At 41.9% G+C, this 144,179-nt stretch overlaps 8 protein-coding genes across 14 annotated transcripts in view; 6 read left to right on the forward strand and 2 right to left on the reverse strand.

Annotated features, from left to right (window-relative positions):
• Window positions 1-1,383: 1,383 nt before the first annotated feature.
• On the reverse strand, window positions 1,384-19,704 carry atg3 (autophagy related 3). Its single transcript, XM_022249352.2, has 9 exons — window positions 19,486-19,704; window positions 15,854-16,016; window positions 12,377-12,484; window positions 11,120-11,245; window positions 9,668-9,705; window positions 7,782-7,928; window positions 6,982-7,106; window positions 6,780-6,848; window positions 1,384-5,392 (listed from the first exon to the last, which is right to left on the reverse strand). Exons 1-9 carry the CDS (start codon window positions 19,555-19,557, stop codon window positions 5,311-5,313), a joined length of 930 nt encoding a protein of 309 aa, XP_022105044.1. The 5' UTR covers window positions 19,558-19,704; the 3' UTR covers window positions 1,384-5,310.
• Window positions 19,705-19,842: 138 nt separating this feature from the next.
• Window positions 19,843-30,245, forward strand: LOC110986993 (uncharacterized). The gene is made up of 10 exons (XM_022249367.2): window positions 19,843-19,978; window positions 21,371-21,474; window positions 22,500-22,631; window positions 23,684-23,803; window positions 24,496-24,649; window positions 25,178-25,229; window positions 26,334-26,390; window positions 26,868-26,968; window positions 27,813-27,974; window positions 29,005-30,245. Exons 2-10 carry the CDS (start codon window positions 21,401-21,403, stop codon window positions 29,137-29,139), a joined length of 987 nt encoding a protein of 328 aa, XP_022105059.1. The 5' UTR covers window positions 19,843-19,978; window positions 21,371-21,400; the 3' UTR covers window positions 29,140-30,245.
• A 9,662-nt stretch (window positions 30,246-39,907) lies between these two features.
• LOC110987008 (sodium/potassium/calcium exchanger 4-like) lies at window positions 39,908-67,387 on the forward strand. 4 transcript variants are annotated; one of them, XM_022249381.2, is made up of 12 exons: window positions 39,908-40,118; window positions 46,251-46,483; window positions 53,506-53,649; window positions 56,599-56,840; window positions 58,490-58,677; window positions 59,084-59,219; window positions 59,725-59,841; window positions 60,827-60,934; window positions 61,406-61,611; window positions 62,345-62,498; window positions 63,846-64,013; window positions 65,458-67,387. In XM_022249381.2, exons 1-12 carry the CDS (start codon window positions 40,108-40,110, stop codon window positions 65,662-65,664), a joined length of 1,914 nt encoding a protein of 637 aa, XP_022105073.1. In that variant the 5' UTR covers window positions 39,908-40,107; the 3' UTR covers window positions 65,665-67,387. The 4 variants fall into 4 exon arrangements, with proteins under 4 accessions (XP_022105073.1, XP_022105077.1, XP_022105076.1 ...); XM_022249385.2 differs by having other exon boundaries at window positions 46,268-46,483; XM_022249384.2 differs by lacking the exon at window positions 39,908-40,118 and adding an exon at window positions 44,040-44,239.
• Window positions 67,388-73,055: 5,668 nt separating this feature from the next.
• Window positions 73,056-81,762, forward strand: LOC110986998 (fucolectin-3-like). The gene is made up of 4 exons (XM_022249372.2): window positions 73,056-73,242; window positions 75,342-75,405; window positions 79,605-79,691; window positions 80,953-81,762. Exons 1-4 carry the CDS (start codon window positions 73,150-73,152, stop codon window positions 81,186-81,188), a joined length of 480 nt encoding a protein of 159 aa, XP_022105064.1. The 5' UTR covers window positions 73,056-73,149; the 3' UTR covers window positions 81,189-81,762.
• A 675-nt stretch (window positions 81,763-82,437) lies between these two features.
• LOC110986997 (lactadherin-like) lies at window positions 82,438-97,109 on the reverse strand. Of its 2 annotated transcripts, XM_087145905.1 has the most exons (6): window positions 96,712-97,109; window positions 88,355-88,588; window positions 87,355-87,480; window positions 85,981-86,204; window positions 84,839-84,953; window positions 82,438-83,548 (listed from the first exon to the last, which is right to left on the reverse strand). In XM_087145905.1, the coding sequence occupies exons 1-6, from the start codon at window positions 96,776-96,778 to the stop codon at window positions 83,511-83,513; spliced, it is 804 nt and encodes a 267-aa protein (XP_087002031.1). In that variant the 5' UTR covers window positions 96,779-97,109; the 3' UTR covers window positions 82,438-83,510. The 2 variants fall into 2 exon arrangements, with proteins under 2 accessions (XP_087002031.1, XP_022105062.2); XM_022249370.2 differs by having other exon boundaries at window positions 82,438-84,953; window positions 96,712-97,105.
• Window positions 97,110-107,423: 10,314 nt separating this feature from the next.
• Window positions 107,424-120,511, forward strand: LOC110986991 (short stature homeobox protein 2-like). 2 transcript variants are annotated; one of them, XM_087146094.1, is made up of 5 exons: window positions 107,424-107,852; window positions 108,017-108,434; window positions 109,636-110,066; window positions 111,234-111,291; window positions 118,337-120,511. In XM_087146094.1, the coding sequence occupies exons 2-5, from the start codon at window positions 108,035-108,037 to the stop codon at window positions 118,684-118,686; spliced, it is 1,239 nt and encodes a 412-aa protein (XP_087002220.1). In that variant the 5' UTR covers window positions 107,424-107,852; window positions 108,017-108,034; the 3' UTR covers window positions 118,687-120,511. The 2 variants fall into 2 exon arrangements, with proteins under 2 accessions (XP_087002220.1, XP_022105055.2); XM_022249363.2 differs by lacking the exon at window positions 107,424-107,852 and having other exon boundaries at window positions 107,865-108,434.
• Window positions 120,512-121,283: 772 nt separating this feature from the next.
• Window positions 121,284-138,115, forward strand: LOC110986985 (endothelin-converting enzyme homolog). Of its 2 annotated transcripts, XM_022249355.2 has the most exons (14): window positions 121,293-122,062; window positions 122,720-122,917; window positions 123,192-123,320; window positions 123,839-124,012; window positions 124,121-124,171; window positions 124,847-124,999; window positions 125,397-125,608; window positions 127,336-127,558; window positions 128,324-128,500; window positions 130,103-130,206; window positions 130,561-130,671; window positions 132,729-132,915; window positions 133,427-133,662; window positions 135,898-138,115. In XM_022249355.2, exons 1-14 carry the CDS (start codon window positions 121,976-121,978, stop codon window positions 135,995-135,997), a joined length of 2,142 nt encoding a protein of 713 aa, XP_022105047.2. In that variant the 5' UTR covers window positions 121,293-121,975; the 3' UTR covers window positions 135,998-138,115. The 2 variants fall into 2 exon arrangements, with proteins under 2 accessions (XP_087001422.1, XP_022105047.2); XM_087145296.1 differs by lacking the exon at window positions 130,561-130,671 and having other exon boundaries at window positions 121,284-122,062.
• Window positions 138,116-144,025: 5,910 nt separating this feature from the next.
• Window positions 144,026-144,179, forward strand: part of LOC110987000 (endothelin-converting enzyme homolog) — a 14,628-nt gene continuing 14,474 nt past the window's right edge. The window contains exon 1 of the mRNA XM_087145295.1: window positions 144,026-144,179. This exon is cut by the window's right edge and continues 35 nt beyond it. Coding sequence (XP_087001421.1) covers window positions 144,128-144,179 — 52 coding nt within the window. The 5' untranslated portion in view covers window positions 144,026-144,127.

The following is a 144,179-nucleotide window of genomic DNA, read 5'->3' on the forward strand; positions in this document are numbered from 1 at the left end:
CAAGTCAAAAACCATGGGCATCGCTAGAGAGGGGGTGTGGTGGGGTCCCCCCGATTTCGGGAAAATCACGGTTTTGGCATCAATGGAATAAGGCTAAATGTAAAGGGGGGTGGTTGCGTAGGTGTCATGCCTGTGAATCAGACTATACCATTACATTCATTTCCATGATGGTCCGTCGGCAAATTTCCTGATGGTAACCCCCCCCTTCTTTTTTAACATGGTCCAGCGACGCCCGTGGTAAAAGGGACCTCTAGTTCGTTCTGTCAGCAGTACGTGTCTCGTAGTTATCAGACCACTCCATTTTTCTTTCAATAAGACATGTATACAAATAGCGTACCTTCCATTATATCTGTATGTAATCTAAAATGAATTGTGCGAGCGTGCAGTTAGAATATTCCCACAGATGAAAATGTAACATTTCATTCAGGCCTATTAATTTCAGCGTCGCGGTTTGTTTATTACGGCACCGGCCGCTTTTATCAGATATCGCCAACTCAGTTTCATTGGAGTTCTTACAGCGTCATTAAATTATTGATGGTGTCATGGACCTAGAAAAATGAGGGTATCAACAGGCAGCCTATGCCACGTAGCCTTTGCGCTGTCATTCTCAAACCAAACCATATCGCTATACATTCCCGCTTAAACGCGTTTAATCATATTGATATGCTTTCGTTTCGACGTTTATTTGTTAACAATGAGGAACGCTTTTTCAAAGTATTCTATTTTCTTCATCATTTTCTGAGACAAAACAGGGAAATATCAGACTGTCATACATCCACATAGTTTCTTGGTCTGTCCGTGATATTCTGATAATTTTTGGAACATCAAAAGACTATTGGTTTAAGTAATTCAATTGTTGACTTTTGGTGTAGTGCATTTCCAAAAATGAAATAAAATTGCTAATTCGATTACAGGTCATGTACAGTTCGACATTATTATGAATAACTTCAATTCTACACTAATGCATACTAAGATAAAACCACTTTCGTCCGACGATTTCAGTTGGTCATAATTGAAGAATTAGATTTAGAATTTCCGCCACAAGATTTCCCTTTGTTTGCAGTGTCATTCATGACTTAAGCACTGTGATTCTATCTGCGGCGCGGCAACTTTATTTCCATTCCTAACGAACTTTCTTAACAGAGTGAAGAACTAATTTGGTCTCTTTTTGTACCTACATCGTGGTGTCAGAGACATATGTACATGAGCAAATGTCTCGCTTTTGTACCGTTAGCAAGACACATCATATTTCGCCAATACTTAACGCCTTGTTCAATCAAATACCATGAACAATGAAGCTATAATTCGAATGAAAATAAACTGATGTCAGTCACAGACATGAAACATTCAATACCAATAACAGACCCACGCATCTTACAAATCTTTGTCTCGGTTAACTGCTTCTCACATTAAGCATCTTTATTGTATACAATAATCATCGTTATTTCTTCACAGAAAACAGCATTAAAGTGAACTTTAAAAGAAGTCTTCGTTCGTAAATATGTACAAATAATTTGTAATAAAAAATGGTAAATCGCTTTTCTTTCATCTTAGTTTGACGTTAGCACATAATGTAACTTCTCTGCTTAAACGCGTTTCTTCAAAACGTACAACTGAACAGCAACGATAAACAGCCATCGATTATTGTCCCCCTCCGACCCTCAAGTCTCCCCCGCAAACCATTGCATTAGGATTCTCAACTTAAAAACACAGTTCAACATCAAAGGCTCACGCAACGCCTTACAGGCCGAGGGTGAGACAGACAGTCAACAGCCCTGGTCGGTTTCTAGCTTAAACCGGGCATGAAGGAGAATTTTTTTTCACTAAAACACCTAAAATGAACCTGTGAACCTGCCGCTTCAAGGTGTGCTTCGGCCTTCCAGGGCCACGTCAATTCGTACTTCGTACTGCAACGCTAACACAAATGCGGTGGTGTCCGTGACGAGGAAACATCGGCGTTACAGCGGAACGCGAACCCGAGAAGCGGATGCCTTTTCTGAGAGAGGCGTGTGCCTGTATGCGGCTAATTGTGGCGGGGTAACAAGTCGGGGAAGGAATCAGCGGATGGGACAACAAAACTTTCCTTTCGTCTTTTTCTATAACCCTTAACAGCCCTGAATCCTCCAATTTTGATAGGATTTTGCACACACCCTAAGGAGTTAGGGTTAATATGACTCATATCATTTGAAACACACGATAACTGCTTGGGAGTGCTGTCCAGATAATACATTAAACATCCAATCGGTTAAGTGTAACCTATTTCAGAGTGATCAGAACTAATCTTTAATTCAACTGACAAACTAATGCAGCTAAAACTAAAATATAATGCAAATCATAAATAAACGTCCACCTGATATAGAAGTTGTGATTTAAAATACTTTACTGTGATGGTACATGTTCGTCAATCCTTCTGCATGACGGAAAAATTATTGCAAATAAATGCCCGATAAATGACAACGTACGAATCCATGTTCTAAGAAAAGTGGAATATCTGTGCATTTGAAATGAAACATAAGAAATCAATCTTCGCACCCTATTCCCATGTTTGATCTGTTTTGGTTGTAGCTGTTGACGTTGAAAATCCCTCGCTATCCATGCAAACCCAGGAAACCACCCGTACTCTCTACGGATGTACCTTCTGAAAACAAAGTGATTAATTTCATTGTACTCCAAGTTCAGGGTGTTCTTGCATTGGTCCTAGCTGAGTGATCAGCCTGTAGAGATCAATGGCACATCAATGGTACATCTTATACATGTACCTGATGTGCAGCACTTGGATACACGCGCGCGCATGTCTAGGGCATGTCAGTTACGAGGTACATGTATGTACATGTACCCCGTAAATGACAGTACAGCTGCTCGGCCTGTCTGATAGAAAAACTGACAGTAACTTAAGACTCGGCTGTTCCTTTTTTCGACTCACAAGACGAATACAACAAAAACGCTGTTGACTGCCTTGATGTGGTGAAGTGTTTTGCCTCTTCAAGGTGCATAACACCTGTCTTAAAAGCGACTGCGTCCCTTGTACATGTATGTAAAACAAAATGGCCACGTCCCACAACACAGAATTCAACAACTGTTACAAGTGGGTGTTTCCAAGATCTGCCATGTCATTCGATCACACATTTCCAAAATAGCACAGGATTATATGTGTCATACACTTCACAGATCTGAACTCGTGTCTCAACCTGTGCAAATGCATAACTGTAGTTAGTGTATGTTCAACAGCAGGTCAAATGAGCCCAGGGTGTAGAAATCAAACAGGCGCAGCAACATATCACTAGTCTGCACAGGTAAATAAAGTTGTTAAGCTGAGGCATTGCAAAGCTGGTCAAAGATGCACAGCATAGGGTGCTGGCTTTAATAGGCACATCATAATTCAAAGCATGAAAATCAACAGAACGAATAGCCAGCATAAATAGGAGTGCACAACATGAATGACCCACAGCGTCTGCGAGTCTAACGATGGATGAATATACTCTTTGCAACCATTGCTCTATCACATGACAAGGCCACACACAGTATCCTTCATTTCTGACGATATCATGTACATGTACGAGTCAACATAAATTATCCAACACAAGGGCTGTCAAGAATGGAAACTTTTGTCGCTGATTACACTGACTGCAATGAAGTGGGAAAGAGGCGTAGGGCTCCACATCTGCAAAACGACCAATCTAGACCCAGCATCTGACCTTACAATGTGACGAATGCTGAACTGCATGAAATTCTGTATCACTGGATTACTAATTTTTTTTTCTTTTGCGCTGTGAAATACACGGACATCTCAAGTAAGCATTTTGTAGAATCTGGCATCAATGTACAACCCAGCCACAACTAGTGGACATTTGTAATACACTGTAGCTGGACCGTGAAATGAGTCTGAAGCCCGAACTGCATTTGAGCTAGGTGCACAGTAATGTCAACCTATCACAAATGGTCAGTGAACCTAGTGTGCTGCTTAAAACTGTTCAGAGGGAAGTACATGTAATCACTACTCCAGTTCATGGCTGCCAGCATTTATTACCCTGGTCAAGGTTATGGAACAAATGCCTCTATGACAGCAACTCCATAATCCTTCACCAGGACAATAACTAGGCCGTGACTGACTAGAAGGTGGCACATCAACAGACCTGTAACATAATGATGGCAGGTTTTGTTTGCGTGTGTGCTTTCCTGAAGGTTAAACAAACGCGTAAACAAAGTGTGACCTCATTATGTTTTAGGTCCACTGAAGTCAACTTCAGACTGACACTTGCATTCATACGAGCACACTGCCTGAAAGACAGGAAACAGTTGGGGCCTATGTTCGGAAACTAAGACTGTGCAGTAGATTCCAAATACGGAACAGCCTCTGGATCTGATCTGCACCGCTCAACAATTCACATTTCTGATTGGTCACGGCACTGTGCAGGCCATTTATCTGATATTGCCTAATTGAAATTAACAGGAAGATTCACTGTTTTTATCCAGATCATTACTTATGCACTTCATTGGTTTCTCAAACTGTGAGATACAGGGCCAAATTATGACTACTGTAGTCAATAGGTACCTCTGACAGACTTCTGTCATGTCTGTAGTTCCTATTCTGTCCCAGGCACCAGTAGCCATTTCGTTGTGCTGTGGAGTGCTGTTGATGCCTAGCCATATAGCACCAGCTGGTTCAAAGCTTCCCCAATTTCACAAGTTCAGAAAGGGCAGGCAAAGCATTGAAAACAAATCCACTGAGTGCATTTTATGACACACTGTGATATTTTCCTAGGTCCTCAACTTTCCCGTGCCACCTTTACGCCTCAGCCTGAATTTTGCGGAGACCATTGGCACAGTGCCAAATGAATGGCCCAGCTTTAGTGTGGTATGTCAAAATGGAGAGCTGCGTTTGCTCTTTTTAATGACCAAGAGTAGATTTCCTTCAGATTCATATAACTGGATCCAGTCACATTTCATGAGTTGCATGTACATTTATGCATTGACATTTTGGTTGACGGCCACTTGACACTGCTATACAAGCTTGTTTCTCTAGGCAACTTTATCACAACACATGTAGGCCAACTAACATTACACAAGGACATACATATAATGAAGTTTTTGCCACATTTTATGCCCATTCAGAATATGCCCAATTGTGAGTACATGCTTTGGACTATACAAGTGTGCGCACCAGCTACGACCCATTTAGAGTTTGTTATGAGTATACATTATGTGACACATGGCATTCCTGGGTTCTATTCTGTTTTGTTTGACTTCCTACCATACAGATGGGCCCAGTTTTCAATAATTTTGCTGCTACGTTGGCACCGTCGGAGCAGATCACATGGTGAACTGGCGAGTGTAGTCATACTCGATGGTGGGAATGACCGCTTGGACAAACTTCAGAAAGATCAGCAGGTATCTGGGAGTGTAAGTTAAGGACTCACTGTGGATTGTCACACAAACTGTAGTCGGTGTCTAACTGCAATCGTTGAGGAATATGGGTAAGATTCAGATGGGGATCCATGCAATATGAAATATTTTAGGAGATGTTTCTCACCAATGGAGGAATCTGAAACATTCGTTATTTGTTTTTGCAATACCTGCATAAATCCTCCTCTTTTACGAGACCAAATGGTCTTCAAGTATTTACCTCTGCCTTTTTGATAAACAGATCCATGTCCGAAGAGCAACCCGTGGGTAGTGCATCGTGCAATGTTAGATCGGCTCCTGTGCTTATATTGTTTTCCTTTCTTACTGGGAACGAAATCCATGCATAAGAAATGGGGGGAAACCAGTCAAATGAAGTTCTATTCAACAGGTGCCATTGAATAGAACAAATAATTCAGTGACACGTGAACAAGGATCCACCAATGAGGTAACTGGGATGTACGCAGGTACTATATAAAATATTGTAATGTTTATGTTAACAGCTACATATACAAACTGCTTGCAGAGGGTACCATTTTGGCCGAAAATTTTGACTTCCCAAAGGCAAGATACAGCGACTGCCTTGTTAGAGTCATTTGCACAATATTGCTAGGCCATTTCTTAACCCAAACTCACATGTGGTAACTCTCTGGAATGATGCCCCACAGTGATATTGGCTACCACAGTAAGTGGCCCTATTTGGTAAAATGAAGTAACTCAAGTTTTTTGGTGAATTTGAGTAAGAATGACATCCCGCTAATGTGAGGCTGCTATTTCTGATTCTGAAGTTATCCCAGCCAAGAAATGAAGCACTTCCAAGATATGATACATGTATGTATCTCAACGGGAAAAATATTTACTGTTGAGGCTTTTTCAGAAAAATAATGCAAGTCTGACATACATCTGTTTCCAAATCTTCACCAAATGACATACATTGTATTTTTATGATTATCTGCAAAAGATGAAGATTGATGCAAAAAATCAAATTTGTGGTTGTCCAGACATTAAACACACCTTCACAGACTCCAAAACCTAAAAACCCCAACGGCAAAAGGTCCAATCCTCAGTCACACTTTTTTAAAATGTCCTTAAAGTAAGATGCATCATTTTATCAAAATAGGGCCGCAAGTCCGTGTTCAGTTGTCAAATTCAAGTCAACACGTCCTGCATCCAGACTTCTTAGCCTCTGTGTGAAGGTACTTGCATGTATGCACATCCACCTGCAGTTAGTCTGGGGATGTATGGCAGTTGAACCTGCCGGCAGTCCCTGTGTACGCAGACTGCCTGATCTTATTTACAGGTCCTCCAGAGCAAGTTGGTTAAGAAACAAATTAGTTGAGCAAGGGCAGCATAAACAGTGTCAATCTTCAAAAGGATACAAGTGGACACCCAGCTCCCCTCCACCGTCAGCAACTGTGTGGATGATTTTCTTCATGACATCGGCATGCCTGTTGGAAGTCCAAAACACAGAGACATTCGAATGACTCCAGCGGACAGTGGACTCCTCATCTAACAAAAAAATCTACCACAATGCACCCCTTCTTCAAACAAAGCTCTTGAAAGCAACTGACATTTGATTACCTGCAAGGATGGACCGAGCACATCGTCTGCGGGAGATGAGGATGGGATTCCACTGTCACCGTCTTCTTCACGTGGTCCTGACTGATGTCCTCGTACATCTGCTCGACGGTCAACGGCTTCCGATTCTGTCCATAGAAACACCAATAATCGGGTCAGTAAAACTGACCAGAGCCATGCATATACCAGTGACAACCTTATAGTTGCTCTGGTACAATGTTTAAGAGGTAACTCTTGTCGGGTGTTATCCTACGTCAGGAAAGTTTACTTGAGGTGCACTATGGTTTACAAGAGAGCTTTGCCGGTTTGTCCAGAGATATCATTTGAAGATCACTAAAATATACCATACTGAGCTGGTAAGGGAACACTGTATTCAGGAAAGAAATGGATACAATGAATTTGTACTCAAATCATAAAATTACCATTTAAAATGTTTAATAGATAAAATTATGTCAACATAGGCTGTGGTCTGTGTTATCCTCCATAAATTCACAACAGTTAAAGCTTAAGACAACAGTATTTTGTATCATGCTTTCATGCTGGTGCCATTTTAAAAAGAAGTCTTTATAAGCTCACAAATTTTACAGGGTTGTTACAAAAGTCAGCTGAGAGTCAGTTTGCAAGTTTTGAAGTAACTGGGGATGAACGACATCCGAGAAATACCTCTGTTAAATGTTGGGTTGTCTAAAAGTTAACCAAAACGATTTGAAATTGGGACTGTATGTGAGGACTTGTGATTGCTGGATTGTAATGCTGGCAACGTCCACCTTGGTCGCTGGGCTAACCGACTGAACAATGCCCACCTCATCGTACCCATATAACCACAGCCGAGGCGTCTGGTAGTATTTGTCGTAGGTGATGTTCAGGTCATAGGTTCGTGTCTGCAAGATGCCACTCTCACCACCGGATGCCCCTTCCTCCTTCTGTAGCTTGGTGGTATCCAAGATGGCCTGCATTGGAGCAAAGAATGGCAGGGGTCAGGCTGAAGGTTCAAGGTCAATTTCACAGCAGGAAATTACCACCTATCTAGGACACCGGAGTACACCCAGTTGTTCATGCACTGTTTGCTATCAGACAAATAGTCTGCATTTTTAACAGGACTCACTCTAACACTCGAAGTTAACTCAGCTAGATGCAGCAATATACAATGTCTGGCATGCATGTATATAGTTTGCAACCAGTCAACCATTCCAACACCAAACAGTCCTAGAACCCCAACTTGGTACCCACCGCATCTTTCAACATCAAATAGCATTCAACTCAATTCAACAGCCAGTTTCAATGAGACTAGCTCCCTTGGTCTCAGAATGGGCAGTTTTATAGATAATGTCCCACTGTGACAGCCCCGCAGAAGTCATATTTAAAAATGTGAGCTCACAATGCTCTTGCATCAACTGAAGCCACCGGCAGCCATCTTACCATGCCGAATACAAAGGTGATCATCGACTTGCTTACCATTGTACGGTAACTATTGATGCCAGGAACGATTTGGTTCAAAATGTCAAGTAAGCCTTTGTATTACCTGTGTATTCGGCATGGTAAGATGGCTGCCAGTGAGACCAATGCATCTGCTGCTTTCTGCTACATTTGGCAGGGTCAGGGTTTATGTCTTGGGAGAGCGTATCATTGGAAAAGGTCGCTATTACACTGGGAAAAATCTCTGTATCAACGGATAGCAGTCAGTGAATAACACAGCAGCCTGCTGCTGGAAACACTGCAAAAACAGTATCAAAATTTTATCTGATAGTACATTCTCAATTTTCAATGGAAACAGAAGGATGACATTATCAAATGAAACATATTCATCAATGTTCTTTATCAACGATGAATGTTTGGCTGACATGAGAAATATGACTGCAGCACACACTGAACTATATGTAATGGTAATGGGGGCCACTGACTGGTTTTTATATTCTGTGTTGCTCAGCTAATGTATGCATATACATGTACATATGGTTTTAGTGGGATCTTAATTTTTCTCATTGTTTTTTCTCCTTAAAATTCATTTTGAATTGTTAAAGATTGTATTCCAAATTCAACCTTAACTTGGTTGCCGATAAACTTGAATTACTGAATTACACTTGTCAGACCTAATGAAATCTAAAAACATCAGAGATCACAGCCATGGTCATATTGAATGGGAACATGATCTTATGCTGGAACCACTGATGCTGAATTTTTTTAAATTTACATACGTGTACATATTATCAATCATCAAATTAGCCATAGTGGTTAATGGACAGGTACTGGCATCTTAATTAATGTTGGCTTTAGAACAAAGGAACATGAAAACTACCATGACAGGCCAGATGGCTCGCTTGGTAGAGTGCCTGTACAGTGTTTGGGAGGTGACCCCCCCAGTTATATGGGTCATTGTTCGGGGTTCCTGCTCCTCAAGGACAATAAAATTCCATGACATTTCCATGACCAAATTATGAAAATCCTTGACCGCATATTGCAATTTCTTGGACTATTTGGACTTTTAAAGTTGCACATAAAATTTCGCATTTCAAGCACTTATTAGAAATCACATTCCATGACTTTTTCAGGTCTGGAAAACAAAACGAATTTCCAAGACTTTTCCAGGCTGCAGGAGCCCTGATTGTTTTTCCTTAGATGGTTGACCTCATTTGTTTCCCTGTGGTTGATTTGTTGATTTCAAAGTTCAACAATATGTACTTGGACTTACACTGTCTTCAGCTTCTAGCATGCCGCTCTCCTCATACGCTTGGGAAAAAAATAGAATCATTCATTTAAGTGGTTATCACTTGCAGACCATATAACAACATAATTCTCACAAATGCACTTACATGTATTATTGAGTTAAGTTCTTTCTTAAAATGAGGCCAAATATTCCTCAGTTTTGCCTTTCGCTCTGAAGTTCACATGCCTAAATTCCAAAAGAATTTTTTTGGGGGGGAAGAAGCAGAATCCACGCCGCCCCTCAACTTTTGTTCTAACATTGTGACTGTGCATTTAATCCCACATTGAGCCTTCTCACATTTTTAAAGTGACATTTTGTAGTCATTTGACGCTGATTTTGTAAAAATAAGACACAGTGTTCTTGAGCAATGTTCAGTATTGAATAGAAGGCACCTTAAAATATATGTTTTTTTCCCACTGGTCTCCTTAACCACTTCGGACCGGGGCATTTTTCAACGTTGAGGATGCTGGGCCGGCATGACTATCATTTTTTCCGTTTTCAAAATCCTTCAACAATTCATCATTCCATTTAACAGTCGTTTATAGCCGCACGGAGTAATCTTCAGGCACTACTCTAAGTTGACAGCTGACCTTTATTGACGCCCGCATATTTCAGCCAGGCCTGCAGCCTTGTAAACAGAGCCCAGATTGTGCGGTGTTATACAGCTGTCTTTTGTTCACGAACCTGGCTCAGTAAACTGCTGACCTCTTTTCAATAGGGGCCAGATTAGCATGCAGCGGTGCTGTGTGGCTCATCGCTGCGGTGGTGGAGAGCTTTTGTCCCGGTGGTAATCCGCTTGCTCTAAATACCCCAAACCCTGGTATACGGTTTCTAAATAATGCTGGATTATCACCACTTTTGAGAGCGAAAAATGCCGGTCATGCCCAGCAGCCTGGTCTTTTGTTCGGAGTACGGTCTTTTGTTACAGGGCCCTGTTTCCTTTGTCCGAGTTCGGAGACCCCGGCCACACATATAAACCATACGGCTCCGATCCCGGAGTCCCCGGCTGGTAGTGGTTAATTCATTCAGGCCGACATGAGTGTGGCGTTGAACCTCAACCGGCCGTAAAAGAAAGCACCCCATTATGCAGTCAGACTGAGTTGCAGCTTCACAGTTACACTGATAATAAGTATTTTTACAAGCATGCCAAGTTAAAATAAGGCCAGGTATCCCACAGCTGAGCTGGGGGAGGGGGCCAAATCCGACCCTCCCTGGCAGAGAGATAATGCAAAAAAATCCAGCTCTTTTAGGGTTAAAGAAATATCTGATTTGGAAATAATTGGAAAGAGTCCACTGAATACTGAACGAAAAAATAACAACAGCTTTAAATTGACTGAACATTTGACAAATCTTTAAGGTGATGTGAGAAGGTTTTAGCATTTTTAGATTTTCTACAGAAGAGAGGGTCATGCAGTCTTGGATTTTGGCCAGGCCTACCTTCCATATCTTCAGCTTCTTCATCATCGTCGTCATCGTCGTCGTCCTCATCTGCTGTTTTCGCCTGTGCTTTCTCCTTGCCGTCCATCACTTCCGTTGTGTCTGACTGAGCTGCCGCCGACTGGTCTAATATTGCCCAAGACATCAAATATTCAGTTATACTATATACCTATAATTAAAATATGCATGTTTATGTGGTGGCTAGCTTCATTGAGTTTCAGGACATGGGTCCGTCTCCTAGTTAAACGAGCAGGCGGATGTTCAGTCCTATTTGGTGTTTATTCCCTTTGTTGTCGAAGATCACACACCACAAAAAACTGGACAAAAGAAAAACTTAAATGATAAGTGCTTTTAGTGTTATTTATTCAAGGCGTTTTCTTGCAACACCCATACCTTGAAATATGCTTTTAGAATTCCATTTTGCAACCAAATAATTGAACTTCGTTCCCTTTTCATTGCACCGATTTTCACCTCTGAATGTTCAATTTTTGAAATAAATGTTTGACTATTTAATTAATTAAATATCAAATTGATTGAATATTCAAATATTCAGCAGGGCCCTACAATGCAAGTTAAATTTGATTAAAATCTGGAACACTGTGTTATCTGATTGCACATAAACACAACAATTTGAAATCCCTAGACTGAAGACACTGTTGTTATTCAAGGCAAACTTTTGCAAAGCGACCACAATCTCTGGAATGGACTGATTCCTTTGTGCCCTTCTTATCCGTTGAAAACAGTGTATTGGTACAAGGCATCTCTTATGTAACTATGTAAAAGCTTGGGTAAGATTGGAGGAAAATGAAATATCCATGAAATAATCACCACTGGTTCCATTAAAGTGCCCTGAGGCAGCATAGGGTCAACAGTGCACATTTGTGTTTGCCTAGAGGCATCCCTTAAAATACCCATTTCTTGTGTTCTAGAGATCAACTTTTGTGCCTAAAAATGACGGAAAACTCAGAGTCTTCCAGAGTTTGAAAGAGATTGTTAGAAAAATCCTGAAATCAGGAAAATTCCGGACAAATCTCACCCATATCCTTGAGGGATATCTCTGTACAAAGTTTCCAATCCTTGACAAACCACCTTCCCCATAGAAGGCCTGCGTGGAGTGCCCCCCCAGAGGATGTGTTTTGCCATTTAGATTTAATGGCAATGAATGCACAAAAGGTTTACTCGAGCCTACATGTGTCCTAGAAGAAAAAAGAAATGCTCTCTAACATGGCGTCATACGCAAGTCCTCTATACATGTACCTGCATAATGGTGAGTGTCCACCCATCCGCCGTCCCCATCTTCCTCGTCGATGATAGCCTCATTCTCCTCCTGATATTCCATCTGTTTGCAGCGTTTATGGCACGGCACTGGATGACAACGAACAAGGAATCAATGTGACATGAACAGTGTGCCCATCTGCACTTCTGCACTGTGAGAGAATAACTGTATTCCCTTTTCTGCCATCTGTTACATGTACATGTTCAGATTTCATCTTTTGTCAAATGAGAATATAAATTTTTCAGTATAAAACTCTAACTCCCCCCCCCCGGTGGCTTCACTTTTCCCCTCCCCTGCATTGCATCCACATTGGTTACTTTCCAGAGCACACAGTCGTGATTTGCTACACGCATAAGAATGAGGACGGAGCACTGCGTTTGCCTTTGTTCCCACAACACAACACTATCCCACAGACTAAGCACAGGCACTTATCACTGAAGACAACAGATCAACTACTGAGGACCCAGAAACACCCTTTATTCCATGTATTATGTCTTAAAAGGTAAAGCAAAACCTGTCCACTCTATTCAACTTCAAACATCATTCCGTACATAGTAAGCTGGTGTTAAATTACATGTACCGTTGTGTTCAAAATTATTTATACCCTTTGGAAAATAACCTTAGGTACTTTTTAAATTTTTCCTTCATAAAAGCTATTGCGTTGGTACTTCCACTATATCTTTTGTCTATTTGTTGCAATACACAAACCCACATGTGTGTTGGCTAAACTTCATTTGCATAATAATAGATACCACACAGGTTTCTTTTTTGCTCCTGGTCAAAATTATTCATTCCCCAGAAAAATCCCAAGAAAAAATGCGTTTTTATTCATAGCGCTTATTTTCACTTTCTACAACTGCAAGAATCTTTGGCATGAAGCTATTTCAAGATGTTCCAATAGAATAAATACCTTCTTTTGATAACTTTGTGTTCAAGATTCTGATGAAATGCCATCTCCTTCAAAGAGTATAAAAAGAGGAAAACTTTTCAGATCATTCTCAGCTACTTGTTGCCATGGCGAAGAAGACGGAACTCAGTGAGGATATACATGTACACCAGTGAATCGTGAATGCCCATAAAGAAGGCAAACGCTACATGGCAATTTCCAAGCAATATGAGGTCCCTGTTGAAACAGTTCAGAGTAGCATCAGAATAAGAGGTTCAACGCAGTGAAAAACCTCAATGGGTGTGGCAGGAAGTGCAAAGTATCTCCTAGACTCTCCTGAAAATCTGCCGGGAGGCCAACAACAACCCACGGATCAAGGCACCAATTGATACCCTTGCCAAGGCAGGGACAAAGGTGTCATGGGCAACCATCCAGTGAGTATTGCACAAAGGAGGTCTCCACAGACGCAGGCCCAGGAAGACACCACTACTCGGGAAGAAACATAAGGAGGCTCGTCTGGCATTTGCCAGAGCGCATCTGAACCAATATCCTACCTTTTGGTTAATGGTCCTGTGGTCTGATGAGACAAAGATGGAGTTGTTTTGCCACAAGGATATTGCCTACATCTGGAAGAAGCAAGGAGAAGCATACAAGCCGATGAACACAGTCCCAACCGTCAAGCATGGTGGTGGCAGCATAATGTTATAGGGTTGCTTCTCGGCTAGTGGCACTGGGAACCTCATTAAAATACAGGGCATCATAAGAAAGTAGGATTATATCAAGATCCTTGATAACGATGTGAAAGCGTCTGTTGAGAAAGTCCAGCCTGGACCTGATTGGACGTACCAGCAGGACAATGAGCCCAAGCACACCGCCAAGGTAGTAAAGCAGTGGTTCCAGGACAACGGTGTCCATGTACTGGAATGGCCTAGTCAAAGTCCTGACATAAATCCAATAAAGAATCTGCGGAGGGAGCCGAAGACTGGAGTGATGGCCAGAAGACCATCCAACCTGACCCAGCTGGAGGCTTTCGCCAAGGAAGAGTGAGCCAACATCCCACAGGAGACATGCAGAAAGCTGGTGGACATCTTATAGGAACCGTCTTCAGGCAGTCATCAAGAACAAAGGTCACGCTATTGACTATTAAGAAGAGACTTTGGACTATGTAAACCTGGGTATGAATAATTTTGACCAGGAGCAAAAACGAAACCTGGGCCGTGTCTATTATTATAAGTTTAGCCAACACACACGTGGGTTTGTGTACTGCAACAAATACATGTAGATAAAAGATACAGTGGAAGTAATAGCTTTTACAAAGGAAGAATTTTCAAAAGTATGTTATTTTCCAATGGGTATGAATAATTTTGAGGACAACTGTATGTCTTGAGGTGTACCGGCACAACCTGATTCTGGTTAGTACATGTAAGAAACATAAAAAAGTACTTGTAATCATTTCATTTGAAACTTATACATACATACATGTACATGCTACATGTACATGTAGCTGGGACCACCTCCTCCTGCATGCATAGTGTCATCAATGCCAATAAGCCATTTGCGAGTTAAATTTGAATAAAATCTGGAATAAACTGAGTTATCTGATTGCACATAAACAGAACGATTTGAATTCCCCGGACTAAAGACGTTGTTGCTATGCCTTGTGATTCGAGGCAAGCTTTCGCATAGTGACCACCATCTCTGGAATGGACTGGTTACTTTGTGCCCTTCTTATCCATTGAAAACAGTGTATTGTTGCAAGGCGTCTCTTATGTAACTAAGCAAAAGCTTGCCCCAAATCATGAGGTATAGTAACAGTGGTTTTACCATGGAGAATTCAAGTTGTTATGTTCACGTGAATTTAAAGAACTCAGTGTACCAGATTTTGGTCAAAGTTACCGGTAACCATGGTAACTCGCAAAAGGTTTATTACCCTCTGTCCCTCTCTCTCATACATGTTCATGTTTATGTACATGTATGTACTGCAGTGTTGCAGTCTAGCTCATCAGAAGTCCCTGCAAGCCCTTCCCCCGTCATCCAGTCTTAAGCCAAGGCCCGACCTAAGCTACATGTACATGCTTTCTGTCCTAATCGCTGGACATTTACAAGAGCTCTCCTCTGGCATTTTTTCACCCTGCTTTATAGACTTGTGACTGGACTTGTGAATTTGTGATGGACTAAACTGCAACACTTAGAGTGTGTGCATTGAACACATGTACTGCTTCTCGCAAAATACAAGGGATAGGTGATGGAAGGATGGAAGGCTCTAACTTAACCTTTCTTTCTCCTTCAACTGTAACTGCCTCCATTCAGTAGGGGCTGGTGTCATATCTGGGTAAGTGATGCCAGGTATTTCACCCTATTATTAATTCCCACCTTCTGTACCCTCCAAGCTTTCAACTTTTCCATGCAGGTAGATAAAAACAGTCAAGAACGCGGTCCAAGTCGTGAACTAAATAAGCCCTCTACATGTGCTTCAACTTCAAACTGGTTAAAAAAGAAAATGGGCGAATGGGGGGGGGAGGTGGGGACTGGCGCTATTGTATTCTTTCCAACACCACTCTTGTCATCTCACCGTTCTTGGTCACTAGGTACTGCTTGTCCTTGGGCAGGTATGGCTTGCTCTTGCTGGGGTCCCCCGCCGCCCACTGCCACGTTGGACAGTGGTGGACCATGTGATCTCCCGCGCACAGGAACTCCTCCGGCGTTATCACGCCAGTCTCCCGGAACTTGGATTCCTGCCGATAGTGGTAACATGGTTTAACTGAAACAGCTCCAGGATAAAAGGACCATGTGAAAAAGCACATTTACATTGTTCATGTATGGTGGAAATAAAAGCAAAGACACAACCATAGGCAAGTTCGATCAAGGCCCATAGTTTTAAACCATAGATCCACAAACTCTCATCAAATGCACGCTAGTCGATAATGGTTGGACTAGTCTAGTCAACTATTTGCGACCACCCCGTCAATGTTGGTTGCATCGTTGGTTGCCATAAACCAATTAAAATAGCGCAATGCAGAAAGGACCAGTTATAAGGAAAATGCCGGGAAAACATAACAGTATGTCACTAATAAACGACAGTTTTCACTTTAACCCTTCCGGCGGCCTCTTTTTTCCCCTTTGGCCTAGCAGCCTGAAAATGGTTGCCTAGGGTCGTTCGCACTTCACTACACATGTGCTAGGTACGTCACGAATCAACCACTACCGGTAGTTAACTAATGGTCCTTCACTGAACTTGCCCCATGTAAGGTATTTATAAAAATAACTTCACGGAGATACAATGTACAGTACATGTACACTACAGGGCTTTTCAGATAAAATTGAGTGTAAAACCAATGATTCTTCAAAAAAGTCAAAATACACACACAGTGTGTCAAATGCTCAATACAGGAATTGCATTTTTTTAAATACATGTTGGAGGATTCAAGAGCACTTCAATTGTCCACTTCAAGTGTGTTTTTCATGAAAATCTCAGCAGCGGCTAAGACAGACCTACATACATGTACATGTACATGTACAGACACCACTCACCTTAAGGCGCTTCTGTCCTCATTTCAAAATCTCTGGCACTGACAAGAACATTGAAACAAACCAACACCAAATGCCCTTGGATGTTTCTGGGTATTTCATTTTAGACAGTGCTAGAAGTGTAGTCCACAGCTGGGGCTGAGATACAGTATAAATGCTAGGAAGCACTATCAAGCCAAAATGTGTATTTGATAATCCCAGTGTCAGGGGCATTTTGCATGTGCCTTTCGCCCTTGATTGCCTAGTTAACAGAAAGGAATTGTCTACTGGCCAGTTCTGATCAAAAAATCTCAGAAAACTTGACCCTTTGCCAACTCGACCCGGGACAGCCTGACCAGTGGGAGATTTCCACCATCTGTGCTTCAAATGGAAAGATAAGTTGTCCATTGAGATAAAAGTCAACTTGGATTGGTGTGTGTGGGTGTTTGTGGACTAGCCAGAGGAAACGTGGGGATTCCAACATCCTGCTGGCATCCTGTCACGGGTTTGAGAAGCTTGGTAGTGACAGTTTTATTGAAACTGGGGCTGAAGATTTTTTGTTGTGTCAGGGTTTGATATTAGATACATGTACTAAACACCTGGTGAGGTTGCTTGATACCACTGACCACCATCAATTAACAAGCACTGCTGACATGTTGAAGGTAGTGGTTTACGCCGGTCAGACTAGTGACTGATCATCCGTGTGTCCATGGAACCAGGGCTTGAAATTGGGCTTTAGAACCATCAGGGGAGCAAGTACTTGTAATTGCTCCCTAGACAGCTGAATTTGTCAGTTTATAGGAGCAAGTACATGTAGCTCCCACATGCCATTAAAGATATACACTGTATATACCTGTACTAGAAAATTAAGCAACTTAATACAAAGTGACAAAATAAAAAAAAATTGAGGGGTTACTGACTGATGAATGAAGAAAAAACCCTCTGATGGTCTTTGGTGTTGTTTTTGTTTAAATTAATAACACTGATAACTTATCGCAGAAACTTTGGCAGAGATTAAAACCTTTAGCTACACATGTAAATGCCATGATTGTGTTGTTAATTTTGTGATAAACTAAGATAGCTTTTGTGAAGTAACAATTGAAAAAGCTAACTTGCGATAGACCAAAGTCCAACAACTTGCAAAATACACAGTGTGTTTTTAAAAAAAGGAAACCGAGATTAACTTCTTCATTTCTTGGATATGGCTTAATATTTTGAAAATTGGCAACCACCATTTATTAACTAATGATGTTCTCTTTCTAATGACACTAAGAAATCCAATTTACTGTCACAGATGACTGAGCACGAAGCAGTTCAATCAATCATGTCGGAACTGGTCTTGCACCAGATTCACCACAGCCTAACTCTGACTTGTAATTCCTGGCCCATATCTCCTGGCACACACACGCAGGTCTCTTTGTTGCAACTAACGGACAGCCCTGATGTTCTTTGTCGGCCTGAGTGACCCTTGTTGAGATTCAAGTTTGTCCCCTCCCTTTGGTACTTTCAGATTTTTGTCGACTTGGCGGGAATGGCACGGTCAGGAAAACGCTGACCAAATGCATCTGCTACTGGCTGGAGGCTTCCAGTCCTGAACCACTCTGTTACCACAAACACACATTTCTCAGTTGTAAACTGCATTTTGCTGGTCTGAGAAAATGAACAACCTTTCCAACTTTTAAGGAGCGAGCAATGAAATAACATGCTGAGGACTGCATAATTTGGAGGCCCAACAAAAGTCCTGGCACTTTACAAAACATCTACATGTACATTGCAACTGGAGCAAGAACAGTTCTGACATGGTTGATTGAACTGCTTCGTGGTCAGTCATCTGTGATACCGAAGCATGTACATGTAGTAAATTGAATTTCTTGGTGTCATAAGAAAGAGGAATACTAACGTTCCACTTAGTAGAGCTATGCTAGCTACCCACACGTACCCATTTATCATGATTAATACATGTACATGCAATATAAATGTCCATAGTGGATCACAAAATTTCAATGTTGTAATTAATACACAGAAATACTTCACAGAAAAAAGGGACACTGTAGTTCCAGAACAGTAGAAGCACCAACCTGACCAAGTGAGAGGCAAGGCGTGTAATTGTGGGCCAAATTATAGGTTTCTTGAACTAGGCCACACACACAAGAGTGACAAGACATATATCAAACACAGTTTTACTGCATATATGTACACACGTCATGCACGAATCTATTTATTGCCATGATCAGAGCACTGATCATCATGATCATGCTGATAATACGGCCGTTTCACAATACTGCGCCACCAAGAGTTTGCAACGCATTGGCCAATCACAATGTGTGTAATTTGTCGACCCAATGCGCGTTTGGAAAGGGTCAACAAATTTTGCGTATTATGATTGGCCAACGTGTTGCAAACTCTTGGTGGCGCACTATTGTGAAATGGCCGTATTCCGCCATGAGTATCACTGCCAATTGCATTTTCACTCCATTAAATCTGGGTTGGTGGTTGATAAAGATTGTTTTGAAAAACGTGAGATTTCATGAAAGATTGACTGATAACGCAACACATCATCAGCATGCAATGAACATGACAGGGAACACAGGCGCTCACTTGCGAACTGTCAACTTCAACGCCCTAGTGTTAACTGGCATGACTTGTTAAACATGTTAAATAAACATGTTAACGTTAAAGTTTAAACTTGTGGCTTGCCTTCAGAACCGGAGTCAGAAACTCTGCAACATTCAGCGCAGTGCCTTTTACGCTGTTTACTAAACTCTGCATCTCGAAGAAAATACTCAGCAATCTGGCAGATCAAAAGCAAAGATATCGAGCCAATATGGGACCAAAATGTCAATCCCACAACATCGTCCGCAGAATAGGGCCGTAGAGTTTGTCGATATCACACGGGTACAGCCGGGCACCCGGAAGTGTGAAAGTTCGTTCAATGGTTCCCGTTGTTATGACGTGCTTTGTCTGGGGTGATCATCGCTGGTACCTCTTCTTTCCCTGCAACATTTACGCCCCCTAAACCAAAAGAGGGCGCTGTGTTGACTAATTAACATCCCTGCATGATATGACACGCCGTAGTACAGTGCTGCGGCGCAAAGAACTGCTGCGGGGGACATGTCTGGGCGTTAAGTTTCGTTCTTTTTTCAATAATTCGACAAGGGGCCAGAGTCCGAAGATTACAACTGAACCTGAAGTAAGTTTTGCCGTAGCTGGTAACTTTGTAAAGTTTCCTTTCACGCAGTAACGATAGGCCACCAGATAAAAAAAAAACAATTTTGCCTAAATCTCGGTCACGACGTCAGTTGGCATGATGCGGGTTAACGTTGGCATGGTTGGTGCAATGGTGGGTCCAAGCATTAGTACGGCACTAGCATGACTAGGCCGACGTTGGGCCCGGAACATGCGGGGTCCGGGTACGAGCTCCAACACAATAATCAATAGCAACACCCTTGCACAAACCATTCGAGCACGACAAGAAACTGAAAAAAATTAATTTCTATTTCCTTAGTCACGGACATCATGTACATGATGTGGGCCTAGGATTACTCAAGGTAAAAATAGGCTAGGCCTAGCCTAAAAAGTAAATATAAATGCTTCATAGTGTTAATGTTAGACATTCGGGAAATTGAGTGCATGACCATGTTTACTGCGAAGGGTAACTTTGCCCCTCTGCCGAATATTAAAAATCTGCAGCCAGCTACAATGTGGGAAAGGTGAGTGGTGGGGTATTTTGCGATTGTGCCATCTGTACATGTACGTCATGCAGACCGCGAGGATTTTCTCTGCCATGCCCTGCCACACTTGACGATAGGCCTACATGTACAAATTTTACATGTTTCACAAACTTTCAGGGCACGTTCCCATCATAAACCGCCGTCATGACTGCAATGTCCACATATGAAACTCTTTTAATGTAATTTGTTGAGCATGATCAGTCTTGAGAAAAACTTGCAGCACTAGGCTATCACAAACTTTCACCTCAGGCTTTTGTATCAGCACAGAGAGTGAACGTGTGCCGTGACCTCCCCCCCCAAAAAAAAATCCTCCAGAGCTACAAGTTGCCCCCCAAAAATGAAATACTATGCTGCAAATATATTGCAAAAACCAATTTCAGCAAACCTTCAAATTGTCCAGGTGGGTCTTTAAGCCAGGTCGCTGTATTTTGAGCCACGCACATTAACCTTATCCCTAACCCTCCAAAGGTGCTTGTTGGCTAGAAACCCTGTCAGACCATCAAACTGCATCATTTGTCAAAGTGGCTTGCATGCCCAGTGTAACAAAATCCAACAGGTCAACCCTCCCCAAGGCCAAACAGCTTGGGAGTCTTTGGTTGCCAGTCACCACAAGATCCAACAGTGGCATTGTTCAATGGGACTAGCTCCCATTGTCTCATCATGCCAAGTGCATCAAAGTGCATCACACTTTATCACCTGATAGACTGTGCTTCGTCTGGCATGGTTCGGTTTCAACATATGTACTTACTCAGGCACAGAAAAAGAAGAATTTGTGTCAGTTCCGTGTAGGTCTTTGAAAAACAAGTGAAACCAGATTTGGCAAAAGTTACAATTCCTTATTTTTATCACAGAGGTCGGTGACTACTTGTACTTGGGTCTAGATGGGAAGCCACAGCAAGAAACACAAGAAAAGCAGACACCGATCGAGATCACGGAGTTTAAGCAGTGAACGCAGGTAGGCCTGTAGTGTAGGCCTATTGTACTTTTAAAATAGTTGGAAAAAAAAGGAGATACTGTATCAAATCTTCACAATGTCGGCAAGTTTGCCCTACTTTTCAACCCAGTTACTGTGAGGTACTGATCCCCTGTCCCCTTGGTAATATCCCCCTTAAATTTAAGGGTGCCCCCATTAGAAACATTTGGATTCTTTCAACTGAATTGGTTTTATTTAATACTGCCATGACAGCTGGAGGGCTGAATTAAGAATAGTTTTCCATTTTCAGAAATAAAAAAAGTTAATAATTTCAATCAAATTAAAACAGCACTATTATTCATTTTTGAAAGGTAATTACAAATGAGTTGTGCTATTCTCTACTTTTGTTTGCGGGTCTGAGTTGACTGTGTGCAAAATAATTTCAAGTTCATTATAGACCATTGGTGTCATTCTGCAATCTTGGTTTTGGTGTAAAACAAAATGTGAAGAGTTTATTTCCATAACGAGATCAGTGCCATTTTGATCTCTGAATTCCACCTTGTGGTTGCCTCCAGCCTGTTTCTATGTGTTTTGCTTAGTAAAAAACAGCTCACTGAGTAAGAAGAGTGAATAATAACATTTAGGCAGACCTGGTATTCTGTTTTTGTTCTTGAATATTTCAAAATCATGTCGATGTTGCTGAATATTTGAATGGTGTATTCTCATTTTGGAATGAAACCCTTCATATCTTTGCATAACATCAAAGCATCAGCACATTGATTTAATATCAAAACTGGTCAAAGTTTTCTTTTCTCCATTGTGGTATTCCATTTTTTCCCTCTTTTTTCCAATTGTATTTTAATTCATTTGTTTATTAAAGCGTTGTTGATGTGTTGACTGTGTTGATAGGAGTAGTGCCTGTTGATGATAATAAGTACTACCCAATTAGTGACCTGTACAGTATGTTCCAGTATGCATTGAAAAATTCACCCTTTGGGTGTATTGATCTGTAAGTAATATAATTGATGTTAATAATTTGTTATTTTCCTGTCTTTGATGAAATCTAGACACCGCAAATCTCGTCGGAGGTCAAGGTCCCGATCTCGGTCCAGTAGTAGTGATTCAAGCCGCAGTGACCGGCGGACGAAATCAAGGAAGCACCATCGCCGATCGCAGTCCAGATCACAGAGTCGATCCAGGTATGCATGTCCCAGTTGACAGGACAGGTGTCCAGGTCTGGTAGGGCCAGCACTCGTGTGTTTACCTGTAGACATGCTGCAGAAACAAACTTAGATCAAAATACATAAGTAGGAAAGACCTGCATGTGCATTACAGTAGTTTTTAGCCAAAAAACTGGCTTTGGAGAAGACATTTCTACCGGCACAGCCAAACACCACAGATGCTAACTTGTGAATGTCGTTGGTACAGTATTTGTGTTATACAATGTAAATTTTCACAGCAGTCTCATAATTTGTGATACTCTTGAAGCCCCACGATGGAAAAATATTGGCCAAAGTGCATGTTGTGTAGGCCTATATGTATGTTTATATTGAACGCACTGGTCCGTCTCCACATACTTCTCAGACATCTGTTGTTTATGCAAAACAACCAGGAGATGGAATGCCCATTATCAGATCTGTCAGATCTTATCATGATTTATCCATTGGAGTTGTAGACCTGAGTTACTTGACTTGGACTCAAGTCAGACCCAAGTTACTGTTGTTGTGACCCCATGACTTGACTTGTAACTATCAGTTTTTGGACTTGTGTTTCAACTTTGACTTGCAAAGAATGAGTTGTGACTTGACTTGGATTTTCACGTTATGACTCGTTACCAATGCAAGTCAGAAATCTACTTAATTGAACCCATTATAGTTTAAATTAGGCCTATCTACTTACGCCTTGCATTCTTAAAATACAATGTAGTCAGCGTAACACTTCATTTGGCTCATAACTTTACTTCGGTTTTGTCTTCCCAAGGTCTCACCTGAGTCGCTTAAGTGTGGTTTGAAATCACACATCGTGCAATTTTTTTTGTACTTGGACAAAAGACTTGTGACTCACAGAACTTGTGTTTGGATCAAATTTACTTGTGACTTGACTTGTTTTGTTCTGTGATCAAATGACTCTGTGACTTGACCAAATGACTTGTGACTTGTCTTAAACTTGCAAAAACTTCACTTGTGATTTGACTTGGACTTGCAAAAATTGACTTGCTACCACCTTTGTTATCCATTTTTCATGGTTTTAGGTCTCCCTTAGATCACAGGAGAGGTCGTCGGTCGCGGAGTCGATCGAGAGATCGAGACCGGCATTCCAACAAGCACAGACACCGGTCACGGTCACGCAGCCTCAGTCGGTCAAAGAGAAGGTATTTGTATATTTGAAGCAAGCAGCAGGATTATCACTTGACACACCCCCTCACATTCCTCTCAAAAGCACTGGATAATATCCCTAACAGTCCCAAATCCTCCGATATTAAGATGATTTTACAAACACCCTCAGGGGTTAGGGTTAAGGCAATTTGTCTTGTGCCTCTAATTCCACCATGATTTAGCTAACTACTGACCCTCAGCTTTACCAAGTGCACAAAGTAACAGTCTATTGTTTTGAACCCAGGATGGAAATGCATCCGTGATGCTTGATGCGATTTTATAATGTATCTACACTCTTAGTTATTGCAGTGAAATTGCCTGCTTTTACTTCATCATACTTGTCTTGTAGGTCTTTTAGTAACGAAACATTTCATTGTCAATAAAACATCTTGTAAAAGAATTTCCAAAATATGTTTTTTTAGCATAGAGTTTAATTATTTAAGCCATGTTATCTCATCTCTTCCTAAATGAAGTAATGAAAGAAAATTAACAGATTTTTGGGGGGGCTTTTTGTGCAGATTTATGCCATGTTCATAGGTTTGAACACACTCCAAAAATGCCCCAACCATGTTCTTTTTCCATATTTATGCTCACTTCCATCTTTTTGAAAAGAAAGTCTTTATCAGAAGTAATAGAGGAAATGCAGCGGTGCTTTTCTTAATGCAAATCTCTTCCACCACGTCCGTAGGTCTCGCACACGCTCCAGGACACCCAGCAGGAGGCGAAGAAGCAGGTCCCGCAGCGCATCACTGGAGCGGTCGTCCCACGGAGGCAGCCGCTCCCGACACGACTCCAAGGAGAAAACGAAGGAGTTCAAGGAAGATAAACAATCCCAGAATTTGGTGAGCACTCCAGTAATCGTCGGGGAGCTTGAATGGCAGTGTCGAGATAACACATGCTGGAACATGTTAAGCCAAATTTTTTCTGATTTCGTTCTCAATTTGTTGCGAACAACTGTGTTTCAACAAAGGGCATATGCGTTGCGTGAACATTACAGCTGCATCAGCGCCAAGCACTGTGTACAGATTTCTGTGTCATGCTGCCTTGCTTCATTTTCCCTTATCGCAATTATCTCACATCACAATGTGCATGTATTGCTGTACCCTGTTTTAGCTGGTTTGAGTGGTCTTCAAAGCATTAGTAGACCTATAACAAAATTACGTCACGCTTTGTTCACATGTGCGCTCTGTCGTGTCACTGAGATGAGACGCGAGTCATAAAGCCCCCATAGGGGAGCACACTTGTAAAACGAACTGTGACGTCATTATGTTTCAGGTCTATTATTCTTGTGTGGAGTCCACTATTGTGGTCATGCCTGATTTGGAACCTGCATAACAAATAGAGCTGTTTTTTTGTATGGTTTGTCTCAGACACCTTCGGAGTCCGTGAAACAGAAGATGCAGAAGGCATTGGAGGCGGCAGGTATGTACATGTATGTTAGAGACTATATAAGGATATGCTTCCTTGCTTTGCATCAAGGGGAAAACCTTAGCACTGATCTCTCATTGCTCTACCTGGCTCTCGCTTTGAAGAGGAATGAGATTTGGGAAATGCCCATTTTGACAATTTCACTCCTCAGTAGTGTTTTACCGACACGGCAAATATAATTTGCTCTATGCATTGAATAATATTTCCAAATAGGTCACTTGGGAGACATTTTGTGGTAAATTTTTCAATATTACGGAGACATCGGTAATGCTCCAACTACCAAAAGGAGGAAAATTTTTACCGTGCACATTTTGAGAGATGATAGATTAGGGTCTGAGAGGAAAACATGCAAAGTTTGGTTAAGATCGGATTAGGGAATATTGAATTATGGGACGGTAAAGTTTGAAAAAATTTGTGCACGTTCCTATGGGAATGTCTCCCAAGTGACCCATTTTCGGTAATTATAATAATAATGATGATAATGATGGGGACTAGCCCAGCCATTGTGACTTTAGACAGGCCTTGATGCCCTAGTTGTGTTGAAACCCCAAAATGTGCCGTCAGCTTTACTGCACTGTGTCACTGTGTAGAGTTTGCTGGCGTTTCACATTGAATGGTTCCATCACTCCACCCTTATGAACGAGGGGACTGTCTTGCTTTGGGGGAACTGTATTTGCCTGATATTTGTCATCAACCCTCGTGTGATTCAACAGCACAGATGTGCACGCATGCCAACAGTCTTTGTTGTGCATGCGTTTTCTGTATGGAACATAAATATGCACAGCTTCAATGTGTATATACATGTAGTTGGTTGCCAGCCAAAATGAGACAGGCTCTTTTGTGCAGTCCTCTTCACTGCAGTTGGTTTACTGCTCAATGATGCACATGAAACAGTGAGGCACAGTTGCTGGACAGCACAACAGTGCAGTCTGATATTCCTGTGAGGGATAGTTGGTGCACAGCACATTATGACACAGCTGTGCATCTTGTTGCTGTTTACCAACTAACCCAAAGAGCCTCTTCAGCATAGGAAAATGAGACTCCTTTGAACTGTCTTGGTTTTTCATGTATCAGTTTTCAACTTTTCTTAATTGCCAGCCTCTGCTAATGACAAATTGAAAGAGAAGGGAGTCATATCTGCCACTGTCAAGCAAGGTAAATACATAGTTGTGTCTCATTTTGAAACCGGAAATCAGTGAAACAGAAATATTGCTCTATGGTAATTCACTGAAAATGTCTCAAAATTAATACCATTTGTGAAAGAGTATTTTTATCAACCGTTTCTTAAATTACAAAACAAAGAAAACATGCTATTGCTTCTTTTCCCCTCATTCACGAGTATTTGATAGCACTTCATTGGCAAAGATCCCTGCACAAAAAGTACTAATATAAAGTCACACACTGCAACCGCTTTCCCCAGAATGTGCACAAAACCAGAGCCCACTCACATATATGTATGTGTTAAAGAATGCCCTGCTATATGACAAAGACGATAAGTGCACCAGTGACCACACATAAAATCTGCACGTAGCGTCATATTTTTGACTCCACTGCTTCAGTGGACAATCGCGTAATTAAAGCCTGTGTTGTGAATTACACACATGTAACTGCATGATTTCCTTCAATACTCAGAGCCACTCAGTTTGGCCGAGGAGCAGCAGAAACAAAAGGCAATAGCAGAGATTGAGGAGGACTCATTCAAGCCAAGCACCTTTCTGTCAGGACAGAGCACGGTGAGCAGGATTCCGTGCCCAATTGCTCAACACTGCTAATTTAACAGTTTTTGCAAGCAGAACCTGTGTTTATTTTTTAAAATCAACTGCAAATACATTCAAGAATCTTTGTGTCTTTTTAATTTCTTACAAAGAATAATTGCTACACAGAGCAGTTTTCTTTCATTAACCACTGCCTGCCAGGGATTCCAGTACCGGACATGTATGCTTTATATGTGTGGCCTGGGTCTCCGAACTCGGACAAAGGGAACTGGGCCTTGTAACAAAAGACCAGGCTGCTGGGCATTACGGACATTTTTTCACTCTCAATAGTGGAGATAATGCAGCCTTGCTTTGGAACAGTATACCACGGTTTTGGGCATTTAGAGCGAGCAGATTACCACCGGGGACAAAAGCACTCCACCACCGCAGCAATGAGCCACACAGCACCGCTGCATGCTAATTTGGCCCCTATTGAAAAGAGGTCAGTAGTGCACTGTGCCATGTTCGCGAACAAAAGAAAGTTATATAACACCGCACAATATGGGCTCTTTTTACAAGGCTGCAGGCCTGGCTGAAATACTCAGGAGTCAACAGATTTTGTCTGTCAGACAAGAGTGGAGACCAGACAATTCTTTGTGTGGGTATAAGTGTCCAGTAAATGAAGATAGGAATTTTTAAAGAATTTTGAAAACAGGAAAAAAATGATAAATATCCCGCTCCAGCATCATCATCATTGATAACTGCCCCCAGCAGGAAGTGGTTAGTACTCAGTGACAAGGCCTCCAGTAATCTTCTGCAAACGTCCATATTTCTTTTCTGACGCACTCTTGTCACTCCACTTCATTTGTTGCTCCACTGCCAGGCCCGACCTCTACCCGCCAAACTGACCAAAGAGCAGAACCATGACAATGCCATATTTGGCAGCGCAGCCGTCTCGGTGGCTGGTCTGAACCAGGCCTCCTTCAAGCGGAACCAAACCATTTTCTACAAGACTGTCAACAGGGGAGAACTGGCCAGTTCACTGGTAAGGTGGATTTTAGATAACCCCCAAGGCCGTTAGCTTATGAACCACAGAATCGTTATTACTGCCCAGGCGGATTCTCCTTATTGAATATGCCTGTGTGACGCGTCTTGAGGACGGACTATCCATGTTAACTACTTGATCAATTGGATCAATTGTTCCTCTTCGATGGAGACCCCACCTTGTGTGACGAGCACAGGCACACTCTCGCAGCTGCAGCGATTTTGTGGATGGCCGCATACTTTTCTGAGTCGCCCTTCACCACAGTTAAATTGGGTTAACAACAGATGCAGTGCTGTCATGCGTAATCCTGGGTGTGGGCACAATCAGGGAATATGTGAAACAGTGTAGGTAACGGAAACTCTACGTAAAGCTGATTGGTTTGAAATATCACCATTTTTGTCTGTGTCTTTTTTGGGGGAAACCCTATTTGTGTGTTCATGTACATGTACATTAATATTTTGATGCAATTAAAGCTTTGCGTGTGTTGCATCTGACGAAATTGTCATGCAGATTGATGAGCAAGTTTCCCCGAGTTGCATACCGTACGCATCCCATATACTTACCACCTCTGATAATATTTCAAGGGTACCACGCGCTGACCAAATGCCAGCGTTCATCGAGGCATGTGGCCTCTGTGATCTGTCAGCCAGTCGCTTACAGCCACAATTATACAGTTGAACCTGGTCAATATACAAGGGCTCCTTTGGACTTTGCCGATTACATACAACAGGAACCTTGTACTATCAGGAATTAAAAGAATGCTGAATAAAGGATTGGGACCTGAAAATTTCCTTGTTATTAGCAGAATGTTGTATCCAAAGTGCTCTTATTGACGAGGTTTGACTGTAAGTTCTTGCAGCTCCATCTCAGTATAAAGTGAATAATTGTCTTTACCACGCAACATTTTATATATATGTATCATTTCGTGCATCAGCCTATAAAGAGAGACTCTATAGAAACATTTAATTTTGGGGGAGGAATCTGGTATCATTTATCCTTTTATCCGAATACCATTTTTGTTTGTGAGCAGTTGGCCAAAACCTCCAAGGAGAAGATGGATGCATGGATTGCCAAGCTGGCGAAGATGCGAGAGGAAAAGATCAAATCCAACCCAGAATACTTCAAGAAGTTTCTGACCATCGGCACGGATGACTCGTGGGACTAAGACACTGTTGTTGGCTTCGATTTAATTCTGAGACGTGCTGATCAACGATTACGGAACTCGGCTGGAGACCAATCAAATGGTCAAGTCATCAAGCAATCAACTACGAATCTGCTGGCCTGCAGTCCATCCATGGTGTACATGCATGCTTTAGTTGTTGAAATAACTGAGGAGCTGCAGTTAAAAGCAGTCATTGCGCCATTTGCCAACTCGACTCTGGACAACTTGACTGTTGAGGCAACTCGACCGTCCATGCGTAAAAGGCAGAGACAAGTCGACCGTTGAGACAAGTCGTCCGTTGGGACGCTGTCCGCTCCGCCCAGTCGTCTGCTGAGGCCACGGTGTGAAATACTATGCCTTAATAGTGGGATGGAATTTCACGGAGTAGATAGACAAGCCCAATTTCTGAGGTATTATAAAAAAGGTTGCCGTAGTAAGTCAATCTTTGCGCAATAAGTCGATCTTTCACCCGCGCTGACCCAGCTACATATAGCATGCCTCGTTCTGGATCGCTCGAAATAAAAATCTCCTTCGTGTTGTCTTTTAGTTCTACATTTTAGACAGGTTCTAGTTAAAAGGTGAAATGTAAGCTTCTTGTTGAACAAAACCTGTTCTAGGAAATTTAGAAAAGAAATTTTGGCCAAATTTCTGATTCGCACTTTTCTACATTCGAGTTGCCTCCCTGTCAAAGTCGAGTTGTCCTAAGGGGCGACTTGGCAAACGGTCCACTTGTCTCAACGGTCGAGTTTGGCAAACGGTCGAGTTGTCCGACATCCATTGCGCCACTGCCCCCAGAACTCCCACGAGGAAGCAGACGTCGGACCCCACAGTTCTAGGGGTACTGCGCCACATGGTCTGCCTACCGTATATGTACGTGTAAATATAGTAATGTGCACAACTGCTGAATCAGGGGTCATCCATTTTTGTCGTTTTCTTTACGGGTGTACAGAACACACTGATCATTCCTCTTCCCACTCCCCCTTCCAAAAGCATACGCAAGAAAAGGCCGATTGCCGATCGGCCTTATTTTAAGTTTGTGAAAGTGTACACCAGGCTGTCCATAATTTGTACATGTACATGTCGAATATAACGGACAACGGAAACGTTTACCCTGCGTCCAGTGATTCTTAAAATACCCCTGGTAAACTTTCGTCAATACTGTTGCACACCTATGGGAGAATTTGCGAATTGTCATTGTATTATGCACAGTGAAAAGAAAATCTGTTTATTTGTGAATGATGAAACCGATTTCTGTACCTGCGCACCCGATCTGACTTCCCAGCGCTATTTACAAACGAGGCTTTTACAGAGAAAAGCCCCTATTTGGATTTCGGCTTAAAATAAATTATTATTAGCGGGACCTATAATTAAATATTGCCTGAATCACGTGACAAGCTTCAGCGTCATTGTGCGCATGAGTCTTTGGCACAAAAGAACGAAAAACGAAGTCCGGTCGAGCTGATATGCGTAGTGTATTGGTAAGGAAAAGAATTTATCCGTGGATCCGATTCGTACGTCACTTCAGTTTAAACCACGCCAACTGCACACGCACTGCACATAGAGTTACATGCATTGATTGCCGTTAACATGAAACCGGAAGTTAACGCGCAACTTCAGCGATCGTCCAATGGGAGCCTGCAAATCGTGGCGCATCCACCAGTTTGACCAAGGCCTTTACGAACCGAATAGTATCATTGTGGGTGTTCTTGGTTCGAATCCTACCGGGGATATTTTCCTTTTACTTTGCTCTTCCTGCCTGTTGGGAAATATTAGTTCTGAAAGATTATTAAATTTTACTACCCAAATTTGTAGCCCCAAATTTGTAGCCTCCTAAATTTATTTTACTAATAAGGACAAAACCTCACTTCAACGAGTTCTCGATCAGATAATTTACACGTAGGGCCTATACCTGTAATGATATTTCAGACCCATCCCGAACTGATGCTCTTCTTTTGAAAGCCGCGTTTGTTAACAGCGATGGGTTGCCAGGGTGGGTCTTCTGCGACCTGTGCAAAGCTATCCATCAGGCTCCGAACCTTTTACCCCGCAAATATGATTTTTACTCGTCGATCCCATTTAGACATGTCCATTCAGACCGCGTATCACTATTAATATGCCACTTTGTGGTAACCTCCGGTCATGCATCAGATCGCCTTGACGGCATTTTAGCTTTTGTCATGTGAAGGACAAGGTAATGCCATTTCTGCCATTACCGGCTCTTGACATTGAGGCACTTGAATCGAGCACACCTGCGCTGCAGTCATCAGCGCAGTGGGCTTCTCTCAGCCAGCTGTCGGCAGGCAGTCTCTGTAATTAACCTTCAACCCTTTTTAAAAATCACTGTGGAGATAATATCCAGAGGCTCAGGCAAAACAGGTACATTAAATGAATGTACAACATATCGCCACCGCGCCATCTAATAGAAATGTGCCCCGGTTTTCATGGATCATCCACCTCGAGCAACCTCGGTTGAAAAGAGACGCATCGGTCGGGAGTGTTCATTTCGTTGGTAGCGACGCGGCTTCAACGCTAGCCTTTGATCAAGAAGCCCGCGGCGAAATGGATAGTCGCTCAAGAGCGAGGAGCTGGAGGAGACGCATGAAGAAAGACTACACGACGAACCGCACGCACGCCGCGCCCCGCACGCCTTTGGAGTTCTGCCCCACGTAGCTGAAGTTTTCCTTTACATTTGCTACCGTTTCGATAGCAGATACGATATCTGTGTATGCATAAGTCTCCACCGTACCAATCAAAACGATCGCCTCTGTTGTGCATGTAATAAATTATTCATTATTACAATGAATGGCGCACGTATTTAACACGGCGTCCGGCAGTCGTGTAAGCTCTAGACGACAATCTCTTCCAGAATTGCCTCAAATATGCAGCACAGAATCTTGGGATTCCGATCGACAAATTGAAACCACAGCAAATGTTGGCCGTGGAGGCTGTTCTGGAGTGTCAAGACGTATTTGTCAATCTTCTAACTGGATATGGCAAAAGTATCAAATACCAGGCCGCACCGTTGTGCAGCGACTTCATGAACGTAACTAGCCCAGACGTGCTCGGACTACTTAACCCCCAAAACACGATTGGTTCAGAGAAATGTGAATAACTCGTAACATTAGGAAATTGAATAATTCAGATAAATCCACTGGAAACAAACATCATGTCCGAAACGGGCTTCCAGAGCTACGGCTAGGTCTATCGTCTACGCTTCTCCACGCATTTCCAATGGGGCGAAGACCTAGACTAGCTCCAGACAAGAGATTCGGATGCAGCCAAAGCTCCCAAGGCGCTTGCGGCAGCGCGCACAGTCCACGACACACCGTAGCTCGGCTACTGCATGCGCATGCAGGGTTAATTTTGGGCATTCTTGCAGTTCATGGTCTTGATCGACTATCCATTTCGCCACGGGTGCCTTAATCAAAGGCTATTGCAACGCCTGCGTTTAGTAATTCGTGACTGAACCAGCGACACGTGGTTAGTACCAAATTAGGTCCGCAGTTGTATAGGAAAGGGCGCCCTCTCTTGGTCCTGCTCGAGGCCTAGGCGTTGGGTGACGCTCAACCAAGGCTGTCCATCCACTGGACTGGTGTTAATAGCCTATTAATTTAAATTAAATAGAGGGACTGGTAGGTAGCTACGGTTTGACGTGTGCGATCACGGTGTGTCAGGATGTTGAATTTTTTTTTTTCAGGCCAAAAGCTATGCTTCAACATGAAATAGATTCAGCGCGGATAAGGCGAATAAAAAGTACCCATCCTTGCTAAGCCTCTGTTGATCAAAGTGTGGTAGTTTACGTTTCAAGGATTATCATCGATAAATCATTTTACGGCAATTAATTTCAAAAAATCAGTGGTTATTGTGTTAAATTTTTGATAAATGAATCATTTCTGGTGAAGTTATTTTCTGTAGCGAAGAAGAAAATATTCTGTCAGCTGCTTCTTGATTTGCGTATTGAACGGGCATGGTCACAAATTCCTTATTTACATACACACGGTAGGATTCTGCTGGATTCATTACCCGCTACTGGTCCATACGTTCGGAGGACGTCTGTAAGACGTCTGGAGACTATGTACGGAACGGGAACCAGTCTGTATCCGTCCACTCCCTGGAGTTAGTTGGGTCAACGTTTGCTCATCGCCCAGAGCCCGAACAGGGCGGGTGGGGTGGGGTGGGGGGCTTATGGCCTTGCACAGATCTTAGGCTGCATCCGAATTTCTTGTCTAGAGCTAGGTCTAGGTCTTTGCTCCATTGGAAATGCGTGGGGACGCGTCGACAATAGACCTAGCCATAGCTCTGGAAGCCCGTTTCCAACACGACCATAGTGAAGGAAATACACCACACGAGGTCACACGTAACGACGCGCAGAACGTTGTTGGTAATTTCTGCCAGGCGCGCGAGCTCGCTCAATGCGTTACACAAGCGGCGGTTATCAATTCGATATTTCGTTTTGTTACTAATTGCTGAAAATATTCTCATTACTCTTTATTTGTCCTCCAAAATTGATCAAGACAACCAATGATTTGAAATATATTGCCAACGGACACGTGATCAGTAATACTTAGTGAGAAGAGAAATTACCACACGTGGTGGTACCCAGGCCTTGTTTTCATCATGAAACCGACACTTTGCCCGTGTCAAAGCCTGGCCATCAGCGACCCCCCCCCCAAAAAAAAGAATAACGCTTCGCTAACAGGAATTGATAACCTCGCGGTCACAGGTCGTGCACAATATAGCCAATCACAGTGCAAAGCCATCAGCTCTTTCGAGCGTCCTCTTCGGGGGCTGGGCGACGAGCGAAAAGCAACGCAAGCTCGTAGGAAATGCACTTTGCTGGTTCACAAACGACTATGAAATGCACGCGTTACGGTCGCGCTTCCGACCAACATGGCTCTTTGCAATCGACGCGGTAGTGGTCGCAGCCATTTCCCATAGAGTTGCGCATAATTTCAAGCCGCAGCCAAGTGATTCGGACACGGCCTAGAATACCGTGCACCTTTTGTGCATGTGCGGACGCCAGCCCCATTTTTGAGACCCGGGCGGGATCGACGCTCACGCCTGGCGGTTCGAATGTAGAATCCCACATCGCCGGTCCCACACCAAGCTCCTACGAAGGCCCAGTCGGGTCAAAAATGAAGCATCTTTAAGCTGTCTTCTTTTGTTTAATTTTCTTCTGTTTAATTTTATATCCCCCCCTCTATTCTCATTTCTAAATCACAGCTTCGCCGGCGTCTCAGGCTTCATCCTTCATGTGGCATAATGCATTCCCTACTCTATACACAAAATGTCGCTGTCGCAAAATGTTACTTTTTATCGAGTTTAAATCTTCTTAAATCAAGTCACAGTGTAAAAACTAGTTAGATCGACAAGCGTATTGAAGCCGAGATTTGGAGAACCCTATATTCAGGCTTCATTGAAACGTGATAATGTTGAAACGTTTAAACGTTGAAACGCTAGGTCTTCGTTCCTTCGGAAAGATACCTGGAAATGCGCCGGCAAGAGACCTAGCCGTAGCTCTGGAAGTCTGTTTTGGACACGGCCTCAGTTTGTTTTGGGGCGAACGAAATTCTACGAAAGTCTATATTTTATACGCCTAAAAGCACATTTAAACTAGAAAGTTAAACAGTTAATGAGTTATGATGATTTTAAAGGGTTTTGTAGACAAATCAAGATTTTTTTTTCAATTTTTCAGGACCTGAGACAAACTGACTGCACTGTGTATATATATCCCTGTTCATTTTCAATGAACCGCTTACACTTCCCCCCTCCATTGCCGTTTATGTGCATGCGTGAATAACTATGAACGTATTGCCTCAGTGTGTCAAAATCTCTAAATGCAGGCGCGCATTGCACATGAATGACTATCCAACACCGTGAGTATGCTAAGACCTTTCAGACAGTGTCGTCTAGTTCAGTGGCCTGGCGTTCTCAATAGGCCAAGGCGTGTAGGCCTAAGTCAGGGTCACCTGTTTTAATAACGCGCAAAGAGGTCCGGGCAGTGTTTTACACGCCAGCCGGCTGCGTACACCACTAATTATTTAACCCGATACCCGTACGGCCGCGCGGCGGGTTTAATCAGCCATCATCCTACACCGCAGATACAGTCACCCGTAAATGGCAAATCTGTCCATGACACCGGTGTAGTGTTTCGTTGGTTGCGGGAAGGCCGCTTATAAGTTTCAACAGTGGTTACTTATTATACTGAGCACGGACTTAGCTGTGATGTGATTGCATATTATGCGGCGCTGTGTGGAGGAACCATACTAACTGCGTGCACTTGTTCGTGTAAATATTGTCGCTCCGCGGTGAATGCTGTGGTAACCCTGTCAACCCCTCACGCCTGGCGCGTCAGCTTCATCATCACTCGAGCATCTCGGAGGCCATTCCGATGCAGACTTCAGTCGTCTGTAATTCCGCCAGGAGCTCGTGCATTCACACCCACGCTGAATAACCGTGCTACTTTTTTCATGAGTGTTTGGGGGGACAGTCGGGTCAATGGATGAAGCTCGTCGCTCGATAACAGTGCAGCGTAGGCCTACGCAGTTTGTCGTGGTTCGTCCTTACTTGACTTTCTCACGTGCGTCAATGATGTAGTTTAGCATTCTTTGCCTGTTAACCGTGTTGACAACCATGTTGCCTAAAGCCGGGTAAAGCCGGTCCAACCGACGCGCAGGTAAGTGACTTGATATCCAAGTCAAACGGAGATAGGCCTATGTAGTTTTGTGTGAAAATGCTTGCCAATTGCATCAATGGCTCGTAAGGAGAGCACCACTTACGAATGATAGCACCGTTAACGAGAGTGTGCTTTCCTCTTCTTGGATATAGTAGGCCTACACGCATCAGCGACTGCGAGTAGGTTTCAGACTGGCATTCCATCACAAAATATTAGCCACATTGCTGCCGTAGAGAGGATTGGCCCACTGGTGGATAAGCCCCGATGTATCTTTGGCTGTTTCGATACTAGGAATGGAAAATATTTATGATCGATTCAGGTCGCTTGCGTCACGTGGGCGGCAAGATATAAATATAGGCTGTATGTGCATATTTTATGGGAATCTTGCACTCGCTGCATGTGTAAAAAAATCATACCATGATTTCATTTAAACCAGACCAACACCTTTGCAGCGTATGGCGTTATGAAAACAGCCACAACTTTGAGCGCAAAGTTTTGTCCCAAATGTTTTAACCTTTTCTAAAATTGGTCATTGGAGTTTGTTGGTTTTACCTGTTAACTCACATAATACGTTTGTTTCCATTTATACACCAATTACATGCAGGAAACGTGTGTTTATTTAACAATAGTGCTGAAAAATAATAATCATAAACCACAGGGCCTGTTTATTCAGTCACTACATGTGCACTGGTTCCTGGCAACACGGTCGAGTTCCCAATCTGCTTCTTCATGGCGACATGGCCTTGGATGGCGCGTTCGTATTGTGCCGAATGTGTACATAGGGCACATTTTGACGACTTGCTTTTGTCCAAAGAACACAGGCGATTGCGTTGCTATAGAAGCGTGATGAAGCCCCAGCAAGATAGTTTATCGCTGCGATGATACGAGGCGACGATAACATTTGCTAATATGTACCTCGATGTATATTTACCGAGCTCCGCAAATATCTCTGCATGCCAGCGTGAAGACCATGCATACCTCTCTGCAATAACATTGTTGGACTGCACGGGAGTCGTGCAGGCAATTAATCTCGCCATTTCAAGGCAGAACTGACTAGCAATCTCGCTAAAATGAGGAAAAACATATACTATATCTTTTTCTTGCGCAGTAGTCAAAATCTTTGGAGGACAAAAAGTGACTGTCCGCGGCCGTATAACCATAAATAAATTTGTTTCACTCCTGCGTCGATGCTCAAGTTATTCAACTACCATGTATTAGAATCCAGCTGTACTAAGATCATCCGACACTGAAAGCAGTAATTTCTGCACTTAACATGCTTGGTAATCCTGCGCAACCTCGTTCACAAGTGAGCCACTTCCATCTCGTTCCCTGAGTCTTAAATATTTTAAACTATACCCCATTTTCTGGGATTGGTGTTATAAAGCTCACCTCCATTTGTAAAAGTCTTTGGGCTTGAAAGATAAGGATACGTTTAATCAAAAATTCTAAATTAGTTAATTTAAATTAATTTTGAATCTATTCACCTTCATATTAGACAGGTATTACTTCGCCACGAATTTTCTCTTACTGCTTTCATTTTTCTGCGAAGTTCCAAAAGTCAAGAGTTAACCTTGTTTTTAATTTAGTCTAGCTGACTCTTGAAAAAAGTCTGTGCGGCTATCCCATGCGTACAGCAATATTATGCCGTTTCATGGACAGCTTTCAGTGGTTGAAATTCTTTTAAATCGTGATCATTTGTACAGGGATGGACTCTTTAAATGATCCTTTCTGAATCATGGGAAATTGAAACGCGTCATGGCTGCGAGCTGTTCAGTAGCAGCTGCTTTCTTTGGCGCATGCGCAGTTTTCCAGCATGCCGCCATAATTTTCAGTGACGGCTGATGTACAGATCTGCCACAAAGGCAGTTTTATGCACTACACAGTGAAGTGCTGTTTGCAAGTAGTGAGTATCCATGACGAGATGCAAAATATATCTGATTGTCCGTACGTACAGACACAAGCATAAAACAATTTACCAAAAAAAAAACCAAAAAAAAAAACCCGAAGAAAAGAAACCCAGCCCAAAGCAACCAAAGCGAACGATATATAACCTCCCAAAGTAAGCCAGATTGCCCAAAATTAAGGGCGTTATGAAAGGTTACAACTAGGCCATAAGCGCACTCACTAATAGCAAGAAAACAATAAAGCCGTAATAATCTCGCATTCAGACACGACCCAGCTCTTGGTGACTTTGAAGATTGATAAGGGCATATTATAACTGTCACCAAAATACCATAAATTGAATATTCCGTGGTGATAGCTCAGTGTGATTCATGTAGTGGTGCGAGGGTGTACCGTTACAACCTCATCCGAGTCTCGAGATTTTGTTCTCTAGGCGGTGATTGAAAAATCCACGCGCATAAATTTGTGTAACTCACACCCCCAATGCACTCCGACAGCCAGTAGTGCAGGACACAGCGTGTATGAGAGGAATTTGATTTAATCAGAGGTAAGTGATGCGTAAACAGCGGTTTTTTCAACCAATCACTGTCTCAACCGCCCTCATGTGCAAGCGAGAGGGTCGATATGAGATAGGAAGCCATGTAGCCAGACTTACCATTAAAAAAAGAGATTCCGCAGAAGTTTCAGTTGCTATCTACATTTATTCAAGGCATTCTGCTTGGACATAAGATATTCCAGTTTTAATGAAGCAAGGCACAACGCGATGACGGTGCGATGTTGTGGAACTGTATATTCAACATACACTAAAAGCATTAAGCCCGGCATTTAGTTTTGCCCTTAAGCTTTCTTTTAAAAATAAAGGCTTCAGAATTTATTTGGGTACAATCACAACGATTTAGCCGCTCGACTCGCGCACTATAGGCCTATACAGAATTATAGATTAGGTGAGGGCATCTGAGTTTGTTTTCCAGCGTTGCGAGAATACTTGTGCAGAGAATCGAATTATGAAACTTGGGATAAAAAGCTTGATTGAAAATCGAAAAAAAAAATGACTGCACCCGTCTTTCACCAGCACGTCAACACGGAGACGAGGCAGGGAGATTATCAATGCGTCAGATCTGTTGGGGGAAAAAAGTTCTATGGAAGATTTTCTCATGGTAAAGAGATAAAAGGAAGGGAAGCATATTTCATATAGCGCCCCAGCAGGGATTAAACTCACGTCTGCAGATGAGAGGTAAAGCAAGTTCATCCACCTTTTGGTTGCAATCGGAAAAGTAGTGATTGGTGTCCTTGGGTAAACATGTACCTCAATTTCATCTTCCCGGGAAGGTGCGATAGCATTGTTAATGAATTGAGAACGATGTAAAATGTGAGGCCTGTGCTGAGAACGTGGTAATTGTGTCAATCGCCAAATGACAATGACTTCTAAAAACAAATAACCCCCCCAGAAAAAATTGAAAGCGAAGCTTAAAAATGAAAAGGTAAAAATAAAAACACAGCTAGGGTTTAGCCACGGATTTGAACAAATGCTTCACAAGCACCTGTACATTTCTTATTGATGATTACTTCCTTGTGCTCAGATACAACATTTTTGCCTATACATTGTATAAATAGGTGGTTAATTGTTCAGCAAGCGGGTTACCGATGTCTTATTCCTTTTTGACAGTGTTTCTGTTTAATTGGGTTTGAGATTAGTTGGTAACCTCAAGTAATTATATACCATGTGACATTGAGTTTATTAAGACTTCCATACTTAATTTGCACTAAAACGATGAGTAAAGAGATGGGAAGGGTGCATGTAAGGAGATGTTATGTTCAGAAAGTAAGTTTTTGCCCATCTTTAAGACTTGAAATCTGCTTTTAGTCTCTTCGCGTAATTCAATTATCGTAAAACCACTTAGGTCTGTCTCCAGGCTTTCCAAATTGCTGGACAATTACATCTTTTCCACTAGAAAGTCAGGTCTTGCGCTGAAGAAGTCCCTCAAGTTGAGGATAGATCACACCGTCACAACGCTGGAACCGCCAGTCTATCATTTTATTGCATCCTCCAAACACTCGCTCCGTGAATCTTCGTCGGCTGAAAAGTCAGGCAACGTGCGCGCATGCGTCATCAGGCCTTGGCAACGGGCCCATTGTGGATGTTTCTTATCCATGAGAACAATGCGCGCAGGGAGACAGCACTAATCACATCTCAAAGGAAGACACTGTTGTATACATGGCGTGTTTGGATGCTGTTTTGTAACGTTGCTGCTGTGTGCACCCAGTTAGTAAGCGGCAAGGGCGGGCCGCTGTATGCATATGTGCCGGTGAAGTTGCATCGAGAGTTCCGGACAGAAATAAATTGAGTTTACGAGACTGCGTGACCATAAAATCTTGAATGTTATGCGCTTCTGATGAAGAAAAGGTAGGATTTGCACTGCTGTTTTAAGATGTACAGCCTCAAGAAACCACTCTTGCATTGATTAAAGAAGTCTGTCGAAATATTAACTTATTGGGATGTACGTATCGACAACTGACTGTGTAGGCAATAATGTAGTGGCGATTCTTCGCATGACGTCTAGTATGGCAGCCCAATTTCACGCAGTGTTTGGTGATTCTTTTGGTCAGGGCATTATTAGGCCTACATGTTTGTTAGATCTAACGTAAAAATTAATAATAATTATCAAAACAGATGTGGGCAATGTAGGCCTGCGAGAAAGGCATGGAAGTGGATCTCTAACATACCTCATGAGAATGCATTTTAGTGACCATTTTGTGAATTGGCAGGGAAAGGGTGGCTTCCCCAAAACGAAACTTGTCATCCTATGTTTTTGAAGGAAAGATTGCACGGATAACCTACTGAACAGTTCGCTTATGAAATTGTAATTATTCACACACTCTACAATAGAATACACTAAGTTAAGTAATATTGCACACGGGGCGGCCAGGGCATCGTCGTAGGCGTATAAGCTCTCGGTATGTATTATGGATGTCTCAACCAAACAGAACTGTTATAGTTGTGGAAACTTTCTGTCGATATTTTTGCAATTCAGTGAGAACAGCACTGTGAAAATGTACTTCATCTCTGCATCTTCTCTGAATTCGAAGCTCACGGAGCTGTCGTGTTATGAGAATGAATACAAAAACATCATGCCTGCATTCCCGTCTAATCTCAAGTTCATGTAACGACACTTCGACAGTCAATTATACGAGCAAAGGCTTTCAGTTGAAAATAGGCCCTACTGGAATATGGGGATCGTGCATCATCGTAGAGTTATGAAGACTAGAGAAACCTGGATGTTTTATCGCCTCATTAAATGACTTTTTTGCCAGCATCTAAGCCCATGGTAAGATTTTTTTCTGAGCATTACATTTTGATTGTTTACTGGAGCAGCAGTTAATGCAGCTGAAGCCAATAGTTATGAAACTTCCAATTTTGTTTTGAAAATCGAGCTTAAATAAAACAAAATGAAATTAATTTGAAATCAGTCTGCTTGAATTTTAAATCCACTTGATATTAAGGGAATTTTTAAACTTTGTGCGATAAATTTACTTAATGCTAGTATCATGCATTTGCTCTCGATTTTTCGATTCACGGTGCAACTAACGAGTCGTGTAAGGAATGTGGACTTTACATTTTCTAAGTTTGACGTTATGACAGCAAATCCAAATATTTACACGAAAGAACGTCTTTTTTGCAACTCAGTCAAATGATTTATAGCGTGCATGATGAAGGTGCAAATGCTCTGTCGCTTACATTGTGCAATGAAAAGTCTAGCTTAATAATATAATGGAACTGACAGAATGATTTTTGTTAGAAACAACTCAAATAAAAAAGGTAAGGCAGGGCTTTTTCATGCAAGATCGTCACGCACACGATTTTTTATATATAATTTAAGTAAAGCAAAATGTTTCCTTGGGGCCATTACGTGATTTGTATTTGACGTGATTCTACACGACACAGCAGCAGTAAGTGAATATACCCTCTTCGTCGATTTACCATTTGGATGTTTCAGTCTGATATGGACCTTTCAGGATCAGAACTCAAGCTTCCCTCGAAAGGCTCAGTCGTATTAATGAAGGCTACGGATGCAAAGTGCCCCCTTATCTGGTCTTTGGAACCATTAACGAACAGCGGGGACTCTTAAGAAAATGGAAGATAAATGGCACAATAGGAGAGGAGCCTGAATCCGTCCGTATACATAAATGGAAATTCTGGATAGAACTGATGTAAGAGCTTTATACGCAATTGTAAAGAGTTGAAGGAGAGGCTTGCTGGTTTTGTTTTTTTCATGAGGGAATAGTTTCATGCATCTTTCCAGAATCTAAAATGTTTAATAAAAAAACCTTAGACAAGCCTTCACCTGGCAGAACACAGGACTGTACATTATTTTGTTCACAGTGGGTCAAGAAAAGCTGAGAAAAAAATTGTTCCTTTCCAGACATAATCTTTAAATGTTGCTATAGGTCCTGTCAATGTATTTTTTTCAGAAGCATTGGTAATCACCATACGCATATAATATATAATATTATCTTAAAAACAGGAAAGAATTTAATTGACAGTAAACAGATTTTCTTGTAACAATTTTGCAGGAGAATGGTTGATTTGGCTATGGGGCTTTTATTCTAGATTTTCTTTTCCTGTGTTTTGTTGTATCGAGTCAAGTGTCTTGTGGTTGTATATTTGTTTCTGCTGAAACAAATAATGTATGAAAATGTATGTGTGTTTGCAAAATTAAGACACGAACGGTAGCTCTTTCTTTTTTCTTATCCTCGCACCGAGACAAATTATCTACCAACAGTTTTTTTCTACGTTGGTCAAATTATCTGCTGCCTGAGACATTCTTGATAACTCTTCCGAAAAACGTCTCAAACTGTTTACTCGAATGAAGCAGCAGCCGAGGTTATTTCATACCGTCTGTCGGGCAGATTAAAAAGGGTTGACCATTTTCATATCAAATTATTTTTCATTACATTGCCCCTTGGAACAAATATAGACAACGTGCATTGCATAAGGATCCTCATATGTGGCATTGAACAGCCCGTTTTAATGTACGGTAGAAATACGGATAAACTTGCGACCACAACGTATAATAAAGGAGACCATGCAATGGGATACACAACACTGGCACTTTGTAGCCTGTGATATTAATTGAGCATATCAAAAATTAAGTCGTATGAGAAAAGAGGAAATCAACTAACACTCCCGAAATTCAAACTTGCAGTTTTTTTTACAGAATTCAGTCATAAAGTACCGAGAGCCGTCCATATGGTGTATAATTATAAGCTCGAAGTGAATGTTTTGTATTAGCTTTGTATACTAGTCAGAGCTTCGTTCTGTTTAAGTTGTTCCGTGATTTCCATATTGTTCTCGTAAACGTCATGGTTAGAACACCCCTCGTACACATTTTTCTCCCAAATCATCTGAACATTTTAAATCATCATTTGCAGCCTTCTGCTGATGTTTTATAGTCATTTACTATAACTTTTGTTAATGGAAAACGGCTACACGATTCTTCAGTTGTTTGTAAATGTCTAGCTTTTTTCGGACGCAGGTAGGCCCAAGGTGCAAAAGATTTCTGACCTTACTTTGCGGATTGCGCCAATTTACAAGCACGGATAAAACTGGATCAACATAATATTTTAGCAACAGGCTACACGGACGGATCAGGTGAAACTCCGAAGTTCTGAAGAGGTGCAGAATACTCCCTCCCCTACCCCTTGCCAAAAGGTCTAAGGCGGTTCTCGTGGGGTTAAAGGGATTGTTCCTTTTTGGGGAGAAAACTTCGAAATTCACCGTAAAACCACAGAGCCTGCCTTAATAGACCGTTCTTTTGATTTCCTTTTTATAACCTAATATTCAATTTATAGGGGATAAAGGAAGTGTCCGAAATTCTCCATTAAAAACAATCTGAACGCCGTTCCACAAATCATCGTGAGAATTGATGTCGGTGAATTAAATTCAAAATATTTCAAATTTTGCTCTTGGCCGCAGTGATTACCAAGCATCGATGTTGAAAAGTGAGAAGCTCCTAAAATGCAGTGCGTGAAGAGCATAAGACACTTTGGCATTCCAACAGGGCATGCCCAGTACGAGGCTATTTGGGAACAGATACGCGCGCCTGCGCGCGACAGTCTGTCCTATCAGCGCAGCCATACGCTGACTAGGGCACGCACTTTGTTCCCGAAGTGGCTCGTTGTGCGTACAAAATGAAGGAAAACACCGAGCACATTTTTCTTTTTAAACTTCAATGCCGTTTCTTATATTTAGACGCTGCGCTGTTTTAGAAAAACGCACATTGTTTTCAAAATTTCGCGCACGCGTACCACAGTGCGCATTGCTTGAGCCATTCCAACGCTGGCATGGTGACAGAACACAAGACAACACGCTCCCGTTGATGACAAACAGCCTAGCCTGGAGAAGACCATTTCAAACGAAAAAAAACTAAAGCCTGGATTGACAGAAGGCAGAATGGCAACGTAACTTCATCACCACTTCACCGGGTTGAAGTGGTGGTTCGTGGAGGAAAACAGCGAATGGGTCAGGTAGGGTTAGGGAGAGTTACAAATAAGAGGGCCTTGGGCACCATGCAGACCTACGGACCGGCATGTAACTGCTGTTGGCGTAAGAATCTAATTACATGCCTTACCGAAAATCACGATTTGTGCTGGATACCATGTCCAATCAGGCTTGTCGCATGCGCTATAAACCAGTGCCGCCGCGTGTATTGTGGCAGCAAACTGAGTCCATTGATTATGATGCCATCGAGGCTATTGTATTAGGCATAATACTGCTTATTGCATGGAAGGTGTTTGACGTCGAAGAAGCAAAGCCGAACAAAGGGACATAATTAAGACGTTTACTTCGCTTGCTGTCTCCATGTGGATAATCAATGATAATGAAATCATTGGGGATTCTGCCTGCAGCTAGCAGGCTTAGGCTCATGTAGCACTCAGGGCTGAACGTGCTCACATTCATGGTAATGTGCCTTCTAAGCAAGTCTGCCATCACAAAAATATTGCTTTGTAGCGTACACAATCTAACAAAATAAATTATAATTCAGACTAAAGCGACGGGAACATCCAGACGTGGCCGTTGCCGAGTACCAGCATAATGTTTTTATACATAGGGCCTATATGCTTTTTTTAAACATTGAAAAAGGGAATATCTAAACATAATATATGTATATATTTTTTCAATGTTTAGATGCTTAAAAAGCAAGAAAAATCTTTTCTATGTTTTTCCTTCGAGAAAGTCTACTTTAAAAGAAACTGGGCTTTCTGTTCAAATAAGAACTGTTGATTTCATTATTTCTTCAGACCCTTGACAATTTTCAATTCCAAAAAAATTCAATTGTTTCTTAAATAATAGTTTATAGGTAAATGCGTTTTTACCTTTTTATGGATAAGATTGACTTTGGAATCGAAGCTCATCTTCCCATCATTCTGTCTACGACAACTTTTTTTTCTTATTTCACACATTCTTTCTCAACTCTATTTCAGGGACATTCTCTGATATCAAATATCTCTTTTTGACATATTATATTTTAATTACTGTACCGGAAATTCTAACTGTCTAACCTTTCTTCAGTGAAACAAAACGATCTAAAAAGCACAAGTTAACGCCCTGTTAGCATTCAACCTATTTATTTTGCGCTTATATCTCACCATAACTGATAAAGTAATTTCATATTCAACTTACCCTGTCTACATGATTATGTACCAAGCTATAAGAAGCCCCGCTTTTCCCCCCACGGGACGGGATCCCCTTGTTAACTTAATTGAAACAGGGACTTTAAAAATGCTCCCCACAAACAACGTCCGACCTTTTTTTTAGGGGGGGGGGAGCGGTGCTCAAAATATCATATTTGAAAGAGTGTCCAGGCCGCAGATGGAAAGTAAATCTAATGCAGCTCTCACCAGCGTGTAAACGTCTGTTGGGCCGAGGCTAGTGGTGAAACCAAATTGATGTCTTGTGTCATAATAATGTTACAAAACAACCCCCCCATGACCGACAATATATATATGCACTTTCTTTGATTTAAAAAAAAATTAGATACACGAACTAAGTCCGAAAAAGAGGAAGTTTGGAACACAAATCAATTACATAACTCAGAGCACTTACATGTACATAAATTACATTAGGCAATTACATAGCTCAGAGCACTGATTATTTGCCTCTATTCTGATCACGGTGATACGGAGCCCTTTCATGTTACACACATCATGGATGTGTGCATACATACAGACTAAATTTACTCAAGATTAAAGTAAATCAAGAGAAGAGTAAATTTTCCCCTTTGTTTCACCGCCAGCTCATTTATCACTGGTACGTTTGATTCATTCCCATGCTTTAATAGATAGTAGGTTTGTGGTAGCACCATGGACGTATCTCTTTTGTGAGTATTTGCGGTTCTGAAGACCTTCAAGACTTATCATTCTGATGCTGATATTTTTAACAGGTTCCGCTGGCTGCCAAGGGTCGGCCTTAAACTGCTGACTGGCAAAGATTCATCTCCGCAGTGTACAGATATTGAAGTGTTCTAATTTTTTGCAGCTTTCTTTACTCATCAGTAATGGAAACTAAGGGGCTCTACCCGTGCTTAGCATCGACACAGGCCGCCGGTTGCTGCCGGAGGACGATACCCAGGACCATGGGGGCGAGACGGCACAGGAGGAGGCCCAGCGCTCGTTGGGTCATCCGGACGGGCCTCCTCTTGGGGGTATTTGCTGTTTCCACACTCTACTTTGTGGCCTTCGGCAGGGGCTCAATCAGCGATGAGGCTGCAGGTAAGATGCTCTTAATATCAAATTTGCGCCGAATCCACTCCTTGTGTTGCCTAATCCATCGCAGAGTCGAAAGATTTCTTGGTCTCGGTCTCAGGGTTAGCAAAATGGCCGCATATCTTTCTCACCGACGTTACCGTTATTTGGAGCTCTAAAATTCATTCGTATCTTCACATTTTGTTTTTCAATTGAGAGGGCAATTACAAGCGGTTGCTACCATGTTATATCTCTTTCACGTCGGGGATTTCAAGCGAGTCAAAGGCAAGGTATAAAAAGCAGGATCATTGCCTTTTCATTTTGCTCGGTATTTTGTGAAGATTCATTCGTTATCTTCTCAATATTTGTAACCTTATTGGATTTTTTCCGGCCATCTTTGTCATTGAGGCAAACAAACATTACTGTATGGCTATTCACCAAAAGAAGCGTTACATGCCAAATGTTATTGGTTCATGAAAAGCATGTTGTTGCTTGCCGCCCATGCATCCCACTAAGACAAGAGTCCTGCGGACTCAGTTTTGACAAGGCCATTCTATGTTCCCGATGCCACGGCAATACACCATTGCCAATTTCTGCAATTTAAATACAGCCTGGCCAACCACCATGTCACAGCGCCTCCTGTATACATTGTATCGAGTAAAGTGACAGTTTTAAGTGGAAATGAATTTAAAGAGGAAAATCGCTTTCTCAGCTTAAAGTAACGACGGTTTAAATGAAAGCTGAACAAAATAACACCCTGGAGATTAATGCTTGGAAGAAAGTATCTAAGAAAAAAATGTAGGTTATGGAGAAATCTTTCCAAATGTACGGGCAACACAAGTAACTCGAACTGCTAACCGATAACTAGTGCGCTGCAAAAAGGAAACAGTTATTGAAATAACACTAAGCAGGAAGGCAAGGATGAATCTAATTAAAAGCATATAGACCTGGAGGTCCGACTCCCTTCAAGAGGGCATGCATGATCAAACACGTAAAAATTATGGCTATAGAGAGAGGACTAGAATTATGCGTCGCCATAACAACGAAGAACAACCAGCCGCGAATGCCGTGATTATTTATCATGCTTGTTTGTTGACGGTGCGTGGTGTCCTATACTACCTTTGATGATTCGTTGGCGATCTGTTCGCTGGTTTGCCTTTCTTCTCTCCGCCGATAATCGGATCGATTTCTGCTCATCCCCTTCACTGTTCGCGCCTTAATTCCTCGGGGCAGATCAGCCTTTACATCGTTATACCAGCATACCGCCTTGGTGCAAGTCGTGCGGCAGAGAGATTACGAGAAACGACTGTGGGATAGGCCTCTAGACGGGACACAGTCACACCATCCAAGGAGAGAGGACATCGATCGTACAGTTGTAGGGCCATTCTCATTGTCGTCTTGTTCAATTCAGTGATGGTTCACGCCGGTCGCTAAACGGCTGTTTCCACATCCAACTGTAATAACCGCAACATTAATAAGAAAGCAACTGTTCCTCAAAAAAGGCAAAATGGAACTGATGTAAGGTACGATATCCATGCATTTTTTACTAAAGGCATGCGCCCCCCCCAAAAAAAATCCAGCTCATAACAATAAATGTTTGATCATCAGTACCGTAGAAAATGCAGTGAATCCGTTCGGAATCAACGCAGAATCTTGCCCCCCCTAAAAATAAATAAGTCGTGATCAGATCTCAGCCCACAGAACAGCCGTCGGAAAGACAGCTTTGTTCGTGATCATGTAGCCTGGTAAATCCTTTTGTGAAGTGGGTTTTTCCGTGACCGCTTCTAACAAAAAGGATTCGATCGCGGAAGACCTTCGTTGGGCACTTGAGGCAGGGTTCTCTTTTCAATTCCCATATAACTGTACGGGAGAGGATTACAAAATTTATCCTCAGCTTACGTTAAATAACTTGAGATAATGAAGTGTCCCCGCCACCGGGGAGCAAGTCTGTCTTCCACTTAACTCATTCTCACCCACTGGTAGTGGGTCTGGGGACAAGATTTTATAATTATTTCTTCTGCGACTGAGCCATCAGCCTATAGGTTCACTATATCTAAGGAAAGTGACCAAACGTGGATTTTAGAGCTTTGTTTGGTTTTTGTTTGTTTGTTCGTTTTTTCAAGGATACAATGCCACTAGGCAAAATACGTGCAGTTCTATCTTCCAACCGCTGTCACGTCAACATCACACAGTGATAAATTCCACTTCACTGCTTGTACAGCGGGGATGCATTTAGAGGGTTTCAAAACACTTGAACGTGTCCACGTATTTTGTCTGAACATTAGAACTCTCACTCTCAGTCTGACAATCTTGTCTCTGGCCTTTGTACAGTTTTAAGGAGTTGCCGTCATGGGAAATGGTAGTTTGTAGAAATGTACATGTGCGGGACGGTGTGAAATGTTCGAGTCCACCCGTAAACCTCACTGGACAGTGTGGTAGAGTAGGCCCTGTGGATCAAGTCTCAGAACCAAGGCGATGCTGGCTGATCGCTACTGCATCATAATGGGTACATATAGGCCTATATAGCAGTTTGGACTCGTAAAGTTTGAGACTTGGGCCGTTTTCCAATACTCAATTCGTCTCCGTCTCATGCTTCGTGTAGGTAACCAATCCGTGATTGTGGGCCTGAAGCGTTTAACTTAAATTGAAGTACAGTAACTTTTGGCTCTTTTGCATCTTACTTGGTGTTTTATGGCACTACCAGACTTACTACTGCGCTTATAACCTCCAAGTCAGGAAGTCAAAAAAAAACCCGTTGAAGCCTGAGACTGAGCCTAATCGAGTATTGGAAAACTGCCTTGGATTTCGAGGAATGTCCAATTATCGGCCATTTTGTACTTGACATTTGGAAAGCCCTGTTCACGCAGTCTCGGACTCATCTCAAAAGCCCAAACATCAGACTAGATTGCCTTGTTTTCAAGGCTCACTCCCCATTAGTAAACATATATATAAAAAAGGCTTCCGAAGACTTAAAAAAGACTTTAAAAAGAAATCAAACTGGCTTGAAGCTTTTTTGACTTATATTTCAAACCCATGTCAGCATAACGTGAATTAATACGGCTGCATTTTTCTGCATGTTAAATCTTAACGTGAAAAAAAGTGAACGGGACTTCAATTCTACTGAGCCGGGAACATTAATCTCAACTCTTGTTTGTTTTGTTTTGTTTTTTACTGTGGCCGACAGGCCGAGACTACTGTTTTCTCGTGTGCACAAAACTGTTTTCTAGGCCGTCAGACCTCTTCCTGTGTCATATTCACCTGTGCTATTGTAGTATGAAATTCGATTTCCATTCAATACTGTCTCGCGGACCTTACTGCGCACGGCCTAGTGGACAGAGCAATTTCAACTGGGAGGAATGTGGAAGGCTGGGAGTTTATACGAGCAATAAGGACCAGATGACATGGGGCCAAATCTCATATAACACCTGCACCAAAATGTAAAAATGCCAACGAAGGCAAGAAAACACTGTGTTATGTCGCACACTCCGTGTTTCGGACAAATTGAGGTCCCAACGTGTACATTATGTGCACCTCATTCTTTACACAAGATTTTAATTACCGACATCAAATATTTACTAATAAAAATCGAGCGCTAGGCCTACGGGGAAATTGAAAGTGATGTAAAGCTCAGGAACCTGCAAGTGTGTGAGTGGTCCCATTGTCTGTTAGTATATAAATCATGGATTTTTATGATAGTAACGTAAGAATAGTTTCACGAGATGAGAGATGAAAATGGTGCATTTCTCGAGGCGAGACCGAGTGAGAACAGTTGTCTGCCACCAAATGAAATTATTCTTATCGTTTTACGATTGTGGAACACTCCTTATTTAAATACACAACATCAGCATAAATCCTTTTGTTTTAGGAGAACAAATGGTCTTTGGGTAAGCCAATTTACATCCGTCATTTTTCAAAACAGATTCCAGTTTGTGTCCAAAGCGCCACCTATCGGTGGATTGGGTTTTCAGTACCTACCTGAGTCCGAACGTGGATTTCCCCGAAAGAGTATCCGAGGTTTTCGTCCCACCTCTAAAACAGAACATTTCACCATGATCTTCTTCACCCATTATCATCCTGTAATTGGGGCAGCGTTAAATGCGCCGTTGGATAAACAGTTAAAATGAAATTTGTACACACTGGTTCCCAATTATTTTCCTCGTTCTTACTGAAAATGAAATATATGCAATTGGGGAGGGAACTCTATTTAACGAGTTCCGAATTTCGATAGACACCAGTGATAAATCCCCATACTTAAAAAGTATTTTAAAAAAATACAACTTTCACAGGTGTCTAGGCTGGACAGAAAAATGTTTGACATGTCCTCTTTCATTTTCCTTTCAATTTTTAGTGGGTTGACTGATGAAAAATTCTCACCCAAAGCACCCTTAAAATGAAGAAAATTTTACTGCCATGGAAAAGTAGCCATTTTGAAAAAAGCAACCTCTGCAAAACAAATAGTGCCACTTTTGGACCCGATTGCATCCAAATTGCTCAGAATTGGAAGCCCAAAGTCCAGGCCAGAGGTTCAGTGCCACATTTCCTTTATTTCCCAATTCCATGGTTCTCAGGACTCCCCAAAAATAAATGTTTTGAGTGTATAACATTTATTGAATTAATGAGCTTGGCCGACATATATGTGGCCAATTTACGGGGGTGCACTGTCAGTACTCGTCGTAGTCTGTATAGATGTAAGTGCAGTGGAGAGTGTCCATATTAAAAGTTAATGGAATGCATCACTGCAAGCGGATGCACATTATGACACAGACCACAAAACAAAACAAAACAAAAACAAAAACAAAAAAACGCCCGTAGGTGATGCCTTCCCTCAAACTGTTCGGTGTTTCCGTGTCACTTTTTGTCCGTCAGTGAGGAGAAACGAGATAAATTCAGCACCGCTCGAGAACCGATATTTTCACTGCAGTGTCTGTGAAGTATTCCTTCCGATTTCTGTTCACAAGAACAGCTCAGTAAATTTCCAACAATAGCTCTAAAATTGGGTCATTTGCCTGTTTTTCGCCGATATATCGGTGCCTTGCAAATTTCCGGGAACTGCAGTTGGTTCAACCGTATGTTCCAACGGAGTCCCAAACGGGCCCAATTTTAAATTCGATCGTGGATCATCGTGTACAGCTACGAGCAAATTATCTTCACAGTGAGGTCAGCGATAAATAAGATTTTCAAGTAGCGGCACCCACGTACTCTTGAGAATTTTACACTTTCTTGGTTCCCATGTTAACGCTGTATAAGCGCCGAATGGTTATCGTGAGGGCAGTGTCCGAGGTTGTTGAAGCTCTGATGGGCCCAGTTTCACGGAGCTTTTTGAAAGTTAGCAGAAAAGTTCTAACTTCGTTGAAAAAATTTGCTCACGTTCAGCACTATTTCATGGCAGTGCTTGGCGTGGTTGTGCTTAGGGTCGCGCGCCCATAGAGATTTCTATCATTATGTCACTGAGTTAAAAGCAATTTTTCCTCCAAGGTTAGCATGCCTTTGGCTGTGCTTACTGCTTATGGTCCACATGAAATACATGGAGCCTCTGTTAGCAAGAAATCGTGTGCCAAGCACGCCGTGAAATTGGCCCCTGTACGCACGAGCTCTTTTTATAAATTACGAAGCCGGGCCGGAAAACATGTCACCATTGTCATTTTCACTGCGAGACTGGAAAACCAGTGCAGGTGTGTCGCTTACGCTGAAAGTGATTTCAGACAGCTGTCTGTCCGGTATTACACGATAACACATGGATGAATGTCCTCTTGGGTGGCATTCGGGGTTTCACAATTTTCTTACGCGATGAAGGCTCCTACAAGGCTAATAAATAACAATCCATAAGTCCTCTCATATTGGATTCCACAAGCCAGATAGTAGTTGAGGAAACGTGTAGGCATCATGTGATGAAATTTTCTCTGAGAAAAATCACAAGTAGGATTCATCGCAGAGGGGAAAATGACATGTACAATTTGTCGTCGACCTTATATGTTTGGACGTCCTCCCCTGGGCAGATTTTCAATCAATATTTAATGAAGGCCGGCAGCAGGAATTGGTAAAGTGATAAGGTGAATAATTAACGATTGAAATTGAAAATCGAGAATATTGAAAATAGTGGTGATCGGCCGGGTTCAACACCTTTCCAAATTTTGCAATCACTCGGGAGGGATTTGATACAGTCACACTTTGAAATATTCAAAACATTGACAGTCCCTTGGCTAAGCATTTATCTGTTTTAAATTTAATAAAAGGTTGTGATTCGTAAAGTAAGCAGAAATGAACACATGGGGAAGTCATCGAAGATGTTGACTGTATGTACACGTACATGTATGCTTAGTTTTGGGGCCCGGGTATGCTTTTTCAACTCAAAAGAATTAAATACAGAAAAACATCTTGTCACAAATACAACAGTTCAGCATAAAAAAGGGTCGAGTTCAGAAAAACTGTCACGTATAACAGAACTGAGGATTCTGAATTTCGGACAGTGAACTGTTCTCAAAAAATATTTAGAGGTTGTTTCAGCTTATGAGAAGCACTTGGCATTTGGTGTGGGAAATTCTACTGTGAGAAAGTCAGAACGTCATTATTTTCATTCCATTTTTTTTTTGAATCTGTGTCCATCAAAGGCCATTTCGGAGTCGTTCGGTCTGTTATGTGGATGCAATGCCGTCACATAAGGCCTTGTGTTCAAATTGTTCACACAGCGCATAGAATGACCTCTCCGTCGTATACACTGAGGCCAACGGCACATCTGTCTAGTGCTTGTTTGGCTCGAATTACTTTGTTACACATAATACAAGAGAGTCGGGATTTGCATTTGCAACAGCGAGTAAATATCTTTCCTTATTTATCTGCCATGTTTGACCCAGAATATTTGACGAGAAACGACTTTTTCACCGACAAATCTTGACGTACTTTGTTTTGTTTAACGAACTTTGTAGGCCTAGATCTCGTCGACTCTCGTAAAATCGCGTACGTATGTAACAAGAGGTATTGGTGTTCGTTTTGTTCCATTGCTTTTGCTGTTGCATTTTGTTGATTGCAGCATTTGTGCTTGTGATCCACAGGACACAGTGGCTACCGATCTAGACATCTACTCAGCACCGGGAACAAAACAGGTCACGGCATTGATTCATGTGACTACGAGACCCAGCATGTGACAGCACTGTTCGTGGTCGTGTATACCATTCTCATCCTCATATTCTTCATCTGTAAGTTGGTAAACGTTTATGAATCAGTTCAGAGACGGGGGCCAACCTCTTGACTTTTATCTTCAAGAAAAATATCCCAACTTAATTTTGCGTAATCCGACGAGACGCCATAGCTGCGCTGAAGAATTGCACTCACGCGAGTTGAACGAAGAGTTATTTAACGCGCGTGTACCGTCTGCGCGTCTCTACAGCGCATTCGGTTACTTCTTCGCTGACTCGTGATTCACCAAATGTATAGATGCACATGCGCAAATGTGTGGTCGTGAAAGAAAAAGAACTGTGAAATCAACAATGTAAAAATGTCTTCCAGTAATAATAAGTACTAAATAATGCCAATAGCTGCTCAATGCATATACATAATGTACTGTTCTGTTGAATACAAACGGGTAAATCCGCATTTTGAGTCAAAATCTGTCAAAAACAAATTTGTGCAATTCTAAGAGGCTTTGGCTGCCCATACAACATTGCGATCGACGTTTACAACAAGCAAGAGGTCTTTCGAAATGACCAATATCGTTTTAATTGGAAGTTCAAAAGTTGTTATCAGGTTTCACATAAAAGTACCAATAAAAAAAAAGAAAATCCCTTCTTCATCTTGGAAAAATCCACCGTCGTAAAAAAGATAAAAGAAGGCAACATTTCGATTAAGAACACTGACATGAAACACGTGTCTCAGCTTTCCTAAAAACTAAAACATCGAATATGATTATGCGAAGAGGAAAAAATCTGTATCGTTGCAGGTATCGCTATTGTTGGCGATGCCATGCGTTGTATGACCATCGGGGTCTGCATGCTTCCACATCACTCTATCATGCCCAAGGGGTTACTCCCGCACGCGAGCCTTTTCATTCCCCGTCCTTGACCTTGACTACGGTACTCGGCGTGCGGATCTATAGCAGGCTCGGATCGCCAGCTCCGAGGCAGTCCCAAAGCGAAAGGCGGGGGAAAAAGTTCCATTAAAAGGGTTATGGTAGCGGCAGCAGGCAACCTCATTGTCATGCTGTTTCTCTTCTGTGACTCCCACAGTAGTCGCCTCGTGCCTCACCATAAAAATGTGTTTGGTTTTTCTCAAAGCGGAGAAAGCGTTTTTGCCCGGAGATGCCTGCTGCATGAGTTATTTCCAGGGACGCCTCCGATTATGTTGCCGAGTGGCCATGACATTTGCAGGAGATGTATTTTTATTTTTTATTATTTTTTTTATTTGAGAGACAGCCGCGACCGCAGGCAAAAGAGAAGGGACGATTTGATAAGGAATTCGCACCATTAGACTCGCTGGAGTATTCCAAATGAAGCGCGAGAGAACTGCAGGAAAAAGCGTTGGTACCATTGCTCAACGTAAACTGCATGACGTGCCCGAAGTTTCCTCCTCTGTCAACCATGCATAAATGTATTCGACAGCCCTCACTGAGCTTGTAAGCCAGCATTTTTTATTTATTGGATTACGGACATAACTTCAAATTATGCAAGGTCGAAGGGCGGAAAAAATATATAAACCCTAAAGTTCCATTTTCCCCCACAATTGACTTATTAGTCCATTTTTGCTTGACCTTAAAAACCGCAGTCGGGGAAATGTCTTACAATTTTTTATTTCTAAACTTGCATCATTCAGAGTCGTCGGGTTCGTAATCCGACCAAAAAAAAGCCCAACAACAAAGGTTTGCCCATGTGAAGTCGTGTAGACTGCCGTGATAAATCGTGTTTCCCCATGGTCCACAATTTAAAAATAACCATTTTGATGACAGCATTAGACTATATTTACAGGGCCAGCTGTTTTGAATTCGAAAGCGAGATTAACTCTTCGTTTTTGAATGTTGAGAAGACAAATGAAGCAATAAAATGAAATTTCCTGTTAAATGCGCACCTGTCTACTCTAATGAATAATTTCAAACTTATGATTTTAATAAAATGTACATTGGTGTTGTTAACCAGATAAAGAAAAGTATTGAAAGGGAAGCTTTGAACACACGGAACTATAAAACAATCTGGTGCCATCCTAATCGACAGTTTGCAATATATAAAACAAATTTGGGGAATAAGATCAAAAATGGCCTCCACTTGAATAGGGTCTATACTCCTTAAACTGCACAGGAGTATTGTGTAATGGGACGAACACTCTAAATGTGTTGAAACCTCTTGGTAATTCCTAAAAGTCCAAAACTCAGGGATTCTGTTTTCAGTTTCTTAAATCACTCGACACAAACTTTAAACGCTAACCAAAGAGAAGATTCTAGAGATGTCTTGGTGATTGGGATTGCACTCAGAGGAGCTAAAGAATACCGTGAAAGTGGCTAGGGGAAAACCAAATCAGTCACAGTCGGAAGGTTCGGTTCATAATTCATTGTTCAGCCAATCTTATACACAGTGCAGGTTGATCCTCGTTGGACCCACACACAAAACGCATGTTTTGCTTTTAAAGTGTTGCATCTTACAATGAAAAGGAAATCCATTGCTGCTGTTCGTCTGCGAAGTTCTGTTGCAGATGAAAACAGCTATGGCATTCGAGGTTGCATCTAAATCTGTTTTCTGGGTCTGAAGGTCTAGGTCTCAGTCGCTCCAACGGAAATACGCGGAGACGCACTGAAGGGAGACCTGGCCGGAGCTCTGGAAGCTTTTTTGGGACACAACCGTATAGTCTCCCGAATATCTACTGTGGTCCTGATGTCTGAGAACTTCGATTGCTATTTTTTTCCTGCTTTCCATTTTCAATGTCAACAACGACTAATTGGCAGCTGGGGTCTTTGTACTTTAAATTAATACAAATGTAAACGATCATTTATAGAGGGCAGCAGTGCCGTGCTCGGCAGGATGTGCCATAGTACATTCTACCGGTTACTTGGATTCTTGGATTAAAATAAATGCGCACGTAAGCAACAGACGTCATTGCGGATATTAATATGTGGTCGATTGGTTCTATGCCCTGAACCTTTGGATTATCACTGTACTTTCCAGCGCTTGCTATCATCTGTGATGATTTCTTTGTGCCATCGCTGGAGATCATCTCGGAGCGGCTGGAGTTGTCCGAAGATGTGGCGGGAGCCACCTTCATGGCGGCTGGATCGTCGGCGCCCGAGCTGTTCTCCTCGCTGGCCGGCGTGTCCGTGGAGAGCGACGTCGGGGTGGGAACCATCGTGGGCTCGGCAGTGTTCAACATACTCATCATCATCGCCATGTCCGCCGCACTTGCTGGTCAGGTAAGTGGCTTGCCATCAAGGGCAGATGCAGAACCAATTTCATTATTATTTTTTTTTTCACGGGGGCCAACTTTGATGGGGGTGGAGATGGGGCCCAGATCTGAATATTGTTAATGTAACCTTGGCATTTCTCATGGGAGGCTACATTTTGTGGTTTTTTACGCGCTTTTCGGAAGGTATGGAAATGAAAAGGACCAGAGAAATTGTCTTTTTCTCATTAAAAAAAAAAACGAGATTTGTCCCCTTATAGGGGGCATGGCTTCTCTTGGCCCCTTGGAGCCAGCAGTGTCCTGCCATCAAGACGTGCGCAGTGTAGTAGTTACGTAGATGTGAGCTCCGTGCTGAACCAAGAGAGGGCGCAGTTTTCTTAGAAACGGAAGCTCCTTTGGTGGGAACTGCACTTCGCTGGTTAGCAAACAACTATGAAATGTACCCTTTATGGGCGCGTCGCCACCAACAAAATAAATACCCACCATGGTCATGGCTCTCTCCAACCGATAAAAGGTTGTTTCTGCTGGGAGCGCATTGAGTTTTACCTGAGCGAAAAGGTGGGACTAGGGCAAGGGGAGCGTGTCCCCTACCCCAGCGGACATCCATGCCGTAGTGGCCCCCATTATGATAACTTGAAACAAAACTAAGTACTTGTAACAGTTTATTTGCTCTTGGTTCCAACCTGAAAAAAATGCGCACCAGCTTAATTAAACAAGCCACTGGTTACACAGGCGATATCTTGGAAATACTCGCTTGCTCTGAATGAAGGTCGAGGAATTTAACAACCTGGTATTTAAAATCTTGAACCTGGTAATAAGTTGTATTTGGGAAACGTGTACTTTTTCTTTCAATATCTCTAATAATATGAGAGACGTAAAATCGGTGATAACGTCTGAACCTAACATGCGAGTGTACAGGCACCTTTGCATTTGCGTGTCAACACTTGTGACAAGCGTTGCGTATCCGTCAGAATCGCACACGGGTGTTGTTTTAATGGAGTCGATTTTTGTGTACGTGAAAGTGAAACGCATGAACGTATCGTGCACGCAACGCACCAAAAAAGTACATATGGAAAGGCGCCTTAAAACTGCGTTTAACTGTGTTCCTAGTCTTGTGTTAACACGAGTATAGGCCTACTCCTGATCGAGAGTATGGGCCACTTTGTTTCATGTGATCCGTCGCTGGTTAACTGACATGAAAACCCGCCTAATCGATGGAGCAAACCAGCGATAGGATCACTGATCGCGATCCAGATCCGAGTAAAAACAGACTGGCCCCAACCTCTCAGTCATAGCAGGAGTATGCTCTTCATCCGAGACAAATGCGCACGCACTATTTTCCTGCACTACACGAGCAGCATGCGCGAACGCAACCTCACATAGCCGTTGAAGTCTTTTCGTCTACAACAATTGGGTGCATGCGTCTTCAAGTTGAGTTTATAGACGCACTTATTTCCAACTGAGCTCCTTTGCCATAGGACCCCCCTACTTACAGATTTTAAACGTGCCCAAGAAAAGTAAAAACATTCACGAGGCACACTGTCCCTCGGGATTTTCAAGATAAACCCGTCCTGTCGTCATCCATCAATGTTGATTTTAAAGAAAATTGTTTTCCCCGTTAATAACGGATGTCATATGCGTCTGATTTGTAATTTGTAGGTGCTCCAGCTAGACTGGCGCCCACTGCTCCGCGATAGCATCTGGTACGCACTGTCTATCGCCTGCTTTATTGTCTTCTCGTGGGACGGCCAGTTCGAGCTGTATGAAGCCATCGTACTCTTGGTGCTATATGGTCTGTACATAGTCATCATGAAGTTCAATACTTCTATCATGGACTTGATGAGTTGGTGAGCATTTGATAAGGGCACTTTGCTGAGTTAACGCTGTTGGGCTGTGTAAACATGTATAGGCAGGCAGCCATAGTGGAATCGTGGACATGCTTTTGTGTCCTCTTGAAATGTGACTACAGGCATAGTGAAGAACTATGGTTTCAAATGGATTTAACTTCCAAATCATGTTCAGTGTTGGAGCATTATGACCAGTTTAAATGCACAATGGTTGGGCAATCCATTTTTATGTTGCTCTATGAGGGAGAAAGGAAAGACAATGATACACTACAAATGACGTGTCGCAGTGACGATGCCTTATACATGAAGCTTGCACGTTCAAAGGGAAGACGGAGAAGACTCAATCCATACATTCACATATCTCCTTTCATTTATCGTGTCCGTGCGGTTTCTTTCATTTTAATAGCAACAAGTGTCGAAAGACTAAAGTAGAACCGCTCGAGTCCGGGAACGGCCAGGACGACCAAGCAGGATCCGCCAAGGTCACACCCGACGACGCAGCGTTTACCCCTGCTGTAGCCGCCGAGAAGCAGATGTCCCACGTAAGTTGACACCTTGGAGCTAGACAGTCCGTCAAGAACGTTAGATACGCAGTCTTGATCAAAGTAGACTATTCTCTGGGGACCAGTGGAAAGCGGATAATTGGAAAGAAACGTTTCCTCTTCGCTTGCACGTGACGATATCCTGCATATGATGGACTACGATTTTATTAAAAATACTTCATCTGGTGAAAGTCAATCTTATAACATAACATAATAAAGTCACAAAGTTATGTCTGTTGGTCGTCAGTTAGGGAGTAAAAAACCACTGAAAGTTAACTTGACGGGGATTAATTTTATCTCACGATTTTGGTACCGGTATCAGACTTTTTCAATTTGCTAAAATCACAGAGGCACATTTCTCAAATGACGTCAGATTGCAGCACACCCGACAGAGTTACCCTCTCTCACGGACGGTGTGCTTTTGCGATATTCGAAAGGCTTTAATATTACAAGACAGATAGATATTCAAAATGTTAACGGCTGTCTCTCTCCTTCACCTTCACAGGCGGACCGCAAGCTTTCTATCATATCCACAGCCTCCGGGGGCGGGTTGCCACGATCGTCGTCGTCTCACAAGCACATCTTTCATCATGTCAAGCACGGGGAACTCGCAGCGAACTTCGTAAGTAATCAAAGTCAGGCAGCGAGAAGAGCACCAAACACGAACGCAATGTAAGGCCAGAGTGTAGCAGCCCCACCCCCAGACTTTGATATCCAGAGTCTATGGGGCCTGAGGAGACAGCGTGATGTTATCAAAGGAAGTCACGATTAACGATTGCTTCTTTCAATGCTCGCAAATATGACAGCTAGAGTATATCGGATAGGCTACTATGATCTGTATTCTTAAAGGGAGGGCGATACTACGTTAAATTTCATACCTTAATAAATGTTATTTTTCTTTTCAAATTCTCTTCCCTCTGATGTTTTCGTGTCCGTGTTCTGCTCTAACATTTCATTGTCGCCTTTGCACCTGTCTCATCGTTTCATAACACGAACCCTGCACCCTTTCCCTGCATTTCTGGCATTTCTCTCCCTCAATGTGCCCTGTCTCCCGCCTTTATTCTGTCACTCCCGGCTGCCCCTGATTCGCGCTCAACCTCGAAACACTCGGTGAACATGCCCTATTACAGACGTCCTCTCAGATCGACGTCAAGCGACCGGGCGATGTCGATTCGCAGTGCGGCTCGCACCACGGCGGTCAGATGGGCAGCCGGATCGGCAGCCTGGCTGGCAGCGTGATCATGGAAAAAAGCGACGAGGCCACGTACCAAACGCCAACGCGCGGCGGCGGCGGGGGCCATGGCCCGTCCGCGATCATTGAGAACGAGACCCCCGGCGGCCGCGTGGTGGTCACCGACTCCAGTCGGGACTCGGAGCCCTCCACGCCCCACGGGGAGATCCGGTTCGTGGTCGGGGCCGAGGACACGGGCAGCCTGGGCGGCGTGTCGGCCGAGTTCGGTAGCCGCGCTCACCTCATTGTTCCCCAAGCATCGTTCAACGATGCCGACTCTGGCATCCACAGTGCCCAGGGCCTCACCCCTGTCATCCCCGACTCCTCTGATGACCCTACCTTTGTGCACTCTGATCCCGACCCCTCTGATCTCAAGGCTAGCAAGAGACACTCCATCACTGTCGTCCATCACGAGCATCCTGTGCTGCCTGCAGTACCGCCAAACGCTGAGGACGACACACCTGCCAAGCAAGACATCATCGAGGTATTTCCCTTCAAAGAAATCAAAAGACGACAAAACAATAACTAAAAGAAGGAGAGAATTTGGTCCAATTTCACTGCTCTGGTAAAACACAACTGCTTGCAACAGACCCCTGGTAACTAAAGGCAAAAGATATGCTGACTTAGAGAGCACAACTTCTTAGAATAGCGACGCAAGAGAAATCTCCAAGAGCACGCTGTGCTGTGGCACAACGCCCTAGTTTGCGCAGTTTTTCTGATGAGAGTCTGGCAATGTTATAAAGTAGGCAATCGGTCATAATTAAACTGACGTTTTGTCTACCTACGCAAATTGGTGAACCAGATGCCAGCCGAAACGCCATCTGTGTCTACCTTATTTTTAGTTGAGCATGTAGGCCAAACTTGTAATTCCAGAAAAGAGACCAACGGTAACACTGCTCTGGATATGTGCCACCTTTAATATGGTCGCATTTTGCCCATACGTTTGCTGTTTCAGGAGGATGAGGTCATCGATGAAGAGTTGACGCTCCGTCCCATCCCGTGTCTACCGGCGATCAGCATGTACTACCCGGACCGCGAAGTCATGCAGTCCCGCTGCGGCTACCTGCGGTACGCCCTCAAGTGGCTCATGTTTTGCATCAGCTTTCCCTTCATGTGCGCCTTCACCTGGACCATACCAAACTGCAGTAATCCCAAATACAAGTGAGTGAACTCATCCATTCCCGTCCCCCAAATGTGCGTTTTTTCATTAAACAGCATGATTTTACAGTTCACAGTGCTGCCAGAAGGTTTTAATATGGTCACTAATGATATGCACATTAGAGCCCTCTCGCGTCACACAGGCCAGCAATCACGAATACGTTGGGCGAAAACGATGTGCCTAGCAATACAAGTTACACATAGGAAAGAAATCCGATCGGTATGCAATTGTGTATATTAATGACATTTCATGAGGGCAAGCCCACTCTCACTCCAACTGTCTTCCAGGAAGCCCATGTAAGCCAGACTGCTGATTGGCCAGAACTTTAATTGGCCAGGTCTTTTAAAAAAAGGCCCAAGTGTCTGAACACTGCGGTCTCGCGCTCTCGTGCATTTTTTACCCCTTAACAATCGATGTGCACGTACGAGATAATAATTGTGTGTATGAAAGTAGTATACGCAAGAGTAAAATTCAATTGTTGTACGAGCCCACGAGTCAAAATTCATTAGTTGTGCCTTTACGTCTCGTATAACTCGCGTGTATAAGCCCGCAGTACTCATGGATTTTTAACAAAAACTCAAAGGTTTTTTTCAGAGGTTGTCACTAGGCCCTGTTTACAGCTTCGTAAAGACGACATTGAAAAGACGAATTTTTCTTTATATATATGGCATCGAAGGTTACTGCTGTTTTGCGTAGAAAAACAAGTCCCATTGATTTAATAATTTCCTCTTGCAGGCGTTTCTACATACTGTCCTTTGTGCTTTCTATTGTCTGGATCGCCATCTTAAGTTTCGCCATGATCACCTTAGTGACGAAAGTGGGCTGCATCCTCTCCATCGATGCTTACTCCATGGGCTTGGTTTTTGTGGCGATTGGTACTAGCGTGCCGGTAGGTGGCGTACTTTGCTGGACTGACACATAGCTGTTTATGGAGGGAGTTCAAGTGCCGCAACATGAGTGTCTCAATCACAGACATATAAACGAATAGACCGCCAGGCCCAATTCAAAACTACGGGAGTTTTTCGTGATCTGCACGGCACCCGACTACAATCAAAACTATGGGCAAATTCACCCCTCGGTATAGGGAATTTACGCACAGTTGGAGAAATCCAGCCATAAAATTCTATGAAGCCATTTTTTGATTGTATAAAAACCCTTTATGTACCATAGGGATTCAAACCAATGCGTTCGCAACAGTTGAAAAGAAGAGATAGCAGTACCGAAGACACGAGAGCAAAAAAGGTGAACGTATTTGGAAGTACATGTAAACAAATACACTCAGGCATAATAAGAGCGTTTTCATCCACCGTTCCGCTCCTTGTTTGCCCATACTTTTCAAAAACACGGTTATACGCGTAAGACTGGCGGTCTATGCGTTTAAATGTCTGTGGTCTCAATACGGGCGTTTTACAATAATGCCCCTCCAAGAGTTTGCAACGTGTTGACCAATCACAGTGCACGACAGTGCATCTGTCGACCTAATGCGCTTCTGGAAAGGGTCGACAGATTTCGCACCTTGTGATTGGTCAACAAGTTGCAAACTCTCAGAGCTGCACTATTTTGAATCTTCGATATTGTTTGAACCAAAATTGTGGATTATGCTAGATTGCATACGGACAGTTAGCGCACAATAGCCGCACAGTGCACTGCACAGAATGAACAGCCATTTTAATTTCAAAGTCTGAAGTTGGCGCAACTCTTTCTATACATCTCGAGACTGGCATAGAAGAGAGTTGACAACATCACATAAGAAGCCATTTTGATTCCAAACCTGCATGCGTTTTTATGCCTAAAATAGTCAGCCATCTAACTTCGCTGAGGCCTTTGTTATATCAGCTCCAATGTTATAGCCATTGTATTGATCGATAAGTGAAATCCCGTGCGCAACATCCCAAGATTTCGTAAACAAAATAGTGACCATTATCTTGTCATGCACGACCTCATGTCGCATCTCTATTCGTACAGCTAAAATTCAAGATTCAAAAACTTTGAATTGGCGCTGGATTGGTTGTAAGCACACTAAACGAAAAGAACAGGGACAAAACCAGCAATGTTGACTGTTTTTCTTTCCACGGTTCCGAGTATAACTCTATTTACGGCGGTGTGATTTCAGCTGAAGTGACGTCACACACCGTTTCGAACCGCATTGTCCAATTACTTGCATGCTTTTGTTCACGTGACCTTTTCGTTGTCAAACAGCAGTAAATTAAAAAGTGACCCACCATTTTCTCCCCAGGATGCAATCAGCTCTATATTGGTGGCCCGTGATGGCTTCGGCGATATGGCTGTCTCTAACGCCATCGGTTCTAACGTGTTCGACATCGACCTTGGGCTTGGCCTTCCGTTCCTCATCAGTATCATCATCTTCAATAGACCACTTAATCTACTCACTCAGGAGGAATCTGTAAGTCGACGTACATAAAGTAGTAATAGGAGGGGAACTTTTTTATGATACTATAGCTGCCATGGTTGTTTTGTTCCCGGAAGACCCATAGGCAATAGTAATACAAGGTCTCATATTGATGAAAGGGAACAGACGATTTTTCCTTCCAGCCTCAATTTGGTTTACAGAGAAAAGCAAGATGAGTGTCCCATCATGATAGGGGTCTAATAACGGAGAAAACCTTCCAATTTAGCCTGAATAGAAAGACTGAGAGCTTCGTGATCAATATGGCAATGAGATTTATTGCTTACAAGGGAATTCCGCTGCACATTTTTGTGACGTTCCCAGTGGCGTAAATCTGTGTAGCAAATTGGAGAGATGGGGATGGGGAATGGTGGGGGAAAGAAAACTAGGGGTGGGGCTATATCAAATACAGTATATAGGGGGCGATGTTCATGGTAAAGATGTACATCAGTAATATGTATCAAATACATGCAGAATCTTACATCAAAATGCCATATTTATGGCTTTTTAAAATTGGTTTCCCTTTTAGTGATATTGCAAACATTTTAGTCGTTCGAGAATCCTGAAAATTCTTCACAATTTGCTTTGTTTTGCTCATCACAAAAATGTATGGGGGGAGGATTCAATTGCCAATCCCCCACCTCAAATAGTGCAGGGGATACATAGCCCCCCTTCCCCGGGATTAACGCCCATGGACGTTACATTTGCTTCACGGGGGCTTTGGCTCAAAGTATATGAATTGACCGTAAGCAGCACATCGCGAAATCACGAAGACTCATGAGTGATTCACTTGCTTCGAATTATGGGCGTAAATCCCTGGAGGGGACGGGAAGCATGCACCGGCCCACTTTTGACCTGGGGGATGGGGCCATCTATAACCATCCCTTCACTTGTTGTGGTGAGAAAGAAATAAGGTGTATTCTGAAGAAGAATGCAGACTTCCAACAACCAGAATGGATTCAATAACACCTAAAGAAAGAGAAATCTAAATTTCTGTAAAGTGCTGTATGATTGTAATACGTATTACAAATGTAAATCCGTATCATGAACTGAAGTCAACCCTCTCCCACAATCCCTCACCCCCCTACACACACAGTTCCCTGCACAAGTTTACTTGTGCTCTTCAACTCGGGGCAAATAGTTTGACAGATTCTGTTTGAGACAAGCTAAAAGCTGGTTCATTCTTGGTGACGAATCACACATGAACGAGACATTGTGACGCTAAAGTTTATCACGTTTCATCCTGTGAGCAAATATTTCGCTGCAGAATTTTTGTGACGGCAAAACAAAACTTCGCTTCGCTTTTCCTGCTGTATGAACTGACCTCAAGTCCAAAACTTTTTACAGCCTTACTTACAATTTTGACCCGCCACGGTGCAGCTGGAAGGAGAGTTAGTAGTGTGTCTTGCCGGTCTCACTGACGGTTGCTTCCCCCATGCAGGACATGCTGGCTACCGGAGCCCTACTCATGACGCCACACGCTAAATTTGGCTTCATCCTGCTTGGCATCCTGGTCCTCACGCTCATCGTCTTTGCCTGCGTCCGCTTCAAGCTCAACAGGGTCGTCGGCGTCACTTTCGTCGCGGTTTACGTCCTTTTCCTCATCTACGCCTTCCTGCAGGAGTTGGTCTGCAAATACATCTGCTAACAGCATGAGCTCGGACCCGCCGATTCCAAGCATCGTCTATGTACTCACCTTCACGATGGATACTTTGAAACAATGTCAGTTGCAGCAAAATGTGCACACTTGGTGGCAGCAGCTTAAGGTCACTTCCAAATATCGGCTTCGTCAGATATTTAACTCTTAGTGTAAATAATATGACTGCTGTTTTCACTTTGAAGCCGCACTCTGACATTGAAGCCGATGTTTGAGAGATTGCACCTTTTGTTGTCCTAGTTGTCTCTTTACGATCTACAACACGGACGTATATAAAAAAAACCTGGACTTGCAACGCCTTTGTATGAAAAAGAAGCCAACCAGCGGCCATTTTACCGAGCCGAATACAAAGGCGTGGGTTGGCTCCCTACTATTGACGTCAGGAAGAACAAAGGCGGGCATTACCAGGAAAGCTTTGTATTCGGCTCGGTAAAATGGCTGCGAGTGGATTCAATGACTCTATAAGCTGATTAAGGGCATTGCGAGTCCAGATTTTACTATACACGTCCGTGATCTACAACTGCTCCCAAGCCGTTGCTTTGTAAGCAACAACGAAGGCGTTTTGCTGCCACCAAGCGACGCTAAAAGCCCACTTGAATTTCAGCCTCTGCCGCGTGCGTTGTTTCCAGGTACACCTTTTTCAAGAAAAACATATTGATGAACAAGTAAGAAATGCAGTTGCACTTGAATGGTTAATCTTAGTGGTAACAAGAGTGCTTTAAATTGAAACAATGTCTGCATTGTTCTGCTGACGATCAAAGCAGTGCCTTAGAGACACATGGCAAGCTCATTATGTCAAGGTGCGTTGTATTTATCATTTTCTTAATTTTCAAAGCACGTTTCTGAATTAAAGCAAAAAATCAAACGTCGTGAGTGCATAAATGTTGGTTATGTTGTCTTTCAAATAGAAATGCTCAAAATGATGAATGGCACGTTTTACCTTTAGTCTCTGCAGCTTGACAAGATGGGCAAATCTTAACAATGTGCACTACAGCGTGGAATTGAAGACTTTTGCAGTACTTTTTTGTACTTTACTTCACAAGTAAGGTCCAGCGCACCGTGCCGTGTTTTGTAACATTTTCATTGTGGTCAATATGAAGTGCTGTCTTCCTCATCATGAGGATGTAAATAGCAATACAACGCTTAGATTAATTTATGACTGTAAAGCCATGATTGAAAAACAAACAGGGAAGAGTTTTTCTATCGTCTTTGGTACGGGTTGAGCATTGTGTGAAGACAGAATTGTCGATGAACAAAGCAATATGTAACAAACGGCCACTGGAGAACAAAATAAGACAAAACAGATTTGTAAATAAGTACAGTTTAAAAAATAGGCTTATATACACCAGCAGACGACTTAAGAGGCAGCGATCATATTTCTTGTGCTTTCCCAGGTTTTATCCTGCGCAATAGGGTTCTTATTCTTTGTTACCAGGGTAGAATGAGTGGCGCAACGCCATACATGTATTGGACCCACTGAGAATGGGGCCCATGCATCGCCTTCAGATGTTTGCGGTACTTTAGCGTCGTGTTATACAGTCACACGCAGTCTTGGAATGTAGAACAAGTTTTGTACATTATGCATAATCGTGTACATAGATATATATTTTGCACGTCCAGTGTCTATTTTCCACGTGTACAGACAAACGAGTTCCTTTGCATTAAAGAGAAACTTCCGTTAATTCAGGACACGCCGTTTGGGCGTTCTTCAAAATGTGCCTTTGTGTGTTGATTGTAATGAGAGACGTAGTCACATGGCATGGACGAAGCTACAAAAGAGGGATACATAGGTTGGAACGAGGCCCCTCGCCTACACCACATGGGGGCCCCTGCTGATTATAGCGTTGTACCCGATCCGACTACACATCGTTTACCAACACAATATTACTTGCATTCAAAACATGCAAGTAATATTCTTATCGCATTATGCGATTAGGTACCATGCTTATTAGCAAGACTCAAACCGACAATTCGTTTAACTGAGCGTTTTTTTTTTAAATAAAACATTGTTCAAGGCCCAAGAAATCTGGGCATTAAATCAATCAACCATTCAAGTAGCTCTTCAAGCTTTGCATGGTGGAAAACGATAAGCTAGAGTGTTTGCGGATACACCACGTGGAAAATATCTGTTTTGAGTATGTGCAGCTCTGAAAATAACTGGTTACTCGACGTTTCGGACAGTGAGGGCTCTGTTCGTCTTCAGGACTGACGCGATCCAACTGTGCTGCTGCTTATATGCTGTGGGTGATCACTGAGGCGTGGGAACTGGGATCCAAGCTATCTGGGTACTGGGGCGTGAACTGGTCTGATAGCTGCTGTAGCCAACAGGAAACAAACTGAGAAAAGAAAAAAAAAACCTTACCCTTCGAGATGCCGCACCATTCCTTTATCCCAAGCTGCCCAAGATGGCGAACTTCACCGTAAATACACTTAAACGTTGTAATGACAGGACCATTAGAGCTAGCGATATGCCTGCGCAATGCACATTAATGCATATGCACAGCGCCGCGGCAGGCACTTGCACCTGCGCCCAAGCATTACTGTAAACTGCGCAGGCGTATCGCTTGCTTCAAATAGCGCTTATGCTAATTACATCTTTTGGGCAGAGTGATCCATCTTGCGCCTTTGGCGCTATACGATCTTTGCTTTATCCTTCTACACAGGCAGGCCAGCCCAACCGGCCTCCTTTTTTCCCCCTTTGTGCCCACGACCCTGCATAATGCTGTCGATAGTGTTACGTAATCCAGGCGCCTGTTTGCATGCATAATCAGCATGCTTCATACTGTGGCAATTTGCTGTAAGAAGGCTCCTTTACTAACCGTGATGGGTATTCGGATTACGCCCTGGTCGATTGAATACAGGCGATTCCCAATAGTACGCCACCAAGAGTTTGCAATGCGTTGGCCAATCATAACGCAAGAAATTTGTCGAATCTTTCCAAACGCGCATTGGGTCGACAAATTCGCGCATTGTGATTGGCCAACGCGTTTCAAACTCTTGGTGGCGCACTATTGTGAAACGGCCGTATTACCTATGTTCATCATACGCCAAATCATACGCATGTGCCCCATTGGTTGCATAGCTACCAGCCACTTCAATTCACGGCTCGTGCTTTTTGACAAGATTTCCGCATAAATATTGTCAATCTTCACTCAGGTAGTATCGTCCCTTGTACATTCACATGTAAAGTAAAATCCACACCAACTTTTGTTCTGTCTGGATCCAAGTGAAAATCTGAACCCATGCTTCCAGACTACCCAACGACTGCTGGTGGAACGGTCAACTTTGAGAGCTGCTGTTGATCAAAGAGCATAGATCGAGATAATGGTAAAATCAGTTGATGGGTCTCGGATGCTCAGTCCGTCCCGGCAGGTAAAGACATCAGTACGCGCGAGGTGAGTTCCAACCACTGACATTATAAACACATAGACAGACAGCTCCTATTCAAAACAAAAGCCAGTGTACCGTCGTCGAGACGGCACCCGACTAAATCCAAAAGCGTGGGCTAAATCATCCCTCGCAGCTCAGATGAATAATTCCAACCAACGAATTCTAAGAAGCCATTTTTCGCTTGAGAAAAAAATCCTCTGTTTACTTAATCTGACCAATGCAGATTCGAGACAGTGCGGTTGCAACAGTTGAAAAGAAACGAGTACAAAAGAGTAAAAAAGGGAGCGTTTTTTTGAGCACAATGTCCAAAAACAAAAAAATGCATGCAATCAAAGCGCGTCACGTGCAATTCGCACCGAACGCGCTGCTATTCATCGTTTTGCGCATTGCTTGATGAAGGAGATACAACGCAACCAAAAGCCCAACCACCATGGTCGTGTATGTATTGCGCATGTCCAATGTAATATTAGGCTTCCTAATGTGCAGCCTTTCATCGGTATTACAAATAAACCAACAGTAAAAACACCAGCAACTTTTGTGAACTGTGGTAATCAAGCGGTTACAGCATTAATGGTTGTGATCTGTGGGATTTGGGTTCGAATTCTGTGTGTTAATTGTGGACAGGGAGGATTTTTGTCCAGGAAAATAGAGCCCGAATGTTACAGCCTACTGGTGAAAAGCTTCACACGTGAAGCTTTTTATGGTTGGTTGAGCCCCGTACATGTGTGCATGGCTGTGAACAGTGGTTTGGCTTCATACGTGTGATTGCATTATATGTCTGTGCATGGTTCCAACTAATGACCACTGTTGCCATGCAAGGGCACACCATCTCTCAGAGCCACCCAACAACTATATTCTTAAAGCCATAGTAAGATAAACCGACCTTCTCAGCTTGTGACGTGAGGGGGCGCTTCAGGCCGCGACATGAGTGTTAGTCTGGATACCAGACCCGATGACTCTAACTACTCGACGAATCAAGGTATCACACATTGTCCACGTGACTGGAGACATTCCTCCAGTTTCCGAAGTCGTCCCGTCTATATAATCGGCATGTTCAGGTTGTACCATTGCGTTCGGTTATTCCAGGCCGAGTAAATAGGCTAGCTGTTGAACGTGAACTCCCGTATCCAAATGGAAGCTGTTGATCCTACAATATTTGACTTTACACAGAAATCGAAGGTGGCCTTGGCCGAAATAAATGCCAGGCGAAATGCAGAATATAACTGAAGGTTCCCAAAGGAGAATCTAAGAAGAATCAGGACCTGACGACGAAAGGCAAATGCTTACATATACAAGGTGCACACATATAACACAATGGAATAGAACACACTCAGGCTCTCTACTTGTGACCCCTGACCCTAGGCTTACGTCATATCTTTTAATATCCGTCGGTGATGTCTGACCTAAGGGTGCACCACTAGAAATAAATTCCCATAGACAGCAGTGAGAAGTCCCCACACTTCACAAATATTTAAAAAATACTCACAACTCTCACAGGTGTTCAGGCTGCACAGAAAAATGATGTTCCACTTGTCCTCTTTAATTTTCCTTTTAATTTTCGGGGGGTTGACCAATGAATTTTTGAGAAATTTTCACCAGAAGCAGACCACCCCTGAAATGCAGAAAATGTCCCTGTCCAGAAAAGGAGCCATTTTGAAAAACCATCCCTCTGCACAATGGCTCAAATAGTGCCACTTTCGGACCTGATTGCATCCAAATTGCTCAGAATTGGAAGCCCTGAGTCCGGCCCAGAGGTTCAGTCTCATATTTCTTCAATTCCCCAGTTCCATGGCTCTCAGTACCCTCAAATATAGAATATTTTGAGTGTATAACTTTTATTAATGAGATCGGCAGACATATTTCTGGCCTAATTACAAGGGTGCACCCCAAATAGTTTTTATCAAGAGGGATCAGGGAATCTTTGGGCATGGAATTAGACTATATGAGTGTCAGCGTTGCTGGAAACTACAAAAGCCCTGGAGTGCCATTTAAGTGGGTTTTTTTAAAGTTGTATATTTTTCCAAAGTTTGGTTTTACGAAATGTATTGTTTTTTCCAATTTTGTTTTTGCGACAGACATATTTTTTCCAATCAGCAATTCCCCCCATAAATTGGGAAAACATTGTGATTTTCTGTCTCATACTTCTCTTCATCAGAAAATGAAGACATGTAGTTGGCGGCAGAAAAAGAGGTTTTGCTTCTGTTGGGAGCCAAAAAGGGCTCATGCAGTTGGACATGAAATCAAAAGAAATGAAAAAAGGATGCTCAAATGACACCATGCTTGTAAAGGCATGGTTCAGGCGTTCTGTGTATTTTTTTTTTGTAAGTAGTACTGACACTTTTACCACCCTGTGCGATTTTGTTCAGCCATTCGCTTATTTTACAAGAGGTTTTGTAAAACCGAGCTTCGCTTTCCGGAACTCTCTTCACGACAACTGAGCCAAGCCTACAACACGGCACTTTGTTTACGTGATGTATAATACTTATGTGATATGTTGGAGCACCGCCCGAGACCGATACCAAATACTAACAAAATCCATTTCAGTGGCGTGATGTGTGTTATTTACCTTTATGTCGGCAGAAGGCCTACCATCCAATACCAACATCGAATTCTATTTCTTTCTTGCGTATACCTTGCTAGGTGCTTATTACGGAGATGACTGTGACATCGAGACGATCTTTTATAAACTGACTGATGGTAAACATTCGATCGGGAGAGTACTGAGTTACGTCGTTAAGGGCAAATTATTATACATATTATGTTTAACATGTTTCAAACAAAATGATGTTTGTTTGCATTGGTATTGCATTTAGCTCAAGCGATGTGTGACCAAAACAGAGTAGCATATGGCCTGAGACATCACCCACGAGCGTTGCTATTCAACAAAATGGTGACGATATTTCACAGCTTCCGCAGTTTATGAATTCTTAAAGATTTTAGTCTAGGATGGCAACTGTTCAAAGTTAATTTCTGAGGGAATGAAAGTGTGATTGCACATCTAGTACGTTTAAAACCGCAGAAAGACCCGGAAACGATTTGAACCTATTCACTTTTTTAACAAAAAGTGAATAGGTTCAAAATCAAATTTTAATCGAAAACTAGTCCCAGCTGCTAAGCTATGCTTTCAGTAAAGACTTTTAGGCCTTTTATTTGTTTCTGCTTTTTTATCACACGGTATTCGTCACAATTAAATCACATAATACTGTTGCATTGCAAGTAATGGTACACGCGTTGGAAATTGAAGTCGAACTGTGTCTCTAATGCGGCTGAATTGCACCAAAGAGGGACTGCCGAGTTAAGGAAATTACTTGAACCTTTTTTTTCATCGAGTGAAACTGGGGCAGAATCAGATATTTGAGTTTCTGATCTAGGAGCAACATTTATTAGTGACTGAATTCAAAACACGTCTCTGCCGTTACGTGTTTTACCTGGACTATTCACCGTGCATGCTCGAGCTCGCTCCAGTATTACTGGTTATATCTCATTCCGTCGTTTCGTTCTGTAATTAGAACATCCATTAGTTTTGCTTAAGAATAATAATGCCTAGTGCTGGGAGTGTTTTGGTTTGTTTCGGCTTTGGTAATTGGTTAAACGTTTTCACGACTTCGGTTATGCTTGTGTGATGTCACTATTCTGACCAAACAAGAACCGAAGGTTGGAGTTGGTTCAGCACCGGTTCAAAATGGAGGAGAGTAGACAATTTTTCTACTAGAATTTGAAAAGAGGGAGCAGCGCTGCTGAGAAATACGTCAATGTCGAGTAGAAAATGACGTCTAACACCAAGGTCATCTCATTCCTTGCCATTTTGGCCCTTTAGCATGACTGTTTCAAGTTCATTTATCTCGTGGACCGTCTTGAATATCTTCCTGGTTAGGGCTCGCAAAAACACGCCCCTGTTTCAGTGGCGTGCGTTGTTGGCCATGCGCACTAGTTCTCTATACAAAGTAATCATTATGGGATATACATCCCATAATAACACATTCCACTTGATTTCATCGGCCACTCCTTCATTTCGGTGGCTTGACTCGTTTGCGTTGAGCGGACTTAATTAAGGGCGTCAGAGTAACTTCCTGCAGCAAGTTTCTGATGTTGAGAGAATCAAGGATGTTGCAATCGGTTGCTGCTGTAGTCTTGGCGCTGGGACTCGCAGGGTTTTCCCTTGTCACCGCCTTTAATGGGGTGAGTTGATTTGTTTTAACTGAGGTAGGTTTAACAGAGAGTAATTTGGCTAAATGTGAATTTTAAAAAGAGAAACACCAAATCGATTGATAAAATATGAGTCACAGTTCACATGTAGATATGATATAAATAAGTGAAATTAAGAATACCAACTAAATAAGTATAAAATGAGAGGAGTATGTAAAAACGAAAGAAACACAATTTTAAAATATAACCGTTTTAAAAGGAGTGTTTGGCTTTGAATAAAAACTGTGGAATTACAACAGAAAATGTTAGTATGTCAAATCTAAAAATTCTGAGAGACCATGATCCAACGTCTAAAACGGTGCATTGAACTGGAAAGAACGTGTTTGATATTATAATTGTTCAATGTCACAACTGCTTTTTCTATGTCTATCAAGTCAATCTCGATCCGTCAGTTCTTAACCAGTAAACTGCATAACAGAATAATAGAGACACTTTTCTGAGTAGGGCTACGTCGCAAGAGTGGTGTAATATGTAGTCAGAAACGCAGACAAAGTCAAACGACAGGACAGAGAGAGAGAGAGGAGAGAGATTTCACCTTTATTCCAGCACTGCTTGCTTATACATCTATTTACAATTATGGAATTATCTAAGTGTGACGGTATATAACTCCCAGTCAGAAACCGAAGGTGTGTCTAGATACAATAGGACCTACATCTTATTCCTTACTCGGGCTAGGATACAACAAGTGGGTTAATTTAATTGCAATGCAGTGTTACTTGCCTAAGTTTTTTTGAGCTTTTCCTGTACTTGTCTTACAATCACATCGATACACATTCCTGGAGAACGACATGCATGGTATACGTTTGCCTTTTATTTTCCACCTGCGTGCAGAAAGTTTTATCATGTCGTAATAATAAAGTGAATTCTGATTCACTGGTTAGACAACAATACCCTAATGTAGTGGCGTACATTGGTTTTGTGTAGAGGGTCAAAAATTTGGACGTATTGCTCTCAAAAATTGTCCCAAAGTTTTGTCTTATACGTAAAAGAACCCTCATCCCATCCAGTCCCAAAAGAAAGGTTGTATTGTACAATTTCTAAAGTGCTTCACGAACATGGCATCTTCTCTCTAAGGGTTAAAATGTCTCCCCCTTCTGATACTCAATTTAGCAGGCAATAGTTGATTCGTCATCAAATCATACCACGCCCTAAAATTTATCTCTTGTTTTTTCTAAGTCAACATTCTAGTTGGTCAACGTATGGCGTGCAAATTTATTCCCTGAATAGAAATATCTCTATATATCTCTATATCAACAGATCTATTCCTAATAGAGATATTTCCATTACAGAATACAGATATCTCTATTAAGTTCCCGCTTCCGAGGTCAGCAGGTCGCCCTCGACGTTTAGTGTAAATCTATTATCTTCATGCTCTATCTTGATACCTCTATTCCTAATAGATATTATACGTCATGTTTTTATACAGATATCTCTATTGTAGAAATATCTCTATTAGGAACAGAGATATCTGCATACGCGGATAAAATGCTAAGTTTGCACGCCATATCAACGTGTCGTTGGAATAGAAGCCGAAAAGTACCTTTGTTATAAGTTCTGATGGAACGGTTTTAAACCAGCGCGATTAAATCCAGACGAGGGCCTGAGGAATGGATTGAGACCGTAAATTAAGGTTTCTATTCATGGGCGTAATTCCCGCAGGATGGGGGTAAAGATCCCCCCACCTTCATGAGAAGGGGGAATGGGCTATTGAATAATTCCCCCACTTTTTGTGATAAGCCGAAAATTTGCAGCGGATCGAGGAGATTTTTTTGGATTTTTCCTCAATGACTAAAATATTTGCAATATCGCTAAAAAGAAGAACAAATAGCCCCACATATAGTGTGCAAGTGTTCAACCCTTCAAATAAGCGTCTCCAGTTTTAACCGGGAAAAGTGGCACAAGGAGTGGAGACTATAGTTTTTCCCAAGCAATATTCACCAAAAGGAAATGTACGATGTACTCCCCAAAATCTTGAACGTGTGCCACAGGGGTCAGAGTGCAAGGAGATTACGCACAAATTGCTCTGTGCTCAATGGGTGTCATCCAGTCTTTTCACTAAATGAATTTTTCAGGACCAGGTGGAAGTGCTCGAGCGCGTTCTAGATGTTAATGCCGAAGAAGTAAAGAAGTCAGCAGGTAAGTGAATTGATCCATTTCCTACGAGCCCTCGGTCGGGCTGGTAAATAAATCATGAATAAACATGAAATGCTCTTTGTCACTGCGTTCACGAGGGACGGGCATATGGATTTCCCCAAATTCCCAAATATATGTGGAATATTTAAATTATACAGTACCAGGGGTACCAGGGGTCGCCCTAGGAACGGTGGAGAACAACAATACCTTTTCGTGTGCACGTCAACACTTCCACCAAGAGTTGTGTGTCCGTCAAAATCGCTCCCGGGGCGTTTTAGACGGCCGAACTCAATTAACGCACACGTGCATTTAGTCTTGGTCCAAGACGTCAGTGATCGATAGTTGTTTTATCTCTGTTGAAGAGCGCTCTCGCACAACTTACTCTCACTAACGTCTTGGGAATCTTGCAGGAATGGGAATGAGGCAGTTGTATGCAAATATTTACAAATAGGTCATTTGGGAGACATTTTGTGGTAATTTTTTCAACATTAGGGAGACATTGGCTTTTAGGGAGACATTTCAGTGTCTCCCTATTTTCAAACTACAAGAAGGAGGCCGAATTTTACCGTCCATATTTTGAGAGATGATAGTTTAGGGCCTAAAATGAAAACATACAAAGTTTCGTTCAGATCAGATTTGGGAGTATTGAATTATGGGACAGTAAAGTTGGAAAAATTTTGTGCACGTTCCTATGGGAATGTTTCCCTAATGAACCATTAGCGGTAATTTAAACGACCGATCTTCTTAAATAGTTATAGCCTTGGTATTATAATTATGTAAATGTACATGTACTTCGAAGTTCGAACAACATGGCGGCTTCACGCGAACAAGTACCCTGTCGATAGTGTCTGGTTTGTGCTAGTGGGAAGGGATTAGCGACATGTAAGACACATTTTTCACTCCATATTAGACATGAAATTGCCACTCTTCTAAAAGATATCGTCGGGGACTACAGTTGTGTTGCCTTGCATCATGTTTGCGATATCTGTGGCAGAACAATTGGGAAGACAAAATCGTTGTCTGACACCGCGCAAAAAATACATTCTCGTTTTTTGCAACTCACAATGAGCATGCTGCCTGAAGCCAAATTACTCACACAAGCAGAAAATAAACCTACACTTGCAGCAAGAAAACGACAACCAACTTGCAGTCCGAGTACTCTGTCCTCGAAGGTTAAGGTCTATATGGTCTCTAAGGACTGACTGACTGACTGACTGACTGACTGACTGACTGACTGACTGTACTGACTGTACATGATTATGGGTCACCAAGAACAGCATTCTCTGTCATATCCTAGGCCTAACCTAGTCTGAGTATCACCCGTTCTACTCCGTGCTAACTCCGCACGAACGTCAGTGTTGTCGTGTCTACGTGTTGACGGGACTGCAGACAGCCATGATGCATGTGACCTTACCATGGTGTATTACTGAGGTCATCGAAATTTATTATGCATGCAAAGTAGCGAGTGCTGATTGGTTCCCGTGGAAAGCCGAGGGAAAAATAAAAAACAAGTTAAAACGCTTCTGCAAGATTCCCAACACGTTCGTGCAAGCTGGCGCACAGTCTTATTATGAGTCGTTAGGGGGCGCACTATCCGCCATCAAGCACCAACGTCTTGAAACCAAAAGTAACGTGTGTTATGTTAATGGTCGATTTCTGTGTCTGCGCAAGTAAACGCATGAACGCTGACCGTCAAAAACCCACTTGACTGGACACCCATGTTTGCTCGGGTGTCCGCTCACGCACCTGAGAATGTAACAAAGATGCTTCCTCTTCTTGACAACGAAAACCTCATTGGTCTTTCTTTTATGCCTTCATAGCGATACGTTTTTCATGTGTTCAGTGGGCACGTGTATTCGTGTCTCTTCGTAAAAACGCAAAATGTAGATATGGAGATGCCTATCTCTGGCATCATTAATCTAAGGTTTTTTTAATGACGATATTTGATATTTGCAGACATGTACGGAAGCATGACAAAATGGTTAGGTTCGATGTATTAAAGCTATAAACAGTGAAGAAAATAAGAAATCGGAAAATGCGTCATCTTTGACATAACTGTCCCTGCCATAAACCGGTGATGATTTGGTCAGAGTTAGTTTGATCGACAGCGCCCCCAACGAATAATGGTTTGAACATCTCTTTGTTTGCGCTGGGCCATAAGCCTATGGGATTGGGTTACCAAAAGCCAAATGACCTTTTCACTATAATGAAGTCAGATTTATGCGTTCATTATGCAGTATACGTCGACATTGAACATTGATACGTGTTTTAAAAATGCACGGGTTGGCTCCAAGAACACTAACAATGTAATTTATACTACCTACGATGGAAGTGGAACATACTTAGAAACGGCAATCTCATGCGCAGAGGAAAAAAATACGATTATAAAGGCTTTTTACAGAGAAATAAAGATCCACTTAAATTAGAAACTAATAGCAAACACGATTTAATGGGATTTTGTGAAGAAAACACCCGAACAAAGCTAGAAAACCTGAGAGAAAATGATCATCAAAGTCGCACCCCTGTACATTTTTAATGGCCCACTCACACTTCTTACCGCCAAGGCCATTTGTGCGCATGCGTGCATAATCACAAATTCGTTAGTGAAATAGCATTTTTCATTCAACAATACAAGTGGTAAACCGTTCACACACACAAAAATTCTACGAGGTTCATGAATCGTGAACACCGCAAGACTTACAGCTACAAAGGCCGGCAACAGCAAACTATAACTGAGGGAAGGATTTCACAAATATTCCAACAATAGGGAAATAAAGTGTAGCTGTTCGCTCTTTGTATAAAACATGGGCATATATCCACCCCCCCACTTTTGGACCAGAAGGATGTTCTCTACTGACTCACCCTCTCGCTCTTAATACACTTTTTCGTGGTGAGAAAATTTAGATGAATTTGAAGATTTTTCACTCTTCTGGAGAACCAAAATGTATTCTCTAGCATTTAATAAAAGGATAAGCAATAAAAAGCCATAAATAATGCCACTCTGATGTAGAATTATAAAAGGATGTACTACCTAATGTATTGTCAAAGGGTGTCATCCCCAGCTTTTCAAATTTTTCATGACCTGGTAAATCGTCCCCCCACAATTCCTAATCCCCAACCCCAATTTCCAGCACAAAATTTGCGCCACTGATATAATGTCTAATCCAGGGTTGGTAATTTTGTGTTGGTGTTTTATAACCAGAGTTAGATGAATTGCCGTTCCAACGACGGCAGATTTATAAATGTGTTAATATTTTTGACGAAATTAAACAAATTAGGATTTTAAAGCTAGAAATTTAAGTCATGACTTATAATAAACGGGGTGACTTTGACACTCTGGGGTAACTTTGGCACAAGCCACACCCGTTGGTTGTAATCGTCATATACTCGCAACGCGCTATATGAATGATATAAGATACTCCAAAACATTTCTATGAAATTAACATTATCATAGAATACACCTGGAGGCTTGGCCTGAAGAATGTTTCATGTGTAAAACTTTGTTACAATCCTTTATTATTATTTCTTTAAATTCCAGCAACCTGCCAAAGGTGCTCCGAACCACGGGATAACTTTGGCAGCAACTAATTAAGCTCCAACTCACTGTCAAAAGAAGTGGATGGATATTTTGCTATTGCTTAATTAAACAATAAGGCTTCATACAATAGAAGTGTCCAATCAACAAAGAAAAAAAATTGTTTTTGGACAGCTGAAACGATGAGGATTTTCAATCTTCCAAAGTTACCCCTGTTGACGGTAGTAAGATGAATAAAATAGTATAGGCCCTTTACGCAATTTAATAACCTCACATATTGCCTGAGCCCAGGGGAAATGTGTGCAGTGCATTTAGCACAGAATTCCTTTAGGACTGCAGTTACCAGGGGTGAAGTGCCCTGGTTTTAACCAGACTCAAATGAAGTTTGACTTAAATGCAGTTCCCAAGAATTGGTTACCCAGGAACTCAAACTTAGAGGAGGATTTTCCGTTTAGAATGTGCGAAACCTGGAAAAATGAGAAACCATTCGAAACAAACTAACAAATCAACAATTTGTCATTTCCAACATAACTTGATATTTTAATTTAGATCAGTTTTTAGATCAGTTTAAATCAGTTTTTTTTTCAAACAAATCATTCGATTTAAATTGCGATTGAAATTGGTTATTTGAATAAAATCATCGGCCAACCCTGATTTTTTTCCTCAGCAACCAACTCCCAGTGGTGGAAGGTCGATCTTGGCAAAGGACAATGCATTTCAAAAGTAACCATCCACTACCTTGGCGAGAGTTGCAGTAAGTATCTCACCATACGCTTAAATGTTAATAACGTACCTAATACATGTTCATTGTTACGTACTATAGGATGAAGATTCATGATGGATTTTGCGTTCTTCAGAAGACTAATGAATCAGTTCGCGTTTCTCTCTGAACGTCCCATAATTTGTGGGGAAATAATTGTGAGGTCTCAAAAAAGAGAAATTTCTTCAAACCAACTCTCTGTACTCATTGTTTCAACTCAATGAATTTTGGAAGTTGTTTTTTTAAGTTTGGAACGTTGCTTTTCAAACAAGGTATCTTTCAGTAGAACGCGTTTATTTGTGTAGACTTGAAAGTAAGTCGTTGGTCGTGTTTGTCGTCCAGAACAACCGATATGAGTCAGCATGCTGAGCCGGCTGTTCACGGTCGCATTGCCAACAACGGATCCAGCGTGCCGCCCTGATTCGGCATGGATACGACGCGTAGTCGTTGTGGGTTGTTCAGTACCGGGTTCTGGAGCACGTCACTCAGTCCATGACCCCATCTGTGCCCGCCTAATGACTTGATCAACCTGATTTTGGAAGGATATTCATTTCGGCCTATGCAACAACTATACTGCATATTCATATGTTTCCATGGAGAGCTCCAATAGTGGCTCACACTACAAAGCAGACTCATCCATTTTGTACATAGGGATGTCAATATTTGATTAGTGTCAGTTTCTTTCATATTTTCTAATGATATTCCTTTTACTACTACGCAAAGACAAATTATACATAACGGTTCAAGAACAAATCTTTTAAGTATCTTTTTTTCTTTTGTGGTAAACTATCTTTTTAGAATAGTGTAACACCCTCTTCAATGAAAGAGACTAACTACCACCTCACCGTCAAACTGTCCCATAAATAAATATTCATATTATTAGGGTTCTTAGCCAATCAGAGTGCTCTGTCAAATTTTGGCAGCAAGTCCCGTATGTTGTGCACAAAAGGGCTTGCAGATTGTGCAACTCGGTAATTGGGCACCGCGGGACACGCATATTGGGGAGCGAGGTTGCACTCGTCGTCCCCTTGTGTTGTTAAACTGCACGCCCAACCTCACAGCGTAGGCACCACGTACATGTACAACGCAAGGAAGGTGGACCACACCCAGCCAATTAATTACCGACTTGATTTCAGGTCTAATATTTGCATGTGTAAATCAAAGACAAGCACAATTCTTGTTTAGATGGAAGCTGCAGGTACACCCTTCCAGGGTTGATTAATGAGGCTTATATTGCCTTGCGTATTTTATTTAGGTGAAAGTCTCAAAGACGCCTTTGTTGTCGCTGGGACTGGCACAACCACGTTTGAGAACCAGCCATGCGGGGCACCGATCACTGCCAGTCAAGCCAGACCACCGGGTGGGTCCATCCTGAGAGACTGTCGCCGACCGATATGGGCGCGTTACGTGTACATCTACATCCTTGTGCCTGCAACCAGCATGCAAGGCTGTGAGGGTAGTGTGGACGCACTGTCAGGGCCACACTGCTAGACCATTTAGGATTGATAACTCCCTACATGACTTTATGAACTAATAAGACAATGCTCAGTTTTGGAGAAGTTCGAGTAACTGTCGCCTTTTCTTTTCCTTCCCTGTCTCGTTTTAAACTTTATGATGAACCTCTTTGTAGTAGAAACAAGATAGGTGTTATTCGAATATTATTTGTCACTTTAATAGTCTACTATCTTGCAAATTTAACACCTGCTTGATAGTTGACAGTTGTCTTTACACTTGGCCATACAAACTTTCGTAATAGGACATTAGCTTAGGATTATGAAAGACGGACGGTAGTTTGTGATTTCATGTTTAGGCCACTCTTTTTTCGTTAGGGGTACGATGGTTAGTTGATTTGCAACAAGATGCAAAAAGGAGCGTCTTCCTTTGCTTTAGGGTTTTAAAGATCAAAGACGAATAATAAACTGCTTTTCACATTTTCGTGGATTTTACGTTAAGGTTTTACTTTCCTTTTGGTTTATCGCATAATGGAACATTTCAGTATTCTTCCGTTTCTGAGTCCTTGGTCCGTCCTTTCATCTGAGCAAATAAAAGTATCATTTGCATGTAAGCAGTTGATTGGATGTGCTTCTTGTGTGCAACATTATAAAGTGTGTATAAGGCTAAGGAAGAAGGTAACCGCAGTGTTCGCATTCCCACCTTGTGCCTTTGCAAGAGCTAACAATCCAGTCCAGTGTCTTCAGTTTCAGACGTTAATGAACCCACCTGTTACAATCGGCACCATGAGAATAGGAGAGGTACACGTGATGTCACATGATGTTAAATTACATGATGTTATCATCCTAAAAAAAATTGGCAGGCAAAGCTGAAGAACACGTAAGATCACAAAAGGTGTAACGATATTGGGATACAAATCGTTTTGTGGTTTTTCTGTGTATTCCTAAAGAGTTTGCAAGTCACCTTGAATCATATCCAATTCACTTTTTTTTACAAAACATGTTGGATATGTTGTGTAATAGTTGGAGTTCACAACCAAAAATAGATATTGCTCTTAAAACCCCAGCACGAACCAGTTTGAGAGCTGAGTAGAGAATGCTCCAAATACATTGACAGTAAACACGGATGAAATATTTGGACAAAGTCATACAGCCTGGTGCTCAAAACAAACTCCTGAGACAATGAAAGGCTCAGATTAGCAACACACCCTCAGAATGCTGGTTGCCATAGCTGACGAGTCCCCCCCTGGCAAAAAAAAAATTCAAGCAGAGGAACACAAGCTAACGGCATCGCTTTAGCGTTGAACTCACAACTTTTATTAATGCACTAAAAAGTTGCAATACCCCCTAACTTTAATATACTGAAAGTCAGAAACCAAGACTACCCTTCAAAACAAACTGTATAATTAGTGGATAACAAATAATAAAAAAAGGAAACCGGAACTAAGTGATCTGTTCTGATCTTTAGAAAACGAAGAGCTTCAGATTAAAGTGATCGGGTGATCATGATATAATATAAAACAATATAAATCTAATACATATTGCTGATTTTGCTTTTTATGTAGTGTTCAAATATAAATCTGAATTCCCTTGTTAACTAACAGACTGCTACATTTCCATATGGCATAAACAAAAGGATGATTCTTTGTACCGTATTTAATGCTGCAGTTGAACTGCGTCTTTATCTCGGGCAGGTGAAAGGATGCATCGACATACAGCACTTGGACCGGCCGTGGATGCCACATCATATTGACGCCACCGAGTTCCAGAGAAGCGCGCTGGCAAGGATTTTTATAGGGCAACGCCTATCGGATACGATTGGTCTCCGACTCATTCTCTTGACCAAATGAAGTGCGTTCTTGGTTATTAGAGAATATATAAGTACACGCATGCAATGGTCGACTATAGACTAAAACGTCATCGCCAACAGCGCTGCAGATGCCATTGCTATCTCATTCATTGGTTGTTTAAATTCACCGTGTAGGCTAAATGTAGGCCTGAATAATTAAGTTATAGAACAATGACAATGATCTTCTTGCTGTAGTTTAATATTGTAGTTTAACTCTTCAGTATTTAGGAGTATGACTTACCTGATTAACAAGAAGCAGACCTAGAATTTATTTATTATAAGATCATAGTTTTACCATTGGATATGAGACTCCTTTTACTTAAGCTTGACAACCGATCAACATATTTGATAGTCCAATGTCAGAGAGTTTGCGTCCCCAGAATAGCTCCACTGTCGCATTTGGATTCCCGGATTTCATCGCACATTTGTCACAGGTACACTGAACTGCTTTGTGGCCAGCTTCATTCTCTTTCCATTTTTTCTGATACATCATCATTATATCGACCTCTAAAGCTACTTGTCAGTCCTCCATTTGTATTCGCTCCGAACATCTGCATGAGGGAATAAAATAATGAGTGTTCAGCTAGCTCGTTTAAGAGGCCGGGTCATACTTCGAGCGAAAGCGAACGTTCACGAATACAAATTTGTGACGTCAGATAAAAAATATTCGCCTTGCGATTTCGTAACAGTTGAATACATTTCAACTCTAGTGGAATTTCATTGGAAATTTTTTCGTAACATCAAATCCACATCGCTTTTGCGAAGTATGAACCGGCCTTTAGACCTGCTCAAGGCAAGATACCTTATTACTGTCCATTCTCCTGAGCAGGTCTGAACACCGGCTAGGCACACATTTTTCCCCATTCACAAATACTTTTGATTTAGAAACCTCAATGATTTGTTAGTTAAGATATCTGAGGATTTTATTCAATATTTTGCTTCTTGCTTTAAACACCCCTCTGGCATGTTATGGTATGTCCCTCCTGAGAGGTGATGCTATAAATATGCATTAACTCATTTAAGACCGACCACGTGATGGGCTCTTGACCAGTAGAGATGTCTAGACTCTCTAAGATATTTATGAATAATTTAAAAAACTACCTATAAAACTCAATAAATTTGTAAGCCAAAATTTCCCCCCAAATAGGGGACAAAAGTATGCTTGTGCAAAAAAATAAGTGTCAAGCCCAAGGTACTTGCTGTTGATAAATAATTCCTGTAATTTGTTATATATTAGAGCTAGCCTACCTGTATTTTTTCTGTTAAAAGATTCAATTAGAGCAGGAAACGTATACTTTCGAAAAATGTTGTTCCATCAAACTTCTAAGTGATATTTTTCAAATGGGCTCAACGGTCAAGATGTGTCACGGTGAGCTACTTTTAACAAAACTTTAATTTTACGACATCGTTAATTAGAAGCTGCAGATCTATGAATCAAAAAGCACATTTTGACAAGTATCAATGGGATTTAAAAAAATACTTTTCACAGGGAATAATCGTGTAGTAATCAACCAAACAGCTGATTCTTATATTCACACAGACACCATTCTCCAACGTGTCTAAATCTTACTCCAAAGTCTAATGGTCTACAGACACATACCGGTATACACCGTAACACAGATTATGCATGTACACCCAAATAAACAAAATTCCATCCGGTCTCAAAATAGATCCAAGTCTGCAAATGATGTTAATTTTACCCTTGGCAACTTATTTTGAACATTTATATTGCCTTTGCTTTTCTAATGATCAGTTGTGGGTACTTGGGGGCACTTTGGTAACTGCCTCATAAAAGGTGAATGTCGAGTTTTCATAGCAACCCAACACTTCAAAGCGCATACTGCAGAAGCCGTTCCAGGTAGTGGGTAGGATACGTAAGAACTTAGTGCGCACCACCGTTCCTAAACGAGCGGTCGCCAGATCATCGTAGTCGTCGCTCTCGCTGTTACCAATAAACTGTAAAAGTGACCAAAGAAACCGACATATTTATCCGTCTTGATCCACAGGGACAAGACTTAATACCTCCTTTACCGTCATAGAACCTGTGTTTTTTTTAAATATTTTTTCATCCTATAGATGTGTTCATTTTTCTTGCCCCCCTGTCAAATTGGGAACAAAAGGGTGATGTTGCTGATCCAACGTTGGAACACGGGTATATATCGTAGATTCTCCTTTCTTGTGCATGGTGACGATTATTGTACTTGAGTTATTCCATATTCCAAGAATAAGGTTGAAATAGAAATGTCTCTGATTTCTGGTCAGGGGCTTACTCCAAAAGTGGTGTGGCGAAGCGTTTTTCCCTCACCTGTTTTTCGTTAGAATTGATGTACGTGCACATGTGTTTGTACGAACGTACCACTGCTTCCAACAATGAAATAGACTGGCCCCTCACTATTTACTGTTTAAAAGCATATTCAGCTGACACATACACATGACATAAGAACACCACGTTTGTCTGATTCCCAGATGTAAACGTGTAATACGGAAATGACGTCATCTGAAAAAGCGTGTCCGACTAAACATATGGGGGCCTAGAGGGACTCTTTTACATATTACTCGACCCTACCCCATCTAAGTCGCGTTAAAAGTACGCGGTAGCATGATTTCAGTTGATAAAGCCTTTTACTTTCAGGATCTCATATACCAAATAAAAAACTTTTTTTTATTTTGCCGAGGCGCACGCTGACCAGAAACCGGGGACTTTTTTGGCCTAACGTTTGCTGTCGTGTCAGTGACGTAACTATACAGGGGGTTTTCCTGCGTACTTTCTGCCCGCACCTGCTCTGATGTCCATACCTCCGGACACCACCACCCTGGCATCAGAAATCTTGAAATGAGAAAACCTGGCCGAACAAGCTGCACAGTTCCTATGTTTTCAGAGCTACCGTCAAAAGTGCGCTCACCCTGGTCCCCTCAATTTTCACCCGCGTTAAACGGCTGTAAGTTACTATCTGATTACTGCCTGATTATATAGACTCTATACCTCCTTGGGTGTACCGTTAGTGCCAGTCACGTATTTCCAAGATGCACCATCATTGCTGTGCGCCACCCTGAATCGTGTAACTCGCTGGCGATTTCTGTTGTTACTGTCACCACCTCGGCTTTGGGTGACCAGTCCCGTGACGTAGACCTCGGATTCGAATTCAACTTGAATCCAGGGATGGTCTGGGTCCTGTATTTCGTCACAACACCAAGCTGCAGCGACACCTATTGAAAACAACAGTTAACGTCGTCTACAGTGTGTGGTTGGGTGCACAGTGCGCCAACAAGATATTGCCAAGAAAAGCCTTTTTTTTCGCAGTGAATTATGGAAGAAATTCATATGTATTTTTCGAGGAGTTGTTACAGTAAATCCAAGGAACAACCCAATTATATTTATCAAAACTCTAGCCAATTTGTCTACAGACACAGGATCCTACGCAAATGGCGGCAGGGATATGGTTTTGTCGACCATAAACTGAGAAAGGGCCTCTGCGTGGCAACCTCTTGGTGGCGCACTGTATAGGGAATTGCCAAATTGAACTGCAGCTTTTATGCTCTTCTAGCTCATACGTCATATGCTCACGGGAAGATTTGAAAACTAATCATTCGTCCATCAAACATTGCCAGCTGTTGAGCATAGTCTTCATATGCCGCCCATTTCAGCCCCTTACCAGTCAACACTGGCCTAGGGGTTAATGGGCTGTGAACCACTGAGAGAGTGTGGGCTACAATAATAGCTAACATCTATGTCGAAGCGTGACTTCATTTTGAACCAGAAAAAGCAGTGTAAATGAATGGAGTACGCGTGCGTGTTGGTTCACGCGCTGGTTCTCACGCTTACGCCTTTCACACACTTTGTGTGCATGACGTATTCACTTTGGTACTCAAGAGGTTTTCACGTGACGTAGCGTGACGGGTAAAGGCATTTCAGGAAGTTTACACCATGTCCCTCGAGGGGCGTGCATTTTCCAAATCGTGTATTTCTATTGGCAGTTTCATGTACGCTCGAATGTTGAGAGACATCAAAGGTGCGCGCCTTCTGTGTAAGTTGAACGCTGACCCTGCAAAAATCACGTGACTGAAATCCTCTACACACCCAAGAAATCCGCGGTGGGGACTTTCAACATCTGTTTAAAAGGCGAACGTTGTCCTGAACTTCCAGTCGAAGAAACTCTAAAGGTATTCTCCAGAGTGCCATATTGATACAAAGGTAAATGCAACAGAGAATGCAAACAGCGCGGGGTGGCCATTACGAACACTATATCTGTGATGTTTTTAACACTTCAGCTGCATGGGTATACCGTACTCTAGTGATGCGTGATAAAGAGTGATTGTGAAGTCAAGATTTTTCGGCAACAGGGAAGTTCGTATATACCTTGAGTATTGAGGCGTGCGCGTGCAGGTCCGTGATCAGATCTCTTCCGAAAATAAGACGAAGCCGTGATGCTGTCCTTAGGGATTCGCCCATCCTCCATGCCAAGAGGTTTCTCCCCGGAGCAGCCTGAAACCAAGACAGTCAAACATGCTCCTGGGTTTGGTACTCTGAATTAAGGAAACCTTCACTCTTTGCCTCAACCAGACAAAGATGGATCGGAAGTTGAACCAACAGAGTGAGGACTCCAATAGGACCCGGCATTTGTCTGTTTTACCTTCCTTTCAAAAGCGTGTAAAAAGACCCAGGGTGTCTACCATCACCCCTCTGAAAGGAAAAGGTAATTTACAAACCCCAGGACGAATTTCGACCCCCCCATGGTGCTGGGTCTGTCTATTGCAAACAGAGGAGCTCGTGGGGAAGAATGTTATAGCCCCGGGATTTTGATGTTGAGAATAAACATGGGTGAAATATTTGGACAAACTCGCATTGCCTGGTACTCAAGACAAACTTCTGAGAAACTGAAAGACGTCGATTAGCAATGCGCCCTCGGAATGCCAGATACCATAGGTTACTAGTCCCCCCACCCTCCGCCCCCCCAAAAAGAAAGAAGAGGTATACAAGCTGCAGCATCGCTTTAGCTTTGAACTCACAACTCTTATTAATGCACAAAAAAGTTACCAATGCAATACCCCCCTAATTTCCCTATACGGCAAGCTAGCTACCCAGAATACTGCCCCAAACAGATTGTATTGTCAGTGGATAACAAAGAATCCGAAGAAAAAAAAACTGGAAAGTGGAACTAGGTCATCCGGTCTAATCTGTAAAAAACAGAGACGCACATTAAAGTGACTGGATGATCATGATGCAAAAATATAAATCTTATTCATTGCTGATTTTGCTTTCTATGTAGTGTACAGAGACAAATCTGAATTCCCTTGTTAAGCTTACAGACTGCTACATTTCCGCATGGCACGAATAAAAGAATGGTCATTCTTTGTACCGTATTTAATACTGCAGTTGAATTGCGTCCTGATCTCGGGCAGGTGAAATGATGCATCGACATACGGCACTTGGACCAGCCGTAGGGGCCGCACCATGTTAACGCCACCGAGTTGCACAGAAGAGCACTTGCACGGATTTTTGTAGGGCAACGCCCATCGCATACGATTGGTTGCCGGCTCATTCTCTTGACCAATGAAGCACTGGCAAGAAGAGGCAGTCGAAAACGCGGCACCTTGTGCATAGGGGGAAAAACAAAATGACTGCACTATACGCAAACCTTATTTGATCCAATTCATCTCATTTCAGCAGCCTGATCCATTATTAATGGAAAACTGTGAGAAACCATGGCAACATGGCATCATGCTCGGCTGACGGAGTTGTCTTGGTTCCAAGACCTTCCGGTAATTATACAGCGACGCAAACCATCATACGTACACTGTTGGAGGGCTCTATCACCACACGAATGTTATCACAGGAAGGTCTTAGATACTTTGCTTTCTTTTTTTAAATGTTTTTATTGTTTTTCCCTCGACTTTCGAGGAAGCCAATCAACAGTTTTGTTTGAGCCATATATTAAATTATTCATATCAGTTCATGGCGTCACTCAACCGAGAATTGAAAACGAAACTAGCGTCCCGATCTCAAGGTTCGAAAATTTCCGCAGAAAATGCCGTCTTGGTTGTAACATGCCTTTAAGATTTGCCAATAGATTATTGTTATAACAACTTTCCATGTTCAGCTATTCGTTGTTCATTTAAATAATTGATATACTATAATTTTGTAGGTCTTAAGAAAAATTGAAAAATTAGCAGTACTAAAGAGAGCACGGACCTGATACATCGTGACCGTACCGTGGTGCGACGTGGCAAAAATTGAAAATTTATATTTTCAATTTATATGCGCTCAGGGCAACTTGTTGGGTGCTGCTCCGGGCCATAGGAGGATATTTTGTGAGTGCTTAGGTATAAGCATCCGATAAAACATGTCATCATGTTATTGACTGATGTTTGAATAGGAAAACGTAGTTCTTGAACACAAAGCATGTTGAAAGTCGTTTGCATAATTTCTTCCGATTATGACTCATGTGATATGAATATTAAATACATATCCTACCTTTATTTCCATATCTGTTGCCATCCAAGATCTTAAATTAAAAATATTAAAGACCTTCCTGTGATAACGATTCGTGATGTGATAGTGCCCTGTAGATATACATGAACATATGTATATAGTACGAGAGATGGTTCATGTCGTAGATATACTGGAAGGTCTTGGAACCAAGACTATACTGACGGAACTGCCATAACTGACTGAAAAGAATGTTATTAGATATGAAAAGCTAGGGTTTAGGGACAGTGGAAGGTGGGTTAGGGTTGCCTGCACACGACCCCTCGCTCCGCCTTCTAGTTCAAATTATATTCCTTGTATTGTTACGGAGCCCCTAAGGGGACAGGCACAATGAGAATTGTTTTTTATTTCGTTCCCATTTCGTTCTCTCGAAATAATTTTATTCCCTCTAAATGTCATTTCGTTCCCTCGATATAATTTCGTTCCCTAGAAATAAGATATTTCGTTCCCTCTAAATGCTATTACGTTCGCTCGAATTAATATTTCATTCCCTAGAAATATGCTATTTTCTTGTCTCGAAATGTTGATTTCGTTCCGTCGATATACTGATTTCGTTCTCTCCAAATATTTATTTCATTCCCTCGAAATATTTTGTATGCTTGGCGCCATTGTCGTACACTTATAGGAAAGGTAAACGCTTCCCAATTGAAGTTTGCACTACTAACCTTGGAGTAAATTAATCTAGAAGCGTTTTCCTGTTCCACGAGTGTACGACTATGGCGCCAATTGCTATACAAAAATATATCGAGGGAACGAAATAGCATATTTCCAGGGAATGAAATAGTAATTTGATGGAACGTAATAATATTTCGAGGGAACGGAATGTAATATTTCGAGGGAACAAAATTATTTCGAGAGAATGAAATTATTTTTCGAGAGAACGAAATAATAATTCGAGAGAACTAAATTAAAAAAAAATCCATCGGGCCTGTTCCCTTTGGGGCTCAGTAAAATTCCAGAAGAAGAACCACTAAAAAATACATTCCATACTGCGTGGTGGGTGAGCACTTTCAATCGCTATATCGTGACATCGCATCCACTCGTTTTCCATGATGTGCCTCATTTAGTAAGTGCATTGTCAGCACCACAGATAGAGATCGCGAGTGTATACACGCGAGGGAGGAGTGATTTCGAAAATCCCGCCGACCTTATCATTCTAATAAATTGGTACATTCGTCCGTGCGAACTCAATAGATCCCTGACCCCCTAGGGTGCATGTAGAATCATATTGAAATCGGAAGATTTGGGGTTGTTAGGGCTATAATATTTTTGTGATCCCATGTTTCTTTGTAATTTTGTTTTGTTTTTTACAATACGAGGGACCGGCAGTAAACTTTTAAGATAAATCGAAGTCGTTTATCTTTAAATCAAACGTCTATGGTATTTCGTTCACGAAATATCTTGGCCTGCTTACATAGAGGAAGGGGGCTGTACTGAGACCTGAACCCAGGGTATGACAAGCCTGCTTCTGTAAAGGAAGGAGGGAGTATTTTAGGAGAAGGGAGGATTACAAAATGACGATAAAATTATTTTGTAGTTAGAATATTCTTTTGCAGTGCATTCTGACAACCCAGCTTTAAGCTGCAAGTTCCGATGGAATGCGACCAAAACACTGCTGATCGTGTTCTAGAACTGTTGAATCTTAAAAGAGCCGGAGGTTGGAGTCCGCGTCCCCCTTTTCAACATTATCTCCAGTCACAGTGAATTGTCTTCATGCGCCAATGCTTTAAAAAAATTCATTCACATCTTGCAATCATTTTAACTCCAACTTTTTGGAATAGCAGACATAGCATTCTCGCACAACGTGAATTTATTCCGAGACAGGTCAGCCAAAATTTGATACTTTTTCTGCACACGGGCGTACACATGCAGGTTAGGCTGTGAAGTTAGAATGACCGTTACACCAAAACACCATACCTGTACTTATTTAGAATTGAAACTTGATGATTTTGAAAGCGATCAGGCATGTGACAGCCGAGTTCTTTATATGCTATTGTTTGGTTAGAAGAAATGTCGAAGAAAAATTCCAACAAACTTAACCTCCGTCATTTCCCCACTCTTTTTATTGGGTTTGATGCTAATTCCACTCCCAAACCTTACCGAAGCATTCGACCAGCAATAACCGTAAACATTTATAGCAAGTGTGACTCGCTACACCACTAGCTGAAAAGCTGTGCATCAACGCCAGATCACCTTCGCATACACACAGATTCTTAATGTTGGGAGTCAGCGCGACGATGGGAGCTTCCCCGGGGTTGTGCCACTCTCAATGGATTGCAGCGATGGGGGAGGTTATTCCCCGGTAAGGGATGCAAGACCACACGAATTAAGAACACCTGGACTCAGGGCTGGGAGGTGACTGTGGTGGTTTTAATGCTTGAGGACGGATGAGTATGGACCGAGCACTGCCCACGAACTGGTGTCACCCTCAGCAAATAAACACCCTGAAAATAAGATACAGAATTGAAAAACATGACACCTCATTCTTAAGACATGCAACAAAAAATCAGAAATAAGAATATGCACCACATATTCAAACAATAAGACTTGCCCCAGTTATTCTGCGGTTAAAGGCCCCAATGTTATACAATTTAATACAAGAAGCAACATGCCCACAATGTGCACATGTTCGCCATGAACGACCCATTTCAAACCCCGGTATTCGGCCATAAATCCCAAGTTTGATAACACCCATGCCAGGCCAAATTTGCGTACATTGAATAAAGGGTTTACTCACCCAGCTTCCCGGGGTATCTCTGATTATTAATCGTGTTTTCGTGGACTAGCTGTCGGCAAATGATCGACAAGTCTACGTCTCCTGAGTAAGCGTGCAACGAAAAGAGCGAGAGTTGTCCGCGAAACGCTACCAGTGCAAATATAATTTCCCTCCGCGGAATCAACAGAAAGAATATCCCCAGGGCTAATAACTTTTACTGGAATACGCTTCCCAAAAATGTTATAAACCCGCATCAAGGCTATTCTAGACAAAATAATGACAAAACAATGGGCCAACTAAGTTGTTGTTAAAAAGAATGAGGACCGTGCCACTTGCACGTAATTTATGTGTTCAGTCACCACAGTTAAAGTAGATCCAGTAGGCCTGCATAGCTTTTACATGCGTCCTACAGCCCAACTTTTGATGTGAAGAGGAATAAATTAAACTCACGGCCCAACATTAAGTTCTCTAGAGACTAAGTGTTGCACACAAGCCGATGTCCACGGGCGTCGCTAGACCATTTTAGAAAGGCGGGATGCCATCATGAAATTTGCCAACAGACTGTCAAGCAAATGACTTTAATGGTAGTCTGATTCCCTGACTTGACAGTAACCTCACATCCCCATTTCTTTTTCCTGTCCTCCATCATTCTTTCCAATGGCGCCGTGGTTTTGCCTACCAAACTTACTATGTGTGCCACATAAAGCGTGTACCATAAGAGCGTTTCAAAATAGTGCGCCTCCAAAACTTTACAACGCGTTGACCAATCACAGTGTGCGAAATTTGTCAACCCAATGCGCGTTTGGAATGGGTCGACAGATTTTGCGCGTTGCGATTTGCCAACGCGTTGCAAACTCTTGGAGACACACTATTGTGAATCGCTCGTATTTCCCATACTGATTTCTTCCACAGATTTTCTATCGTACGCATTATATTCATAACCACCACAGGGCAAGAAGGTGTGCCTCCAAAACTCTGCACAATTCAAGCCTCTCAGCTGGTTAGATTTATACCTGTTATTCAAGCTTGTAACTTTAATAACAGGAATAATAATTTAAGATGCAGAATGCGACAGAAAACACGAAGAAGAATTCATGGACGAGAACACATTTTAAGATAAAATCCGAAAGAAATAAAACTGTATTGGGGCAAAAGGAGCATTTGAAGAGTTGACAAACAAAACAAACAACTGCCATTTTTCTTTACACTGAAAATCGCAATCGGCAAGATCGCATTGGAAAGTCGCAATTAAGGAATGTCAAGGGCAACATGCCCGTATTTAACCACGGCCATAATTGACGTAAATGTCATATAAGTGGTTGCTGCAGATACCAAATAGCCTACCCTTCTGGACAGTGTGAACGCCGGCAGATTCTATCCACCCGCACAAACGTCTGGAGAGACCGTTGATTGGACGTGAGAGATGTGCTATTGTGTGCGCGCCAACAATGAAGGTTACAGCGATTTGGCGCTTACAATGCACACGTTCATCAATGCGAAACGCCAAAATTAAGCGTTCTCCCTCAAGAACATGAACATGATCGGTCATCTACAGGAGTGTCCACATTCTAATGATCTAATGTGATAAACACTCATGGTCCATGGACGTTTCGTTCATTTGTTTTTCGATCTGAAAAAAAAGAAATGTGAAAAACAAGTTGTTGTTCGTTTTCTAGCGTGCAAAAAAGAAAGTGAAATGAAAAACAAGTCGTTTCTCATTTTTCTATTTAACGAAAAGAATGAAAAAATAATACTGAGGTCGTTTCTTTTTTTGCAATTAAAAATGAAAACTGAGAGCCATCTTGTGTTTCATTTGTCAATGTGAAAACAAGTAACATCGTGATAGAATTGATGCGGTCCATATTTCAGTTTTTCATTCCATATTTCATTTGTAATTATATAAGACACGTCTTTATGCAAAGTTGTAGCCCACCGCAGATGAATTAAATATGGAATTAAATATGCAGTAATTAGAGGATTACGGTGAATTCGTTGCCTCCTAAGTAAAAATTACAATCTAACAAGCAAGGCCCTTAAAGCGGTACAGGTCTCAATGCTGCAGTAACTGGCACGATACCTCGGGTCGCTCAATGTATTCCTTAGCAGCAGAACTCGGCATCTTAAAATTCTGGCGCCATGGCGGCGATACCCAAAACAAGTCTAGAAAAATAGAGAACGTTCATGGTGTGTAGCCCCTGGAGACCGTACCTCTCGCAGTTTTTGCTCGACTCCACAAAGAAAATTTGCAATCTTGATTAGTTTATAGGGCATGCTTCTTAAATTAAAATGTACAATGTCATTCAATGACGAAATAGTCCCAACTGCCCGCAAAAACTTTACAGTGTTATCTACAGCTCTGTAATAAGAATGTAAAAGAACCTAAAATGTAAGTTTGGGGATTGCTGATGAACATACAGGTTGTCAAAGGAGTACACAAATTCACTCCAGATCTGACTTACTGCATATGCCGTGATGATTTCACTAGGCTTATTCAATGAGCAATATTTGTACAGATTAAAGAAAACAAAGTTTGCTACATTGGACGACGAATTCGAAGTTTACATGCGTCTTTATATTTCTACCGATCATTTTAAATATCAGGGTTCGATACTGCATATTTTTTAAGGAATAATTGTCTTGCAAAAGTAATCAAACCTTCAATCTGGTTTCTTTTTTTTGTGCAGAAGTGCGTAAAATGTCATTCTTACCAAAATGCACTCGTTGAATTGTCACTATACAGGCATTCGTTTGGTTTGCCTACACAGTCTTTTCTTCCTGTACCAGTGTGGTCCCTAGAGTCGGGAATATCAGCTGGTTGTTTACTTTTTTCCAATTAGTGAGTATTGTTCGGTCTCCATCCATCAAAACAAATCATCGTTACTGTTTTATATCGTGGCTGTGCCATACCAAAGAACAATGATGCGTGTGCACGGTTGGCTACAATGTATAACAGTATTGACTGTATTGTTACCTAGCAACACCGTGCATTGGACAGTGGCTCTCTGCCACAGCATTTATATCAATGGGGTTAGGCTTTATGTAGCAAGTATAATACCCACAGTAAAAGAAAGACGCTGCATTAGTGCAAACTACTGGAGCGTTAGAACAATTGGGGACGTCACGGGGTGTGTTTAAGTCGAATTTGCCACTGGAAAATGCCCGCATCCACTCTGACGACGACCAGGAAGACCCCGCTATATACGTTGTAAAATTTCATTGAAACGTAGCCAGGACGGGATGACACTCAGAAAATCTGGCAACAAAAATTCTGTCAAGATCGCACTAGGTATACTGCGTTGCCAACTCGTGTATACTGTCGGTATTACGTTCTTGGTACAATTAAACTGAGCGCTAGTCCCGACTTTACTAAGATGTAATCAGATCGTTCCGCGATGTACTATGCCCTTGTACTTAGACCTAATTGATCACGTTGCGATAGAAAGACGTTATTTCTGCGTGTGTAAAGTGTGCGGTGCGCTTGTAGCGAGCTACCGTCACATTTCTGAGCATGTCGTTTCTATGTTGGCTGAGCTGAAACAACGCACCCCATCAATTTTCTAGTGAGATGAAACGGTGCAATATTCATTCCGATTGAGCAGTTCTTGTACTACGTCTAGAAAGATTCTACTGCAATGCTGATACGCTAAGACTGCGTGTATGCTGTCTTTCGTAAGTTTTTAATACAGCAACCACTGGGACTTGAAGTCTCTACGACCCTGCCATGTAAAGTTTGAGCATGCTCACAATTTTGGCACGACCTTCCTGCCATGAAAACCCAACCACGTTGCTATCAGTTCCAGCTGAGTTCTTACTACGACGCACAAGATCTCACCACGATTAGCCACACTCTCCTCATTTTATGAGGACGTAGTAATACTGTGTGAGTGTAATAGGGACACAACGAGACCATTATAGCCCACAAATGGCGCGTACCTCAGGCGGTGTCCTTGCTTTTTTATTTCTTTAGGCCGAGTGGCCTGGACGTTTGTACTAACCAGCACTGCGGTGACTTCATTTTGTGCCAGAAACTAGGTGGGTGGAGGATAGGTAATTAAGTTGTATTGGGGGGGGGTTGACTTACTCAGACATGGAAATTTGGAAGGGGGGCACTGACTGAGGGTGATGTCCATAACACGGACTCCTGTAAACTCTTTCATCAGAACGGTATATTTATGGCCTTTTCATTGTCCACTTTATGAGCACATTTTAAGTCCAAAACATTCTTCACAATCCACTTGAATTTGTTTTTCTCTAAAGAAAAAATGGGGGGTGATTCAGCAGCCCTACCTCCCCCCCCAAAAAAGTATACCCCATTCCCAGGCATTTACGCCCATGCGGCACTGCATGGTCGGCTTGTGCGTATTTTGGAATTCATGGCGTATATTTGCTCAAGGCTTATATTTGGTTTGAGAGTAAGAATAGGAAAATTTAGTTGTTCCACACGAACCAGTGGAACCGATCTTCCAGTGTCGAGGGTTTAAATTAAATACTCTATTATGACAAGAACTTACCAATAAGTTGAAGACCGACTGCAACCAGGATTGCAGGGGACATTTTCCAGGTGAGGAGTGTGGACATGAGACCACCGTATCGTCGTGAGCAACACCAGTCGAAAGCGACGAGTCCTTTGGATTTCCTCAAGATCCGTCTCCAAACTTTCAGCAAGAATTAACCTTCTCCCTGTAACCCCAAAGGTAGTCTGAGGTTGGCAGCACAGCCGCTTTGAACCTTTCGTCTGACGACGCGGGCAGTTCAGTGCATTCAAGCTGGCATTGCACCCACGGTAAAGGGGGAAAAACGTGTCGTTGGCGCGGATTCGTTCAAAAAGGTATGAAAAGCAACTCAATAATGACTGTCTCAGCTCAGGCGTGCTACGTAGCGCAGACTGGACAAACCGACGTCATCCCCTCTATTTTCAGATGGGTGGGAATCAACCAACGCACTGTTGGCAAGGATACGTGTTGCCATGGGTTGTGCACATTTCAAACATTTCAACGGGGAGATTGACACCCATGGTCACGTACCTCCGCAAGGGAAGGGGGCACTTGCCCCACTGTTTTGCCCCAGTAGTTCACCACTTGCATTATGGGTTTGCCTAGTCGGACAGGTTTTGGGAAAGGTGGACAGTGTTAATTAGTTTTGTATAATGAAGGGCTTTAGGGCAGTCACTCGCATCCAGCCCTTTTTGATAAATGCTCCATGCAAATTTCAGGTTTAGAATAATGTTGATTATATATTTTACTAATCACCAGTCTAAGTAGTGCAACAGACATACATTTCTCAATCTGCAACGCAAATTTATATATTTGAGTAATGGAATAGTATGTGCTTGGCTGGTCTTAAACGTTAGTTCAAGACCGGCCAAGTATATACACAAGTTGCTGTTGAACTGCAGCAACGTTTTCAGGAGTTCGCACTGTGCGCCTCCTTCCGAATGACCCTTATTCAAATTAAGGCTTGTCCCATGTTCTCAGTATTTGCGCACATTTTCCCAGATATTCGACTTTGCTGGTGGATCCCCATGAGGGAAGGCTTCCCTTAATGCAGCTTGGTTGGCTTGAAAGCTCTTGTTTTCAAGAAATTTCGTCGCGACAAACACTCTTTGCTCTTTGGTAAGTTGCACCATGTTGCAGACTTTCTGTCCTGCTTTGAAGACTTTTCAACTCTGCACTGGCCTACCGCGGGGCAAGTCAACACATTTAAACCAGATTAGTGCACAACTACAAAGTGACAAAAAGCAATCTTCCCTAATTAACATGTTCTTTTATTCATCACTTTCAACCAGGACAAGCACGACAGAGGGCAACCTCATTCACTGGTTTATCCAAAGAGTTACGTAGTTTCTTAGTATGGCCTCCTTCCTTGAAGTGCAGTATAAGCTACATTGTTGGTGTTCTTGGAGCCAGCCTGCGTGTGCATTTGTGAGAACACATACTCATGTTCGATGTACATGTACCGGTACTGTACCCATTCGATTCGCTGCTTTCTACACTTGGGAAATCTGAAGAACCAGATCCCTTTCTCTTTGGAATTCGCACTTTGTCTTGTAAAAACCCCAACACAACAACTGCATACTATTTCTTTCTTTAGTTCTTCAAGCTATGACCAAGCTCAATGGTAAGCTTTGTAAGTGCAGTCTACAAGTTGATCGTTTTAATGCCATTTTAAGCTAAATGTTTTATACAATGTGCGATTGTGCATGTGTTTTATTTTAACGTTTTTATTAATTGTACATTAAACCGCAATTCGGCCTTTATACCACTAGTGTTTTATATGTAACTAATAAACAAACAAATAAAATGAATACATGTAAATAATTCTTCATTTATCTTCAATTTGTTCATATTTCCGTTTGTTGTTTTGAGTACAAAATTGATTTACCTAAGTTAGGCCTCTTTGTAATATTGCAATGGTGGAAGTATGCATTAGACATTCCCAATTTACATTATAAATGTCAGTTTTCTTAAAATTTTCAATCTATCGCTAGGCTTATTAAATTGCGAGAAACTAGTCATGATAGGAATGATTTACTGAAACAGGCTTGCAGGCTTTTGTTATTGGGGGCTGGCTGTGACACCACTTTCATCAACGCTAATTGTGGGCAGGACTTTGAACGCTTAGAATTTACAAGGTCACAAATTTCATTGAATTTTTTATTGAATGGAATTTTTTTTTGTTTCGAAGTGCCACCACGCTGTTAAAATAATTATGTAGTGCTACGATGCGTTTTCTGTAAAATGTATCAGTAATTAACAGAGAATCTTTGTAAAGGACGCACTTTGTGACTGTAGAGTGATATTTTTGTGTGTGTTACAACAGAACCCCGTAAAAAGCTTTGTAAATGTACAATTTCCTTTGTAGCATGAATTAAAATGAATTTGCATATTGACTTTGGTGTACAAAACCAATTTCACAAAGCTGGTTTCACTATTTTTCTCTTGTTTCCTGTTATTGCGAGTAACAGGTAATGTTTTTGTGGAAAAGGAATTTTAATGTAAGTCATCTTGCTTGCCAAAATTTAGTTGCTTTAATTTCAGTTGAATGAATGATCAATGAATGAAAATTTCCCATGCTAGTTCTTAGATTACTTCATCTCCAGTTCCCAACCGCCCTTCTTACAAGACCCAAATGGCATCTCTAAATCATTTCTGCCTTGGCTATGCCGTTACTGTTCAGTAGGGATTTATCATCTTTCGTATGGCTTTCTCCTCTTAATGGCTATCTTGTTTGGTCTTATCCATTGCTTAATTAAATGTTCTTTGTGCAACTTTTCACTCATATCATTTTGTGATTTTCCTTTTCATGGTAACAATGCATGGAGTGCCTGCATATGGATCCCACATCTTCCACACTAAATAGTCCGAACCATCGCTTCAAGCTAAACCTCATACTTGTGGCCAGCATCTTCGCTGGATTCTGTTCTACCTTATAAGTTGTCATATACCTTGTCTATTCTGAGCAGTCAAGCAGCAACCACTGTATGGAGTCAACTCAACCATTTGCTCATTCTTCAGGCAAAAAAAGCGTCAAGTTAAACGATGCTCTTGATAGATAGGCGGGTAAACAGGAAACAAGCTCTTATTCGTGTAAGCCCTTCTTTGCTGAGATCACATCATTGTAAAGAGCTATGGTGCGCACTTAACCTGATAATGCAGATCAGCGGAATCCGTTCAACCCAATTGCATGGTAATGGGTTTTTAGGCATTATTAGAAATGTATAAGATCTAAGGTATGAGAAATGGAATTTTGGTGGGTACAAAATAAACCACTTTTTGGTGACATGCAGCCATGCAAGTTCGAATTGTAAGTTGTCAATTGGACAGCTTAGAGAGAACATGTAATCACGACCACAATAGCATATTATGCTATATCTGAAAAGTTTTTTTTTTCTTAAAAAAACACTTATGTGTATCCATCGACGTTTAAGAAAAGGGATACATATTTCAGCTTCAAAAGGCGTTTTTTAGCAATGGTTTCTGTGTCCACAGTATAGGCTTCTTTGTTGAACTGATTTCAATTCCGGTCTTTTCGAATTAACCCCTGTGTTCGTAAGTGATAATTGTAGAACTGTCAAAGACGTTTGTCACGATCAAAATGCGAAAGTTATCGTGTGAATCTTTTCGGTTTTGTGTAATGGAGAAAAAAGGCACACTATGGAGGAACTCGCAAACTAACCAAAAAATAACTAAACCAATGATCTTTGAGGTAAAGGTCGCAAGGAACTGAATTAATAGGGCCCCGAACACCAATATGTGATTTTAAAAAAAGGACACAAAAGAGTCTATTAATGAAAAAGAAGCCCCCTAAAAGTAAAAAAAGCAAACAAACAAACAAACACGAAAAGGACTAAAAGACTTAACATCAAAACGATAACAATTTTACAACGACTAAAACCAAACCCAACATAGTGTGTAATATGGACCTTATGAGGTTACTCTCAGACTTCAATTACTGACTTCAAGCAGAATAGGGCTCACGCAGAAAACCACACTCCAATTAGGAGGAACAATACATGTCAAGTTGACTGGTCCCTGCTGATGTGCTACAATGAGTGTGTCCAGACCATGTGGCAGCTCTTTATAGGGGGAAGCTGGGGCTGAAACAAATAAACGGGAGGCACACTTCAAGAAAAGAAAATCAAGAACTCCAAACTAAAACTAATCATTTTTAAAGGGGAACTACTTCAATGTAATAACATATTCATTTCTGGCTCTGCCACATTAGCACAGTTTGAGTTGGTTATTAGGGAAATCGGTCTTTAGCAAAAAAAGGGTATTTCTTCGTAATCTTGTCTATTATTTGCATATTGCAATGGCTGATATTACTCTAATATTCTTCTTCTGTTATTCACATACTTCTTGCTGTTTATCAATCCCTAAGCTACCCAACGGATAAGAGTACAGAAGCGTTTGCTCTAATGCCAGTGTTTGCTGTATCTTAGACCTATTCGAAACAAATTTTCATCTTTCATTAATTTGATACCTTTATATTTCCCTCTCAGTGTGTCGTGTATGCTAATTTATTTTAATTATCACCGACAGAAGGCACAGCAATTGAGGAGACTGCTTAAGCCTTCAAGCAGCAATGAACACCACATCCCTGGTTGCAGACCAATGGCTTTATTCATGGCAAACTGAAAAACTAGTCACAGTTTATGAATCATTTCTAAATTGTGGGTAATAGTTGCATTACATTTAAACAATTAGTTAATTGGACAGTGCTTAGTGGTCACAGGAAATAAAGGTTAAAAATGAATAACGTAAAAAAAGGTACCATTGCTACCGCTAGTCTGAAAGCGTTGACTTGCGTTGTTCAGGTATACGATTCCAGTTTTCCATTTTTTTGGTGATTTTTGTATCTGGAAGTCAACACAGCAGTGGTTTTGACAGTTAGGAAGATCAATTTTTAAAATTGTATTGAGGAAGTTTTGTGTTTTTTCGACTTAATGTAAAGACTTTACTGGAAAGAATCAATCGTGAGTGAAGCAATTATAAAAATTACTGTGTTCTCTTGATGTTCTAGACAGAAATATCAGTATTAAATTTAGATGTACTATTCTTTATGCTGCCCTCATAAACAATTCCTCGGCCAGTTTTCTAATCTGCGGCAGCTTCTGATATTTCTGTATTTTTTTGGGGGGGGGTTAATTCATAGAAATTTCCTTAATATAATTTTGTGTTTAATCAATACACTTTTGAATTTTTTGTAACATTTCAGACTATTGGAGTCAATTGTACGTACTGCGTATGCGCATTGTTTCCTACATCAATTTGAGCTAATACAAATTGGTGGGATGTTATATTTATTCTAATTATTTGGCTCTACTTGGGCTTAGGATCACTCTGTACATATTTCCTTTACATGAAGTTTACCATAATTTGCTTGTGAGGCCTATTTCAATACTCAAGACTTTACAGCCAATTTGCTCAAAATTTACAAATTCGTAGAATTATTTAAGCTTAATGTTATTAGTGTTTTACCACTGTTCTCTCTTTTTTTTTAAAGCTCCAATCTGGTTTTTAATTTAAGGTTTTCCTCAATTCTGTATTGAATATTTATTGTACCTATTTGCAAGTAGAAGAATCAAACACTCGGTCGCATTGCGAAACCCCCTCTCCAATGCTGCATATATATAATGCAACCTAGAATCACCAATTCCTTGTTTTCTGTGTAGTTCCATTCAGTGTTCATCAATAGACTCAACTTGTTTTTCAAGCGGATAAGCGAAGCAGAAGAGCATGAAAATATATTAACAGCAACAACAAATATGTTTTTAAGCTTCCATCCTGCTAACTGTGATTAAATTTGAAAGAAAAAGCGGTGCACATATAAGCAAGCTGCGTGCCATTATAAATTAGCCTAGTAGCGACTGTGATCATACTGCCGTCTATCGGATGAGGAAATACCTGTATGTCTTAAAACATTAAATAAAGACCAAACGTACCAACATCATCACAAACGAAAAGCGTGGGTAGCCTGCCTCAACCTTGTAAGCAGCCTCTTTCAACCTCGTCTACGTTGCTTCCACATATATAATTGTTTTAAAAAGAAAACAGCATCTTCATAAATTCCCAAATAAAAATCTGTTCAAGTACAAAATGAGCCTCTGTACATTAACATAACATTTGTAATCACAATTGACATAAGATTCTATGTAGATGTACAGAAAAATCGACGAGTGAAATAGCATGGGCAATTAGAAACGGGCCCTTACTTGAACCGATGTTTCAATATTGTCACGACAGGGTACCGCTCTAATAGGTCTACATGCAAGTCTTGCATTTCATGTAATCAGTGGTCCTTTGTTATCAACGCGAATGGTTTTCCACGGTCGATTTAAGGTGATAAATGGCAGCTACTAGGAGCGCGGCCTTGAAACTGTTAATTTCTACACAGAAAAATTCCTCTGGGCAGAGAGAGTGCATAATTAGGTGGATTCTGGTTAGAACAATAATAAAACCTAGACATACGTTTGTGTACAAACAACAGCTGTTTTTGATGTTTGAAATGACATATCAGATGTTGCAACGACGACATTAAAAATTTGTATTGAACATATAAAACTATGACAACCAAATTATGCAGTAGAGCTTTATTTGTCACGTTATTGCCGTCACAGAATATGCCCGTTTAATTGGTATCTCTTGACACGTGATATGGGTTGATGTAAAGTTTCAACCATAGCTGTCCTGTAGAAGTGTATTGGTAGGCCTTGGAAACATGCCGCTTTAACTGACGCAACACTGATGACGACAAGGTGACATTTTCACCTTTCACGACTTCCTGAAGTACCCGCAACGTTTCAACCCAGTCACATGATAGAAGGTATACTGGCTTTGAATACTGCACATTCGATATAACGCCACGTGAAAACGCTATGGGATCATCATGTCTCCACTTCAATTTTCATAGATGTGCATGCCAAATTTAAACCCGACCTGTATATTCAGGTGTTTAAAAATGTAAATTTAACCTGACCTAATGTGTCACACAAATTGACAAAAAAATCTTCGCTGACCCGTAATTAAATGGAGGTCTCCATGTGTCCCAAGCTTGAAGCCAAAAAGAACTTACAAAAAGTACCTCGGTCTATTTGGGTGAAAATATAGACACAAATAGCAACACGGACGTATGGGATTTTTTGTAAAGTACTGGATTCTTTTTTAATGGTGGTGAAACAGCTGTATCTTGGGATATCTGATTTTACGAAAAGGTTTGTACGGTATCCCAAATATGCCTCTCTAAATGCGTTTTTCTTTTGTGGGTCATGTTTTGGCGCGACATTAAGCACATTGACTCATAGCTGTTTAAAGAAAGAACTGCGACATGTGTGACTCAATTGTTGGAACCAAAATGGCGCATTATGCGTCACTGCATACGGACAATTAACACATAATACCGATAGCTGCGCACTGTACCAAAGACATAATGAACTGCCATTTTGGTTCCAAAGACTGAAGTTGGCGCTGCTCTAGTTGATGCAATCCGTCAACGACACTGCTGATTGTTACAAAGGTCGTAAAACAAAATGCTTACAATGACAATGTGTTCATATGTACTGTCAGTGTCCTATTTTCCACAATCACGTCAAAAGAACTAAAGCAATGGCTGTTTTGGCAGAGCTGCTGAAACAGCTGAAATTCTCCAACAATTGCTCCAGCATCCAGTGCACATAATTACGTTTCAACCTGACAACCACACTGTGTGTATGTCTTTGTATGCAAGCATGGATGTAGACGTACGTGAATGAGATCGGTCCGTATGACGACTGGCGCAGGACAATGCAGGGTTCCAAGGGGGGTGGTTCGATTTGTACCTGAAATTACTGCACAGTGGTATGTTGTACCGTAAGGCGATTGGTACGCTGTGACAGTACACGGGTGGCTCTTTTGCCGTGCACAAGGCCCAACTCTCTCCCCGGACCAAAATGCCGCAGAAACCGCCTTGCACAAGGCGACTCTATGGCGCTAATGGAAACCAATGTGTCTGCAGCGAGGACCGTGACGGTAGCTGCGAATTTAAAACAAGGTATCACTGTTCCCCTACAAGGACGCAGAGTGGATAGGACACCGGCCTACTCCTAAATGAATCTAGAGGGCGCTGTATATCACCAGCTGTGAGTACAAACAGTAAACTTCAAAAAGAAATTCAAGGAATAGTCTCAAAGAAAATCTGGGTGAGAAACCAAAAGAGAAACTATGAATTATTATGTTTTTAAGGAGGGACTGTATGAAGGTAGAAACAGGATTCTTTTATTGTTGAGTACAGGCTGTTTACAATTTTTGACTTTATACGTAATTATTGTAATGCATTTTGGGACTAAATTAGTTGCCCGTCCTTCCATTAATGTGTATGCATATAGGAAAGTCTCTATTTATATTGTGACGATCGCAGGTTGTCCTTTGTTTAAGGCATCGCACAGCGATCAGTGATCCAACGTTGCTTCACTGACACTTGAACCTGCTTAATGTATAGAGCGATCCAGCTTAGGGATCACTGACTCAGATCCAGATCAACAGGCCGTTATTTCTGCATGGAATTCGATTCGTTGGGGGCGCTCTTCGTTAGTGCTGCTCATCAGTTTGCCGTCTCTGCGTACAAAAGTGAAATGATGATGTCCCTGAGAAAATGATTCTTCCAATGGGGTTGAATTTATATAGATCAAGGGTAGGAGCAGGAATAAAAATAGGAGGAACCTCACCTATCTTCAAAATTGCAAAAGTTTTATTTGTTTCTTTGTTTGTCTTTTTTTTCCTATCTTCAAAATGAGAACATGGTCTCGTTTTAAAAGTAGGAAAAAACGATGGTTGCAACCATTGAAGTTCCAATACTTTCCATAGACTATAAGCACGTCTGATTTTTCTTTCTGCAACAAAGACGTCTGCACATTTCCCTTAATTTGAAAAAAATGGTGGTTAATCGTAATGCTCATGGTTAACAGGTACAACTACGGCGCCTATGAACAGTGAAAACATTAGTTAACAAGTTCAGCATCACCCGCAGGACACTGTCAAGCCACGTTGGTTCAGGGGGCAATTATTTTAGTTGATGGGCCAATTTATAAAGAATCTGAAGCAATTCTCCATACAATTTTGTTTGACAGTTCCAAGGCTTAGCTTGGATTTCCAGAAGTGCAATTATGACATTGATACTGTTTTGGCAACTGTTTTGGGCATTTTGAAACTTAACTGCGTTTTGAGCTTCGAATAACCTCCAAAATAAAGACGACATAACTTTGCCATTAAAAGAAAGTAACATCGGCTCAACACCTGCCAGGTTCCGACAGAGAAAGAGGGCATGTGGGCCTGCGGTTAGGGTCTGTATAGTTTCTGATCATAGGATCGGAGGTTTGAATCCAGCTGGTGGCGACATGTTGTGATCTTGGGCAAGTCACTTAAGCCCCATGTGCTTCAAACTGTCCACCCAGGAGTAAATGTGTACCTGTATGGGCAGATTTGGTTAGCCGTGTGTGCCTGATATTGCAGCATCAGCTAGTATACTCCCCAGGGAACTGAGATGGTTTCAGGAATGTTCAGTTGTTGTGAGCCCAGTGTGCAGGGGTAATGGTAATAATGCGCAATGTTACTATTACTACACGGCCGAAATACGTCGTTTCAAACTGAAAAGAAAATGTGATTTGATTGCTGATGCCACAATGACATCACATTTGTGTGGCATCCAGAGGTGAGGAGTAATTTTCATCTTCACCCTCTTGAAGAAAATGGCGGCGTACTTGGGTACAGAATAAAGGGTGGAACGGCTGGCTTGTGTGAAAAGCGCTCGCCTCTGACCATTCGATTCCCAGCCACGATGAATTTTTTTCTCCTATCCCGTCCGTTCGATTTTTCCTCCCTCCCCCAAATTTCATTCTATAGATCTCTGGCTGTCCTCCGTGGATGCATGTTAGTCTTTTGGTGGCTGCCTAAAGGGCGCCTTTACATTACATTCTGCTCAACCGAGTTGCGATTTAGCGTCTTTATTGTACGGAATTCGCACTTAATTAGATAAATGTTATTATTTTCATTAATATTAAAAAGGAAAAGAGACTAAAGAAAGTGAAGGTCATCGTTGGAATAACTTCTTAATGACACTAGCTCCCTGCAATTAATTTTGTCCTATTCAATAACTTATGTGTTAAAAAATGACTGAAGAAAAATATGAAAATACATATAGACAGAATACACAAATGAAACACTACCCTGTCGCTACTTTAAATTTAATTTGCCGAAGGAAGCAGCATTTTGAAAAAAACAAACGAAGCCTCTCTGCAAGTTTCTGCAACAATTTCCCCTTTGCGCATATCAATCAAGCCAGGTGCTATTTTGTCATCACAAAGCTACGCAGGATTTCCTCGTACTCGGAGCAGGTTAGGCCCACGTTTTTTTCACAGGTCGCCGCTTTCCTTGCCTCACAGAAGCTCCAAAATGATCACCGAAGTGACGTGGGCTATACCCGGGGCAGAATTCACGGGGATAAGGGTAAAGTCACTAAACACTACTGATAATGGAGCAGTTTAATCGAGTTACGGTCCAATTTCTTTTCATCACTTTGGCGGATAAAGTTGCCATTAAAAGTCAATCGCCCCTTGACGCATACCGCGGGGATGAAATTAGCCACACGGGCCTAATCCAATCTTCACAGCGGAGAGAAGGTCCCTTGTGCGACTTGTCCCAGAACGGCACCATCAACGCCAATCAAAAGAAAGTTCCCAGGTAGACGCTGAAGACAATCAACCCCGTTTTGGTGTTACGAAGAAATTGATGAACTCGCTGACCGTTCAGGGGACGGATGAGAAGAGGGCAGAGCCAGAACAGTAATCCCTTTTCTGGTTGTGGGCTGGACTCGTTGTCGATGTCCAGCTCCAATTCAGCTTGTCATTTTTTTTTCTTTCGTCTGACGTTGCGGGTTTTTCATTGGCCGACATCTCCTAGCCCGCTCCACCCTGAATTAAGTTTCTCTCCCCCAGCCGTCGGTTCATGTCGTTCGTTTTTGAGGGGATGTGATCACCTTGATTCGATTAGCGCAAATCGAGGCTGCTAATGAGCATGAATTTTTTTATTCTGTCTTAGGACTGAGCAATTTGATCACCGCCGATCGGGGAACCAATTGCGAAGCGGTCGAAGCAACGAACGGTCCTCGAAGAAACAAAAAGGTTTTGTCGCCTGATTGATACTTGCAATATAATTTGAACCGTCTTACCCTGCGTTGTCTGCCACGTACGTCCTTCTGATAGCCATTTTGCATGTTCCAAGATTGAATAATCTTCACTAATAAAGGCTAAAACGTGGACATTGCCACTTGTCTCACACAATTCAGAGTGTACGGTGGACCATCATGGAAGAACTCCAAGCATTCGTCACGAAATCGTTCGAATCTTCAGAGACGCCAAAACTCGGCCCCAACATCATCTCAGTCAAACGAAGTCTGCCGAAGTTCGACACGACCGCCTGGCTGAACGCTATCGGGGAGTCCACAGCAGTGCACCGGCGGCCTGTCAAGTCGGCCACAGCGGGGAAGACACGGCCGACGGGCGGGGCGATCGACCACACCGAGCCTCTCCCGACATCGGCTGCGGTGCAGGCGGTGCCCGTGGCTGCCAAGCTGCCCTCCTTCCCCATGACACTCTTCGGGCCCGGCGATTCTGATTTGGCGAGAGATCGACTGGCACTTTTCAAGAGAGGAACACCACACCTTAGCAAGCCGTCATCTGCAAAACGGCCCAAGTCGACCACAGGTTGGTTATTTTCTGCTCTATTTAGAACAAAGAAAAGAAATGCACTGAAAGACTATTACATGATAAGTTGATAACTCTCGAAGACTATTTTTAGAAAGTAAATCCAACGTTCGCATCACAGTCACTTCTGTGATTACAATTTCGATTAGCTTGTGAGTTCGTACAATACACGCATTTGAGATTTCGTTTTCTGACACTTTCATGGTCTCTTGTTAGCCTGCATGATCCGAGTCTTCTTATTTTTCCAGACAAAAATATTCTGGGTTGAGGGCCAGTTTAAGACTCTTTCATCATTTTTCTTTACCTAAACTTCTTTGAAAGTACGATGTAGATTTGGCATTATCTGTTACATAAGGTCACAGAAGACTTTTAGACAGCAATACTAGATTTGTTGCATTTGAGCCCTTAACCCTGAAGAATGGCATGGATTTGCCGCCAGTAGATTACAGTTTTCAAATCATGAATTCAAAGAAATGTACAGAAAATGGACACATCCGCATTGCATCTGCATGTAAAGTTGTAGTTCCGTCAGACAGGGCAGGATTGTTTGTATCCTTGTATTTATCTTATGGTCAACCGTGAAGGCTTTTCTGAGTGCGCTGTCAGTGAACAAACTTAATATTTCCACCACTCTGAGCTTGAGCATGGTGTCGTAATGGAATGTGTCCATTCCTGTGGCGTAAATCGGTAATTTGGCAGATTGGGGGTCGCGAAAGGTGGGGGAATGACTTGCCCAGCCGTGAAGATTTGAAAAGCGGGGCGTGACACCATATGGCTTTATATGATCGATGTTCATGTTATTGATGTACACCTGGACTACTCTGCATTCAAAATGCTCTCTTTATGGCTTTTATAAAATTGTTTTTCCTTTTTGTAATGATACTGAATGCATTTTAGTCGTTGGAGGTCTGAAAAATTCTTCTCAATCCGCTTTTAGATTTTGCTCACCAAAAATTGGGGGGGGGGTGATTCAATAGCCCACCCCGCACTTCAAAAAGTTGGGGGTATATACCCCATCCCTCCGGGATTTATGCTCTTGGTCCAATAACTTTCAAAACCGGAGTTAAATCATGCACGGCATCAGCCAGAAGAACTCTCGAAGGCATGAAATAAACTTAACGATAAAGATGACGGCACCGATGTAGAAAATGCAGATGGTGGTTTCCAGTTATTGGAAAAAGTTTTAAACCATACATTTCAGAAAAGAAAAAACACGGTAGTAAGTCGCCTTGGGAAGATGTCAGCAAAGTCAGCGAACCCCAGCAAATCACTGAGGATGCCATTTCCCCTGTTGGCCATGAAGACGAAGATGTCGACATGGACACGGACCCTGACGAGGACCTGGCCCTGCACGAGGATGCCGACATCGCGGCGGCCGAACAGGAGGATCGCGCGGGGGTCCCATCGCGCCAGCCCCGAGAACCGAAGGAGACGGTGTCCGGTAGTCCCTCCCCGGTCCAAGGTCTCATGGCCAGCCATCCCAGCAAGCTGAAGCAGCGCCGGAGCCGGACCAACTTCACCGTGGAGCAGTTGGGGGAGCTTGAGAAACTCTTCGATGAGACGCATTACCCAGACGCGTTCATGAGGGAGGAGTTGAGTCGCAAGCTGGGCCTCTCAGAGGCCAGAGTGCAGGTATGAAAAAGAATCGAGGACAAAAGTTGCATAATAGATAGTTTTTCTGTTGGAAAAATGGAAATGGAGCAGAGATGAGTTACACAAACTCGTTAAATACCACATACAAACATACGGATACCTCCAAACAAAGTTTTTTTTCACTTAGGATTTTCCAAAATTCCCGCTCCTAAACCGTAACAAAGGTAAAAATTGGAAACCTTGTCATCAAACTGCAATGCCCAAATTAAGCTTTTCAAAAGGAGACGAAAAGGTGGACATGATTACAAATCTGTTTGCTTCGTTTAAGGTTGATGTGACCTTCATGCAGCTATAGTGCATTTCCAACAGTTAAAATATGTCATTTCAATCCCCATGACAATTTTAGATGATTTCAGTAGCTTGAGAGAAAATTCGGTAAAGCCTTTTGATTAAACATTCATTCTGTGTCCCAATAGTGTGACGTACACTACTGAGAGAGAGAGAGAGAGTATTTTTGCACTCTTCTGAACTGTTTTTTTAGATCTGATGACAATAAAACCGTTGAATAATTGTTGATATATTGCACAGTCACGGTGAACACAATATCGCCGTAATTAGAGCAATCGACCCTGAAAACTTAAATATAGTTTTCGTATTCTAATTTGTACACATAATTTATATACATTTTAGGACTCATCTTCCTATAACTGTAGACACTTCGACTGAGTACAGGAGCATGGCCAATGGGCCGCGTCGTACAAGAGAAAAATACCCGGATAATGTTACAGTTTTGCTGATGAATTCATGTTGGGCATAATTTGTTCAAACAGCTTGTTCTCGTGATTTTTATGTACACGCTACCCAAAGGCTTTAGCATTCGTTAACCATAGAAACGTTGGTTAAAGACAATGAACAACTGTTCAGCATGTCGCTGTATCTAACGTTGGGCTTTACCTAAACGAAAATTGGAACCACTAAGAATTCCATTGTTTTAATTAAGAAATACCTCCAATTTCTGAGGCTATACATGATGGAATCGTTCATTGATCACAAAAAAGGGAAATCAAACTTTCCAATATTAGTTTTGTGTTTGTTAAAGATTGATTATTTTAATATGGATGACATTCAGAAGTTAGGCCAAAATTAGTCACAAAGAACACGTTGAAGAATGTGCCCGTTATCATTCATGCTTCTCCACATTCCTAGGTCTGGTTTCAGAACCGAAGAGCCAAATGTCGTAAGCAGGAACACCTTGGAGGGAAAGGTAAGGCCATTTTAAGCATTTCATTTGGCACTGGAAATGGAATTTTCGTTTTTATGGCTTGTAAACGCTTGTCCCAATTTGTAACTGTGCCGTGATGCGTAACCAGTCAGTGAAAGACCGTAAGAATTCATTGCACGTTAGTGTTACTTTCAATGACCAAAAAAATCATTTATTTCACAATTTGAATTTTCTGAGCTTAGTGAGACCAAGACAAGAAAATACAATATGATTTTAGCGAACCACCAACTTCAAAGGCAAGCGTTTTTAAACGTCCATCATGCTTTAAAAATACACAATGTACAGAGGAGGTCACGATGTTTTGATCTTTGAAGAGAGAAAGATAATATTAAACATGAACGGTGTAGAATGTTAACATATCAAATCGATAAGCATGAGAGAAGTTAGACTTCAGTTTTTACTTCTAAGGGGTACCAATTTGTTGTCAAACTTTTACCGGTATCAGCCAGTATAAGAGTTGACAAATTGTGTTCAAATCAACCAACAACCGAGGTAGCTTTTATGCTGAGGTACTGACATTCCTCTAACTCACATGAGCATAATATTTTCTCTCCAACGTGAGCCTATTATTTTCTCTCCAACTTCTGTGCGGTGCAATCGGGGTTGATTTCAGATTAACTTGCAACAGAATTGCTTTAAATTTAAAGTTCTAGTGAAATGTTGACGTATGGTGCAATGTACCACACCGCGAGTACCATTTTTAGAACAAACGTAACAGTTGTTTTTACATATCTCGTACTATTAATCGTGGAAGAGTCTTTCACTCCCAGCAATGAGAACACAGTTGTTCACTTCTTTCTTCACGGCAACACGGCATTCAAGTAAGGTGTACGGGCGACATTGAGCGAGGTGAACCCACTCACCCATTCCCTGGACGTTTCAGAGCAGCCACGTATAGAGGACTGGCTCCTCACAAACAGGTCATGTAAAAAAAGCCATACATAAGCGACAAAAATAAATAATAAAACTAATGAGTTGAAATATTTCCATAGATACAGTTCCATAGAACTATAAGCCTTGCTAGGAGTCCTTTATAACAATCTCTGTAGCGAGAGAGGCTTCCTGGCATTCGGGGGGATGCTACAGTAACAAAAAAAATGAAAAGACTTAAATTTTCTGCGTCACTTCGTTTTCAATATTCCAATTGGTCATCACACTGTAAATTTCCTCCGACTTTCTCACCTTTTTTTCAGAAATTCTAACCAAAAGTCCAGTTGTCAAGTTCGAAAATTCTCCTTTTGTACACCCCCAAAGAATAAAAGTCACTTTTGAACCGCCGTGTTTGTAGTCGGTTGAAAAAAGATTGTTATGGTGCTGAAATATCAATGTAATTGATTGCTCGGCGAATGCCATTAAATATTAACACGAACTGTGTAAATGAAGGTCGTCACCTTTTAATTTTGTTTCGTTGGTTTTCTTGTCTTTGTTGTTGTTGTTGTTGTTGTTGTTGTTGTTGTTGTCAATTCGCTTTCTTTTGTACTTGTTCATTTTATTTTATGTTGTTTTTGTTGTGCTTTGCTTGTGCACCGATTTTATGACGATGTCTTCCTTCCTCTTTATGGTCTTACCAAGACGTTCTGACCCCTGCGCCCGCACTTAACCAACCCCTGATGACATTGATGAGATTACTACCACAAAGGCCAGGGGTTGATAATTGCATCAAAAACGCTCTCGCCTCATAACAGAGCCCAATTTCACAAAAGTAGGCACGGATTATCCCCCAAGCTTGTATTCCCGACTTGAAAAGAAGTCAAAGGCGAGCGTTGCTGATATTTAATCCCAGCGTCCGAGAGCACAAGAAAAAAAGGCTAATCCAATAGAGATATTTCGCGCGCATGATTGAAAAATTGTATTTTGTGGTGTGATTGTGGCAGCCATTGATATCGCAATGGGCCCCTTGCCACAACCCAGACACAGCCAGGTTAAGCTTTGCAATTGATGCGAATTTAACCATGTCACGAGTCTTGTGTATCGGACGACAGAGTCAAAATGTCAAAGTATTAGTTTACGTGGAGCGGAAATGGAAAAAAAACAGTGATTTTAAGGACACATTGAACTTCCTCTGGGCTCAGACGTTTTATGTGACCGTAAATTTGAAAAATGCCAGTGGAACGGACCGACGTTTTTTCGTATTTCGGCCATGCAACCATGCTAATGTTGAATTCTCTGCAAGCAATTGTGTTTTTTGTTTTAAGACAAACACTATCGAAGCCTATACTCTACACTGTCATACATCTGATCAATTTCCGATATTATTATTGCATCTGTAAAATGTTGAAAAGAGATAAACCAAAATACTACGAGACAAGTATTGTAGTCTGAACCCTTAAGACTATCAAAAGCCCCCTCCCACCCACACACACCCAAGACATGCAGTCTTAATTCAAGTCGCAATCCAGCTGTAACAAAATCCTTTCTTTGTCATTATTCGCTCTGCCACTCATGACTGGCTTGTGAACAGTCTTGTTAATCGTTTTGTGCCTGATTTTGTGACAGTTTTACCTGCTACTGTCCAGTTGGAGTCTTATCTTATCTGTTATTAAAATGCGTGGCCAAGGGCCATCTTGTATTAAAAAGCTAACAACCGGAGAAACGATAGGGTACAACACCAAAGCACACTCATCACCGTTTGAGAAAGAGAAAGATTTTATTGTCGTTTACTCCCAAATTTACAAAAAGTACACCTCGCCCTTACAACGTATCTAAAGGAAATCTCAAAAAAGAGGAAATTATCCTATGGCTATATGGGTCAGTGCACTTGATGACACCGCTGCCCACTGCGGCCGGCCTCAAGTCTGTTCATTATCTAAGAACTCTGCGATGAAAACAGTATTTCGTCTTTTCGAAATCTCAAGGGCGTGAATTCCCGTGAAGAGAGGGGGGTATAATCCTCCTGAGTGGGAACGAGGATGATGCCAATTACCTACATTACTACCCTTGTGCTTTTATGGGTACTTACAAAATGATGGATAAGAGTCGGGTCACTTTTCAAATGAAGAAAAAAGTGTGAGGCCATGCCTGAAATTTTAGAAGTAGTCAGGTTCCTTCCCATTTCACACTGTTCAGCAAATAAAGAGGATTTGAGGAACACTATCAAAATGACCCCACATGACAAAGTGACCTCAGTGATCATTATTTTCTCGCATTTTTTTGAATGCGTCAGATTAGACGTAGGCCGTCAATGAGTTGAATAAAAACCAAACCAAACGTTTCGAAAATATACATTAAAAATGGAAAACTTCGAGGAAAGTGCATCAAAGAAGTCAGAAAGTACAGCAAGCTAGCACGTAAGCCATAATTTTCGGAGGTGATTAAATTAGCGAAGTGGAGTGGAGCTGCAATGAGCTGGCCATGCCTGCTGTATTGATTGGTCAAAGTCCTCTGCCGTTCGAAGACAAACTCCTCCTAATCCCCTTCTGAGTTCTTCTCCTTTCTCTCGTTTTTTCCACTCTGCCGGGAAGCCTTTACGTTTCCCACCCTATTTCTTCACTACACTGTTCCAGCAATTGGATTAGAGCTTCGACTAATAGCAATTTAACGACCTCTTAATTGACACAAAATTCACTTAGGCGTCCTTTTCGGGGGCCATAGTAAATTAATAGCACATCTCAAGCGGATTTGGGCTTCTCGGATCGAATCCAATTTAAGGAACCTCTAAAATATCCTCTTTCTGAAACCTAGAGCTATTCTGTGCCCTTCAAAAAGTCTGTAAAACTAAAATGTTTAACCGGATTTGCACACACTGCTTTGGAATTGAAAATACGCAATTAACTTATTTCTTTCTGATTGACGTTTGCAAATTTTGTCGGTTTATTGAAGGCAGACAGATCGACGTATTATATCCATATATTCTGTTGTTTAAATTTCATGATAGTAATCCGATAAATAAGGCATCAGTCCGCAGGCCTGAGGCGTTCTTAGCGAGCTATGGTATCATCCGTAGTTGCATTACACACTTAACACGTTGTTAATGATATTTTGATAAAAGTCCTCTTCCGCGAAGCAATTACAAGTTAATGCGCAGTTTACGAGCTTGCAGCGGTAGCCATGCCAGCCGGAGAGCCTAATGGGATTACGGCCGCATACGCAAATACCCCGGCTCTCATCCGCTGCGCGTGCGCTTATTATTAAATGCTGAAGCCCCGACCCCTGCAGTGATTGAATTTCGCGAAAGGCAATTTAAATCAATAGGAATAATTTCGCGCTTTCCGATAACTCACAAGCGCGCACTTTTCTCAAATATATCCTGGTGGGTTCGTCAGAAGTCATTCTCCCCCATTTTCAGCTGTATGTAAAAAATATACATTTTACTCTTTTTTTTTTTCATTAAGTAAGGTCCCAGGACCCCATAGTGGTGCTTGAATGTTTCCAGGTTTCACCACAATCATTCGCTGGTTTTAGATGCATTTTGATTGTTTTATTATTTGAAAAAAAATTCTCGTCAGCAGATTTTCACTTAAATAGATATAACGGAAGAAAACGGTAGTCGAAATACTTTAGTAGCAGAGAACTGTATTAAACTGAACAGTTCTCAGTCTTCTTTGGGGGAAAAATGCAACACTTTTTACTGGTTTTGAAACAAAATTGTTCACACAATCATGGAGGATGTATCTTATACAGAACTGTATGATTGAAGTGTAAAGTCATTAGATCTACAATATTTCTGTTCCAGATCAAAATATTTTCAAAGGAAGTGAAACAAACACAAGCATTGTTGAAAGTATATTAGAATGTAAATATTGTTTTAGATTGAACCAAACCCTTATGTTCCCAGTCAAGCAGAGTTCAAACAGACAACTTCGTGATGGAGGGTCGGGATTAAATTACCTTAATATAATCGATGAGTTATTGGGGTCTATACCAGCTGTAACTAAAGTGTCAGCGTGTGCTGTAGATATTTCACCACTTGGTAACAAATGATAAGTAGCCTGACCTTTTTTTAGAATGCAATGGTAGTTTTGCGATCTGTTCTTCCTTCAAACGATTAAGTATTGACTTTAGTTCAGTATTTACTTTAGAAACAAAATGAGCCTACAGCAAAAAAACAAACGAACAAACAAACACCCCAACACCCCAACAAACAAGCAAACAAAGATGTGTCTAGATACACTCCTATTTCAAGTCTTATTATATGTTGTGCATGTGGAGAGAAATAGTCCAAAAATCTTCCCAAAACTTAAAACAACGGACAATGCTCCCTAGGGGGTAGTGCCCCTCCCAGTCCCCTTGATCCGCCAATAGATGCAAAGCCATAGAGCAGGAAGATGACATCCACAGGTGCGTCCTATACATTCTAAGTATTTTCCGTTCAATCTCCAGTCGTCTTCTTGTGTCTGTCGCATTTTTTTTTTCGCTGTGGAAATGCTTGGAGGCGCACCTGGTCGGTTCAGACGTAAACACCGGGGCGGTAAGCGGCAAGAGTGGGGATTGGTAAATGGTTGGGAGCCAAGCAGGGCTCTGGATATCGATAACTCAATGACGGCCTGAGAATGGCCCCACTGGACGGTTCTCCGAGTTCCATTCGAGCGCTTCAACTTGATGCCTGGATGCTCCTGCAGAGTTTCACTAGAGTAAAACCGTGCCCAAAATGTCAAAGTTTTAATAATCCTGAAGGGGGAAGAACCGATCCCCCAAGCTGCCTTGGCTAAATTGTCACCTAATGAAAATTAATCTTCATTATTTTCACTTGTCTCGGTTGCTACATCCCACACATCTTAAGGCAGTTTACTTGCGCCCGACTGCCATCATCCAACACTCATCATTCGATTATCTCCTCCCGTTGAGAGACTCTCCCCTCTTTTGCTTACTCAATGGCCTGCGACCGAAACACTCCTTTGCTTCCCTTATAATTGAATCAAAATATTTCATCCAATTCAATCTTCGCGGCGGGGAGAGGGGGCTTTATGTATATGCAATCTCCGCGCTAGACGGGCAAGGAGGGCACCAAGATCCCCGTCATCAAGTCCCGCCAGGGAGCGCACCGCCAGCGCTCACTTGGCGGGGAGAAAGGTGCATCATCGCCCCGCGGCTCCTGACGGCAGGAACCCGGTCAATAGACTCTGGCTCGCTGGAAGAAGTCGCGCTTATTGAATTAACCGCCGCGGATCGGATGCCGGGTTCTGGTCGTGTATCAGTAATCAAATCTATTTGATTAGAGGACTCATCGATTTAATTCATTAATGGGACCTCTTTTTTTATTCCACATTAGACATAGACAATAACAGCAGATCGCAGAGTCAACCCTTCACCAATATCGAGGTTCAAAAGCCATTTTGGCCGCAACCTCACATTCTGCAAGTGAATCGCGCTACATAAGTCTTCGTTTGCAAAACTGTTTTTGCCACTAGGCGGGCATGCAGTGACGCATGTTTGAATTGTTTTCTTCCATGAATCACTCTGTAGGCCTCTCCTGCAATCTTGATGCGCCTGAGATATTTTTTTCGTCAACATTTTGCTGTTTTCGTTCTTGTTTTTATGGACTATGTGACTTCAGTTGTTCAATGATATCATATTATTCTTGACTCCTCTGCATTTGATTTAATTAACCTTTTGAAATAAAGGAGTTTTTTTAAATTTCAAAACATAAACTCGATTAGTAGCTGCTTGTCTTGTTCCTATTCGTTTCTTTTTAAGGACCCAATCGTTTAGATGATTCCGTCCAACCGCAAATGCTCATGTTTCTTGCAATACGTTCAGACCTTCACAGCATCAGTACTCTGCAGTCAGCGCAGTCCACTTACTGAATTTTGTTATTCCAAATCTCTCTGCGCAAACAAACCAGAATGTTCGTACATATGGTTTTTTGTACCTTTTCTGAACAGGAATTTATTCAGTTTAAAAACCAACTGAAGGGAGGGTGGGTGGTCGAATGGGATCCAAATTCCCCACCAAAGGGCCTATCCCTATCCATGCAATCACATTTTAACAGTGCCGGGCCAATTTCCTTTTAAGCTGTCACGCCTCTAAACTTTTGTAAACAATGTTTAATGTATAGAATTTTTTTTTTGTTCGTCTTCCGTTTTTACAGGTACCCCCATCGGAGCCAGTTCCAATGTGGACACATGCCGCGTGGCACCTTACCTCAGCATGGGATCACTGCGCATGCCGTTCGACAGGGTGCAGGAGCAACTGCAGCTGAACTTGACCACGACCGTGACGGCTGCACCGTCAGTACCGCGCCCTCTGCCGTCCATCTTCACCCACGCCCCGTCGCTGATGATGTTCCCACCGCCGGCCTACGCATTCCCGCTGGCCACGCTGATGAGCAGCATGATACGGCCGGGCGGCGGCTCCAAAACCTCCTCCATCGCCGACCTAAGGATGAAAGCGCGCCAACACGCGGCAGCCCTAGGCCTGCATAGTTTCTTGTCTCAGTGAATACGCAGAACGATCGATCACGATTGTAGGCAGCCGTAGTATCATTCTAATGTTCCTTTGAGTGGTCGTAATTACGACGTACTGACCATTGCTGAATGCAATTTTCATTGTTGATAGATAAATAAATACACATTTTCTTTATATTTTGTAAAGTTAAATAACAAAATATGTGTCATAGGCTTCAACTGGAAAGCAACCCTGACTGAAATATGTTTTATTTCACTTCGAGATATTTTGCACTTTCTGCTCCAGTATTTTCAAGGTCAAGAACGGGGTCCAATCAATTAAACATGGAAATGAATACGCCATACAGTAGCACATTTCTTTCATTTTAAATAAATCTGATGTACTTTCCAATATAGATGAAGCAATTCTGAACAGCACACACCTTTTTTCAACCATCCAAGTCTTACTATCCTAATCCTTTGCGGAGTGATATAATTATAAAGAGCCCTTGATTGGTTCAGTTCATTTATTTACTTTCCAATCCAGTTTTCCACCAGTTTAATTTCAAAACTAATTAATTGATATTAGTGGTGGAAGTCCGACAAGACACAAGTTCTAAGCGACACCCATTACCTGCGTATAGCACGCTTGGAAACTTCTGTAACATGAGTTCACTCGTAGTCTATGATAGTAAATCCGCATATAATATTACGGATCACAAAATAGGCGTGTCAGACGGACACAAACAAATGATGACATGATGAGGCTGGTGCCATTCAGTAGCGGTTGTAAACATATCCCAACGAAAGTAGAGAACTGGGCTTCAAAACATTGAGGGGATCGTTATGTTTGAACTGTATACACCCAGACGTCTTTGCATGACGGATATAACCGATGGTGGGTTGGACCCCTTCAACTTATCATCATCATCACTGAGCATGGACCACACTGAGTGGCGAGCCAACTGAAGGCAGACACATCTCTCTCTCTCTCTCTCTTGTCGCCTGCCAATGACCAATAGCCAGTGATGATGTGACTCCCGATTGCCTACATCGGAGTGCCAATTTTGTACTGTGCACATACAGTTGCAAATATCTTAGCTTAATTAGCACCAATGTAACAGCCTTATTTACGAAACACATGATTTAACGAAAAAGTAAGTTTTTTTCTCGTGGAACCCTGCACTTAAATTGAAGAATCTAAAATAAGCCAGACTGAAATAATGCTTCCTTTCCGCACGTTTTGACATCACACTTGTTTCAGTATAGTACCAATATTGATCAAGCAGTTGTCATCTGAATGCTACAGGACACAGATTCCGTTGCTACACTTAGCCCAAATACTCATGAATTAAAGAATGACATGTGAAATGTCAAGATGTGCGGAAAGAAATACTGGTTCCACACCACTTGAATATATCCTGGTGGATTTTAAGAGTTAAATGCAGGGTCCACAGTAAAAAGTGGAAACTGACATTTTGTGACGTGCACAATTCATTTCCGCATCACGCCAAATGGATTCACACTAACCGAAACTTATTGCAAACTGTGGAGCATTTGTGGAGGGATGGGACAGACGGGGGAGTAGGGGATGAGAACCAAAGAATTCAACAAAATTTAAAAAAAAAAAAATTGATTTACTCTAAATTTAATTTCCATTCACCGTTTCATATTGAAACTAAACCCCTTGACGTCATCACGACGTCAGCAGTCACGCAGTGTGGACCAGCAACGCATGTAATTTTGAACCAGTCACTGTAAAGCATAATCAAGCTTTATCCTCTTGTGTGTAAATGTGTTTATGTCTGTCGATTAAAATATGTAAATAAAACTCAATCTTAATTAGCTAAATGGAATAAATCACCGTATGTGAAACAATATGCATAAAATAATGAATTTGTTTGTACATTCCTTCTTACGTGGTCAGGGGCATTCAGTACTGATTTGAATAATTTAGCGTTTACTTTGTTGAATTATGATATCAAGGGGAACCCGTAAATAATATTCATCAGAGAGAGTGACATCCGTTGGGTATAGGGTACCTCAAAGTAAGGAGATATATTTTGCACCTAAGTGCCTCTATGACTACTCGCCTAAGCCGAGCGCACAGCCTCTTTCTTTGTCACTGAGTTACATCTACCTTCAAGTGAATGATGAAATTATGACCGGCTGTTGGTAGAAACTTAAAGAAAGGAAATTTGATGTAAGTCTTAAATATCTCATGCAGTTATCAAAACACCAATTAGTATAATATTGATGCAATGAAAATGCAACCTGCTCTAAAAACAATGAGGCGAATACCTGTGGGGATAAAGTATAACACCAATCAGTAGCGAAATCCTCTGCAAACGTTTGCTCCCCATGCAAACAGTCTAAGGTCCAAAATGCTTTCTACAGTGCTGCTTAATACTATTAATTGTTCAAAAGATTGTATAGGGGTTTCAGGGGAATTGCCCCCCCCCCCACGGATCCACCCTTATTTCGTGGCAGACGGCATGTCCGCAAGAAGACACACATACGTACCTTGAAAATGGACTTGGTCACGTGCCGAGTTCATGTCTGGGTCCTTCTCCGAGCATTTTGCGACTCTTCTCAACCCACGTACAGCGTCACATTTCCGACGCTCTACGGGATACACCTTGTATATGGACTTGGGAAAAGGACTCGACTACATGTGGCGTTGTACAAATTGGTAACAGACTCGGAGCCTTTCCCCAAGGTCACTAGAAGAAGTTCTTCTTACCCGACCTTAAGCATATTCTCTGATTGAACATCTGGTTCTGAGCCGAATTCACCCCAAAATACGCGATGAAAGATTCTGACGAGATCAACAACTATTAAAAGGGTAAACTGTTATACACTTCAATAACCGAAGATATTCAGTGCAACTCTAACTCACCTGTCAGAATACAAGAGTTTTGAAAAGAAAAGAGAGAGAGAAAAAAATGTAAACTGCCGGCCGTGGGCGACAATAGGATTGCAGGGGGATGCTCTCATCTGCAGCTATGCTCATGCCCTTTCCTTGTACGGGACCTTCCCTGCATTCTCACTCTAGATTCAGTCTGCATGTTTAAGCATGCCCCAGATTGCCTCCTGGGGGTCAACGAAGGTCCAAGGGGGACCATCAGGACCCTGGCTTGTTTAATGTGATTGAGCAGGCCAAGAACCTTCGTTCGTACAGTCACTAGACGTGACTGGAGAGGAGAAAATATACGTGTACACATGTACAGTACATGAACATGTAACCATGTACATGTCTATTCAGGAACTGCTGAGGCACTCTGCTCACAGAGCTCGGACAGTGAGGGTACAAAGGCGCGGCCTATCTCCAAACACTAAAAAAAATGGAAGTTTTTACCGTGAGCAACTTTCTGATCCTGATTCTACTTCTTGAAACAGCGAATGGTCTCCCCTGCAACGGGCCCAAAGGGGTAAGTTATCCTTCCTCGCTCCTTCTTTTTTCCTTTCATTTTAAGGCATAGAATACTTTCCACGTTCCCCTCAAGTGCTATGTGCTTCAAGTGAAGAATGCTTATATACGTATTGTGTACACCAATTTGCTAGTATACATTTTATTCCGTAAAACTGTAAAACATAAATATGCGTTTCACCTTACGCTTATCTTTAAAGTATTGCTAAAGTGTGTCAAATGCCAGTTATTCTCATGATAAAAACCCGCATATAGTCTTAGTCAAACTGTGAGTGCCTTTTGGCACATTGTTTTATACAAGTAATTAACTTCTGGACTTGCGAGTTAAAAATCAACCTTTGGATCCCCCTGAGTCACAAAGGTATTTAAAATGGCAGACTTCAAATAGCATCTCTATGGACTGATAATGAGATTGTACATAAAATGGCGAAAATTCCGCCGTGTGGTTTTGCGTCTCAAAAACAATTTACTCAGTATTACGAAGTGTGAGTGAAAAAAACTGCTTCCTGTAGGACCATCGAAAATGATTACGGTTTATTATACTGAATGCATATATTGCCGCCAAAACCTAACCCGGACAGTTGGTGATATTTTGAATAGATAATCATTAATCTGTACTTATTTGTTGCTTTGTGTTGTTCAACCACTCCACATACAGCCGTTATGCCTACAACCGCGCTGCATCCAGACTACCGCCGACATTCTGCGTGTGATGGATCTGGACGCCGACCCGTGCCAGGATTTCTACCAGTTCGCCTGTGGTAATTTTGCCAAGGTGTCGGAGATTCCCGAAGGCGAGACCAGATGGACGCCCATTCGGCAAACTCAACATCGGAATCACAAACTTGTGCAGAAGGTACAAGAATAGCAGTTGGACTTTTACCTTTGTGTTTAACTGATTACAAATGCATAGCCACGCCCCTTAAGGCAAATGAAACGAGATGCCAAAAAGATTGCACAGGAAATGAACTGCTTTTAATCACTTCTAGCCTCAACAATAGGGAAATTTAGCTCGGCCAAAGATTGTTCATGATTTTCTCAAATGCTTCAGATTCAAAATTTTCACACCGTCTTTGAACAGGAATACCGTTTGTAAATCTTGTTTTACTTGTGTCTTTATTACTTGATAGTTCCTGGAGCAAGATGGCTACGATTACAAAGGAGTTAGAAGCGAGGCTCTGGTGAAGGCCAAGACCTATTTTCAGACTTGCATGAACCAGACATTCAAAGCGGAGAATGGTTTCGACCCACTGTTGCAAGTGAGATCTTGGATATTATTCAAAGCAGACTCCCTTGAGTCGCCCGTTACTTTGTATTTATTCTGTGCCCTCTCAGCAATTTTAACGGCTAGCTTCAATACACAGTCAAAGAGTTTTCCTCAGCTCTTTGCCTGGAGTGGTGTCAATTTGGGGGGGGGGCGTTGGAACCCTTCAAAACTACGTACACAAATGGCTGCCTGTTTAAGTCACTGTATAGTAGTTCTTGAAGTCTTGCCTCAGCCTCCATCCGCCGATTAACCGATGTGGGTCTGGTTCTCTGGTAGTTTCATCGGACTTCTTAAAGTGGTATTCCCATCTGCTGCGAATTATAGGTCTGGATGGTTAGGAAAAGGTCTGGCGCACTTGTTCAAATGGCTCAGCATACAACTGCCTATTGACAGCTGTGTAATACTGAAGTCGTTACCCTGGATCCCGCTTGGCATGTCATTTTCCAATACGGCACCTTGAACTGCCTCTCCTGCAATCCCTGAGGGAGTTTCCTTTCCTTTCCCTTTCAGCTCATAGATTCCGTCGGTGGATGGAATCTCCTGCAGGAACGCGGCAGCGCCGTTGAGGGCGACATTTCCCGTCTCACCTATCGGTTGGCCGAGCTGTACAAGATTGGCATCCAGCTGCTGTTTGCCATGGACATCGGCCCAGACGACAAAAACTCCAGTCTGAATATCGTCAAAGTGAGTTCCGCAAACTCAGCCTATTTAAACCGCGATATCTCTCGCGTCTTATTTTCCGAAACGCATAATAAGTTCGCTTGGTAAGCATTATTTTTTGTATTTTCTCAGTTTCAGCAATACGGCCTGAGCCTCCACCAACCTAGGTATTACGAGGAATCAGTAAGTTTTATAAGTTGCTAAAATACAGTTACTTTAATTAAGAGATCGTTTTTCTATCAATCTATTTGACCCCACTTTGTTCCCATTTTTGACAAGCGTCATTATTGTCAAAGCATAATCCGCTGATTTTTCTCGTGTTTGGCAGCGGATGGCTCACATGGCTGTCCACTGGTGGAGTGTCAGAACGTTCACAGGGTAAACTTTCCCTGTATTTTTAAAATCTCAAAAACAGTGCAACCAAAATTCATAATCTACACTTTTTCTTAGAATTCACCACAGGTTATTTTATTTATTTATTTTTTTTAAAGTTTTGGATGACATTTACGGGCCTTCGTAGCTTAAAGCGAGATTTGTCGCCGATGGAGTTGTAAAAAAATACTGAAGTGATTTTACGGCGCTTCTTCAAAAGGAATGTCACGAAAAGAATACCGATTTTTAAGTTAAAAGTCTACATGGGTCACAGAGGGTTTTGCGAGATCCTGGTGCGATCCTATAGACCATAGTCTGAGGGCCACTTTAAACCTGCTTCGAAGCCATCGTTTGGTTAGTTGGCAGTTCAATAATTTCAACATTTTCACAAGTGAGATACTTCATGATGTGATGGTAGTACTGTTTACCAGTTCTGTCATAATTATATTCCCCTCATAATCACTGTTAAGCTGTGTTACTCTTCAGAAACGTGCAGTGCTCGACGCTTTTGTTGACCTAGGCGTCACGATGATGACCTTGCTCCGTGACCCCCGCAGTCCCAGGGAACTTGTCGAGACACGGGTGGACGCGAGGTCCCGGATGGAGGACATTGTGGAGTTCGAGAGAGCAATGAGCAGGGTGAGGCTGAATGAAACCGTTTGTCCGAGAGTTTTCTCATGTCCATCTGATTAAAAGGAACTTGAGTGCTGTCTTAATTTCAGCTAATTTCAAATCGCAACTTTATGATTAAATGTGCATCATCCAAAGAAGTGACCTCGGTTTAGAAGCTATTTCTTCACGAAAATTTGCTTACAAATTAAGACACCTTGGTGTCATATGTCAGGAAAGTCAGAAATATCTTTTTAGTAAGATGTCAGAAGGATATGAGACTCGTATAAGCAGAAGTATATGGTTGCGCAAAATATATGTCATGGTGGTTCAAAATAATAACACCATCATGAAAGTATTGCAGTTTATCAGTAAGACAATGTCTTCCACATCCAACCCTTTGTTTTTTGGATTTGTGGCATTACAGTTATTTGTCCCGTTCCCAAAACTGCAAGATCCTCTCACCATTTACAACAAGATGTCCCTGCAGAAATTTGCGGACATGATGCCGGACTTCGATCTGCTGGGCTACGTGAGGCGTGCTTTCGGCCGGGATATAGGCAGCGATCGGGAAGTCCTGGTCTACACCCCAGCCTACTTCCGGAAGCTGAATGACCTGCTCAGAGACACTCCGGACAGGTGCAGTAAAATGGCGGATCCAGAACCAAAATTCAGGGGTCAGATATGTTTGGCGGGGAGCAGTGGCGCACCGAAGGGGGAAGGGGTAGGGGCTTGTGGGCCCCCTCTTCCGGTTTATTTGTTTGTTGTTTGTTTGTTTGTTTGTTTTCTGAAAAACGAAGTTACAATGCTCAACTATATTTTAATCACTTCTCGCTGGAGGAGGTGTAAACACACACTTTTATCCACGGAGGACGACGTATTAATGTGTCGTGCCTGGTTGGGTCAAAGGGCAGAAGATAATCCTACACGCGGATGCTGCTACCATCCTCTATGCTGCTACTAAGTGGAGCCCCTCCTCCATCCACCCACCCACAATAATCCGGAAATGCCTTTCTTGAGAATCAGAATTGAATTGGGGAGCCCACACCATACCCAAAAGAATTAAGGAATTAGGCCTAGGGAGCGACACCACGCTTACAAAAATATAAGGTTACAACATCCCAACTGGCAACTCCTTTGTATAGAAATATTTGGTCAAAAAACACACGTGGCCACGGGTGACGCCTATATGCGCTATGGACCTTTTGCATGTGAACTGCTTTTCTAGCAACGCGCTGAAAGGAAGACACCACTGTGGAAAATTACGGGGGCGCAATCCATTTCGGAAAGGCGTTCTCATTAATCTTTAATAAAGGATTTTCAGTCGCGTGATTTTTGACTTACGTTTAATTTACACAGATGTGTGCGGAAACGCGCCCGCTTTCGAAGTCTCTCAAAATTCTTGCGTAAATGAAATGGCCAATAGAAATACTCAAATTCAAAAATCCCCCGCCTCCACGGAAAACGTATGTTTCCTGAAATGTCTTTGCCCGTCAGGTTACCTCACGTAGTAGACGTCCATGAGGACAACTAGGGCCCGTCGGATTTGTGCTATGTGAGGAAAATGGTAACAATACTTGGGGAGGGGTGCTGAAAGAAATTGACATGCACAGCATCTTGGTTACTGAATCAAAAGTCACAGAATGAGCCTTAAGTTTTATGCAGGAATCAATGTCACAGGACCAAATAAAGAAGTCACAATCATTACTTTTCAATAATGTGTATGCATTGTCAGTAAGGATGGCATCCCTATACAGAAGCCACTCACGCACATCATTTTGACAAAACATGTGTTCTTTTTGTCATTGGTTGTTTAAAATGTCCATTCATGGGTCATTTTTGCTTGAAGGAGAGTGCTTTTATGTGTGACTTTTGATTAAGTAACCAAGTTGCTGTGCATGTCAATTTCTTCTTTGTTACAAAGATAATCACTTGCTTTTGGGCATGTGATTAGTAAGGAGTATTGTAGCATACCTGTGTACAAACATTGTTTATTTCCATGGAGTGAATTTTATGTGTGGTCTTTGACAGAAGTGGCAGGTTTCTTTTGCTGACCATTGTACATTTTCATCATATCTTGAGAAACTTTTAGAATTTTTGTTTAAATGTGGGCCGTTCTGAGAGAAGAATTTAAAATTAGAAATGGTACGGTGGCATATAAGGGCCACGTACAAAACATTTCGTGTATCTATCTCGCTGTGGCGAGTTACTATATCGCAGCGAGAGATAGAAACTCCAAAAAATGCAAGTGGCCCTTACACGTTTCCGTAGAATGGTGCGTTTTCCGATTTTAGGAAAATTGGATTATTTTGATCGGCTCTTGCGTCTGTAGTCTTCTCTTACGTCCTGAGTAATTTCTACTCCAGGGTACTGGAAGATTACAGCTTGCTCTTCATGACGGGGAGTTACATCAAGTACCTCCCTGAACCGTTTCAGGACGCACATAAGAAGTACATCAACGTGCTTACGGGGGCCACCAAGCGGCCGACGCTCCTCGACCAGTGCTTGAAGGAGGTCGACCGAACGTTTGGTTATGTGACGGGCGCCCTCTTTGTTGAGGAGAAGTTCTCCGAGGCTGCAAAGCGAAAGGTCTGTACGCTTAAAAGTATCGTTTTAATTAGGGTGGCCTTTAAGGGATGTCGTACATAGCCTCTCTGGCGACACGACAGAAAAAATGCTTGTAATTGTGTCAAAATGATGCAGTGGAGTGGGGTTCGCTTGTCTCCGCTGCCTTATTTAGGGGGATGCAATAGGCTACGTTTTGTCAAGGAAGTGTAATATAATGATACACAGAGCACTACCGGGCCACAAGCTACGATATAAACGCAGGCTTATACCGTGCGCATGGATCATGGTACAAGGAAGTGTTGACGTGTGCTTTTGACCGAATGAATTCTATCCAATGAGGGCTCAAAGAAATTACGTCATGCATCCTGGAGAAAAACAGCGATCTAAGAGCTAGCGAAAAACTAGGATCTAAGAGCTCGCGTTGGAGCTAGTAGGGACGAGATGGATGAGGTTATAAAACAGAATGGCCAACTTTGTATAAGACATCTGCAATGGTCTCAAAGTAACTCCTTCGCGAGGAACAAGTCATTTATGACAAAGGCAGGTTGGGTGGACCACAATGGACGCCATGCCGCCATGTCTTAACTCCTCGGTGGCATCATCAAGACCGCCATGGTGTTGCAGATTGGGCACTGTCTGGTCCTCCATATATAAACGATAAGCAGAGTTTCGTGCCAAGACGTGTGGACTTTTTTTTTTAATCACAGGAGTCACACAATGAGAACCCTGCCATCAGTGTGAATAAAATAGTAATGATTGCACTTAATTGAACCTCCTTTTGAGTAGACAGAGGATATACTGGGATACATACAGGCTGCCTTCCTTGAGAACTTACCACGGGTTCGCTGGTTGGACAAGAAGGCTAAGGTCATTACTGGGGAGAAGGCTAGAGCCATGATCGTGAAGATTGGCTTTCCAGACTGGATTCTGGACCCAGCACAGTTGGATAAACACTTCGAAAATGTAAGTAGAACATTTGAATGTTTGTGGTACTCATAAAAGTGTATTCCTAATAATTGCATAGTGCTGTTCAGTGTTTGGCGCGAGTTCTCAAAGCTGGATGGGTTCCTTGTGAACAAGATTTCTGAACAAAAAAGGTTTGCGGGTACACGATGTGGGAAATATCTCTTTTGTGAAGAGGTGTGGTTCTAAAAAGAACCGGTGAGAACAGGTCTCGACGTTTCGGCCAGTGTACTCTCCTGAGGAAGGCCAGAGTACACTGGCCGAAACGTCGAGACCTGCTCTCACAGGTTCCTTTTAGAACCACATCTCTTCACAAAAGAGATATTTCCCACATGGTGTACCCGCAAACCTTTTTTGTTTAACACTCCCACCATGCAAAGCTTCAAATCTTACTTAAAATTTCTGAACTAAGCTCTAAATGTAACATATTTGGTGCATACTTTGTCACGTAAATGGACTTTTCTCTTGATTGGTAAGCCTAATGACGTAAGGGTTGACTTTCTCAAGGAGTGTTACTAATGGCCCCTTCGCTTAGAAAATGCAGTCAGATAAATGATCTCCTCGTGGATGCAGGGCCCAGAGGTCCCGTAATAAATAGTTCGGATTCACGATACCGCTACACCCTCTATCTCAACACAAGGGAAGTCCACAGGTGTTACATTATCCGAGGAGAAAGGTCGAAATCGCGCACCAACACCCACGCAGTCGCGTTTCTAGGAGGGCATGGGGCAAGTGCCCCCAACATAAGTCCTTTTCTCTACTTAAAGTGTAAAAAACTTATCTACAAGCACGGTTAAGTTACTTTCAGGTTAAATTCAGAAATTCCTTGCTAATTACGCTACTGGAATCGACGCTGTAATTCAGTGCGCCTTGTCCACACTTTCACGACCAAATATGGAATTAAACTCCCCTATCTTTTCCTTGTACACGGGATGCCACGACCATTTCAACACTGATCAACCCTTAGAATCGCATCGATTTCTCTCTACGGATGTTCACCATTTTCAAAAAGCTATAGCCGCAAATAGTTAAATACCTATCTCGACTCGTGAGCTGGAGGGAGATATTTTCGGTTACAAACATTGGGGCTTACCTTTTTAATTGCTGTGGGGACAAACGTTGCCATGTTATGAACTGCTCCTCGGAAAAGAAACGTTTTGATACAAGGATTCATAATGGAAGTTCTTTGTTCAAATGTCTCGCTATTAGGGAGATCATCCTGTTGTGGGGTCTTCCTCAAAATCATATCATATCCATGTTGTCGCATTGCTCAAAACGATAAATTATGTTAGCATCTTTATGAGCAAGCATTAAGAGTATAAATAAGGTAAAGGCATCGCCAAAGATTTCGACGGTCTACAACTCTCTATAGACCCATGTCGAATCAGTGTGTCAAGTCGAGTCCAACACAAGTCTCTGTGACTAGTCTCCTGACCAATCATTTCCAGCCGTTTTCAGCACAGCTTCTTGATCATCCAGTATCGAATCGAACACATCAGGGATGTCAGTTGGAGTCTATGATAAACAAGGTTGATCTTGGATAATTCATGTGATTTTCCTAATCTATTTACTGGCGAGTATTTCGTTCTGATTTTTTAACAGCTCTATGTATCGGCGGATAACGCTCTTCAAAATCAAGCTAACTACAAACGTTTCTTACTTGTAAACGTCTCAAAAAGTCTCGATTTTCCGGTGGACAAGAGCAGGTGATGTATTTTAGACTTGGCTCCCCTAAAACCAAGTAATTAATGCCACCAATCAATCAAGTAGTATGCTTGAATGAACTCCATGGAGGTCTTGAGGAACTGGTATCCGGTTCGTAAATGACTTAGTCAAACATGTGCACGCACCAATGATCGCAAGCTTCCATTGGATGAACACCCAAGTTGCTCGTCAACTTCCGGTCCCATAGTTCCATATAGCTCAATGTGTAGTGGGCGTGGTTTAAATTGAAGTGACACACACTTACGAACCGGATGCATCTCAAACATCAGGAAACTTTCCTAACATTTGGTAAGAAATGTTCTCTTCTTTGTAGATCTGATTTTTTTTTCTTCTAGATGGGACGTCAGCCCAGGTAAGGTGAACGCATATTACGACTATTCGCGCAACGAGCTGGTGTTTCCTGCCGGCATTCTGCAACCACCGTTCTTCAGCAATGATCTGCCGGCGTAAGTCATTACGAGAGCTGGGTATAGGTCGCCCCCCCCTCCAAACATGAACCATCACTGCAAAGCCATTGCTTGCACGACTGTCCTTCAGCAGGTTTTTACTAAACGACAGATGAACACATATAGAAATATCTGTATCTCTTCACTATTGTACAAACGCCTGGTATAGGGTGTCGCATACCAGTAGGTGTGGGCGAGTAGTGAATCAATAAATAGTTGCGACTAGACGAGATTATTTGCATTGTTTAATTGTCCATTAAAAATCATGTTGGCGGTTGCATAACATAACACGGGGTTAATTTGGGATGATGTCACACTGTGTGTTTCAATTTTTCCGTTTGGATGGTTGGACTTTTGCGCTATCGTGAAGGAAATACGAAGCTCTTTTTAAGATAAAAACTGTCTTAAGAACCGCTTGTGATATTCTTTCTTTGTTTCTCTGCTTACTTACTACCACTTTTTGAAGGAAACCTTAATCGTTCGGCAATTCGATCAACAACTTTGCAGAGGTGAAAAGCACACGGCGCTTAGGTCCGACTGGTGCCCCACCCGCGACACAGTGCTACGATTGCAATAAAGGACCAGTTTATGGCCGGGCTGTGTGTGTGCGTGCGCGCACTGAATCAGGCAGAGGGCTCCCTTTAGTTATCGAGTGTGACGTTCGTAAACATGTCAAATAAACATTGGCGGAGAAGGGAATTAGCAGCAGATTTGATCTACGAACATGATTTTATATTTTCTGTGTATGTATTCAATGTTTTAATGACGTTATTTCGAGTTGCACTGCTCTCACAAGAGACGATACACTCATGTAGCGAAGCAAATTTTTGAGAAATTTTATGTCCATGTGGTTCTGTGGTTCGTTGCCCGTGCGGACCCGACTCATATGCATAGTCCCGCCACGATTATTCAGAGCGATACATGGCATCGCGACTTCAGGTTTTTTTGTATAATTTTAAGAATCAACAGCTTTATATATATTGTTTACAAATGATTGACGCAAGTGTTGTCACTTTTGAGAGTCTCCATTTTGACAGCTTACGTCCCAAATTCCAACCACTTCTGTGTTCTTGGTAGCGGGATAAAAATTAAATCGCTACACATTTCAAACAAAAGGAATTATTCCTACATGTTTCAGCAGACTAGTTTCATGCAAAACACGGATTCAATGCATGCAACAGTACCGTCACTTTCGTGGTGTTTTACGTGCAACATGTACAGTACATGTACATTTAAATTGCATGCATGATACCAGTATAGAGTACCGAAGTAATTACGTCACGCGTATACATCAGTGTGTGAAAAGCATTTGCGCGAGAACCAGCGTGCGCACCAACATGCGCGCGTGCTCCGTTCGTTTCCACCGTACTTTCTGGTTCAAAACGACGTCACACTCAGCTTCGGTACTCTATATGGAACGAGTATTCATTCAGGCAGTGCTAATGTATTAACTTTCTTGAGTAAAACATACGGAACTGAAAACTTTTGTGAATTTTCATTTTGTATGAAGGAGACTGTCGTAGTACGACAAAGTAACTGCAGCTTTGGCGCCATGGAAGAAAGTATTTTTTGTCGATGAGTGCTACATGTTAACAGTACATACCCAAACTTAATTAGCCCATTTAGTAAACCTAAGTCGAAGGTTGCACTCACAAAGCAACTCAAGACATCGTCATCAGCGCCCTCAGAAAACAATGGAATTTAGACTTACATTTATTTATGTGTGAAGCGCTAAAATTGTTTTCTGTCCGACGTGAATTGCGTTTGGGGTTTGCTCTGGTTTAGTAGTTTATTTGACGGGTTTGAGGTTTATAATTGCTTTTGGTTTTTAATAGGAAAAGACTACAGAGGTAGAAACTAAATTCCTAATTTCTATCAACTCGACTGAGCAGTTTTAATAAGAATATTCAAGGAATGGGATCGAAAATGTAGGCCCTATGCCAGGCTTCCTTGCGAGTGAGCTCTATCATGCTAGTGCCTAGTAACTGATCGTGTCAATTTGTTTCCGTGCTTATGTGTAGTGATCTTATCGGACCGAGTGTGTTTTTTTGCCACAGGTCCATGGATTTTGGAGCAATAGGAATGATCATGGCTCACGAGCTGGTTCACGGCTTTGACTCGCAGGGAAGACTCTACGATAAAGACGGACTCCTCAACAGCTGGTTGTGGGGAGAGGCAGCCTACAAGGAGAAAACGGATTGCCTCGTACGACAATTTTCACAGTACGCAATAGATGGGCAAAATGTAAGTGACAATGAGCGACAACATGGTTTTCACACTAGATATTCTCTGGAGAGACAGAGGGTACCAGGAATGTTTATTTTGGTGTTGTTCTTAGTAAGTTCCGACGCCAGGGTGAACTCACTTCGATATTAAAAGAATAAATCAGCTGAACGACTACCGTGTTTTAAGTGCATTCTTGCAGCCAACAGTTTGTATGAACTTAGCTCAACTCGAACAGAATTGTCTCTACATATCTCACTGACATTGGGTACGATGAAGGAAAAGATTTGAGTAATATTTTGGGGGTTTTCATATCAGTCAATATTTGATCCCATTCCCCAAATCAACTTGTTTAAATCTTGTTTCCCATCATTGACAGGCTGTTGATTTATAGCTAAAGGATCAACCTGAGAAGAGACCAGCTTCTGTTGCACCTTTCAACACAGGATGTACTATGTGCGACTGACACTGCGTTATAAAGTGTTAAATTAGTCTCTAACCTCCTTTCTTTCTTTTTTTTTGCCACCATCAGATAAACGGGGAAACCACTCTGTATGAGAATTTCGCAGACAACGGCGGACTAAAGATCGCCTACCTGGCCTTTCAGAGATGGCAGGGGAACAGAGCAGACGATCTGTCACTGCCGCTGAACTTGACGGCATCCCAGGAATTCTTCCTGGGAATGGGCCAAGCCTGGTGCAGTTACTACACACCAGAAGCCGCTAAGATCTACTTAGAAAGGGACAGCCATTCGCCCGAGAAGTACAGGTATACGTGTGCAGGCGTGGCATACATACAGTGCACCTCTGCGCAAAGAAGTCCACACAATGTAGGGTGCGATGGCGTAGTGTGGACTTGCACACGTCCACATAATCTTTTCCCCTCTCTGAAAAACAGTTTAAGAGGCATTTTGGGGTCAAGGTTATCGTGGCAAAATGAAGAGGCACAGTCCAGGGAATCGCCATCAAAAATCCAGCTCGAAGGAGTTATCCTAGTTAGAGAAAAAGGAGCATTTTCCTCAAGTTTCCTTAACCAAAGGAAAACAAAGGAATGTTACCCTTTGTATGTAAAACAGATACGTGTGTGCTGACATAGCCTGATAAACTTCGCTCACATTTCCGATGATTTTTAAAGATGGGTTTAAACAGTGATGGCTACCCTATAATTTGTCACAAAAATACTGCGAAAATATGCAAAAGAATACCTACCGTCATCTCTCAGAGAGTCACGATTACGTGTGCTTTCTTCCTGCGCGCGTGGGAATGTTTACCTATCGGGTCACCATTTGAACAAAACAATTCAATGTCTTGTCAAATAGCGCCACCAGTTACGCTAGACAGGAAGGTGGGTAGCAGCTAAGCTGCTGAGTATGGTCACAGTATGCGTCGTACAAAGTTTTGAAGATGCCTTCAGAGTTGTATAAACAATGTAATAGGTTCACACTGTCACTGAAAGAAGGTTGTTTTCCAATGTCATCCTGAAAAGCCAGGGACATTAAAATCATGGCAGTAAAATGCCGAAACCTAAAGTGAAATTCCTGGATCTCAACATCTCGTTGGCACTTGCAGGTCTCTAAAACCTTCTTTTATTTAAACCAAAACGAAAGGGCCAATGACCACCATCCGGGCAAGTCATCCCCCATTCCACCAGTTCCTGCCACAAGCTTACGCCACTGCAGGCTGGGCCCATCCCTTTTCACAGTGGCACTCTTATAGCAGACAGAAACGAAGCAGTAAGCACAGAGAATACATAATTTGGATAAAAATGCTCCTCGCCACCCCTTTTAAGCAAAACACAAGTTCACTAATAAATTATAATTTATGTGCGCATGCGTATGAGGAGGCCTAAAGCTTGAGTGGCCCATTGGAAACGTGCAGGGGCATAAATTTCAACGTCATTTTCTCTCAGGTTCTGCACTGTTTTTCACTTTCGCCTTCGGAAAGCCCTCTAAAATCATTATAGCGGCTACTTTCTGGTATTAAAGGAATTTTCGTCTTGAAAGTTTCGTTCTAAGCGCACGAGGGTGAAAGAAATCAGCAGGGTTCCGTTCTGTGTGAGCTATAAAAAAACGTTAGAGCAGGATCCACCATTCTCGGTCGACCATGTAAGTGGCGAAGCAAACCTTAACAAAAACTGAAGCTAGCCAGAAATTCAGGCCGTGACCGAAACGGGCTTCCTGAGCTACGGCTAGGTCTATTGTCTACGTGTCTCCACGTACTTTCAATGGAGTGAAGACCTAGACCTAGTTCTAGACAACAGATTTGGATGCAGCCTCACCCTGGTTTCAGCCCGCGATTTAGTACAAGTACGAGTGGTGCATAGTACAAAACTATTGAATTGGACATGGTCGGAAAGGAACCCTGTTGATTTATTTTGACCATGAGCGTTCTTGAACCAAAGACTATTTTTTGTGTTGTTTGTTTCTTCTATTTTATTGCAATGTATAACCCTTTTAGACCAGAAGGTAATAGCTAAAATGATTTTAGAGGGTTTTCTGAAGACGGAATTGAAAAAAGTGCAGAAGCTGAGTGAAAAGTATGAATGAAATGAATGGACAGATATTTCAGGATGCTTTTGCCAGGCATGTGCATGGGGAATTGGGGCTTGAGCCCTCCCCAGGTTTTCCCCTTTTTCTCTTTTTTGAAAAAACGAAGATAAAAGACTCCTGCAGTTTAAAGTACTACCTCTGATATAGCCAGATCTCCCAGTCCTAATGGTGCAATGGGGGGGCTTCAGCATCGTGAGTTATTTTGAGGGGTAAATTTTGGTCCGAGCCCCTATCAGTGTACAAATCCAAATTGTGCTTCAGGTACAGAGTTCATCCAAACGACTACAAGGATCAATACTTCCGTGTGCGGTGACACGTTCCAGCGACATTTTCGGCAGGCAGCCTTGAGTCTAATACGGCAGACTGAAAAGGACTTTAAGAGATGTGAGGTCGAGCGATATGGATTTTTATCAATTCTCACCCCCCGAAATTTGACCTGTCATCCTCTTGATTAGGGTCATCGGGTCGTTGTCAAACCTGCCAGCATTCAGTGAGGCGTTCCAATGTCCCATCGGAAGTCCCATGAATCCTGCCGTGAAGTGTGAGGTGTGGTGATTCCCGTGTGGTGAGCGAGCGGCCATATTTACCAGCCACTTCGAACAGCATTTAATTAATTACAGCTATAAGTGCATTTCTGATTCGCTGTTATTTTGACACTGTTTACATTCCAGCGCTTGTAGATGATATTTTCGTTTTCAAGTATGTTTTGCTTTTATTTGATTAAATTCAAAAACGAAAGTTTGCTGGACACCTGTATTCTTAGGACGTGTTGAAAAAAGGTTTGTATTTTTTTAATTTGATGTAAACTCGTGTGCCCCACATGTGCGACACTTTTGAAGACAAAAACTTTTGAAGGTATAAACACTTTGCGTCATAATTAACAGCATCATCATTAGTATTAATATTCATCAGAATTGGAATTTGAACAAAACAAGGAATACTAAGACGTCAGTGGAAAATTTTTACCCATTGGAACAAACCTACAAATCCAACTATTTCTGTCCATATGGATTGGAGTAGTAAGACAAGTGTTTATTTAATTTTATTTCAAAAACCCTCAAAATAATATTCGGTGTTAGAAAAAAAGGGAAAGCCTAGCTCACATGACAGCATACAAGATGTCGAGACGCAAACAGTGGCGGATGATTAACGTGCATGACGTCACTCCATCCAAACCAAACACATCATGCTGTCCGAAACTCCCAACGTTTTATTATAGCATGCCTTCCTAGTGGTTGTACCAGGTTTGAGAACCAAACTGGTAAACTCCAGTTCAATGGTCTTCGTTTTAGAGGCTGATGCTTTGATGACAATAATTGGACTGCCATGTTTTAGTCGGAACCAGGAGAAAATGGGCAAAAATTTGGTACTGATACAAAGAGAGAGAGGGGGGAAGACATTACAATCGTGTTTGTGTGGTCCTACTCTGGCGATTCACACTGAGAATCAGCACAGTTGAACACGATTCAGTTTTTATTGACTTTCTCGTCTGTGGTTGTGTCAGTCGCGGTAAAAAGCGTCCGCGTGTGTTTGTGTCCCATTACATCGATGTGTCCATTTACATCGATATGGAATACAACTTGGTCGCGTGATTTACCGTTTGTCTCCAAACTTTACTCTGTGCATGTGGCCTCGACTCGATAAGGGGGATTGTGACTGTCGATGCCGATGACCATGTGCCCTACCATAATCAGGACATTTACGGCTTCACTTTTCGCTGTCCACGTGCAAGTTTGATAAGGGGTAGCCTAAAATATAAGATGTGGCATATCGATCTACTGCCTCTAGGGCCTCAGAAGACTGCGTTCATCAGGAAAGGGCTACTGACAGACATTTTACAAAGGTTCTAAGGGTTCAAAAGGGGAAAATAGGGAGGATACACTCCTCCTGAATTGTTTGACTGAAGAAACTACCATAATGGGATGCATGACTCGCATTATGACAGTCAAACTGTACACATGACGGACATGAAGATGGCTAATTGGCGCTGTTCCGCAAAAAACAAAAGAAAAAAAAAAGATGCATTACGTTTGCGGTACGTACGGTGGCTAATAGGATTTTTGAAAACCGCCGGATATCAGAAAGCTCCACATAGGACTCAGATGTCACCTGCTCCCCTCACTCTACTCGGTCACATGACAGAGAATGCCGAAACTTGTAATAAACTTGTGCTGCCGGTAGTGAAAATTGGAGACACAGAAAACGATTGCGCACACAGAGTGGTCTCCGATTCAAACTACATGATTGAAACATCAAGTGGCTTAAATTGACACTTTTCTTGTGAGACAACAGCACCAACCACAGTGTCAATATTGTTGGTCACCACCATCGCCCTCCTTCGATTTCTAAAGGACATTTTTTTATCAGTCTAATGCGCCGAAAAACATGTACGCCCTCCCTGGAGGGAGTCGTTGTATTTGAATGAGGAATGTGGTAGCAATCGAATCACATGAGATTTTCAGACCGTTCATGTTGTGAATTCGGTCAAGGTTCAATATCCCCATGACTGTTTGACATATTCAGTGGACTCAGTCGATTCAGTGGAGACATCATATCGTCATGTCAAAGCAGTGTCGCGTTACATTCCTTCTCTTTGGCTGTTCAAATTTTATCATATAAAAATGCATACGGCAACTGTAGAAAATAAAAACAATTTTTATATATGTAAACAAACTGTCTGTCTATTGTGGTTCTGTCATGTAGTATCTGAGTCTATTTGGCATTCCACGCCTGTTGTATTTTTATAATGTCTTTTTATTTCAATGTTTATGCATTAGTCATGGCTTGTTCCATGGAGGAAAAAGATACACGCTGTCTAATACTGCACGATTTACTCGTCATTTTGACATCATATCGGAAAAGCGAGATAATCTTGGCAGTCCAGATATACCCAGTATATGCATGAAGGTTCGATAATTTGGGACACCTCAGAAATCTTCAACATGACGCGTTTCAACAGTTTCCCTTTTCTGGGTACACATCCAATGCTTTGGAAGAATAAGATGAGTGCCTACCGTGTACAAGCCCGAGATATTTGAACTGGAGATAGTAAAAATTGTCGGATATCTCCAAGGAAGATTGACAGATCTGTCGAACTTTCAGGAGACATTCAAGAGTTGCGCAAACAATTTCAGGGTTACTCAAGTAACGTTTTTAACGAGGCATATGACCTGCTAATGGCACCAATCGGAACGATTACAGCATTTGGTTACAGTATATATATATATATATGGTAGTCTATGAAATGTCACATGAGATTTTGTGGACTTGAAAAATGGTAGTAAAGAAAAGCCTTTACGTGCTAGTTGACCTAAGGAACGTTAAGCCCACGGAACATATTGTTATGAAGGGTCATGTACTTTGTATTATCAGTAAAGAAAAAAAAGAAGATCACCGTAAACAAACGTTTGTCATTTTGTGCTCAAATAACATAGATGTATCAAATCAAGACAGGACTAATATTTAGTCAACAGTGACTGACTTTGGTCAAATTTGACTAGTATTTGACTTACATTAGTCGTTGGAATGTCTGGCTAATTCTAAATAGTAATTGGCTGGTCCGACTAATTCAAATTGGTCATTTTAGATAATAAGCTGGACTTACTTTTATCAGTCAGACCGAGAAATATTATTTTACAGTGATTATACAAAGGTCTGGGACTTAAAACTGCATTGTTTTAAAAATAACGCTGTTTTTAACTGTTTCTAATATGTGTTTGATTGTATTGCTATGATGTGCGAGCATATGATGCAAGATATGGGGCGGAGAGAACCCCCCCCCGCCTTTGCGTTGGTCATTGTTTGATCGGAATCTCAGGAATTCTTTACAGACTTCTAGGGGGATGTGTTAGGTAACAATAGTCTAGAGTGAGTAAAGGGATTGGACATGTGGGGGGGTACCCATCGGCCCCATATCGTGCACGGTATCTGTGCGAGGTCCACAGTAGTTGGCTACAAATATATGCTACATTAACGGTACAGCTAGTCATTTGTCTTTTGTGAAGTCGTTAGAGGCAACCAAGGTGTTCAAAATTCAAGGAGGGGTGCTATACAACTAACCCTAACCCTGGAGTCTCAACTTCCAAAGAAAAAAAAGCAAGATTCTAGGATCTCAATTTCAAATCAAACGTTGCAGCGCCATGCTTTTAATTGCACCAGAATTCGGCGTCCAGGACACACTCTAATTCAGCCTACAGCTACGCGATGCTACGATCTGCACGGACAAACTTTTCCGTTCAGTTTCAACTGTAGGCCTACTATTCGCTATTGGAATTCCTTGGATGGTGATACTTGTGCAGCTGGTAGCGTGCATACCTTTAAGACTAAGGCCAACAGGTATCTTAGGTCCATTTGACTTATTCACCTGTTTCCTGTTCGTTTGTTGTTGTTGTCTTGTCCTTGTCGACGCTTTAGGTGTTTAGGGGTTGCTGGTAGCAACTTATAGTGGGTTTCCACTTTTCCTTCTCTACCTTATGCGTCTAGTTTAATAATAATAATGATAATAAAGTCCGTGGAAAGCGCGCGTGTGCATCGTATCAACGCTTGCTTGCTTCGTTGACTTAAAAGCGAATTACTAACAGTACTTTTAAAAAATGCGTCTTCGGACATATCACTGGAAAGGGCCTGCTCTCTTTTCTTTCTTTAAAATGGCAACTTGTCTGAAATAAAATTATTCCACAGCGAGCTTAGTCATCTTTAAAAAAGCCTACCTTTTGAATAAAAGCATTTGTCGGTTACTTCATGGACAGCTGCAAATGTGGGACTGTTTAAACCACCTCCCCATGATCTTTGTGTTTCTAGGTTAATGTATATCTGCATCCAAATCCATGTTACGTTTAGTGGATGTACAGGCACGAAGCACACTTTAAGCCCTCCATGACCGACTCATGCGGACCCAATGGGCTCAATATGACGTCGTCCATGCTCCTTTTCAGGTTTACGCGTTGAACCCTTAAGTCAGCGAGGCCGTTCCCCAACGTTTCTAAGACGATCAAAATAAAGTCATGCCCGAGCTAAACGTGAGGTATAAACTCCGAAACACGCTTCAAGAGCAGTTATATATATATATATGAAACATCAAGAAAGCTTCATATTCCCGTTCAATGAGTAGGGTTTCTAAATATTCGCATACAACTGTAAAAAAGTGGAAATTTGAGACTTGAGAATTTACTAAAAGAAACATTTAGGTTTTGGGACCTTTTGAATACAATACTTGTTATTTTTTACGTTTCATTTAGGTTTATTGTCAATAAACTTTGGCAAGACAAATTTTATGTTATACCAATAATTCAACCATTTTCATTTAATGAGTTACCTAAGTAAAACACTATGGGTCCGTTTTCCCCTCTCATGCCCTATACACTTTGGGTAAAAAGGGGGGCCAGTTATGTGAAATTCTAAATATACTTGTTACTATGGCAATGACGTACGCTAGTGATCCACAATACATTAAATACATTTATGATAGCACACACTTCATGTTGAATGTCTGTAATGTACACTTCTAATATTATTGGCTATGAAGGTTTGGGATACCCTTATATCTCAATCTCTTAAGCTTTTAATTTCTTTTGATTTTTGAAACAGATAAAACTTTTACTATCAAAATCGTGTGGCACAACTGTTATCCTTATTGCAAGAGTTACTATCTCAAAATGATGTTGCCGAATGAACATCATCATCCTTGTGATTCACGCGTAGACGCGTTGGTGTATTCCTTATGTCTCACAACCTTAAGCTTATTCAATCCAGAAATATCCTTTAACCTTGATGGTTAGCCTCCTTGTTTTCCTTCTAAAAAAAATCTTCCTAACCTTGATGATAGTTTCCCAATTTGTTTGCCTTATAATAAAGCCGCAATGCTTATTATTTTAATTTTCCTCCTGAAAGTATTCTCGTAAGCTTAATGGTTAGTCCCGTGACTTTCCTACTCCAAAAAAACCCAAGTTCCTCCATTTTCCTTCTAAAATACCCTTTTAGTCGTAATCAGCAGCCTCCCGTTTTTTCCTTCCAAAAATATCCTCCTAGCCGAGATGCCTTCTTTCGTATAAACTTTAATCCTCTCTGAACAGGCTTATTGAGGTTCTCCCTTGCCTAACAACATCTTGTCCTATTTCTTGCAGAGATCGACAAAGTCTAAATGGTTTTATCCATATACAGTCGTCTTTCTGATAATGGCATACTAATGAAGACGGTATAAATCTCCTCCATTCCGCGCCAATAGCTTACAACGTTTGACATATCGCGAGATATGTCGTAGGCCAAGTAGGGCCTTATGTCCACTTCCAAATGAACATATCCCAACTAAAGTAGAGAACTGGGCTTCAAAATTGAGGGGATCGTTATCTTGAAATTGTATACACCCAGACGTCTTTGCATGACGGATATCACCGATGGCGGGTTGGACCGTTTCAATTTATCATCACTGAGCATGGACCACTTTGAGTGGCGAGCCAACTGAAGGCAGACACATCTCTCTCTCTCTCTTTCTTGTCGCCTGCCAATGACCAATAGCCAGTGATCATGATGATGTGACTCCCGATTGCCTACATCGGAGTGCCAATTTTGTACTTTGCACATACAGTTGCAAATATCTTAGCTTAATTATCACCAATGTAACAGTCTTATTTACGAAACACATTACGAAACGGGAAATTACGCTTTTTCTTGTGGAACCCTGCACTTAAATTGAAGAATCCAAAATCAGCCAGATTGAACTGATGCTTCCTTTCCGCACGTTTTGACATCACACTTGTTTCAGTATATAGTAGCAATATTGATCAAGCAGTTGTCATCTGAATGCTACAGGACACAGATTCCGTTGCTACACTTAGCCCAAATACTCATGAATTAAAGAATGACAGGTGAAATGTCAAGATGTGCGGAAAGAAATACTGGTTCCATCCCACTTGAATATTTTCCGATGGATTCTAAGAGTTAAATGCAGGGTCCAGTGGAAACGGACATTTTGTGACGTGCATAATTCATTTCCGCATCACGCAAAATGGATTCACACTAACCGAAACTTATTGCAAACTGTGGAGCATTTGCGGAGGGATGGGACAGACGGGGGAGTAGGGGATGAGAACCAAAGAATTTAACAAAATTTAAAAAGAACAATAATAAATAGCAAACTTGATTTAATCTAAGCTTAATTTGCATTCGCTACGATTACATTCACCGTTTCATATTGAAACAAAGACCCCTTGACGTCAAAACGACGTCAACAGTCACGCCGTGTGCACCAGCAACGCACGTCAATTTGAACTAATTACAGTAGGCCTAGACCATATTTTTCAAGCTTTATCCCCTTATGTATACACGTACTTATACGATTCATTGTGACAGCACCCTCTTTACATGCGTACCAGCCTCTCCGCACTAAAGGTTAACGATTCGTCTCTAGTCATGTTAGTAATTGTTCGTGTCGCACACAGTGATTCGTTGTGTGTTGTGTCGCATGTGTCGCTGAATAAACTACAGGAGGGTTTTGGAACCAAGACTAGCAAAAAGTAGGCATTGTGAGGATAAACACCAGCGATGGTTGGTGTCTGTTTTTAGTTATATCGTTTTAGGGATGACCTTTGAAAGAAACGACCGAATTCCAAACCAAAGTATCCTATATGTTGTCAGGGTCCACGCAGCGTTAATTAAATGAGTGCAAATGTATTTACGTTTTTGACATCATTGGACTGGACGATGGTGGACAGTGAAATATACCACACAAAACTTGCCTTTCTCCCATATTTATTAATTGTTCAAAAGATTAGGGTTCCAGGGGAATTGCCAACCCCCCGACGGATCCGTCCTTGTTTCGTGGCAGATGGCAAGTCCGTAAGAAAACACACGTACGTACCTTGAAAAGGGACTAAGTCACGCGTAGAGTTCCTGTCTGGGTCCTTCTCCGAGCATTTTCCGACTGTTCTTAAACCACGTACAGCGTCACGTTTTCCACGCTCTGCGGGATACACCTTGTATATGGACTTGGGAAAAGGACTCGACTACAGCGCTGTACAAATTGGTATGAAAAAAGCAGACCCGAAGTTCTTCCACAAGGTCACTAGAAGAAGCTCTTGTGACCTGACCTTAAGCATATTGTCTGATTTAACATCTGGTTCTGAGCCGAATTCACCCCAAATTACGCGATGAAATATTCTGAAGAGATCAACAACTATTAAAAGGGTAAACTGTTATACCCTTCAATAACCGAAGATATTCAGTGCAAGCAAGGGATGGTGTAGTCTAACTCACCTGTCAGAATACAAGAGTTCTGAAAAGAAAAGAGACAGAGAGATAAAAATGTAAACTGCCGGCCGTGGGCGACAATAGGATTGCAGGGGGATGCTCTCATCTGCAGCTATGCTCATGCCCTTTCCTTGTACGGGACCTTCCCTGCATTCTCACTCTAGATTCAGTCTGCATGTTTAAGCATGCCCCAGACTGCCTCCTGCAGTACGGTGGGGGTCAACGAAGGTCCAAGGGGGACCATCAGGACCCTGGCTCGTTTAACGTGATTGAGCAGGCCAAGAACCGTCGTTTGCAAAGTCGTTAGACGTGACTGGAGAGGAGAAAAAATACGTGTACATGTACTTGTCTATTCAGGAACTGGGGCACTCCGCTCACAGAGCTCAGACTGGGCAGGCCGGTACAAAGGCGCGGTCTATCTCCAAACACTAAACTTTGAAAATGGAATTTTGTACCGTGAGCAACTTTCTGATCCTGATTCTACTTCTTGGAA

The sequence above is a fragment of the Acanthaster planci genome, linkage group LG14 (genome assembly GCF_054643075.1).
Source record: "Acanthaster planci isolate LZ-2023a linkage group LG14, COTS_SCS, whole genome shotgun sequence".
Lineage (NCBI taxonomy): Eukaryota > Metazoa > Echinodermata > Asteroidea > Valvatida > Acanthasteridae > Acanthaster > Acanthaster planci.

Bases quoted from the DNA above. Each gene is read 5' to 3' on its own strand.
- LOC110986985 (XM_022249355.2), top strand. From the start codon at position 121,976: ATGGAAGTTTTTACCGTGAGCAACTTTCTGATCCTGATTCTACTTCTT. The intron at 122,918-123,191 runs GTACAAGAATAG...ATTACTTGATAG, and splicing joins ATCACAAACTTGTGCAGAAG to TTCCTGGAGCAAGATGGCTA. The intron at 133,663-135,897 runs GTATACGTGTGC...CCTCTTGATTAG, and splicing joins CATTCGCCCGAGAAGTACAG to GGTCATCGGGTCGTTGTCAA.
- LOC110986997 (XM_022249370.2), bottom strand. From the start codon at position 96,778: ATGTCCACACTCCTCACCTGGAAAATGTCCCCTGCAATCCTGGTTGCA. The intron at 88,589-96,711 runs GTAAGTTCTTGT...CCTATGCACAAG, and splicing joins AGTCGGTCTTCAACTTATTG to GTGCCGCGTTTTCGACTGCC. The intron at 84,954-85,980 runs GTATAGAGTCTA...TCACTTTTACAG, and splicing joins CTAACGGTACACCCAAGGAG to TTTATTGGTAACAGCGAGAG.
- LOC110986998 (XM_022249372.2), top strand. From the start codon at position 73,150: ATGTTGAGAGAATCAAGGATGTTGCAATCGGTTGCTGCTGTAGTCTTG. The intron at 73,243-75,341 runs GTGAGTTGATTT...TGAATTTTTCAG, and splicing joins TTGTCACCGCCTTTAATGGG to GACCAGGTGGAAGTGCTCGA. The intron at 75,406-79,604 runs GTAAGTGAATTG...TTTTTTCCTCAG, and splicing joins AGAAGTAAAGAAGTCAGCAG to CAACCAACTCCCAGTGGTGG.
- LOC110987008 (XM_022249381.2), top strand. The intron at 46,484-53,505 runs GTAAGATGCTCT...TGTGATCCACAG, and splicing joins AATCAGCGATGAGGCTGCAG to GACACAGTGGCTACCGATCT. The intron at 61,612-62,344 runs GTGAGTGAACTC...TTCCTCTTGCAG, and splicing joins TGCAGTAATCCCAAATACAA to GCGTTTCTACATACTGTCCT.
- LOC110986991 (XM_087146094.1), top strand. From the start codon at position 108,035: ATGGAAGAACTCCAAGCATTCGTCACGAAATCGTTCGAATCTTCAGAG. The intron at 108,435-109,635 runs GTTGGTTATTTT...CATACATTTCAG, and splicing joins ACGGCCCAAGTCGACCACAG to AAAAGAAAAAACACGGTAGT. The intron at 111,292-118,336 runs GTAAGGCCATTT...CCGTTTTTACAG, and splicing joins GGAACACCTTGGAGGGAAAG to GTACCCCCATCGGAGCCAGT.
- atg3 (XM_022249352.2), bottom strand. From the start codon at position 19,557: ATGCAGAGTTTAGTAAACAGCGTAAAAGGCACTGCGCTGAATGTTGCA. The intron at 12,485-15,853 runs GTGAGATGACAA...GTTGTCATCCAG, and splicing joins GTACCTAGTGACCAAGAACG to TGCCGTGCCATAAACGCTGC. The intron at 11,246-12,376 runs GTACATGTATAG...GGGCAATATTAG, and splicing joins GGACACTCACCATTATGCAG to ACCAGTCGGCGGCAGCTCAG.
- LOC110986993 (XM_022249367.2), top strand. From the start codon at position 21,401: ATGGGAAGCCACAGCAAGAAACACAAGAAAAGCAGACACCGATCGAGA. The intron at 23,804-24,495 runs GTATTTGTATAT...CCACGTCCGTAG, and splicing joins CTCAGTCGGTCAAAGAGAAG to GTCTCGCACACGCTCCAGGA. The intron at 26,969-27,812 runs GTGAGCAGGATT...CTCCACTGCCAG, and splicing joins TTCTGTCAGGACAGAGCACG to GCCCGACCTCTACCCGCCAA.